Genomic DNA, 144,179 nt, shown 5'->3' with positions numbered 1-144,179 from the left:
TTGACAGATTAACCTTCTCTCTTGTCCTCAACCTCAGTCAAGGTCTTTTTTCTTTTCTTTTTTTTTTTTTTTTTTTGGTGTGTGACTGATTTTAGGATGTGAGGGAAGAGCTGAGTTTAAGTGCATTCCAGGCTCCCCTTCCAGCTCCCCCAGTGTCCTTGAACAGGATCTTGTTAGCACCTGAAAAGTTTGGCACACACTAAGGCAATTAGCTTCCTTTCACACCTAAATTTACCTCCACCCCATGCAAACTTGCAGCTGTTCTCTTGCATTTGTTACCCAAATGATCTCCCTAGTAAACAGTGAATCATGAGGCTGAGGCAACATAACCTTATTGGCCTCCTAGGGACCTGGTCCTATCCCCTTAAAATATTCTCTTCACTACTTTTACTTGGGAGTCACTTTCCACATTTAGCATTGAAAACTTCAAGCATTTTCAATAATGCTTTTCAGTGGAATAATAGTGGAAAACAAATGAACTCCTTTAAATTGATTACTTCTAAGTGTTAGATTTCCCATTGATTTTTAATTAGTGATTAGCAAGTATTTATTTCATCAAATACTTATTTATTTAATAGTCAATGTATTAAATACTGTGTACACAATAGTATATTTTTTATTATGGGGAATAAAAAGTAATTGAGACCTTATTTTTTGCCTGTTAGATACATAGGTACATACAAACTATGCCTATACACAATATAAATAGAACAATAGGTTTTATTGTGATGCTTGACAAGTTTTATGGAGTTCTCAAGTGGATCCTAAAAGTTCTAAATTAGATATTATTTTTAAGGAATGAATCATCAACTTTGGTCAAAGAAGAAACTGAAGTAGAAAGGTCTGGGCCAGACCTTGAATATGAGGGTATTTGCTCATTCTTTTGAGGTTCAAATTCAGCATCCTTTGGTCAGGTGTCTATGTACCATGACTAATGTAGAGAAGTAGGGCATTCTAAGCAGATGGTTGGTTTCAGTGGATTCATTGAGGTCGAAATCTAGACTGGTATAATTTTAAGAGAACTAGACATGATAGCAAGCATCAACTAATACTCAGTATGTGGAAGGCTTTCCTGCTGGTGAATGGTCAGGGGTGAGAAAATATAGGAGTCAGAGCATTTTTAAGGTATAATAATGTACAAGGAAAACCAAAATTAGAAACCTTGGCTATCCAAGAAAGGCATGAGGGCCCCTGAATGTCTGAGGAGGGAGTCACAGGGTATAGGCCATCCATGGGATCTGAAAAAGAAGAGGAAGTTACAGAACCAGTGACTGAATGCTACTCTTTCTAAGAAATCACTACCTACACTGTTAAAAGTTTTTTGTTTTTTCTAAAGATTTTATTTATTTATTTGACACAAAGAGCTAGAGAGAGAGAGCACAAACAGGGGGAGCGGCAGGCAGGCAAAGGGAGAGGGAGAAGCAGGCTCTCTGCTAAGCAAGGAGCCCGATGTGGGGCTCCATCCCAGGACCCTGGGATCATGACCTGAGCCGAAGGCAGCTGCCCAACCAACTGAGCCACCCAGGCGCCCCCCCTGTTAAAAGTTTTTGATTCTATCCCTGAAGGTCTTGAAGACTGTTGACCTAGTGTTGTGTGTCAGAGTCTAAATGGATCCCTCTTGTGTAATTTTCTGTATTAAGTGAGCAGAATTAATCATAGCCAATTAAAAAAGATTATAGGTACCGGTGTTGAGGGTATCTAGAGTTATTAAATTTATAAAATATAAGAGTTATAAGGATATGGCGGTGTGTAGATACTGAATCTAAAAGGCAGCATTCGAAGAGGGTGGCTGATAATACAAACTCTACAAACAGTTGAAGATAAGCTGACTTCAAACTTAAGAAGGATCCAGAAGTTGTGAACACTGTGTCCAAAACTGTGAGTGTCATTAATTTTTAGTATCTTAAAGAAATTTATAATTACATGTGTAATAATGTCCTTAACATAAAATAAGGCATTCCCATATCTTTTTAACATTTGTTTCATAGGAATCATTCTATATTCCCATAAATTTAAAGTAACTAATTTGCTATAGAGGTTTATAAACAATGCATTTTAAAATGCATTTTATATATTCTCAGAAAAGGGTTATTATTACCTTGTGTCAATCTTTTTCTCCTTTCTTTATCCCTGTTCCCTCTATTTCTTCCTCTCCCGTCCTTTTTTTCTTCTTTCCTTCTTCCTTTCCTCCTTCCTTTCTTCTTTCCTTTCTTTCTTTTTTATTCCTTTCTTATTTTTCTCATGTATGAAGTATAAATAACTCATGTTTTCATTTCCTTGTTTTAAGGAAACACCTATCTGAAAAATAGGTTAATACGCATGGTAGGAATTTAAAGTTTCTTTAAGACTCATAATAAAACCACAGCTCCTTTGCAATGCTGAAAATTATATCAGCATTTCTGTGTCATACTCAGAATCTCTTCCTACATTTATAGCTGTCCAGAGTATCTTCTGGAAGACTATAAAGACAAAGAGAATAAAACTCTAAGTCTGCAGAATCTAGCCTTAAGTCTGATCTTTGTGTCATATCCTTTTACGTTTGAGATACCATTAGGTTAAAGCTTAAACAAAAAAAAAACCCTTATCATCCTCACAGTTCTGAGTTTTGGTCCCTTTATCAAGCTTATTGGGGAATTTCTTCATCATAATCAACATCCTCACTTTTCTCATCTGCAAAGATGCTGTGTAAAAAATTACCACACATTTGGGAGCTTAAAATAACACACACTTATTATCTCAGTCTTTGCGTCTCAGAAGTCTGGCCATGGCTTAGCTGGGTCTTTTGCTTTCATTTCACAAAGTTGCAATCAAGGTATCTTTTGGCCAGATTGCATTATCATCTGGCAGCTCAACTGGGGAAAAATCCACTTCCAAGCTCACTCTGTTGTTGGCAGAATTCATTGCCTTGTGGTTATATAGGACTGAGAGCCCCAGCTTCTTGCTAGCTGTCACCTGGAAGCCATTCTCGATTCCCCAGCTCCTGCCATGTGGCCTTCTCCATAGACAGTTCACAACATAGCAGTGTGCTTCTTTAGGCTAGTAGGAGAGCATGAGCAAGTCCACTAGCAAGGCAGAGTATATATAACATAATTTAGTCATGGGAGTGATATCCCATCACCTTTGCATATTCAGCTAGTTAGAAGAAAGTCAACATGCTGCATCCACACTCAAGGAGAAAAGATTATACAAGAGCATGCACACCAGGAGGTGGGGGTCATGGGGCCCCTTAAAGTCTGTCCACAAAGTTTAACATTCAGAGAGTCTTCAATCTTGGAAAACAAGCAATCAGCATGGCTTCATCCATCACAGCCCAGCTGATCATCCCATCCATTTCACAAAGATCCCCAGAGGTAAGAAATATAGTGCTATAAAATAAAGATGATATTGGAGGGCAACCTGTTAGGTGACTGGTGAGTGATGAAGTTGCTGTTCATCTCGCCATTATTTGTGGTATGAGCTTCTGATTTCTAATCCTAGCCATGATTCAGGGTCTATTAATGATGACAGGCCTAATTCCTCTTTAACTTCTTCCCCAACTTTCAAAATGTAGATGATGATATACATCAATCTTAGAAGGGCAGTATGAGCTTTAGCATGTAAAGAATTCAGCCCAATTTTGTATAGAAATACTTTTGAGTAAGAATTCAGCAGAAAGCAGCATAAATCTTTAAGGAGCTGGCACAAAACAGTGTTGGGGAGGAAATAGAGTTCTAATTTAATATAGAGAAGTGAAGGCTAAGGGGTGATTTAATTGCAATCTACAAATATAGGAGAAATCTTTATAAGAAAACAACTATTTTACATATTCAAAGAAGTCCAAATTAGATTAAATTAAGGAAAAGGGGGATTTTGTTTAGCCAACACATTTTTTTTTTAAGGCTTTGAAGAGATTCTACAGTCTTCTTCTATAGGTGGGCTTTAAAGCTAAACTTGGCATGTGTTTCAGGATGAATTGGAAATGTCCTAGATGTTTTTTTGTCTTTTCTTGGATCCTATTTATTAATATGCATCACCAAAAGTGTAAACTTCCTTCTAAAATAATTAAGCAATTTTTAGTTCTTTATTCAGAAAAACATGAGGTGAATTGTTCTGAATTTTGATAATATGAGCCAGTTAGTTCGAAGAGTGGCGTCATACTACCCAGGGGAAATAGCTGAACATAGAAAGGTATAACGGTACCCTTTGGTGCCCAAATTTGGTCTGAATTTTTTTGTTTGCATCAGTGGAACACTTGAATCTATGACTATGCTTTTATATAAAATAGATAACTGTAATGAAAAGGCTTAAATTGAGCTAAAAACAGTTTAGAAACCACAAATAGAAAGGAAGAGAGGGAGAAAACAAGCAAACGGGTTATTACACCAGACTGGTTAGTAAGTGATAAGACTGCTAAATGTCAAATAATGCTTAACATCATGGACTCTAAGGAAGGTAACCATGTCCAATCTTACAGTATATGCATGATTCACTTCAATACTCTTGACAAAATTTCACCAATTTTTTTGGAATCATTTCATTGGCTAGAATCTCAACTTTTCTTCAGTTAATTTGTTTCAATGTTGCATGCTGAGAAAGTTCTTTCTTATGTTGATCCTTATTTTTCATAGCATTATTGTTTGTTCTCTGGAGCAGTACATAGGTACTTTATTTTTTTCTTTAACATATATACCCCTTGCATATGTGAAGATGGCCATCAGGATATTTCCTTAATATTCTCTTTTTTTTTTCTGATCACCTAGAGTTCTTCAACTGCTTAATTTATTAAGCAGCCTTAAGTTCTTTCAGGAGCTCCCCCCAGCCCCAACATCTCTATTCTAGAGAAGAGATGAGATCATAATGGCCAAATCCTTAGCTAGATATGGATGGAGTGTTGACTTGCCTATGAATTTAACTTCAAAACCAGTTGCTTAATCAGTTCATCACAAAGACACAGACTGGCTCATAAAACAACAGATGAGTGAGCACACAATAAAATCAAAGCTGCAAACGGCCATTAAACACTAAAGATATATTGTAGAGTAGAACTTGCTTAGGTAAGAACTTCCTGCCCAGTGCCATGCCATGATGATTAATGCGTGCATATGTGAACTTTTTGAAAAAGATAATGAATTGATTGTGTTCTTAAATGATGCCATTTTAGACCTGTTTGGCTTCCTCTCCTCCCTCGGGAATCAACTGACCACACTCTGTTAGTTTAAACAAATGAACATTTAATGTTGGCCATTCTGCCAACCAAGTTGGGGGAAAATGAAATCATTTATCAAGGGAAAAAGAAAGAAAAATAATGAAATGGCTTCTGGGAAAAAGGTAAAGACCAGTAGTTATCAAGGAGGGGAGTGTGCCACAGATACTGATTAAAGATATAATAGGGCTTTAGGCTGGCTTTCATACTGTGGTTTCTGCCTATTTTGGTATCAGGGAGCCAATTTTAATCATATCATGAGTATTGTTCCTTAAAGACAGCCTTCTTTGGCAACTCTAATTTTAATACTAGCTCCTGTGAACACATCATCTTTTTCTTGGTGGTTATCCAGTGGATTATGAATGATAGCAAAATAATTAGGGAATCTATAAGTGGAAAATGCAATTTGAGGGCCAATTTGGAATAATAGACCAAAGGCTACCTTGGTCATATATCTAACATTTAACATCAATCCATCAATTGACTAATATTTATTGTACTTAGTACTATTCTAATAACTGAGGGAAGTACAAGGAAAATAGAAGTCATGACCTCCATCCTCAGGAGCTTTTATAAAGCTTTAAGAAGAGAAAACATGTGCCTGATATATATATTAAATTATATATTATTTTATTAATATTTATGTATTTAATATTAACATGTTATATATGTATAATACATTTAATATACACATAAATATATACATATATACACAAAATGACCTGAGTGTTATGATAATGAGAGCTATAGATTAAGAGAAAGGAGGGAACCATCATTGTTGGATAAAGTATACTGAAAAGTGGTCTTAAGAGGCTGAGAAGGAAACCAGTCCTGTTTTTTCTGTATGATTTTATTATTTATGTTATTGTTTATTAAAGCCATCATGAATTACACATATATAGCATATTCATGTATTTATAAATATACAATACATACATAATTGATAAAGAGTAACAAATCTTTTCAGCATAAGGATATACTGTCAGATAGAGGTTTCCATTCTAGCACAGTCATTGTATTCACACTCTGAGGATGACAAAGAGGACCAGATGAATGGATAGGGAAGGGAATATTGAACGATGAGTGCAACTTGAAGGACTTTTTTGGTGGCAGATGATGATGTATCACCTTCAGCTAGAAAAAAATGGTAGGTATAGAAATTCCCTTGCAAAGTTTTCTGAGGTTTATTATGTACTGAACTCTCATGTGCCAGTCACACAATTCCTGGGAATAAGCAGCTTGAATGCCAACTCTAAAGCCAGATTTAGGTCCTCTAACTATTGGACTTATCCATAGTCTTGCCTTTATGAGCAGTTGGCTATGGGAGGGAGGGAATAAGGTCTGGACTAAGTTGGGAGAAGGTGTTTTGCTACTTACCATGTATAGAAAGAGCAGAGGAAGGTTTCAGTATGGTTCAGAGGGAGACTTTTGTACTGCGCTAGTGGGAAAGCATTAACATTAACTAAATTAGTAAAGCCAAGAGAAGCTAGAACTTGGAAAGGATAAGACAACAAGAGAAAACCAGCAAAACTGTGTCAAGTACAAGACCAAGACCGAGGATATCCAAACACATAAAATAAATCTGACTAGCTGATGCTGTACTCTCTGTCAAAGCTCCTCTGACTGTTCTCCTGTATTTCCTTTATGAGCAACCTACTAGTTCTTACAAGGGTGTGGAGCATGTTTAGAGGAACTAAAGAAAGCCAAAGGAATTTTAAAGGATCTATACCTGTTTCTCTGTAAGAAAAAAAAAATGTATTAACATCTGCTTGTTTATCTTTTAACATACTAATCACACTCATGTAAATTGAGTGTAAAGACAATACAAGAGAAAATAATATATTAAGATTATGTATTATACTATATTTATAATAAGAAAATATTGGAAACATCTTTATATTCAACAAAAAAGGAAAATATCTAAGAAAATGATGGTATAGGCCTATAATGCAAATCTCAAGATTAACATATTTAAAGTCCATGTTATAATATAAAAAATATTATTGAGCGGGCGCCTAGGTGGCTCAGTTGGTTAAGCAACTGCCTTCAGCTCAGGTCATGATCCTGGAGTCCCAGGATCGAGTCCCACATCGGGCTCCCTGCTCAGCGGGGGGTCTGCTTCTCCCTCTCCCGCTTCCCTCCTCTTGTGCTCTCTCTCACTCTCTCTCTCTCCCTCACTCTCTCTCTCTCTCTCAAATAAATAAAATATTAAAAAATATATATATTATTGAGCTAGTACCAGATTTTTTTTAAATATACACTTGTTTTCTTCCTTAGACTATTTCTTAAATGAATAGAGTAACACTTAATACATCATGGTTGTTACGGATGAATATTTTCCTCCCATATAAAATTTGAAATTTCTTATTGGCAAGGATAATGTCTTACTCATCTCTCTATCCTTCTTATAGGGCCAACTCTATGTCTAATACACTGCACTAAATTGAAGAGTTGAGAATTCAGGAAATGAAAAGTCTTATGTTACAATAGTAGGAATCTTATTTTTACTTCTAGATTTTATTATATTTTTTTATCATATTCTGTTAAAAGCTATCTGGTTATATTTCTTTGCTGGTATCTTTACTCGTGTTCACAGCAGAAGTCAGAGGGGGAAGTTTTCTCCAGAGATATAAATGATTCTTTACTGGTTTTTGGATATGGAAGTCACTCAAGGACTGATCAATTTTTGTTGCCTGGGAAGACCCATTTGGCTATTATTTATACAGCTGTGCTTCTGAGATGGAGTGTGAGAGAAGGAGAGGTGGGTGATAACCAAAAGTACTGGAAAGGTTTTCTAATGGGCAGGAGGAGAACTGAAGAAAGGCAAAGCTTTTATTTCTAATCTGAGGTGAACACGTGCGAGCAACACTTACAGATCTGGTGGTCCTTCTAGGCTTTCCCAGAACCAATTTGTCAAGCTTATCTCCAGGCCTATTGCCTGATCCAGCTCTGTCCTATCTCCCCGATCCCAGATGGCTGCTCCATAGCCACTGTCATCTCCCAGTGGTCACTTCCCTCCTTTTGAGGTCTGCCTTGGCTGTCAATGTAAGACTGTTTTTACTTCCTCAATTTCTACTTCTTTGTTTTTCAAATGACTTGAAAGAAATCCAGAGTTCTATCATTTATTTTTACATCCCAATATGCCTCGGATATATATTACCAATACTTATTCCTCTATTCTCCAAGGGAAGAAAATGGTTGTTCACATGCAGAAGGTATGGAGGAAACTCCCACCACAGTGTACTGTCATATCAGATAATCATTTAATCACTGACTAAATCTAAGACACTGAGATCAGAAGATTCAAGAACTCTGGGAGACTTTAAAAACCTTTCCAAATTAAGCATTTATTGTTACTTCAATGCTTTCTTGCTACTTAATTTTCCTAAGTCTCATTTTAGGAGAAATTTGCTCCTTTAGCCTTGCACACTTCATCTCAATCAATACACTATTCTCCCTAGAGGTCCCAAATTATTCTTTTCAAATGTCTTTTTTATCTACCCTTGGAAACAACACAAGCAAATGGAGTCTGACTTCCAGCTGTCAAATCAAGAGTTGAGGCAAACCCTGTGAGCACGAATCACTCCATCTTGCCTTGCTCAATCTGGGTAATGTGACACAGTCCCAAAACCTCCCCTACCACCAAGAGAGAGAAAGAAGTAAAAGACAGATTGAATAATTTTCAAAACTTGGAAAATTTGTTGCTTTCTTTTAATTATACATTATTTGGTTACACATAAACTAGTTCCTAAATAGTGAATCCTTGCTTATGTTCCTTGGACTTCTTTGGTAAGTCCGGGTTAAGATTTGGAAATAGGATATTTTAAGTGAGCTACCTTATTTTTGTTAAGAATTGAACTCGAACTTCCCTATAATTCCCTCGCTGGGGAATCCATACCCTGGAAAATGTGGTAACAAGATTTCTCTGATTCTTTAATGGACTAAAACTTCCTGGTTGAGACAGGCTAATAAATGTAAGCTATTGATCACATTGTTGAGTATGATAAAGAAAGGTCTGTTTTCAAGGCAGCATTATTTGAAAATCGTAGGGATCATTATAAATGTGTTACTTATATGTTGACTTATGTGTTGCCTCTGTTCAAAACAAGATTGTTTCCTTTGGGGCCTAATTTCAAGGCAGTTTAATGAATTTTTCACACACACCACACACACATGCACACACACAGGTGTTACTACTTTATAGTTGAACCTAATAGATCATGTCTCCCTGCTTTGTTTGAGGGTCCAATTTCTTCCCTTTCTGTGTAGCTTCCAGAGGATCCTAATACTGTGCAAAATGCAAAACAAACAAAACCCCTTCATTTTTGCCCTGATGATAATTGTAGAATGGCAGTAATGATGTTGTTGGAAGTTTTAAAAATGAAAATACCTAACCAGGTTCAGAGACATTATCCAGATACGTTTCATGTGCTTTCCATAGTACATTCACATTTTTTTTTTAACAAGATGATAAAACAAGGACAGCAACTCTTTATTTTCCATCCTCCACTGTCCCAAATCCTCAGATTCTATCAAAGTGCACCTTGAGCTCCACCTCCCACATTGTGTTCCCCACTGGGGCCAATCCTCCAGCTAACTCCATTTCCCCTTTGTAAACGCTCGATGTGCTGACCTATTTAAAAATATAACTCAGGTGCCTGGCGAACCATGATGCCTGCCAGCTCTTCAGATAAAGAGGATCCACTTATTAATCTGCTCTGTCTCCATCTGCCCGCTCAATTGGGATTGACTGCTTGCTGTCCAGACTGATACCAGGGAAATCTGATTGAGGACAAGAATCTCTTTGTACGTTTACCCCGCTGATACAGCATGACAGGTCTGTTGCGGCCAGGGAGTGAAGCTGATGTGACATGATGTCAGATGGCCTACCATTGTACGTCAGAAATTAAAAAGAAAATTCTTTCAAACTGGAATTCCTTATGTGATTTTTATTTCCTTGGGCTTTGAGCAGATTGAGTATTGAATTGCTTGACTGGAGCCCATGGATAATTTAATACCTGCAACATTAGTCCCTGGGTGAATTTCAGCCACATTTGACTTGTTCAGCATGGCGTCTCAGTTCCAACCATTTCATGGAACTCTTGTAAATATTGATTGATGAAATCCCAAAGAAATATGTTTTCTAGCTCTGATTCTGAATGCTCCAGAAGGAAAGATTTGATCTGTTTTGTCCTTCCTACTCCTTATCTAGTGGTGTGAGAAGTAAATAAAAATTTGGGACCTTCTTTTATCCTTCTCAAGTTAGAACAGTCAATTCTTACAACTTGGGAAAAAAAAAAAACTGATGTGATTTGATCCACCAAAGTAGGACCGAATAAAAATAACAAATAAGCAAGTAAGCAAGAATAGCACACAAATAAACTCAAACTGTATCAGTGGAACCAAATTTTATTGATTATTTTTTGGGAAGCTTTTGGAGTCCCCCAGTTTGAGGTATTGGCTACATAAAATTAACTATCCAGAAGAATGTAAGCATAGTGTATGTATATATGGTTCTTAAGCACTAAATGGTTAGCATGTCATGCACATAGTATTCAGATTTTAGTATGTGGTTCTCCCTTTGTTGAAAAGATCAGGTAGAACTAGCCTTAGGTCACATCTAGAATCAAAACTGAATGGCTTATAAAATTCCTAAAAATCATTTATTAATAAAAAATCAAAGGAGAAAAGAGACACACAGGTAAGAGTTAAAGACCTTATAGGAATTCACATTTGGTAACAAGGAACAAAATATTATCACTTCCTTAATATTCAGCTTTTACTCTTTAGTCAAGGCTAATCATTTGTTAATTTGTGTAAGCTCCAGTGCTTAAAAATTCACATGTGAATGAAATATGTGGCTGATCCTTATTCTTTATTATAAATTAAGCAGTATGAAATGTAAATACTATTGGAGAAAATAAAATCTCATTCGTTCAATGTAAATAACACTGAATAAATTAATAAATTGACTGGCTTCTCTTTGATATTCATGTGATGAGAGTGTATGTGTGTATTTATGTGTGTATGTGAACACGTAAGGTATTTGAAACACTGGAGAGAAAAAGAACTTGGTTAAACAGATAAAAGAGAGTAGCTTGCTACAACAAAAGGTTTTTTTTAAGATTTTTTTTTAAGGATTTTTATTTATTTATTTGACAGAGAGAGACAGCGAGAGAGGGAACACAAGCAGGGGGAGAAGGTGGGGAGAAGCAGGCTTCCCACTGAGCGGGGAGCCCGACAGGATGCTCAATCCCAGGACCCTGGGATCACGACCTGAGCCGAAGGCAGATGCCTAACGACTGAGCCACCCAGGCACCTCTTTTTTTTTAAGATTTTATTTATTTATTTGAGAGAGAGCACAAGCAGGTGGAGGGGCAGAGGGAGAGAGAGAGAAGCAGACTCCTTGCTGAGCAGGGAGCCTGATGTGGGGCTCGATCCCAGGACCCTGAGATCATGACCTGAGCCGAAGGCAGATGCTCAACGAACTAAGCCACCCAGATACCCCCAAAATTTTTTTTAAAAAAATCAAGAAATTCTCTTAACAGTAAGAAGTCTATTGTAGATTATTTCCTTAAGTTAACATAGTGAAATTTCTTTGCCATAATTATTTTAGACAAAAATATAAGAGGAAAAACAAGTCCACAATAAGATTAGTGAGAGAAAATAATTCTGTTTTTCTGTTTTGTTTTGTTTTGTTTTTTATTAAGGTATAATTGACATAACATTATATTAGTTTCAGGTGTACAATGTAATAATTTGATATTTGTATATATATTCGATCATTTGCAAAATGATCACCACTAAGTCCATTTAACATCTGTCACCATACATAGTTACAAAATTTTTTTCTTATGTTGAGAACTTTTAAGATCCACTCTTATAGCTACTTTCAAATATATAGTACAGTATTATTAACTATAGTCACCATATTCGGCATTATAGCCCCATGACTTATTCATATTATAACTGGATATTTGTAATTTTTGACCCTCTTCACCCACTTTCCCCCACCCCCACCCTGGGTAACCAGCAATCTGTATTCTACATCCATAAACTCGTTTTTTGTTTTGTTTTGTTTCATTTTCTTTCTTTTTTTTTTTAGATTCCACAAAGGAGATTATACAGTATTTGTCTTTTTCTGTCTGATTTACTTCATGCTTAGCCTAATACCCTTGAGGTCCATCCATGTTCTTGTAAACGGCAAGATATTTTTATGGCCGAATAATATTCCATTCTGTATATGTACCACAATTTCTTTATCCATTCATTTGTCAGTGAAAACTTAAGGTGTTTCTATATCTTGGTTATTGTAAATAATGCTGCAATGAACATGGAGGTACAGATATCTTTTTGAATTAGTGTTTTCATTGTCTTCAAATAAATATCCCAGAAGCAGGATTGCTGGATCGTATGGTTGTTCTATTTTTAATTTTTTTAAGGAAACTCCATACTGTTTTCATAGTGGCCGCTCCAATTTACATTCCCACCAACAGTACACAAAGGTTTCTTTTATTCTGTATCCTTGCCAACGCTTGTATTTTTGTCTTTTTGATAATAACCATTATAACAGGTATGAGGTGATACCTCATGTGGTTTTGACTTGCATTTCCCTGTTTTAATCCCACCTTATTGATTGAAAATTTACTTGGATATTGAGTTTTCCTTATCTCCATGGATCCATTTCCATTTTTCTCTAATCTAGAGTAGAAAAGAGAGTCCATTCAAATGCATATTCTTTTTACTAAGCAAGAGTTGGGTCATGCATTCTTGGACCTTTTCTGGATGAATTAAGCCGAACAGAGAAAACGTGGAATAAAATTATCCTTTAGAGTGATACCTAAAGTCATGTACCCAAAGTCCATTCCAAGTATGCAGCTTTTCATTTATTTTCCTCTGGGACTTGAGTCAACAGAGAATCCCCAGTGAAAACAATTGATATCCCCAGCTGAGAAAAAACAAATCACACAAAAACAAGGACAGAAAGAAGTCACATCACTGGAATCATGGAATTCTACAAATACTTCAGGAAAGTAAAGAGATATATGACCAAGAAAGAGCATTCAGAATGTTCTAGAACAAAAGTATTCATATTACAAACCATGAAAATGCACAAAAATGTGTAGGACACAAAAAAATCTACTTGTATTTTGTAGGATGGAGTTGAAATATTATATGATGTTGGAGCGCCTGGGTGGCTCAGTTGGTTGAAGTGTCCAACTCTTGATTTCAGCTCAGGTGATGATCCTAGGGTCTTGAGATCTGAGATGGAACCCCAAGTCAGGCTCTGTGCTCAGCGGGGAGTCTGCTTGAGATTCTCTCTCTCCCTCTCCCTCTGTCCCTCCCCACCACTCTCTCTCTCTCTAAAAACTAAATAAATAAATCTTAAAAAGATATATGATGATATTAATTATAGCATCCAAAAGTAAAAAACTTCATCTGTTTCATCCTGTATGCCACACAAAATTATGCACCTTGATACTCAAAGAATCAAAGACTGGCACAGAGGACTTGACATGGCAACTTTCTTTTTGAAGGCAGGAATGTGCCAACTTAAGCCAGGTAAATGAAACATAACTTTAGAAATAGATCTGGAGAAAAGTTTATTCCCCAGACTCCCAAGAAATGGAGCCACTGAAAACAAGCAAATGTTACTTCCTAGAGAGGGAGTGGGAGAGAGAAAAATGAGAAAATAAAGGTTGTTCATTATTAATTTGCCATTTGCTTCAAGGAAAATGTTTGCAGGCAAAGTTGCTTGTATCTTAAACTGAATATTTTTCTCATCCACACTGTAATAGTCTTTTTTTTTCAAATTATGTTTTCTTCTTATCAAAAAGCTTTCTTGAAGCCAGTCAAGGTGGGAGGCCAGAAAGTTGATAAGGAGGTCATTATAACAACTCATGGAAGATATAAAACAATCCATTTCAAAGAGTGGGGACTATTTCCTATCAACATTTGCAATATGAGTGATTATTTAGCAATTCCTCTTCTCCTTTTCTTCTATTCTTATCCCCCACATGCTCTGTAGTAGAAAACTTTGACCTTGCTAAGAGAAATAATAACGTAACATATCTGCACCACCCGTGTGATTAATACCGCCCTCTGAAAGGAGCACCTCAACTGGCAAAATACAACTAAAATGCATGAACACACTGAGGAACTCTTTGCCTTGTTCACCTTCTTTCTAAATAATTCATCAGTTTAATGATAATGACATTCAAATATCATAATTACAGCTGACTCTTTAAAAAACATCAATTCCAGGGCCAAAAATGGAGTAACCAGCCCCCACTTCTTTTCTCACCATTAGCTGTTAATGCCAAAATATGATCTTTATTCATTTCACTGACATAATATAAAACCAATGTAGATTTCCCATTTTTCATAAAATTTTCATCTGCACTATTAGTTTCACTGATAGCAGACTGCAAAATGTTGTTAAGCTACAAGATGGAAGACACTGAGAAAACCTCAGCATGTTAAGAAGCCATAAAATTTTATTCAGTTCATTTACTGCTACAGTCCAGTAACCCTATAGTAAGAGTGTGCTATTTTTATTGTGTATTTATTTAAAGGTTGAATATTTTGTTCCCCGGACCAGACATCTAACTGAGTTCATCTGGACTCCTAATACACTGTGTTGTATTCTATTTGGGGGTTTATCATCTCCTTGAAAGTGTTTTTGTATTTTTGTTGTTGGGGAAGAGATGATGACAGAATATTGCAAACAAAAGCTTAGCTATGGATAAAGGGTCATTTGTGCTTGGAATTCAACCATCGATGTAAGGGTCTCATGTGATACTGAGGAGGATTTGCTTTGCCCTCCTCTTCTTCCATCTTATATCTCTTCCAAAGCAAATCTCAGGGCAGAGTACAATGAAGCACAATGTAATAGACTTTGTGTTGGTTGGTCTGGCAGTTGGCCAGAGGTACTTAACTGCTCACACAATCCTGCAGAAGTCAGCCACATTTTGCATTTATTGTTTTGCTAGTATGTCTCAGCAGTTTGACGTAAATAGATAAGATCTTTTTCAGGCAGCATGATGCAAAACCTGTTTTAGGTCTACTCATGAAACCATAGCTATCTAAAGCTAGCTTGTCTGTTTTCATACCAAGTTATATCATATCATATCATATTATATAAAAGTTGCAGCACAAAGACACAAGAGGCTATGCATATCAGTTTTGCCAATATATGGAATGTATCCCAATACCCTGGACTTCTCTAACCACAGAGCGATGGCAGTTACACCAGTGGTAACTCCACTGTGGAAAAAAAAAAATCATCAAGTAAGGCACAAAGGAGAGCAAAAGGGGCCGTTGTTCCTACTGGTCTCTCACTTAGGACCAAAGTGTTCGTTGCACCAGGCTTTGCAAACTCCCAGGAAACCCACTGCTGTACATCTTGACTTAGGCCCCATGAGTAACTGTTTCCTACTCAGTCCCAATGAAAGGCCACATTGAAACTCCAGGTGCAGTAAACTAGCAACAAAAACTACAATAACAGACCAGGCAAATGATCTACAGCATCCATAATATATTCTCGCTGTGTCTGTGACTTGTTAGGAACTTAGAAGACAAGCCTGTCCTTACTTGGTCCCCTCATCTGTAATATGGGTTGATAAGAGAACCTACGCCAGTTGCAGTGTTTTCTCTTGAAAGTGCAAAATATGGGGTTGATAAAAGCAAAGTGTGCTTTTTTTTTTTTTTTAAAGATTTTACTTATTTATTTGACAGAGAGACATAGCAAGAGAGGGAACACAAGCAGGGGGAGGGGGAGAGGGAGAAGCAGGCTTCCCCACGGAGCAGGGAGCCCGATGTGGGGCTCGATCCCAGGACCCTGGAATCACGACCTGAGCTGAAGGCAGATGCTTAACAACTGAGCCACCCAGGCGCCCAGCAAAGTGTGCATTTTTTTTTTTTAAAGATTTTACTTATTTATTTGACAGAGACAGCAAGAGAGGGAACACAAGCAGGGGGAGGGGGAGAGGGAGAAGCAGGCTTCCCGTGGAGCACGGAGCCCGATGCGGGACTCGATCCCAGGACCCTGGGATCACGACCTGAGCCAAACGCAGACGCCCAACGACTGAGCCACCCAGGCGCCCCGCAAAGTGTGCATTTTTAAAGGCACATGAGAGAGAGATTTAAATCACCTGAGATAGTCTGTATTTATTCATTCCAAAGAGGTACAAAGGCTCTGTCTGGGTAGCATTAAAGAGTAAAGGTTCAAAAGGAATATGTGAGAGTTCCCAGGAGACTGGAAACATAAGAATACATTAAAATGAGATGGAGAAGGTGTCCTAAAATAGCCAAATAATGACTGTTCCTAGTTACTATCTTGTTAGCACTGATTGTGGAATATTTGAGGGCCTGGGAGAATCAATGTATATGGTAAACAATCACCTCCTAAACTGAAATGTCAGAGATACGATACAGAATAATGAATATAAAATCTAGACAAAACTAATGGCCAAACAAGATAAACAAATTAAAGCAGATAAGCCACGAAGGGTGAGTGACTAACGATTCAGTTAGGCATAATCCCTGTGAAAATCTGTCCATTTGAACAGCCTTTGCTACATGGTATCAACACAGGCTGACAGCTGAGCCCCGCATGCCTCCCTTTAGCTTCTGAGATATGAAATCTGGGCTATGGATGTGAGATGCTGGAGCCAGGTATGCAGGCAGTGGTGGGAAAAGCCATTTCCAGATTTTACGATTTCATGATCATCCATCTATCATTCTCGGAGACAAAAGGTTATGTTTTTCGAAAACTTACTGTGCACCTGGTGCAGAGGTCTTAGGCTCAAACTCCTTTCCAAACAGGTTTTTTTTTTCTTTTTCTTTACTCTTTTTTTGTTTGTTGTTTTGTTTTTGGTTTGCTTTACTTTTTTTTTTTTTTAAAAAGGATGCCAAAAGTCTTATACATATCTCTCCATTCTCTGTAACTTGGTGCACCTTGCCATTTTTCTATTTTGAATTGATCTATGAACCTCTCTCTGCAGCTAAATGAGTCAGCAGAGATGGGCTGTTGATGGATCTCATTGGACATAGGGTCAACATTATTCTGAAGTAAAAGGAGCCAGCATGGTTTTTTGGGTATAGCCCATCACAGAAAAAGCTGGGCTTCCAGACTTCAGTCATCTAGCAACTGCTTATGTCTCAAAAGAGCATTATTAGAAAAAACTGAGATGTAGACACAGTCTGGTCTCTACAGTGTCTTCCCACTTCCCCATCCCTTCCCCTGCAGTGTCTTGGTGCCTTGTGTCCTTAACTTGTAACTTCCACTCTCCTCCTCCTCCCCACCCCATGCCTTCCGCCACTGTCATCACCACTCCACTTGACCTTTCTGTCTTTGTTCTGCTCTCTTCAAAATTGACTGGTTGAGGGTCTCATTTCATAAGAAATTTCTTTTAAATAGATGTTGTCATAGTCATAGAAAAGATCTCATATTAATTGAAAACGTGTGGATAATAATGTGAGAGCATTGCTCTTCTTAAGGATATCTCCTTTAAGCAAGATTCTCTCCCTTATACAGAAATACATATAAGCAAATTACAATATATATTTATATACATATATATCTTAGAATTAGATATAAACAAATTCATATCTAATGGTGGAAATTTCAGACACAATGGTATGCAAGTGGCAGAAATGTACGGAGATCAGAGATGCTTATCTGCACACCATGTGGGGAAGTATCTATTCTGCATACAAATAGGGCTTGCCCAACTTGATGTTCTATGAACTTTTATTCTCACTTTTTTTTTTAAATAAAGGGGCCTAGGGGTTACAAAGGAGTAAGACTTTTACTTAGTAGCCTTGGCAGCAGGAAGCTTTAAATTATAACATTTAGACAGCAAATTAAAAATATCACTTACCATATTCTAGGTTGGCATTGTTCTAGCAATTTCATAATCAGATGCAATTTTGAAATCTTTCATATTTGGTTATGAAATTGTCCCTAATAGCTAGAGAGAGAACTATTTTCTATCTTGTTATTTATGTGCATCTGCTGGGTGTTATATATATAGGATGGGGATCATCTAGTTAGAAAAGGGGGTGCAAAATTTGTCCCTCACTCTACCTGATGTGATCAATGACACCACCTTGGCCCTAGGAGGCATTCAGGTCAGCCTCAACTCATCAGCCATTGCTGTGTATAATAGAATTGGCATACAATTCCTCCTTACAGGTCAAAGTGGAATCTGTGCAATCGCTGATAAAGTCTGTTGTACCTACATTAACACCTTGAGCCAAGTACTAAGGTCAATACAGAAACCTAAGGAGAAAGCCACCCTGCTTCCTAAGGTAGACTCTAATGGTTTGATCTTTGTTTGACTGGTTGGGAACAAGAACTTGGAGATACAGTTGAGGGTCAAATATTGCAGATTGACACCATCCTCCTGCTTGAGAACCTGTTGGATTCCTTAAGGAAATGCTTTATGACATGAACAGGTTCGGCCCCAGCCTCTGTCAGATCATTCGAAGTGGTTGATGGAGTGGTCTTCTGATGGAAACATTTTTCAGAAACCAAATTGGCATAAGAATAAGGGGAAATTTATTCTCTCCCTGGGTCTCACATATTTCTGCATGTATAGTGAGCAAGCACACTGATTACCTCTGTTCTGGATTATCGTTTTGAGGATGTCTATATAGTGAACTGTTTTGGAAGACAGAGCTGGTATCTCCCTCCAGAGCAAAGAATGAGTTTTCTTACTGCCTTGGACGACAGAGATAGTGCCTCCCTCTGAAGCAAAGGGCAGTCATCTTCCCGCCCAGTATAACAAAAATAATGTCTCCCTCTGGGGCTAAGGGCAGGCTTGCTTAATGTCCGTTATAAAAGACTTGGCTTCCCTAAGCCAAGGCTTTTCCTCCCATAATGTGACCCATTGCATGTGTAGAGACACTTGGCCCTCTTTGCATCACCCTATGGGAATTGAGACTTAAGGAACCATCACAAGAATTGTTGATATTTTCACTGCTGCTATTTCTGTGAGCAATAAAATCTTTTGTCTCTGACGCAGGAGTGACATGTCTTCTGCCCATATCCTTAAAGGTATGGCAGGCTACCTTGTTAGCTTTGCAAATCTGGTAAAATCACATCTCCTTTACAGTGCTTGACAGCCCCTGATGGGCTAGAACAGGACCATCTTCTTCCCGCAAAGCTCAGTCATTTTGAGGATGGATGATTAGTATTTCTTATAAGCTGTGGCTTCTATACATGCAATCAAGGGATATTCAATCTGGATGTGATTGTACAGACCATCCCTCATTCTACAAATAAGAACAGTTGAGGCTCTGGTGTGTTTACCTAAAATATTTATTTAGTGGCAGAATTTGAGCAGGTGCTCACTTTTTCTTATCTCCCATTTGATACTCTTCCCAGTGTATTTCATTAAGTGTAATAAAACTGAAACTCTAAAGTCTACTTCAGTCTCAAACAGATATCTGATAATTTTTTAATGAAAAGTTTACACTTGAGTGTAAAAACGGTGAAAGAATATTGCCTATCCCATATCATGAGAAAGTAATGGGTTCACTTACATTTTAGGCTGGCATGGGCCTTGGGCTGGATCTAGCAGCGATTTTCAGATCTTGGATGAAAACACTTTTGACAAGGCACATTTTCCTCTTGGCTAGCTGCAGCAACATTTGCAAATGTTCTAAAGTATTTGTTGGGCCTTAAATATGCCATGCACATGGACAACAGGAATTAGCACTTTCTGTATTCATCCAAAATATAGGATTAGTTTCAGCCATCCTTTATACTCTTGGGGAAATCTTCCTTGAAGTGACAATAATTTAACCTCATTTTTCATTTTCTTTTGAGCCTCTACACTCTTATCTCTGAAAGCCAATAGCTTATTTTGTTTTCTTCTCTTGGTTACTGTACTCTTCAAAATAGGCTATCTTATGTATGTATGTGTAATAAGCAACCTCCAAATCTCAGAGTCTTAAAACAAATTTTATTTCTTGCCCATTTTACATTTCCACCACAAAGTATTCTGGAGGTTTTGTCCTGTTTTATCCTCATTCGGGACCCATGCTGACTGAGCCTCCACCACCCTGAACATTGTAAATTGTCCTGGCATCAGCTCTTGAAAGTCCTGTGGCCACAGCTCACATTTTACCTGCCAAAGCGTGTTTCAAGTTCACACCCAACTCAAGGGGAAAGGGAAGCACATACTGTCCAGTTCCAGGGAGAAGCAGAACCCTGTGGCCAGGAGCCCGAATGACCACCACACTTATATGGACTTGGACCCCCCCATGATGTTTGCTTAGGGTTTTGACTGAATGCTCTCTCTCCTTCCAGCCCTTCAACTCCTAGCTGGGCTATTCACATTACTTATGTTAATGACCTTTTTCCTTACTCCAAAATGTTCAGGTGTAATTGCAATGAGAAATTATTGCATGATGCTGTTATGTAAGAGAAGTTTGGGTAAAGATTTTTAAAACAGTGAAGTCAGAGGTGAATGGAAAGTTAGAAGAGGACTGCAGAAAAGTACAGGAAAAGGGTGCTAGTAAAGGAGATATAGAGAAAAAAGGAATTAAAAAGAGAAAAGGGAATGAAAAGAAGGAAAAGGAGAGAAAGAGAAAAGGCTTTGAGAAGAGGAAATGTTGAAAGGAAAGAAAGCCAGTGGGAAATGAATACTGAGAGCAAAACTTGCACATTTCAACATGCTTAGAACTCCCTGGGAAAAAAAAAGGTATGAAAACCTATAAGACATTATTTAAATCTTATGATGTTGTGCCCCAGGGCTGAAACCAAGTCCTGGGCTCATCATCTCCAGTTCCCTGCTGACTTAAAGAGAAAAAAATATTTTTTAAAGTGGCAATAGAACAAAAGTTCTGAATCTCAAAGCAACTAATGAAAACACACACATAAACTCTTCAGATTTCTCCTCTTCCCTAGGGCTCATTTTTTCTTAGAAGGAAAAAAATGTAAGAACCCAGCTGAGATCTGAATTTTCTCCCCAACTCCACAGAAAAAGAGGTAGAACATTGCTGGCCCCAAACTTCAAATACCAGGAGACCAAAATGACACTTCAATAAGTGGAAGAATTCTTGAATATATTTTTTGGTTACAGGGTTTTCTTCTCTATTCATCCTCTGTATCCCTCTGATAGATAGCTTTTTAGGTGTGTGTGTGTGTGTGTGTGTGTGTGTGTGTGTGAGAGAGAGAGAGAGAGAGAGAGACAGACAGACAGACAGACAGATAGACAGAGACAGACACACAGACAGAAACAGAAATTGAGGGCATTAGTGGCATCTGGAGTCTGCTCAGACAAACCCACGCCAAATTAGCCAGAGTGGGAGTATTTACACTGTGGAAATCAGCAATGTCACAAACACAAATCAGAATGGTGGTTTGTTTTCCAGAGAGTTGGTTGCTGTATTACCAGCACACCCCTGAAAGAGATAAACTATTAGATAAAAAGAAAGGAAAGGGGAAAAAAAGAGGGTATCTGAAGAAAGAGAAAAGAGAGAGGGGAAATCTAAGGAGAAAGAAAAAGGAGTGGATTTAGATTTGGAAGGAGAATTTTAAAAGTTGAGCTGTCCCAAATTCTGGCCCATTAAAGCCTTCCTTTCTATAAGTAAAGGGTTTTTGTTTGTTTGTTTGTTCTGAAAGTTTTAGATTCTTCACTTTTGTTGTTGTTGTTAACCAGTAATAGGCAAGTGACCATGGAAAAAATAAAAACATGCCTTCGTGAGAAGCAAATCCAGCCCTCTGCAGGTACAGTGAATCTGGAAGGGTGAAAATCAGGCAGATCCTCTCTGCTCTGGATACACATTCCTGGTCTGACTGAATTTTAGAAGCATTACTTTTTCCACCTGAAAGACAAGCTGTTGCCCACTCTATCTGCTTTCAGAAACACTGGAGTATAAGTTCAGTGATGCTCTTAAAGCCCCATGGAAGCTTCTATTCTTTAAGGATTTGATCTCTGTATTTAAAATGCAAAATCTGACTCATTAACACTTTAAACATTTACATCTAACTTTGAATTGAACCAGCTGATTTTTTTTTAGATAGGGAAAAAAGAGGATGGAAACATCTAAATGCCAAACTTGCTCATTTTATTTTCTTTTCCCTAAGTCATTCAGATCCTGCCATTTATAGATATCAAGGGATAACAAAAGGAATGGAAATACATGTAAACCCATAGGAAGCTGTTGATTTCAGTATTCAAATTACATGAGTAAAAAAGAAAGAAATTATAGGTTCTTGCTTTGTTTTGTTCTATTTTGTTTTTTCTTCAAATGCGCTGAGGAATTTTATCAAGGCAGGGATTAGGGATGGGGAGTGTGATAGCCCTCTCAAGGATGTGTGTGTTTTCCAAAATCTCTCCCGACTTGGGCTCACTGAGGTTCCAGTCTGCAGGTAGAGAACCCCCCAATGAGGAATTAGCAGAGGGAAGAAGCCTGAAAATTCCTACAGCTGGAGCCGGAAGACTTTCAGAGTTTCCAACCGCCAAGGTTCTCTCTCCACTTTGGAAAACAAGGAGTCATATGCTCCAGGACCCAGCTCCTGAACTGGGCTGTGTTCCCAGACTGAGAGGAAAGCACAAAGGAGGCTAGAACACTGTAGCTGACCATTTGGATTGGAACAAAAGGATCAGCACCCATGGCCATGGATTAAAAGGAGAGGATATCAAATTTCCAAACCAAAGAAAGCTCCTCCCTTCTGAAAGGAGGCTACACCAAATCCCATTTTAACCCTGGTATTTTGGGCTCTTGCAGGGTGAGAAGTCAGAGAAATTTGTGTATTACTACCAAAAAGTCTGGGGTAAGAGCCACAGCTTTTGGGCTGCAGTGATTTAGAATCATACGAAGGGACCTTGAAGGTCTTATTTCTTTGCTTCTAGGCTGGGCAGGTAAGCTTCAAACCAAAACAAGAAACAAAAAAAAAGGATAGATTTTATATCTTCCTCTGCTAACCCATATCAATGTTTAATGACTTCCATATACTTTTTTACATTTCCTTTCTTGTTTTCTTTTTACTGCAATAGCATAGTACTCATGTTTTCTTTGTTATTGTTTGGAGAGGTACAGGGAATTCGCCATGCACATTATTTTGTTTTGTTTTGTTTTTTCAGTGAGTGTGTTTGGAGGAGGTGGTAACTCACACAAAGCCAGTATAATAGTGGACTGTAATAATACTAAGCAATGGAACCTGAACCTTTGCTCCTGGCAAGCTTTTTGGATTGTTTTGATCGTCTCTTTCTTATTCTGAGGTTAGCTGCTGCCCTGTACGTCTACACACACACACTCGCTCTCACCCCGTCCTGCCAGTCCTGTCTCCCTGTGTATCACCTCCTTCCATTTAGGCGCATGCACACAAACATGTTTTCCTCTCAGTCATCTACACAGGCCTCCTTGGACCCCCATTCCATAATCCAAGCCCTTGTTCCTAGCTATTCTGTCTTCCTCTGAACCCTCCTGGAGTACATCCTCTCCTTAAACTAATTGGCCACCTATATTCTGCCTTGAGCTGCAATTTAATTCTGTCTCTATGTAGGTCTTATCGCCCTTTTTATTTCTATTATGAGAACCTCAGTAACTGTACACCACAGCTTATTCATCTTTGGTGCCTAGCATAGTTCTATGTATATAGTGGGTCTGTAACAAACATTTGATGAAAGAATGAAGAAAAGAATCAATTCATCACTCAGATAATCAAGTCTTGAACTAAGTGGCAGAGGGTGACTATTTCAAAGATACAATTATTTTCTTTCACACAGTCTTTTGTGGAGAGAGTTTACAATCTCCGTGTGATTAGGGAAGTATTTGTCCCACTTGATTACTTATTTTGAGTGAATTTTACATCATTTCTTCAGGTCTTCTCAGATTAGAGCAAATTCAATTGGCACCTTGATTTCCACACCTATTAGGCTCTTCCTTAGTGCTGGATATTATGTATACAAAGAAAAGTGGGAAAGTCTTTGCCCTCAACAAACGCACGTTGTACTGTGGAGGATAGGAAATAAATTATCGCAGTCGTACAAAAAAGGCATGTAAAACACACTGTTGGGAACAGAAAACGGGACACTCTTCAGGGTATGCCTTACAAAAGGCCAAGGGGGAAACTCTGAGAGAAAGGGTTAATCATTTATTTTACATTCTTTCCTTACATATAAATGACATAAATATATAATAAATATATTTTTTAATGAAAGAAGTCTTGACTGGTGGTTATACAATTTTAATTTTTCAAATATGTAGCCCAATGTGTAAAAAGTGAGAGCACCTTGATTGGATTAGGAGAAAGGGACTTAATCCCCTTTCCTTCCTCTTTTTAGCCTTGACCCTGCAAAGGGATCTAGAAGCACACTTTATTTTTTTATTTTTATTTTTAGATTTTATTTATTTATTTGAGAGAGAAAGAATGAGAGAGAGCACATGAGAGGGGGGAGGGTCAGAGGGAGAAGCAGACTCCCCGCTGAGCAGGGAGCCCGATGCGGGACTCGATCCCGGGACTCCAGGATCATGACCTGAGCCGAAGGCAGTTGCTTAACCAACTGAGCCACCCAGGCGCCCTAGAAGCACACTTTAAAAACCATTAATCAAAGACTTAAGAGTGGACATCTGAAAATTCTATTACATCATGAAGACTAAGTGTTTGAAATTAGAGCATGTCCATGAAATATATCACTTGGAAAATAAAATCCTCCCCTCAGTTATTAGGAAACTAAAATAACGTTTAAAAATTAATAAAATATATGGAGAAAATCCCTTTGATCATTAGGAAATAGAGGGATGAATCTCATAATCCCAAGAGGTGACATAAAGTCAATAGTGAGTATATAATTACTTTGAATAAGATATTTGCAGATAAGAACACTAAAATGGGTCATCAAGGAACAGCTCCATAAGAACAGCCCTCCAAACATTGAATTTGATGCCAAGAATAACAATTATTTCCTGAAACAGGGGTATGACAGAGTCATAGTCCATGACTCAATGAACCATGTAGCCAACTTAGACACATTTTCTATGTTTCTGATTGCTCAGAAATTGAGAAATTAATATTACCTTGGGCAGAAACATGGCCACAGTTTTTTACCCCGAGCTGATATTTTCCTTTTCTGCATGACATGAATTTTAAATGAAGTTGCCTTTTCCTATTAAATGGAGTTAATCAGAAGACAGGCATGTATAAGTCACACATTAGTTTCAGTTCTTGTCCTTCCAAATCCCCCTTTGGGTCCCTTTCAGAGTTTTAGATGAATAGTCCAAGTTGGATTGGGTGTATACACAGTTCATGAGGTTCTAAAGGAATTAGAGTTGGCTGTGTCCTTTCTTCAAACTGAAATTAGTTTTATTCATCAGAAGGTGGTGTGTGTTTGAGATTTTGTCCAATTATCCTGTAATTAATAACTCAGGGAAAAAGGCATCAAGTTGTCAATCTGAAACTGAAAATTACTAGGAACAACTGCCTGTTTTATATTCTCCTGTTGTGTGGGGTTAGAAACAGTAATAACCTATATGGACTCTTGAACAAAAGAAACAGAGTAACTGAGAAGAGCCTTGTTCTCTGTAGTACAAAGTGCCCAAAGGCTCAGGGAAGTGAAAGAAATTGGACTTTTTTTCTGTTTTGTTTGTTTTTGTGTTTTTCCCTTTGGGCCATCTGCAAGTGAACCAGTCTAAATTGGTTTAATCCATCAGTAGGAATTTGCAATTCTATACTAAGTGCAATGAGAGATAGTAAAAGACTATAAAATACGAAGAGGTATTCTGTGAAATTGAGGCATACATGAGGCAGGATCCAACCGAACCTTTGATCCAGCTCTTAGGCATGTCCTCAAGGGCTGGATACCAGACCTGCCACCACTTCCAATACTTCTCCAACACTAACTATGGGAGATGAAAGCTATACCCCTGGTTAGTAATTATAATATGGATCTTTAGAATTATAGGGCTAAGTGATAAAGGTCCACAGGTCATCTATAATATGGAAAAAAAAAAAAAAAGCCTTTTTCAGGTAACTAAGAAAAATCTGCTCAAATGTCATGTTCCTTTGCCTTGTGTAAAAAAAAATCAACTCATTGGTGTAGGAGAGGAAAAATATTTTCTCTACCTTTCTAGATTCTTTTGACTGTTTAATTAATTAAATTGACATAAGACACATTAACAGGAGAAAAACAAATTTGATTACAAATATACAGGAGCCCAATACAAAATACAAGACCTGAAGATAAGCTAGTTCAGTTGAGGCTGAGCTAAGGAATGGAATAGTGGCTTAGGGCTTCAAAGAGGAAGACTGCAATCCAATACAGGGCAAGTCACAGAGCAACAAGAAGAAGAGCAGATGTTTGATAGTTAGATGTTTGCCCTGTCAGACAGATGGGTCACTCAGAGATAAAGTTTATCTCTGATGATGGCCTTTCTTCTGGGAAAGACCCCCAGTGTAGATTCTTCTAGGTAGTTAAGGGAGGGCAAAAGTCTCTCCTGAGCCCGCAGAGTCTCGATTGCCTTCAGCTAAAGGTAGCCCACATGCCAAGTGGCACATTTTGAGGAGACCTATTCTGAATCCCTTCAGGGGGGATACAGCCTTGAAGTGGTTATTAACTTTTCATTTAAAAGGGCCACCTTATCCCAGTGAGTATGTGAACTCCACTAGAGGCAAGACAATATCTTCACTTTGGATTTCCCACTGTCCTAGGCACAGTGTGTTTTTTTTTTGTTTTTTGGTTTTTGTTTTTTATAAAAAGAAAGTTAATGTCTTGGAATGCCTGTGAGAGTTCTACAGAGAAAAACCGAAAGTGTGAAATAGGGTCTGGAAATCACAATAACACATCCAACCAAGCCCACACCTATTGTGTGCTTTTATTATCAACGATTGCTTTAGACTCTGTGGGCCACTTTTATCTGAAAAAGAAGTGGTAAAAGCAGTGTTTTTATATCCCATCCAATACATGTTTACTTGAAAAATTCTTTTAAAAATTGGACTGAAATAAAAATGCATCTTTTGAAAGCTTAAGACTTTCGGTAATCAGTCCATTTCTATTTGGACTTTCAGACCAAAAACCTCTGAATAGCTACCTCAGTACAGTGTATATTTGAGACATTGATTTTGTTAATTTCCTCCTTTAGAGAAGATTTAGTTAGTTTATTGTTGTTGTCTTTTTATTTTATTATTCTATGATTGGCTAAACCATCAGAGAAAATCTGTGAGTGCATGAGAAAACTGGAGATGTATTCATTTTAATCAAAGTCTAAATAACGTATAAGTCTAGGAAAATAATACATACACACACACACTTAATATTTTACGTAGACTTATACATACATGCAGGATGCCATGTGTAGTATCTTTGAATAGTGAAAAGAGCAACCAACCTTTGGAAGTTCTATTGTCTCATTCCAGTGCTTGTACTCACTAGTCTTATGACCTTGGACATCTATCTCTGGGATCCTCACCTGTATGATAGGACAACTAGGAGACCAGTTGGCTAGTTAACCATACCCACACCAGTATTCACTGTAAGTGTATGTATATCTGTATGAATGATCCTGGTTTCTGAAATCACACTTACGGAGAACAGATTTTGACTGAATATACTATTGCTACCTGACTTTACTGCAAAATCCTAGGCCTGCTACTTATTTTCATATCACTTCCTTCAAAACTACAAAAATAACCTTTTTTCCCCTTTGACTCATGGCATGACTGCTGGCGACAACCCATTGCTGAAGTGCTTGAGTAAATAGAGAATAAGAGATTTCTTAAACAAGTGAATTATTTAAATCTGCATATGCAATGAGACTTGTTAGGCAAAATTTCTGCTCAGTAAGACCCCCAGGCTCTTAAGAAGATATTTGATATGTAATTTCCTAAACTGCTTACTATAGTTTTTGCATCTTATTGTTTATTTTGCATGAAATTGTATTGTCAGTACGAGGGTTCCCAGAGAGAGTTTTGATTGAAATATGCTTGGATGAGCATTAGGCTTTATTTTTGTGTGTGTGCATGTAATAATATTAAATCTTCAAGTTATTGCAAGTTGGATATTTGCCAAGATTTGAATCAAAATGGTTCCTTTTCTTTTTTTGTGTTTTCATTATGTTTGGTTCCTATAAATAATGCACATTTTCTCCTTAGTTAAGCAAAAAAGATGTGAAAGTAAATGAAATGTATTTAATTAGTAAGCACAAGCATTTCTAATATATACCTGCTGTATATCTGAGGTAAGAAAGGGTTCCCTAATTTCCTTTGTCCTTATAGCTTCAGCCTCATTTGTCTTTGGGTTTACCTTTCGAATCAATGGCTCCTGGCCTCAAAGTCAACTCATTTTGGGCCAAAGGAGAACTTATATGGACCCTGCATATTCAAGTCAATAGGTAAGCAGGTACCAAGCACAGGCAAGGGGTCCAGAATTGTCTTTGTCACTATAGTGAAGCCAAAAGACATATTACCCTGCTCTTCCTGTTACAGTGAGTAGAAAAGGTTTTCACACCTGAGACCAGTTTTCAAATACAACTGGCTGATAACAGTTGTAAAACCAATCGTACATAAGGTGAGAGATCAACTAGAGAACTTCCAACACACACACACACTCACACTCACAAACACACAGAATGTGCTTCTAAAACATAAAAATTCATCCACAGAAAAATGAAATATTCTAAATATACTAACTTTTTCTGCTCCTCAACTTTTTTTTTCTCCTTGCCTATCCTTTGATTTCCCTCCTTTCTCTCTCTATATCTCCATCTCTGTTTCTCTGTGCTTTTCTCTCGGTCTCTTCTTTTTCTTCACTTAGGAACTTTTTCAAAAGCCACAGTTTCTTAAGATTCCAACCAGTCTGGTGCCTTTTTCTACCCAGTTTCTTCATAAGAACTGAATTTTAGATGATGTCCTGTGTTTTCATTATGTTTGGTTCCTATAAATAATGCACATTTTCTCCTTAGTTAAGCAAAAAAGATGTGAAAGTAAATGAAATGTATTTAATTGGTAAACCTATAAAAAGCTAATATGATAAAATACAGTCTCTGGTGAGATTATGCTACACATAGTCTTAAACTGTCCTAAAAACGTGGAGCCCATTTTTGGAAGTGTGCAGGGAAAGTACAAGGAAGAAGGTGGACAAAAGGATCTGCTGTCTTGCAAAGAGTTTAATTTTCAAGTCAAGCTCAATTCCAGTATTTTCAGCTTCTCTGTTCTGTGGTAATCTCTCTATATGCCTCCCTTTGGTTTGGTAATCCATAGCTCATAATAAAAATTGTAGGCACTTAACTAGTCTATGATGTGTCCTGTATCTTAGTCTTGACCCAGCCCACCCCTACAAGAGACTATACATTCTCTGGGAAAAAGAAAGATAGAGTGACCTGTTGGGGTCATGACTAGACCACATTTAGGAGCCTACTAAAAACTCATAAATATTTTCTGAGTGATTGAGTTGTTAGTTCACTAATGTCCTAATTATGAAGGTTTTTTATAAGATGAGTAATGTAGAAGCAAATATCCTAAGCCAAAGACCCTTCATCTTCTGCTACAGAATCCTGATAATTAATTTCTAAGGAAACGGGAAGCTCCCATCTCTCTGCTATTTTTCTACAGTTTACAATACAATGGCTTCTTTGCTCCTCCACCAGCAGGAGATAAAAAGCAATAACCATCTTCATTTCAGCATGGACCTGCAGCCCCTCACAGTGGTATTTCCACTCTGGGAGTAGGTCAGTTTTCTAGATGACTTTCAGCAAGAAAAGATACTTAAACAAAAACCTGCTTCTGCTCTGTAGGGACTGGAGAGTTTTAAAAATCATTTGAAGCAAAGTACACACTCAGTTTGTTGCTGGAATGAAAATACGAAGAAATGGAATGAATTGTTATGTAATTTGAACATTGTGCTGATTTGCTTTAGGTTTGGGTTATTCTTGATAAGGCTCTTCTCCATTACCCTGGTAACTGAACACCAGCTCTAGTAATAAAGGTGCAAAGTTGCTGTCACCCAACAACAAGCCAGCAGGAAATTAAGCATTTGGCAATAATGATGGACCTTGCAAAGTCCGAGCCTTCCATCTTGGGGGTCAGCCTGATTTTTCCTGGGCTTAGAAATCCATGGTACTTTTTTATTATGGTTTTTTTTTTTTTCACTGTGAGTTTTAAGACTGCCCGAGTGAGCCGTTCCAATGTTCTCATCTCTCTCGATCCCTCATTACTTTGAGTCAAAGATTTATTGTTCCTTGCTTTGGAGGGTGTTTCTTGTATGCAATTATGCTGGCTTAATTGTAGTTCATTCTTCCCCATATATTGTTGTGTGACCTGGTGCTCACTTTATTGGGGGCTATCGCTGTCAGGCCTAATCCCTGGAAAGATGTAAGTACATCAGAATTCATTACAAAAAGAAAGAAAAACACAAGTGGGGGTGTAAGAAAGCTCACAAACGGGGAGGCAGCTTAGCCTGCTCCTGGTGCCTTTAGAGACGGAAAAACAAAAACCGGGGATAAAATGGTCCCCAGCGCAGCCCTAATCCAGGTCTGCAACCCAGTCGTCACCAGTGTCAAGTTCCATCATGGAAGAGCCTGAAGTTAAGCTAGGACTAAGCTAGAAAAAAAAGGTAATGCATGTGTCTTCCTGTGGTCTCTCATCCTTTTCTGTGCTTTTGTTTCTGGACTTTCCCTCACACCATCCACGTTTGCCCTCTGTCTCATTATACCCCACCCTCTGCCACCGCCAGCTCCAGCATTGGGGTCTTTTATTCTAGCTCTTTCTCCGTGACCTCAAAATCAGATTTCAGGAAAGCATCAGAAACTCATTCACTCTTAGGTGATTACCTGAATCCACAATGTAGGGTGGACCCCCAGTGGAACTGCCAGGGAGGTCAGAGTTTCTTAAACTTGAACATGAATTCGAGTCACCTAGAGGGCTTGTTGAAACCATACTGTTGGGCTCACACCCCAGGGTTTCTCATTCAGCATTCATGAGATGGGGACTGAGGATTTGCATTTCTACCAAATTCTGTAGTCATGCTGACACCGCTGGTGTTGGGGCCACACTTTGAGAACTGCTGGACTAGTGATTAGCCTAATCCACACATGAAGCCCGTGCGAGCACAGTGACCTCACAGCAGAGCCTCAGTCAAGCCTGGTCTTTCCTGGCTCCCTAGCTTATGATAAAGTTGTAAGCTTGCCATGCGGGAAGATAGCTCTCTGATAACCTCATTCCACAACCTTGAAGTGACTTCTAATAGCTTGCTGCTCCTCCTAGAAATATGTGTGTTTCCAAAGGAAGTGACAGTGGTGGGTCCTGATATAGGAAAAGAATGAATGTCTTGGGGTACACTTTAGTGACAGAAGAAGATAAAAGATATTTCTGGGCAGAGAAGAACTGACAAGTGACCTTCCTGTCCTGAGCCTGAGTTGTCACAGAGCAATGCCTGGGACTCTTCCACCTTACGGTCCCATCACAGAGGAGAATAGACACATACCTCTCTGCTTCAGGAAAAGGATTGGGGTCTATCTTGATACTGTGTTGTTTAAAATGTTATATGATTGTCTCTCATTTAGATAAATAGGTAACACTTTTTAAAAATATAAACTGATGCTTTGAATTTTTTACCCTTGCATAAAACTGGATTTCGTGGTCTATTTATTCTATTGGGCCTGTCTTGTAGTCTTGAAGCTTAGATTTACTCCTTCTAATCTGCATGGACATGTTCTTCTTGCATTTGCGTGAGCAAATTGCAGCACTGACTCGTCAAGTCATTTGTGTGTCTCTGCTCTTACCTTCTCCCTTCCGAGTTTATGTTTGTGCTGTTTTTCCCATCATTTCAGGTATAGTTAACCTACATTGGTCCATTGGACTTGTCCATTATGTTGTTAAATTACTAGTGTTCTTGGACATGTAATCAAGATAAGGGGAAATTAAGGACATAGGGCATTGTGATCTGATTTTTAGAGGAGACTGAAGGCTTTGGTTTCTCCATCCTTCAAATTTATGTTTCTAAACTAATATCTGGAATTCCAGTGTGCCATTTATAGCTTCTATTGACAGGTAACAAGAAAGCCTAACTGAGTGTTTGGCATGTAGAAGGTATTCAATACATGACTGAATAATGCATAAGTGAATGGGTTTATTTATCCCAAGGCTTCCATTCAAAAGAAATTGCTTGGCCTTCTTAGACTGCTGGCACCTAAAGGGGGTTTCACTCACATGTCAATGTGACGAAGGCTCTAAGAGCCAATTTTGATATGCAATGGTTCCTTGAGGGGTATCCAAGGTAGGAGGAGTGGGAAAAGACAGGGACTCAAAAGGCACACTTTCAGATCTCAGAATTCGCCCACAGGCCTACATCTCCTGTGGTCGCCAGCTGTCATGATCTTGCTCCAGTTTCTGCCTCCTCTGACTTGAACCTGAAACTATGCCAGTTAGCCCTCCAGCACCTGTATATGGTTGCTGAGTATATGATTGCCAAAACACTGATTAAGTGCTAAATAGAAATTATATATGTGAAATTTCATAGTATAGTGTCTGATCCATAAGGAGGCACTCAATACCCACTTGATTCATTTGAATCAAGTCACTGTTTTCCTGGGATTGTTGCAAATCCAGTTTTCCCTGGCTTTGTGTTTGTTAATACTCCTAGTTCCAATTTAATTTGTGATCTACTCTGGGGAAATTCCCAGGATTGAGCCTGAAGACGGGATTGGGGTAAAGCAGGAGGGAGTTAGAAGGTAGAGGCATAATGCGATGAAGACCAGCTAATTTAACCACCCAGAAGGCTACCAGACCTCACTGATGGACAAATGAAATGCAGATACAGATGCCATACTAGGCTCATAAACAGGATGTGGGCTGTGGGAACTCCTGCCTCAACTTCCAGAAGCTTCAGTGCAGAGATGACGCTTACCCTGTGTCATTCTCAGACACTAAAGAAAAGATCTTCTATGTACCTTCTCAGCTCATTCCTCTGTCTCCTTCCCACCCAATACATCATCATATGAGCTCAAGTCCCACTCAGACTCATTAACATTAAACATCAAGCAATTCTACTCTCCCGTTTTCTCCTGCTCTAAGTTGTCTGACTCCAATGTTTCTATACCACAACCAACTTTATTCTTCTCTCAGATGGATCATGCTCCCTTTCTCCTCTTCCGTTTACCAATAACAGCTCAGGTATTCCCTCTCAGACAAAGTTTCATGATAGAACACTTCCACTTCCATTTTATTGTTTTCTCCTTCATCTGTTAAAACTCTTTCCCACTTAGCATGGTATATTTTCTCACTCTCCTTATTTTCATCCTCATTAACTTTTTTATTCTCATCTTCATTCTTGCAATCATGATTCAAACATAGGATAATCATTGTTTGAGATTTTAAAGTGTGGTTAGTGACATACCTGTTTTAAGGCAAGGACATCACATGATTTGAAGTGGCAATTAGAAATAATCAAGAACCACTGCCAATAACATATAAACCCTTGAAAAGACTCTTAAGTCCCCTTCAAAATATCTGTAAAATCATTACCTATTTTTTCATTCTACTCTACTAAAAAGGTTTGCCTCTGTATTAGCTTAAAATATAGATAACAAACATTTATTATTATAAATTGTTTGCATTTTAGCATTGCAAAGGTATTGTCTTTTATATTATATAATTTCATTTTACATTGTTTCATTTTGAACATACAGCCTAATGGGTTAACTAGGCATTGGAATACTCTCCCAGAAATCTCAATCACTATAATATTGTCCTGATGGAGAAATATAAAAGATTTTCAAACAACTGATTTATAAAGAAAATTTCAGAAAATAATCTATTAGTAGTTGCATTCTGCTGAGCAGATAGAGCTAATTTTCTTGATATCCCTTTTGCCCTGATTTGATTGCTAGAAGATTTTTTTTTTTCTTTAAAATAAGATTATATTTTATGGTATAGGTATAGGGACCGTAAGGTGGAAGAGTCCCAGGCATTGCTCTGTGACAACTCAGGCTCAGGACAGGAAGGTCACTTGTCAGTTCTTCTCTGCCCAGAAATATCTTTTATCTTCTTCTGTCACTATAGGTATGGTATAGGTAAAAATGCTCATTTAAGCTCATTACAACTCATATATTAATGAATTTGGACAAGTTGAGTATTAAAAAATATAATAAAAAGCAAATAAATTATTGAGCAAAAAATGTCTTTGACTTCTTAGTTGCCAAAGATAAACTTATAGTTAGAATTCCTACTGCACCTAGAAACAGGGAAGACAAATTCAGCATGAGCAATGGGTATTCAAATGTACTGAAGAAAACTAAAAACAGATTTTGAAATTTAATGGACAAGGTAGCTCAGAATAAATAATATGGTACCTGTGTCTCAAAACAAAGTCCTCAGAATAGCTGCATAAATAACATTCACCAAACAGTTCCCTATCATCTTGAGGTTAAATGTTCCCACAAAACTTGTGGGAAAAGTAAAAACACTTTCAGGTGGAAGTTTTAAGGGCTAGTAAGCATAGTTCAACACATTCTCTTTTCCTCAGTTGAGGTGAATGGTAACATTTCTGCCTTGGTCCTGGAGAAGAGTCTCCAACTGACCTATGTTGAATCAATTTGATTCCAGGTTTCCTTGTTATTGCAGTGGAAACTAGCATATCTTGACTAAAAAAAAATGCTCATTTAAAATATAGATTTTGGGGTGCCTGGGTGGCTCAGATGGTTAAACATCTGCCTTCGGCTCAGGTCATGATCTAAGGGTCCTGAGATCGAGTCCCACATCGGGCTCCCTGCTCGGGGGGAGCCTGCTTCTCCCTCTGCCTTTCTCTCTCGCTCTGTCTCTCATGAATAAATAAATAAAATCTTAAAAAATAAAATAAAAATAAATAAATAAAATAAAATATAGATTCGGGGGTGAATAAATTAAGATACAGATTTGGGGACCCTATACCAAACCTCTTGAATCAGAATCTGGAGCTGGTAAAGCCTAGAATTCTCAATTTTTTAGCAAAATCCTCAAATGTTAACCTTCCTAAATTTTTAGAACTATTAGTGTATGGAGCGGTTAGTTTAAAAAAAAAAAATCCATATGAAATGTATGTCAAGTTCCAATGGTGAACTTATGTGCTAGACTCAGGATTTTGGCTTTCATCTTGAGGACAGTAGAAAGACTGCATATAATTGAGTGTTCATAAGGTACTGCAGGAGAGAGTTTAAGTGCAAAAATAAAACAAAACAAAAACCATAATTTGAAGCTATTGCCAGAATTCAGGGTAGAATGTCACTAGGGCAGATGTTCTAACTTGTTCCTTGATTATGAGGCTTTGAACACAGAAGAGTAGCCTGTCATGTACACATACATGTTAGAGATCTGTCATGTGGGGAGGATAGCTTACCTGGAATTAGACTGAAAAGTTAAGGTATAAATTGAAAAACAAAATCTCATATAGGGAAATCTATTGGAATTGCTTAAATAACCGATCAGTAGAATCTGAGATCTTGGATACTCAGAAGTATTGGATGACCTTTTATTTTTGGCTTTGTTTTTAGTCTGAGGACTGTATTTCCTTAGGATAGTAGAGGCTAAGTTGCTGGGATAAATAAAGGGATAGATAGATGAGAGAGAGACTGAGAGAGGGAGGGATAAAGGTATCTTGGTTTATTTATTTCTATACCTTGGGTTTTCCAAATATGTAGAAGGAAATTAAACCAATTGCAAAATTAGTCATTCCACTGTATCCACAATGCACACTAAGCATAATTATATGTCGCTTATAATAAATCTCTTTGTTCTTTCTAAACTCTCTTCTCTGAAATTCTGTTCAGTTTGGATGAAGCTAACCCACTCTATCTCATCCTTAACTACTTCTATCACATTAACATTTGACTCAGGCTTGGCCAATTAGGGTGTTCCATTTCCTTTCCACAATGATGGGTTCAGAATGGGCATAGAACCCACATGGGATCACCATGAGTCATGCTCCTGACTTTACTAAAGCCATCAAGAGAGAGGAATCTTCTTCACTACAGTGTTGATGATGTATTTTCCTTTTTTCCTAATGTGGTTTCATTCTTTGCTTCATTTACATATTCCATTCCCCTGGAAAGGAGAGGGCATGACATAGAGGAAATTCATCTCAGGAAGCAAGGGGAACGAGAAAAGCCTTAGATTCCAGGAAGAAGACAGGAAATAAGAAGTGCATTGTCCTTGCCTTCTACTCCTCAAATGAGATTTGAAGGAGGGAGGAAACCCTTTTAAAAATATCATGAAATTTGAGGGAAAAATCCAAAACAGGGAAGGCTTCCATCCTGCCTCCCATTTACAACTGGTGGAAGAGACGGATTCACCCAGTGCTTGAAGTAGCACTGCATGGAACAAGCACAAGTGCAATGGAAGAACAAGTCGCACAAGGGAGCTGGCCCGGGACTGCACATGTTTATACCCCCAGCCTGTGCATAATGTAGAGTAAACCTTGGTGGGGGCGACAGAAGGGAGCTAGGAATTCAGAGCCAACAGCCTTGGTCAAGCAGACAAGGGACATCTCTGCCAAGGCCAATGAAGATAGCATGCAAACCAGCCACCCCTACCCATCTCCATAAGGACTCGTGAGCTTTCCCTACATCCAGTCACCATTAGAGTCAGAGAAAATAGATGGTCCAGTTTCTGAGTCGAGAGAAATGTTGGAATCTCAAATTTGATTGAGTGTTTTCTGAAACATCTTGAAATAATCTAAAATAGACTGGTGTAAAGTGGCAGAGACTGTGTTTGTTTGTTTTAATCTTAATTTTTTTATTTGAGTACAGCTGACACACAATGTTACATTAGTTTCAGGTGTACAACATAGTGATTCAGCATCTCTGTACATTATGCTATGCTTACCAGGACTGTAGCTATACCATCTGTCACCACACAACACTATTATAATATCGTTGGCTAGAGACTATTATTTTTAATAGGTGTGTGTAGGGTGGGAGGAAGTGCCATCTTCAGAACTCCAGAACAAAACTAGAGTAGTTATACATGCAGCATACTTTTATTTCTTTGCATCTCTGAGAGTTATGTCATGTCTACCCTCCACGGCTATAACCTAGGATGCTAGTGACTTACTTTCTTGGCTCTCATGTAGGAATATTGCCTGAGAATGAAAACCACAGAGAAGCAAAGTGATCAAGGGTTGGAGAGAACAGACTGAATCCCAGTGACATCTTTACCAAACTGAGGGTACATCTGCCATTGGACTGCTCACGTTCATGAAATAACACATTCACTGTTTTATTCCAAGGCATTTTGAAATGTACTGTAACTTATTATAAAGTCAGTATAACTCCTCAGTAGCTGGGTAACCTCAGCAAATTACTTATCTTTTTGAGACTCAGTTTTCTCATCTGTGAAAACACCTCACAGTATTTTTAACATGATAATTTAAACAAGATAATAGGTGCAAATAATTTAGCATATTACCTCACTTGATTTATAGTGGTTTTATTATTATTAATGATATTCTTTAGTCATTTACCAAGACATGTTTTCTAAAAGATATAACATTCCTTGCATTCTTCTGCCACACACACATAACTTTTAGAAATATCCATCGTTTACTTTCTACTCTAAGTAACTATTTGGTTGATAAAGATCTGGCTAAAATGCTTTTTTTTTTTCTTTTAGGTCAACAAAACTTTCTGGTTACCATTTCTGGATTTTTCATCTTGGCTAAAAAGACATTCCTGTTTTCTTGAGAGTCCAGTGTTTTTCCATATCACTGAAATCTGAAATGCAGAAAAAACAGTTTAAAATCTTTTTTTTTTTTTTTTTTGGCTTCTCACTGCAGTAAAACATAATTTGGCTGAAATAATGATATTCAATTGCTCATAAGTAAACTACAGCTTAAACAATGACAGTTGGGCAGTTATTTGTCATCAAGTCTCCTGTTTCAGAGGCAAGCTTTGTTACTGACTCATTTTTGATGTATTTTTACAGATAAGGAATTTGGGCAAGGGGGCCAAGAAAAAACTGCCGAAGTGCTAAACTGAATTCTTATCAAGTGCAAACTCTTGTACATTAAATTCTGATTTCCTTTTCAAGTACTTCTCAACCTTAATTTACTGACACTAACTATCAAGTATTTTTTGTATCATTTATTTTCCAGTTATCCAGGTCCTAGGCTCAAACATTTTGATCATCATAAATTCCAATTAAGTCTGATTATGTTTCTTTGAAAGAGTTAATTAAATTATTCCTTTTACTGTTCTGGAAGGCAAATGCCAAGCCATGTGGATTGCAAATGACCTTTAGAACACTTAGAGATTTGCTTGCATGTGACACACTGGTTTACTGACATTCCCCATCCCTGCTCTCTTTGAGACATAGAAAGAGCAAGTAGATTTCACTCAAGTGACACTTCTAAGTGAGGAGAGATCATTTTCATCACCTCCAGTCTCCTTTTGTGAACCCATTTCTATATTTTTAAATGTCCTGATAATCTTGTCACTTGACAGCCATTCTTCTGGAGTGGTTATAAAAGTCAGAATTGAGACTCCTTTCTGTAACATCTTTCTAGGAAAAAACAAAACAAAAACTGTAAATTTGGGTAGGTAAACAGGGATTAAGAACCAAAAAGCTATTTATGGTAGACAAACATGTCTCTGGGTCTTTGGAGTCCTTTCTTGCCTCCCCGAAAGTGCGGATCGACCTTGCTTCGGTTTCTTATTGATGTTTATGGGCATCCTCGGGGGTGGTGGTTAGTGGCGGGTGAGATTTTACTTTAGGAAAATGCTGGCCTTCAGAGGCAAAAGAATTGGATATGTTTGCAGGGAGGTGGAGAGAGTGAGGACATCCCTTTGGTACTCAACCCACTTCCACTCTCACCGTGACCCCTGATGTTGGCCCTTGCAGACCTCTACCAAGGCAAAGATTAACTGTCTTTTCCTCTACTCTCTCAGAATTCATTTTTCTGATGAAAGCTAACTCGTGTTGCCAACTAATTCCTTCTGATAAAGTAAAATATATATTTTTATTCAGATAATAATAGATGCTAATAATCTGTCTACTCTTCAAAGTAGAACACGTTTTATCTTTTCAACTTAACCTTCTTGACTATTTGGTATAAAGTGATCACCCTCCTTCTGTGAACCTCTGTAAGGCTTATTATGTTCCATCTTTCTTACACGCTGCTTCATATTGTCACTTAGTGTTTTTGTGAATGAAATAGGCTATGTCACTATTTTTTTTTATCAAATCAGAACTTACACCTTGAAATGATTATTGTCCCTTGGGCAATTATACAGTTATTTTAATGATGCTGCTATAGCTCAGAAGCTGTTTGAACTCTTCTTTTGGAATTTTCTTCAAAGCCTGTAGCACTTTTTTTAAAGACCTCAATAGTGGTAAATCTTCATCCCTTACAGATGGATTCAGTTTTTGGAAATAGCTAAAAGTCATTCGGAGCCAAATTTAGTGAATAAGATGCGTGATCAAGCTGGGTAATGCAGTTTTTGGTTAAAAACAAGATCTGATTATAACCTAATGAGACATATGTACTTGTGTGTTCATACACTGACAGTCAGAGGGATTCCTAACCAGAGATGTCTGAATGACCCATGGCAGTTTTCTTTAAATAATTGGCCAGCCTTTGATGGTGAATAGACTCACCGGACACTCAGAAACTGTAACCTAAACACCTCATTTATAGACAAAATACCTAAGCCTGAGGGAAGTGGACTCACTTGCCCAAATTCATAAAAGGAAGAAAAACAATGTCTGACAATTGCAATAATCCAATAATGGAATAAGGTATCTTTGGAAATGATGAATGATCACTCCTGAGTGTATTGATCAAATTAGAAGGATGGATTATTTATCTTGCAATACATCAGGCAGGTTTTTATTTTTTAGAACTAATGAGAATGTTAAGACTTTGATTGGGATGGAATGTGAGGAGCTCCCAAACTATTCTCTACATAAAAATCATGGAGCTAGCATCTAGCTCAAAGAGTTGTCTTGAGTAGAGAAAAATCTCATTCAAACTCATGAAACTTCAACTTTAGAAGGAACCATGGCGTTTATTTGGCTCATCTACTCACCTGGGGATTGATCTGCTGCAGTATTGATCACATTCATACTTGGTCTATTTTAAACATTCTAGGGATGAACAATACAATATATTGAGACATCCACCTGCAGCTCCATTTATTAAAATTTTCTTTCTTCCATTAAGCTCGACATTGTTCCTACATCTAGCTGTTCTCTGACCACCAGGTACATTCAGAATAAATCTAATCACTCTTCTATATATTTGAAGAAAATTATCAAAAACTCTGTAAGTCTTCTTAAAGTTGAATTCTCTATTATCCTCAAACATTCTTCATATTAAGTAATTTCAAAACCTTATTCCCAGGGTGCCTGGGTGGCTCAGTCGGTTAAGCGTCTGCCTTCGGCTCAGGTCATGATCCCAGGGTCATCGAGTCCCGCGTCGGGCTCCCTGCTCAGTGGGGAGCCTGTTTCTCCCTCTGCCTGCTCTGCCTGATGCTCCCCCTGCTTATGCTCTCTCTCTCTCTCCAGAAAATAAATAAATAAAATATTTAAAAAAAGAAGCCTTATTCCCATATGAGTGGCTTTTATAACTTGAAATTCTTTTAGGAATTTGATACATTAAAATTGTTATGGCCTTCCTTGGGGCAAAAAACAGTTTCTCCATTTGTCTCCGGAAATATGCAGACTGACTCTGAAATTAGATTGGAGTTTCCTTAAATGCAGATCGTATCTTCTGTCAATGCAGAGCATTCCAAAATGACCTAAAGAATTGGAATCTTTCTGAGAATTTTGCCTCGTATTTCAGGGCTTTGTGTTCAGTGATATTGAAGGCCAACCAAATCCTGACTCTGGCCTCTATTTCATATTTTCTTTGGATTCACACTGCCTCCTTTCCCATACACTATATTATTTTCAAAAGGCTTCATACTTCTAAAAACCTTTCACTTACAATTTCATTTGATTCCATTGCCTAAAAAAGTCAAGTGATACTACTTTTTTTTTCTTTATGGGTAAACTACCTAAGAGTTGAGAAAGGGGTTGAATAAATTATGTATTATTATACATGAGGTTTAGTAGACACTACCTAAAAAAAGGAAGGCAAAAGGTATAGCAGGTTTAAATAGAAGAGACTTTTAAGACATATTTAAAAATCCTTGTTCTCGGGCGCCTGGGTGGCTCAGTTGGGTAAGCGACTGCCTTCGGCTCAGGTCATGATCCTGGAGTCCCTGGATCGAGTCCCGCATCGGGCTCCCTGCTCGGCAGGGAGTCTGCTTCTCCCTCTGACCCTCCTCCCTCTCATGCTCTCTGTCTCTCATTCTCTCTCTCTCAAATAAATAAATAAAATCTTTTAAAAAAAAAATCCTTGTTCTCAGAACTTTGTTTTGATACTGCATTAGGAATCTGAGAATGGGATACCATTATGCAGAACCTGGTTTGAAAAAGCTATTCTAAAAACAATTTAGCTGTATGTCCTATATAGCAGGATAATTCTTTTTATTGCTGATTGCTCTGAAGTTTTAAAGTTATCTTACATCAAATCAACCTATAGGAATTACTTAGCCTTTCTGGACTTCTATCATTTCCCCTCTAGAAGAAGGGTTGAGAATTAGCCTTTATTTTCGTAGATTGATGCTATGTAATCTGCAGTTGACTGGATGGAGGTAATTTTTTCAAAGACACAACTTTTCGTTTTTTCACAAAGTTATTTCTAAATCTATTGACCAATTTAGAGAATAAATCTTTACACAAAGTGGCCTGTAAACATCTCACTAGACTTCAAACTTCAAATTTCTATGCTTTCCCTGAATGTTGTATGTTTACCATGTTCCAGATATTATTTCAGACCCTGAATGTATATCAGTGAAGGACACACACAAGAGATACCTACTGTCCTCGTAGAGCTAACATCTCTATGGGTGAGACTGTGGGATGCGTTGCATGAATCAGTAATATTTGCTGTGATATAAACAAAAGAGCATCATGTGCACCTTTTTATTGGGGAGCAAAAAGATTTCTCTGAGGAATGACATTTAATCTGAGACAGGAATGATACAAAAGAGTCAGCAATGTAAAGGTCTGGGAGAAGTACAGATAAATATGAAACATTTTATTTTTTTGGATTTAACATAAAAATTAACATATGATGTATTATTTGTTTCAGGGGTACAGGTCTGTGATTCATCAGTTTTATATAATACCCAGTGCTCATTATAACACATACCCTCCCCCATGTCCATCACCCAGTTACCCCACATTTTATTTTTTTAATTTATTTTATTTATTTTTTTAAAGATTTTTTTTTTTTTTTATTCATGAGAGACAGAGCGAGAGAGAAAGGCAAAGGGAGAAGCAGGCTCCCAAGGAGCAGGGAGCCCGATGCGGGACTCGATCCCAGGACCCTGAGATCATGACCTGAGCCGAAGGCAGATGCTTAACCATCTAAGCCACCCAGGCGCCCGTTACCCCACATTTTAAAAATACAAAGGAATAAAGGGAGAAGTTGTTTAACTTATTTTATTTATTGTTTTATTGCTATTCATCTGCCTATTAGCTCCCAATGTATTCATTTCTAAGAACGCATTGACTAGGAAGAGAAGGAAGGTAGTAGCCATGTCTGGTCATGCATGCTAAAATTTCATATTCAGCTATTGAAAAATGCTTTATTTCTAATGATACTGATATCATTTCTCTCAAGAGAAATAGGTCCACATAATTTTTGGGTAAAAATTTTTTTTTCATATTCTTTCTCTTCTTGTAGAGACCCTATTTCCTTGAATATCCCTGGCATTTAACAAAACCTCAAAGTATATATTGCCCATGCTATCTCTTTGACAATTCCATTATTGATGATTTCACCAAATTCTGCAATTGTGACCTATTATTTGGACCTGTGATGGTTAATCATATGTGTCAAGTTGGGTGACAGTGCCCAGATATCTGGTCAAATATTATTTTGGATGGTTCTCTGAGGGCATTTTTATATTGGATTTATATTTAAATCCGTGGACTTTGAGTAAAGCAAATTGCCCTCCATGATGTGGGTGGGTCTCATCTAATCAGTTGAAGGCCTGCTCAACCCTGAGCAAGGGGAAATTCTGTAGCAGACTACCTTTGGACTTTGTCTGCAACACTGACTTCCTGTTTCTACAGAAGACTGCCTTTGTACTCAAACTGCAACTTTTCTTGAGTGTTCAGCCAGACAGCCTCCTCCATTAGATTCTAGACTCACTGAGCTTCCACAATTAACATAAGCCAATTCCTTAAAATGAGCCAATCCCATTGATTCTGTTTCTCTAGAAAACCCTGACTAATATAGGGCCATCCAAATTGTAGTGCCCAACCCAGGTCTCCTCTCAAAAACAGAGCCTTTTATCCTCATTTGTTCTTTCTGCTGACTCAAGGTAATCCACACTTGGACAGATTATAATAAAAATTAACTCCTGATATTAATCTTAATGTGTTATCATTCTCAATAGTATTTTTATTATGAAGTCCTTGGTAGGGAGGGCTAAGCCCTGTAGAAAAGTCATACAGCAATGACAGGGCTGATGGGACCCATGCTCCAGGGTCTGTTTTTGTTTATTTGTTTGTTTGTTTTAAATATACTTTATATTTTTAGAGCAGATGTAGGTTCACAACAATATTGAGCAGAAAGATACAGAGATTTCCCATATACTCCCTGCCCCCACACATGCATAGCCTCTCCCATTATTAACATCCCTCACCACAGTGGGATATATGTTACAATTGATACATTCATACATCACCCAAAGACCATCATTTACATTAGGGTTTATCTTGCTGTTTGTACATTGTACAGGTTTGGATAAAAGTATAATGACATGTATCCACCATTATAGTATCATGCAGGGTAGTTTCACTGCCCTAAAATTCCTCTGTGCGCTATTTATTCATTTCTCCCTCCCTGACAATCTCTGTCAAACACTGAATTTTTTACCGTCTCAATGGTTTTACCTTTTCCAGAATGTCATATAGTTGGATTCACACAGTATGTAGGCTTTTCAGGTTGGCTTCTTTTACTTAGCAATATGCACTTGAGGTTTCTCTATGCTTTTTCATGGCTGATAGCTCATTTCCTTTCAGCACCAAATAATATTCCATTGTCTGAACATACCACAGCTTATTTTTATTTCTCCATTTGCCTTACTGAAGGACATCTTGGTGGCCTCCAAGTTTTGGCTATTAGGACTAAAGGTGCTATAAACATCTGTGTGCAGGTTTTATGTGAACATCAGTTTTCAACTTTTGGAGGTAAATACTAAGGATCATGATTGCTAGATCAAATGGTAAGAGTATGCTTAGTTCTGTAAGAAGCTATCATACTGGGGGTGTCTGGGTGGCTCAATTGGTGAAGAGGCTGCCTTCGGCTCAGGTCATGATCTCAGGGTCCTGGGATTGAGTCCCACATCGAGCTCCTTGCTGAGTGGGGAGTCTGCTTCTTCCCCTCCCTCTGCCCCTCCCACCCAATTGTGCTCTCTCTGTCTCTCTCAAATAAATAAATAAATAAAATCTTAATAAAAAAGAAGAAACTACCAAAGTGGCTGTCCCATTTTTCATTCCCAACAGCAAAAAGTGAGAGTCCCTGTTGCATCACATTCTTGCCAGTATTTGGTGGTGTTAGTGTTCTGGATTTTTGACGATTCTAGTAGATGCGTAGTGGTATCTCATTGTTGTTTTCATTTGCATTGCCTGGTGACAAATGATGTGGACCATCTTTTTATATGCTCATTTGCCAATTGTATATCTTCTTTGATAAAGTGTTTGTTAATGTCTTTGGTCTATTTTTTAATAGGATTGTTTGTTTTCTTATTACTAAGTTTTTAGTTTTTGGATAATATGCACTTATATTGGATAATATATATATTATCCTTTATCAGATACGTCTTTTTTTTTAAAGATTTTATTTATTTATTTGACAGAGAGAGACACAGCGAGAGAGGGAACACAAGCAGGGGGAGTGGGAGAGGGAGAAGCAGGCTTCCCACCAAGCAGGGAGCCCGATGTGGGGCTCAGTCCCAGGACCCTGAGATGATGACCTGAGCCGAAGGCAGACGCTCAACGGCTGAGCCACCCAGGCGCCCCTCAGATACGTCTTTTGCAAATATTTTAACCCAGTTGGGTGTTTTGACTTTTTGGTGTTGCACAGTGTCAGTCCTTCAATTTTGTTCTTGTCTTTCAATATCATGTTGGCCAAGGTCTGCTTTTAAATCATACCTTATAGCCAGTACTTACCAAACTGAAGCCAGCCTGACTATACATCTTTATGTGTAAAACAGAAAGGCTACTAATAAAAGTACAGTGCCCTTAAAATTTTAAGGCAATGACTTATGTTTCTAAGTGAGGTTTAATATTATATAAATCTAGGTGTATATTTAATGCCTGAGAATGCTGGTCAATGTTCCTTTTCTAGATGACTGCATGGCTTAAGAGTGTGGGTTAAGAGGGTTTCTCTGTGGAAAGGAGAGGAAGGGTGAGACCCACTGATACCTCAAGGAACAAAGATTCATAGAAGACAAAAGACTCGTTCGAGATAACTCAGCTAATGTGATGCCAGAGCCAAAGCTCATGTGTTCTGCTATCCTTCCTTATTCTTTATTCTGCCATGGGAATGGAAGCACTGGACATCAACAGAGTAGGCAATCAGTTTAAAGTATGTTTAGTCAGAAGTACAAACTTTCTATTTTAATTTTTTTTTAAGATTTTATTTATTTATTTGACAAAGAGAGAGCACAAACAAGGGGAGCGACAGGCAGAGAGAGAGGGAGAAGCTGCCCCGCCCCCCACCCCTGCTGAGCAGAGAGCCCAGTGGGGCTCGATCCCAGGAATCTGGGATCATGACGTAAGCTGAAGGCAGACGCTTAACTGACTGAGCCCCCCAGGCATTCCGGAAGGTACAAACTTTTTTAAAAGACTCATTCTCAAAGGGAAGAGCAGAATGCAACCCATGCAGTTCCCAGACTAGCAGATACATGCAAGTCTTTCCTGGCATGCATCAAGAACCTTGTGACTTTGGATGGTAACAGAGCCTAAGGGTTTTTGCTGTGCAGTTCCCCAGGACTGACCTCACCTACTTAGAGTCACTTCTCTAATCAATCTTCACTGATCCCCCGGCACTGTCCATTCCCTCCACACACAACTTTTCAAAATGGCTAAGTGGAGACAAGGCTTTAAATGGAGATGTTGCTTATGTGAATCCTATTTGTTTCCTTAAGGATAAGTGTTGGATGTGAGATTGCATAATGATTCAGAATCTAACAAATGGGCTTAACTGAGCAGAGAAGGTATTTTTATCCCAAGAGAGGTAAAAATAAAGATGAAAATGCAAGCTGAACTCTGGGGAAAACTCTCTCCAGCTACATACCAATCTGTGATACTGAGTCACAAAAATGTAGACGAAAAATGATTTTCCAGCCTGGCCCAATTAGTTCATGGTAATGGCTGGTACCAGATGTGAAATACATATAATGTGCTAGTCACTGTGGTAATTTTTACATAATTATCTAATGTAGTCCTCACAAAAACCCTAGGAAATTAGAATTATCATTTTATTTGTCTTACTACCACTTCCCAGTTTCCTGCTAACTATCACTTTCTTTTGGCGGCTGATATAAATTTCTTCCTTGAACACCCAGTGTCCCTATAATGCCTGGCACATGATAGGCACTCCAAAAATATTCAATAGATCAGTGGATTGCTAATCTTTGAACTTGGTGTTATTAACATATTTAGTGAATTATTAGAGGGGATGGTCAAATGTTTGGTTTGGTGGACAAAAATGTCAGAATCTCTTCCTGGTTCAAAATTAACCAACTGTCTCCAAATATAGGGCCACCCCATACATTCTGTCTTTCTAGAATATTAACCTCTCATGGTTTAGACATTTAAAGATATAATTTAGGCTCCAGGGAAGGTTCTAATGGACCCTGATATGGATGGAAGGTAGGTGCTTTATACTGTTTAAAAGTAATTGACTAAATGCCTCCTCTTTGCTCTGCCTGTGTTAAGTACCATAAGAAGTGTCAGAGAAGAGATGTCATGAGACTGGCATTTAAAGAGTTTACAAATAATTTGGAAGATCAGGTTTACACAATTAAAACTATGATATCAATTCTAATGTAAGAAAGTACAAGAGTGCCAAATGTGTTTTGTAATTAAGGGATATTTCTAAAACGTATCAAGACTATCAGTCCAAATTTTACCCATAATTCAAGACCTAGAGGCCCATCTAGTTCATCAAGATTTTAGAACTAATTTTATTTAATGAAAGATCTTTGCACTGTGGTGTTCATCTTCAATAGTTCACCTCTAGATGAATGAATAAAAAATATCATATGATTAAGTTTCAAAATTTAATAACATGACTTAGGGTGTTTAAAAATAAAACTGAAGAGATTACCACACATCAAAAAATAAGTCATTGGGCTAAGGGCAAAAGTTTAACTTTCCCCTGAAAACTCTTTGAAAATGAATGATGTTTCATGAAGAATCCATGTTTAACCCATGGCTTTATATGTTCCCTGGGGCACATAAATTCCTTTTTGGATACTTAATTTAATAGTGTAAATTTCTGAAATTGACCTATCTCTGGCACCTTTGGCCAACCTCTAAAATTGTGTGAAAAACTGAGTATTTCTGGTTCGGTTTGCTCCTGAAATCAAGTTCTTTGGTTAGTCTCTGAAGTCAAGTGCACCACAGAGATTTTGTGAATTCTCCTGAGCTTTTCTTTTCAAGCTGGAAATGGCAAATCACATCATATTTCATGAATGTTATGAACTAACATTTATTGAGATTATAATGTACCTTACACTTCATAACTAAGGGATTGCAAAAAATGATATGATCAGTAACCTTTGAGAAGCTCACATCCCTGGACTTTAGCCAAACAATTTACAGTACGGGGCAGTAAGTGCTATGATAGAGATATTTGACAGTGGGTCATGAGAACCCAGAAGAGAGAGCTTGGAGAGCTATTTTAAATATCAAAAAATTTGTAGAAGCATATTATGATGACTTTCAACCCTAGTGGTTCTCTCTAGGAGTGTTTCATTGTATCCAGTGGAATAAAAGTTCTGATTTTCAGATAGTCAACACAAATATATTACCTACATTACATACTCACTGTGTACCAGGCACTGGGCCAGACTTCAGGGATAGAGTTTCAAGGTAAATAACATCACTGCCCTCTTCAACCTAACAACCTATGTAAGACAGTTAAGCACACTTTATTTAACCAGAACTGCGGTGACTGTTTTAAAAAGAAGTAACAGAGCAAACCTGACTTAGTCTAGAGCATCAGTAAAGTCCTATGAACTGGAGGAGATGATAATTGAGCTAGGTACTGAAGCTGAATAGGAATTGCCTTGGTCAAAGTCAGGTTGCTAAGGAAGAAAGTAAGGGAGTGATAGTAGGAGAGCCTAGTGGAGAAAAGGAGAGAGTAAACTTGAGGGGAAAGATGATTCAATTCCTCACTAACTCTTAGCATGGGTTTGTCTCAGTTGTCATTTACCCACTCACATTGTCTCTACTCTTCAAAATACTCTATCTCAAAGATGGGTCCTGGTTTAGATGAGCAAGGAAGGTACAGTGAAGCTATTTACCCACCAACCCTGCAGATGTTAAAAAGAAACTGTAGGAAAGAAGTGGTACGTGTTCACAAAAATATAGAGTGAGAGACACGTGTTGGTGTCCCAAACTACCCACAGATATTTTCCCAATAACACCCACTGATCTCATAGAATCAATCCTGGATGCTGGGAATAGAAAGGCACCTTACAAAAGATCAATTCTATTAGTTGACTAAAGAAAAAAATAGGGTAGCTTGCATAAATTGATGTACACAAGACCTATTCATTCTCAAGGCAGAGTTCAAACTAGCAGCCATATTTCTTGTACTTTTCATTGCATGCACCTACTGTACAATGTAACTTTCTGAGATGATAGAAATGTTGCAGAGCTGCACCAACCACAACTGGTCATTAAGTATTTAAATGATGTGACTGAGGACCAATTTTTAAATTTTCTTAAAACTTAAATTTAAATGTAAATAGCCAGATGTGGCTAGTGGCTATTATATTGGATACCACTGCTCTAGAACATTCACCTTATTTAAAATAAATTTAAAATAAGAGTTACTTCTATTTTAGAGTAAACGAAAAAAATCAGATTCATTCACAGGACTATGTAAGACTGAAAGGAAACAGGAACCATGCAAAAACTACTACACATGTTCATATTATTTTTAGGTCATGTCAACAGAGACCATAAAAATAGCCATTTATGGCAACTAATTTTAGCCCCATCAACAGTGAATTTCAATCACAGTATTTAATTGGCATGTGACAGACAGTATATATATACATATATATTTAAACTGTTGATTTTTTTTAACATATGTGTGCATCTGTGAAATCATCACAACCATCAAGATAAGAAACAAATGCATTACTTTCAAGTTTTCTGGTGTCTCTTTGTATTCTCTCCCATCTGCCAGTCTTCATTTCCCCTCCCCATCTTCTCAGCACCTAGATGGCCACTTCTCTGTTTTCTGTCGCTATAGATTGGTTGGTTTTTCCAGAATCTTACATAAATGGAACCCCACAGCAGGTCCTCTTCCTTGTCTGGTTTCTTTCACTCAGAATAATTATTTTGAGATTCACCCATGTTCCTGCAGGTCATGATAGTTCCCACTGTATGGATATATCACAATTTGTTTATTCATCAGCTGATGAACATTTGGGCTCTTCCTAGTTCTTGGCTATGAAAAATAAAACTGCTATGAACATTTGTGTATAGGTCTTTACATGGATGTATATATATTTTTTTGCAATTGTATTAGTCCTTGCTTTCTGTATTTGGAGACTTTTTAATTGACTGCATAAATGTTTATACTTGCTATTTCCTCCTAATTAGTTGACCCCTTTATTATTATGAAATAAGTCTCTTTATATTTGATAATGACCACCTTTAACATGGTGTATACTTTATCCATCCTTTTACTTCTAACCTGTTTGTGTCATTAGAGTTAAAATGGGTTTTTTGTAGGTGGCATATAGCTTTGTGTAGCTTTTTATCCAACTAACAGTCTCTGACTTTTAATTGGGATGTTCAAACTATTTCTATTTATGTGATTATTGATATGGTTGGGTATAACTCTACTATTGTGCTATTTATTTTCATTTGGCCTATATGCTTTTTGTTCCCCTTTCCTCTTTTTCTGCCTTTGTTTGCAATAATTGAATATTTGTTTATGATTCTATTTCATCCCTTTTATGTCTTATTAGCTATGACTCTTTGTCCTATTACTTTGGTGGTGGTTTAGTTTATCTTTAGAATTGCTTACCTTAAAATAGTCTTCCTTCTAGTGATATTATACCTGCATAGCATAAAAATATTTCAGCTGTATAATTCCATTTCTTGCCTTGTGGAATTTAAATTAGTTTTGTCATATATGTGACTTTTACATATGTTTTTATTCTATAACATATTGTTGTTATTTTTGCCTTAACACAGTCCAGCATATTTAAGGAGATTCAAGTAATAAGAAGCATTTCTATTTATCCGACTAATTGTAATTTCCAATCTTCTTTATTTTTTTCTTCTGCATATAGGGCTTCCTTTAATGTTTATTACAGTATGGGTATGCTGTTTGATGAGTTCTTTCAGCTCTGTATAACTGCAGAAGTCTATTTCTCTTTCATTTATGAAGGATGTTTTCACTGGATAAAAATTTCTAGGTTGAGTTCTTTTTTTCTTTTAGTATTTTAAAGATGGTGTTCTTCTGTCTTCTCTCTTGCATTTGTTCTAATAAGTTTATTGTTCTCCTATTCAAAACATCCCCTCAGCTTCCCTGGTGGTCTAGTGGTTAGGATTCGGCGCTCTCAAAACATCCCCTCCACCCCATCCCCCTTGTCAGCTGCTTCAGATTTTCTCTTAATTAATGGTTTTGAGCAATTTAGTATGACGTGACTTGCTAGCTTTCTTCAATTTGGGGGGTCTGGGGTTCACTGAAACTCTTGGATTGTGAGTTTTGGGTTTTTATCAAATTTGAAAAATATATGACCAGTACTTCTCCAAATATTTGTTTCTTTCTGACTCCTTAAGGAGTTCTAATTATAGCTCACTTATTCCTCAGTTTGTTTTTTCTCCTGGTTCTTGTTCTCTCTTTCTCTCTTTCTGTTTCATTGTTTCATTTTGGAAAGTTTCTATTGCAATGACTTTCAACTCAATTTCTTCTGCAATGTTTAATCTGCCACTAATATCATTTAGTATATTTTTCCTTGTGGATTTTGTAATTTTCATCTCCACAAGTTCCACCTAGGTCGTGTTTGTATCTTTCACGTCTGTTTAACATGCTGCTTAATTCCTCCTGCCCCTCAAACAGGTGACTGTTTTAGTGTCCTGTTTTACTGCTTACATCATTTGTGTAATTTCTGGGTCACTTTCCCTTGCTTGATTTTGATCTCTGTTAAGAATTTTATTTTCTTGCCTCTTTGCATGCTTAGTAGTTTTGATCATATACCAGACAGTATAGACTTTAACTTGTTGGGTGCTGAATATTTTTGTACTCCTATATTCCTATAAAGATGATTGAGTTTTGTTCTGGGATATGGTTAACTCACTTGGAAACATTTTGATACTTTCAAGTCTTGCTATAAAGCTTTGTCAGGGAGAACAAAAACAACATTTGGTCTAGAGTTCATTTTTATTTACTACTAGAGGTGTAGCCCTTCTCTACCTGCTGCCTGGTGAATTATTATGAGGAATTTCACTGGTGGGTGTACACAGACTATGTCCAACCCCATATGAACTGTATGTGTTGTTCCTTCTAATCCTTTGGAGTAGTTTTTTCCAGCTTTAGGAAGTTTCCTCACATTCATGAGCTGATCAGCACCCAGCTGAATACTCCAGTGGCTTCCTCTGCAGAGCCCCGGAGTTGTCTCTCCATATAGTTCTCTCCACTCAAATATTTTGCCCTGCAAACTTCAGCCACCGAATTCCCTGGACTTCAGCTCATTTCCTGCACTCAAGAAGTCCACTGAGCTCCCAGGATCCCACTGCGTGTACTGCAGCCTGGAAATTCCCTCCTGGCAGGAGGCAGGGACTGTCAGAGGGCTCAGGCCACTTGATTCTTACATACACTCAGCATACTCTCCTTCTTAAGTTAATGTGCAGTATCTTGAGAACCACTGCTTCATATATTCTCTCTATATTTTAGGTTGCTTCAGGTGGAAAGGTAAACCTAGTTGCTATCACTCCATCCTACCTAGAGGGGAAAGCACGCAGATCACACCATTTTTTGACATGACTTCTTGATAACCCTCACACCACTTGGCTCACAAATAAAATCAACAGAATATTTATTTGGTTTGCTAGTAAATTGCTGTGTTTGCCATCAATTTGTTAAAGTATTTTTTTTTTTTTGAGTCTGCTAGACAATGAGACTGGTGTCTGTTGATAAAGAGCTTTCTTTTTTTTCTCCCTCCCTCCCTCCTTTCCTTCCTTCCTTCCTTCCTTTATTAGACAAAACTATAACATAAGGTCAATGGAAAAAAAAAAAGTAATTAATGGCTAATGCATTATCCAACTTAAAGAATACCTTTCATGTTCTAGGAAAATAAAAAAATTGGTCAGACAAGTGAACACTTTAGAGGTGAAGGAAGAATATGATATGGGGAGTTTAGACTGTAAGAGGCCTAAGGAAGTGGGAAAGATGGACACCTAAGTCATAATGTGAATGACAGACTTCAATATTGCTAGGTACACAGAACTTGGAACTTGACTCACATTATTAAAAAATCCATAGTACAGTGAAGTACTTTATAAAAGGATTTACCCCCATGTATTTCACATTTCCTGAGTCACAAGTTCCTATAGTGCATAGATGGAATCCAAAAAAAAGGTTTATTAAATTGGTTTGGATCTGTGTTGGGAACTCTTTTCAAACTTAAAATCTCTCCAAATAATGACTCCCCTGTTCTTTATTATAACAGTGCCTCGAAAGGTAAGAATGGGATAAGTCACTCACCCTTGGCTCTTTGTTCTTGGGAAGTCTAAAGAAGTTGCTAGTCCTTGTTCCCTCTGCCTCTTGAGAAATATTACCTCAAGGTGCTCCCGTTCTTTTTTTTTTTTTTTAAAGATTTTATTTATTTATTTGAGAGAGAATGAGAGACAGAGAGCACGAGAGGGAAGAGGGCAGAGGGAGAAGCAGACCCCCTGCTGAGCAGGGAGCCCGATGCGGGACTCGATCCTGGGACTCCAGGATCATGACCTGAGCCGAAGGCAGTCGCTTAACCAACTGAGCCACCCAGGCGCCCAAGGCGCTCCCGTTCTAGCATTGCTCCCATCCTCTATCAATATTGCACATTTTGTGGTTGTCAGCATGTGCATGCAAATACAATGGGAGGAGACATGTGGAAATGATGCTCAGTGCCACTCATCTTGGCTTGGCTGAACAGTTTCTCTGGGCAAGCTGAGGATCACTGCCCTCAAGGTGGTTTACTGGGCTCCCTGGACTATTGTTATTGTGTCCTCAATAGGTGTGAGTTCTCTGATCAGCTGGGGGGAGAAATGGAAATCATGGCAGTTTATTGTATTCCATTCATCATGTCATGCTTGTTAGCATGCTGTTTTATAGCCACATTGCTCCACAGTAGAACCATTTTAGTGTGCAAACTCTACGTTTTTACTTTAATTTGCAACAGATATTATATAAAGATAAACGAGTTTATGTTCCTCATTCACCAACAGGAATTGTCCCCAGTAGTTTCAGGTGATCAATCAAGATGGGACAGGAATCCTCCTGATGAATATTAAAATCATATTTACAAAGAGGGAAATGAACTAATGAGCAAACACTACTAACAAATGTTCAATTTCATTCAACTTTTTTTTTTAGGGGGAGAGAGAGTGTGACGGTAGGGGGAAGGGGCAGAGGGAGAGAGAGTCTTAAGCAGGCTCCACCCCCAGCACGGAGCCTGACACAGGGATCCATCTCACCACCCCAAGATCATGACCTGAGCTGAAACGAAGTCAGTTGCCCAACCAACTAAGCCACCCAGGCACCCCAATTTCATTCAACTTTCTAACTTTCAGAGTGAACATGGCTGAATAACCATAGATAGATTCTGATGCTTCAAAGACCACTCATTGCTTGCTTTCTTGACCAGCCAATGAGGATGGGGCTCATCACATTTCAAAAGGTGCCTCCTGTGTCATATGCTTTCTGGCCATGGCCCAGTTGAAACCCTTCCATTCTTTTCTTAAAGGGCTGCATATTTTTGTGAATTTCAAGCAAACTGATACTGACAGATCAATCCGTTTCCCCCATTTAAAAAAAAAAAAAGAACAAAAAAGACAGGTTAGACATCTGCTATTCACCTTTGCAATTGCTTTCAAAACCATTACATCAGTCAAAAAAGTATTTATTATCTGAAATGTGCACACCAGGGAGTATAAACTAAAAGTGAAGTAATACCCATTGAGCCTCTCATCTTAAGCAATGTAAAAGGCAAGAATAGTTACACACTTTTGGCAATGAGTAACAATGATGACAACTTACTGAATGTATTATTGCCAGACACGGAATCAGATATTTTAAATTTATCCTTATTCCTCATAGGGAGTTTTAGAGTATGTATAACAATCCTCACCCTATAAATGAAGAAACTAATTAGTAGCAGTGGTGAGGTAACTTGCCCAGTCACACAACTGAGTGCCCAGGTCACTGAATTAAAGAACTGGAATACAAATTCCCATCTGTCTATTGCTCAAGTATAAATTCCACCCCACCACAATAACTCTTTGTATTAGTTTCCTAGAGTTGCTGTAGCAAGGTACCACAGCTTGGCAGCTTAAAAAACAGAAATTTATTTTCTCACATTTCTGGAAGCTAGAAGTCTGAAAACAAGATGTCAGCAGGGTTGGTTCCCACCGGAGGGAAGGGAGAATCTTTTTCCTGCTTCTCTCCTTGCTTCTGGTGGTCACAGGTAATCCTTGGTGTCTCTTGTTTTCTGGATGTCTAACTCCAATCTCTGCTTCTGTCTTCATACAGCATTCTCTTTTATATTCGTCTGTGTCTGTTCTCCTCTTACAAAGAAACCAGTCATCTTGGAGTAGGGCCTATCCTAATGCAGTCTGACCTCATCTTAACCTGATTACATCTGTAAAGACCCTATTTCCAAACAGAGTCACGTTCACAGGTACTGGGGGTTAGGATTACAATATCCATCTTTGGGGGCGGGGACAAAATTCAACCCATAACATTCTTCAAATATGCTTTATGTTGCATTCTTCAAATTTATGGTTAAACTGAAAAAAAGTCAGAACTCTTTGAAACCCCAAATCTCACATGTAATCAGTGCTCAGTAAATTCGTGATGAATATCACTGCTTCCATTAACACAACAGATTCATGCAACAGAATCTGAAATTAGTCCTAACATATCTCCTGAATCTGTGAGTGTGAAGGGAGATCAAAGGGTTTTCCATTGAAGAAAAAATTTAGCTAATATGCCCATGATTCGTGTCCCATCACAGTGCGTTAATTATTCAAAAATAGACAAACAATTTCAGACTAGACTCTGCCCACATGAAACATCATAAAGACACACTAAAGAGATAGGTAAACATATAAGGGTATTATCACAAGACTGACAAATACTATGAAGAAGAAATGCGTTGCACTGGTTACAGTGAAAGAGGTGCTAGGGCACAAACTTTTATCTAATTGAAGAATAAACTTTAGAGGAAAAAAGAATGAACTTTGGCATGAGACAATACAGTAACTTAAATATGTACAAGAATTGGAAAATACGCTCTGTAGAATAGCTCAGAAAAGTTCATTATTGCCATTAAATACACTTCATGAAATGTATCTCCTGACGTATTTTTGATGATTTGTAACAAACTGAACCGTTACAACTTCACAAAAGCCCCATTTCGTTGATGTCTTGTGCGATTAAACACCTACCCAAAGGGTCGTTTCTGGTTTTGTCCTCCCGCTACAGATTGATTGTGACTTCAAATACAATGTGATGGCAACGCAGATGTAAGCCCACGTTGCATTTGTGACATCCTGAAATACAGCAAAATGAAGCAAAAGAACAGAAAGTAGGGGGCAAACAGTAGAAGGGTCTCTGGATTAAAATATGCAATGATGTCAAAAGCATTTTGATCTTATTCCGTGAGTCTAAAAATGAGTGTGGTTGAAACAGACAATCACTAAAGATTCTTTCAGCTTAAATATTGCATGCCTAAATTTAATGATTGCAATTAAAGGACATACTATTTGTCTCATTGTTTTATTTATTTATTTATTTATTTATTTATTTATTTATTTATTTATTTATTTATTTATTTATTTTTGAGAACAAGACCAAGGGAGAGTGGAGGGAGGGATCAGTTCGAACATGGGAGGTCTTCAAATTTAAAGACAAAGGTTGGGGGCGCCTGGGTGGCTCAGATGGTTAAGCGTCTGCCTTCGGCTCAGGTCACGATCCCAGGATCCTGGGATCGAGTCCCGCATCGGGCTCCCTGCTCGGCAGGGAGTCTGCTTCTCCCTCCGACCCTCCCCCCTTTCATGCTCTCTCTGTCTCTCTCTCTCAAATAAATAAATAAAATCTTTAAAAAAAAAAAAAAGACAAAGGTTGGAGCCCATCAACTACGGCCAGGAGAATGCAGAGCGATTAGGGCTGTCAATCTGGTCAGGGTCCAAAAAAGCAGGCTCTACCTCAGGTACTACAGAAAAAACTTGTTTGTTGTGGTTGTGATTTTGTTTTAAGCATACTACACAACAGATGTTCCGTTACACTGCTCTGTCAGAATGTCTAAATAAAGAGAATGGATTCTGCTTTTTCCCTTGCTATCTCAGTTTCAGAAGTCTTAATTAGGACATTGGAGTAGAAGTTTATTTTCTGTGTTTGAGATGGAATTATCATGAAACCATTCCCAGAGGTCCTCATACTCGCCTCAGCTGCTAAGGAACACTCATGCCCGACATACACTTCATTGCAACATAAAAGGCATCACCTAATCCCCTGGCAAAGGAGTTGTCAAGCCATGAGGTTTCATCTCAGTGGTTGGTCGTTTTCCTGAAAGTCTGAAATCTCTGCCCATGTGGATGATCGCTGATTTCGTATCCACAAAAATGAGAAACATGATATGGAGAATTGTTCCTTCAAGGTTTTAATTTGCCAACAATTGGTTTACATTACATTCACTTCTTAGAAATAAAATGAAATATGATGAACGATTCCAATCCTAGAAATGTTTAATTCAAAGACTATGTACACATCTCATTAGGTGATGACTTTTTGTGAGTGGCTCAGAGTATCAAATAAGGTAGGAAATGGGGGAATTTGTGTCAAAGTAACTTAGCCACTCCAAGTCTGCTTTCCCATTCATAATATAGGGAGACTCAAACGATCATACGGTGAATTCTGCCTCAGGGATAGGGCTATTCAATTAGGTTTGCTCTGTTAGATCTATTCCAATTGTTCCCTGTTCTACCAAATAATACCATAAATGTGGAATGTTTCAACCATTGTTCTTTTTTTAAATTTTTTTATTTTTAAAGATTTTATTTATTTATTTGACAGAGAGAGGGAGCGAGCACAAGCAGGGGGAGCGGCAGGCATAGGGAGAGGGAGAAGCAGGCTCCCCGCTGAGCAGGGAGCCCGATGCCGCACTCAATCCCAGGACCCCGGGATCATGACCTGAGCTGAAGGGAGACACTTAGCTGACTGAATCACCAAGGCGCCCCTCAACCATAGTTCTTATACTATGGAGGTGATGGAGTTCATGTGATTATAATCATTACTGTACTATAGTTTTCCAGCAATTCATCTTTGTTGTTTATAGTGCGCAAATTTATTTTTTGACAGGGCCGACTGGATGATACAAGTCTGACAGACTGTATTTTTTTAGAGGCCAGAGCCTTGAATGTATAAACTCAAGAAAGGAGTTCCTAGTTTTGTAATCTCTAAGAGGTGTCACACCCCTGCACACTCCTACCTAGTCTTGCCAAATTCTAAATACATATTTATGTTTAGGAATCAGGAAGAGTAGGGGCACCTGGGTGGTTCAGTCAGTTAAGCGTCTGATTCTTGATTTCTGCTCAGGTCTCAGTCTCAGGGCGGTGAGATGGAAACCCCTGGGGCAGGCTCTGCTCTGGGAGGCGTGAAGCCTGCCTAAGATTCTCTCTCCTTCTCCCTCTGCCCCTCCACCCCACCCCATGCAGGTGCGGGCACAAGTGCTCACTCTCTCTCTAAAAAAAAAAAAAAGGAAACAGGAAAAGTAAATCAAAATTCCCAAAACTCTTCAGGAATTCTTGAAATCATAAGATACTCTATATTTTCATAACTATTTACATATTTAATAATTATGGTGAGCTGCAAAAATAATAAACAAGGAATCATTTTTCTACAACAGTTATATAAAGCTTTAGAGAATTTTCTGCTAAAAAAGGGAAAAGATAAAATAACCAATGCCTACTTTTATATTGTTATGAACCAATATATAGTGAAAAGGTATATATTTTAGTAACACATAAAATGTTATCTACCTGGTATTATCATTTGATAATAGGAATAAATAAATGAAGCAACTATTTACACCAAGTAAAGGTCAAAACATTGAAAGACATACTGCAAATATTTAAAAGCTATTCTTAAGTTGTGAAAATGTGGAAAATTCCTTGCTCCATATTCTTGGCCTTTGCATGTGATAAATGTTGCAGATGTGGAAAATTTCCCTTCTTTTATCGTTGACACTATGGTTGAACTATTAAGAGTGAGTTCAGAGGCATCTTCATATTGTTTCATATAAACTCTATATTAATTTCCTATTGCTACTTAACAAATTACCACAAAATTATTGGCTTAAGACAGCACAAGTTTGTTATCTTACAATCTGTGGGTCAAAATTGTCATTGGGCTAAAATTAAGGTGTCAGTAGGGCTGCATTCTTTCTGGAAGCTCCAGGGGAACATCTTTCCTTAGCCTTTCCCAGCGTCTAGAGGCCACCTGCATTCTTTGGCTAGTGGTCCCTTTCACATCTTCAAAGCCAGCAGCGCAGCATTTCAAATCTTTTTCTCTGTGACCTTCTGCCTCCCTTTTCCACTGTTTGAAGACTCCTGTTATTAAATTAGGCCCACTTGTATAATTCAGGTTAATCTCCCCTTCTGAAGATCTTCAACTTAATCACAGTTGCTAAATCCAGTTTGCCATATAAGGTAACGTATTCCCAGGTTGTGCAGTTAAGAAGCAAGTATTTTGGGGGGCCGTTATGCTGCTTACCACAAAGCTCATTTCCTTTTTAAATGATAAAAGCATTGGGTTTGCTTTACAAAGAACTGTAGCTTATTGCAAATATTCAAATTCTAGCTAACATCTTTGGGCTGTATTTAATAACAACATATGGATCTCCTAGCATCATTAAGAACACTATACAAACTCACCTGTCAACATTGCCAGTTTAAGGATTTATTTTGCTTCCCAAATTTATTTCTTGGAACATCAGTTATAGGATTTGTATAATACATAGAATGCATGTAAACTTATTAATATATGTTTTATTTGCAAGAATGACTCGTTTATAGCAGACAGGGCCACAAACACATACTTTTATAAGATAGTGTCAGCTACAAGAAAGAAGATGGATTATATTGTGACCACTTCTCTCCTATGTGCTCCTATCCTGAATCCCGGAGATCGCATTATCCTCCTACTGCGAGTTTCTGTTTCTTGCTCTTGTTTTGAATTGACATTAGCAGATTCCTTTGAATTAGTGAGGTCTCAATGCTGATTGTTAGATTTTAAATCTCACAGAATTAGAATACTTTTTCCTATTTTCCCAACTTCTTTTTTTTTAAGATTTTATTTATTTATTTGAGGGAATGAGAGAGAGCATGAGCAAGGGGAGGGGCAGAGGGAGAGAGAGAAGCAGACTCTCCATTGAGGGGGAGCCCCGTGCAGGGCTCTATCCCAGGACCCTGAGATCAGTACCTGAGCCGAAGGCAGATGCTCAACCAACTGAGCCACCCAGGAGCCCCTATTTTCCCAACTCCTTAACTGATTTTTCTCCAAATACAAGTCGGATAAATGTTCTGAGAAGGGCCAGGCTAGAGTTCCTACACAGAAACACTGATTACCAGAGCAGCCAAATCCCGGGGTTGACTTGGTTGTATGGAAAATCCTTAGACTTTACGGCACACAGTAAATTGTTATTTCCTTTGTAAGAGTATCTTCCTTCGTTTGAGCTAAATATTTGGATATCCCTCCTCTCTTAAATTTCTGGGGCCATGGGAATACTATTAGTCGAGGTGTTTTGAATCAGCTAGAAATGGGTTCATGTCACCTCCCAGCTGAGTAACGGAAATAGTTGGGTTTTTCAGTATCTACTGAAACATTTAACAATTCAGCACAATGTAGTGTAATAATTAAGGGCATAGGCACTGGAGCTAGATAGCTTTAGTTCAGCTGTCTGCTTTACCCCAAATTACTTGTGCAGTCTTGGGGCAGTTACATCACTTCTCTGTACCTTAGTTTCCTCATCTGTAAAAAGAGGGTAATATTATTATTTGCTTTCCAGAGATTTTTTCAAACCTATTTCGTAAGTAATAAAACAGAATAGCTCTATTTGGCTTCCTTCTCTGGGGTAATCACCATCTTAAAACTGTTATGTAACCTTCCTAAGCATTCGCTTTATATATTTACTCTGTGTCTGTAGCCACAAAAGACATGTTTGGCGTCTTTTAAAATATGACACAAATATTATATTGTTTCAGTTGCCATTCTCTAGCTTGATTTTATTTTCTTTTTATATTTGATAAAAGTAGATCCCATTTACTCTTTTTAATTACTGTATAGTATTTCTTTATTGGATACAAGACAACTCTCACATTATCCTTAGTGTACATGTGCAAATGTTTCTCTGTGATAGATTAAAAATGAGTTTTCTCATTGTCAAGTATATGAAACTCTACATTTACCTTGTATTAGAGAATTGCTTGTGGCTTTTCATTTACATGTATTCTCACCAATGTTTGATATTCACTGTTAATTTTTTTTTTCCAACCTGTTGGGTGTGATATGGCAGCTCACTGCTGTCTAAATCTTGAGGACCCAATCACTGGCAGGGGTAAGCAACTTTTCTTAGGTTTATCAATGATTCAAGTTCCCACTTTAAGGATTATTTATAGACTTGGGCCATTTTTCTGCTGGTTTTCTTCTTCTTAATTTTATGGAGGAATTCTTTTTTAAGTAGGGATGCCCTGAAGTTTAACTTTGGCTTCAGTATTCAGAAAAAAATATGATACTTAGTTTCAGCCTCAGCCTTTGAAAGACAAAGTAGCCAAATACCTCCTTTTGGCACCTTGGTCCATGGCAATGTGGTCACACACATTTCCGTCATCTCTAATTAGCACAGTGATATCAAGGACATGAACAAGGTGTGGCCCTTGAATTGATTGTTGACATCTGAATGTTCATTAATACCCATTTTCAAATTTAGGCAAGCATTCTGGATACAACTTAGAATAAAAACCTCCATGGGCTAAGCTTCTTTAGGCAGTTGAAATATAAGCATATTTATTTATTACAATAATAAAATTCTTGAAATAATTAATGTTGATTTTGAAAGCTGTTAATTTGATGTACAAAAATTATTAAGAACTTTCAAATAGTTAAACAATATTAGCAGTTATTATGAATAAGAGAGAGTGCATTAGATAGATAACATTAACAAGAACATAATATCCGTTTTGAGCCAGCAAATGTTTATAAAAATTTAAATGCTAATAAAAAGGCAGGATAATAGAAATTAGATTATATCACAATGCTAATCTTTAGAAGCATTAAGAGCTATATTTAATTTTTAGTTATTTAATTCAGCTTAGGCCAAGAGTCTTTCAAGAAAAAAGTCCTATTTGAGAAGACTTTATATCTTGTAAAGATGAATTAAAAGCAGATTTTCAACTCTGCCACCTCTAAATGTCATGAGGAGGAAAAACTGCAAAATCATGTACAACAATATCCATGATAAATCATTTTTGATCTCGACATAGTGAAGAATATAAAGAGTAGAGGAAAGAGTGGGAGGGTAATAAAAAAGCTCCAACAAATTTTCTCCTCACTCATCCAACTTCAAAGTAGCATTCTTTAAAAGTACACATTAACAAGACAATTCCTTATCCACCTTTGAGTCTATGGAGGCCAAAATTTTAAGCATCACTGAAAAAATTTTTAGAGACAATTTTCAAAATCTGAAATTGAGAGAGTTTTGAGATGTGCCCAAGCTTGAAAGAAAAAGTCCTCCTAGAAATGTTACTGATTTTCGGCCCCTGACTTACGTTCTGGTGTGTGTGTAAATACATCAGTGATGCTCTCACATGTCCAAGGCAAGTACACTTCCCTTTCAGTGCATCACTGAGCCTGGAGAAGCTGTTAGTAGCCAATAGTACAGAGAAATGATTGTTTCCGCACCATGATGTCAAACTTTTAAAGCTGACCATTCAAATTCTTAGTGAGTAAATTGCCACACTCATTATTTTTGCCAAGAGCTCAGATTTAATCATCTACCTAAGAAATTGATTCTAGGATATTTGCATTCAAAGTGGACCAAATATTTGTTTTTCAGCCACAGTGTGTATTTAGTAAACTTCTATCCAATAGATAGTACTCTATTGTTTATTTGTTTTTCAGATACCTTTTTCCAATCTGTTAGCTTACTTTAGGATTTGTCTACGGCATCTTTGGGGTGAACTTTAGCACTTTAATGATGCAATTCCATTATCTTCTGTCACTGTTATAGATAGCTACAGAGACTTTGGCTATGACTATAATTTTAATTCCATTGTAGATAATCCAGAATCAGTTCGAAATCAGGTCTTACATTGGTAGCTTCAAGTTCCTGCACCCTGGGGGTGTTGTGGTAGTAATGAAGGTTGCTCATCTTGTTTCTTATCTGTTTCTTAATATTCATAGAGGGGACTAACATTCTCTTACTATTTCTGGGATTCCCTGTGCTTCTTTTCTGTTACTATTCCCCTGACCCTCGTGCACTAGGAACGGGGCCCCGGTCTGCAATGCTCTCGGTACCAAAGCAGTCCATTGCAAGAATGAATAAGAAAGGGGCACGGCCTTTCATACCATGTAGCGTGTATAGGGAGGAATGTAAGAAATTGTCACAAATCAATGTGTTTTCATTCAAGTTAATGTAGATATATGTAATTATGATACCTTTTCTATGTATGTAAATACAGAATCTGATTCCTAAAAGATTGGGAAAACTAGCCATATTTGGTACTTGGTCTGATTCATAAATACCTGCATTTGAAAGGTTTTAAAAAGGCCTTTTGAGAATTTGAGATTTTGCAGGAGCTGGAATCTAGTCTCAGACTGTCCCTTCTGTAAGTACCTCCCAGGCCACTCTCCCTGTGAAATCGCCAAGCCTGAAGCCAAGGTTGGCTTAAGGCAGCAGACTCTAGGGCAATCACCTTTTGATACACTCTCTCAAGTAGCAAACTCTAGGGTTGTTTTGCAGCACTCCGTTGCCCTTGTGGGGCAGATTTACCCTCACAGAGTTTCTACAGCAACCAGGGAGTAGGGGTTAGCGCTTAAAAACTGTTCTAGTGGTAGCATCAGCAGCTCAGTGTCCTGATGGGAAACATTAGGGCTCCTGGAAAGTCTGTCCCTCCTCTGGGAGGATGTGCCTCCTTTGAGTTGCCTTCCCCATATCCTTTAATTGGGCCTATTGCAATCTTTCCATCAGTTATGCCAGTGTCCCATTTCAACAATCACATAATACCCTAGCTAAATATAAGTTACCTAATATGGTGCCCAGAAGATAGTAGATTCTCAGTGAGTACTATGGAAATAAATATTTAATTATAATAAACATAATCAAAATCTTCATCATTATTAGATATGGAAAGAAGCTTAAACATGATGCAATCAAATTTCAGCTGGACAGTGGGTCATTTGCTTGAGGACTTTCCTTCCCAAGGCAACATGTTCTCATTTTGGACAGCTTTTACTGTTAGAACATTCTCCTTACTATTTAGCCAAAATCTGCCTCCTTACCATTCTGCCACCACATCCCATTTTGCCCTATATATGTTTTCAGAGTAAGTCCAACCCTTCTCCTACATGGAACAGGTCCAACCCTTTTCCTTACTTCCCTAGATATTCCCTAGGGATATCCAGGAAGTATCCCTAGATACTTCCTTCAAGTGTCTAAGTATAATTATCTTTATCTCTTCTTTCTTTCTTTTGTTCTTTTGTCATTTGTCATTACAGGACTCATTCCCCTTATCTTTAAATTTTATGTGGCCCCTTTCAGAGTACACCATAATTCCCTAATCCTTTTCATAAAGGATTTTGCATCTGTGCATCCTGGAATCAGTCTCAGTTTGCATGGACCCCTTATCCATTATAATTTGCCTGTTGATCACTAAGATTGAGCTTTTGCTTTCACTGGCATTCTGAACATGCCTGTTTCTTCTGCTCCCCATACTATACACCAGTCCTCAGTTTGCATAGCAATGTGTGAGATCCTTGAGGAGAGAGGCAGCTCATTTTTTTTTCCAGCTTAATGTGAGGCACCTCTGAGGTCATCATAAATGCTTAATGAATGCATAAAAATAAATGAATAAATGAAAGATCTAGTTCCTTGTTATACAGAGACAGTTTTTAGTATGTTACTACTATTCTATACATGCAACTCCATTTTCACTCCTATGTACAGAATTTTATCATTTTATTATTTTTTTAATGGACCTAAAGTGCACAGAATTGAGTTAATCATGCTTGGCAGTTCGTGGCATACTATTGTCCTTCGCCAAGGTCAGACTTTTCATTCGTTCCTATCAAATTTTAGCATGGTGTCCTGCACCCATTACTCCTGCCTATTGTAATTTGTATTTTCTGTGATTAGCTATCTCAAACAGCTTTGTATCATTTGCAATTTTGTTAAGCAGAGTAAGAGGATTAAGATACAAGAAACAACAACAAAGAATAGATGATATATTAAGTACTGAATTGTAAGCTACAGACTTTAAATGCTCTAAGAATTTGGCAGAGAGGTAGAGCTCAAGCATGTGAACTAGATAAGAAAAGAGTAGAATGGCTGAGATGGGAGCTGAGTCAAGAAGGCTGGGTGGGATTTGGATAAGTGGAAAAGACAGGAACCTGTGAGCAAAGGGAAAATAACAGGTCCGTATGTTTGCCAGATGAAGTGGGGTAGGATATATAAAGGGAAGCGGTAGGATATTCATTTAGAGATCTTGAATCAGGATTCCTCTTCCTTCTTACCCTGCCTCTATGAAGGCAGATAAGTAAGGGATACTGCCCAGATAGATTTTGCATTTTCTCAAGGTGTTCCTATAGACAGTGCATTAGAATTTTTGGATTTGTATTAGAAAGAATACAAAGAGAAAGAAGAGAAGGCAGGTAGCATGTGGAGGAGGAGTAATCATCTGTGTCTCTTGTTGCTGTTTGCCTTCCTTTTTCCATTCCAGGCAGATCCAGCCTTTAGGAAGGGCCCCATTTCCAGTTTTTAGCCTAATTCATATCCACCCTCCCAAAGGCCTGAGGATTTTTCTACTTGTTGCCACTGGAAAAGTCACCCAGATGGCTACCATTATCTGGAACCTTAGAAATCCCATATTTGGCTGATGGTGTGGAAGACCTCATCATTTCATACTAGATCTTTCCTGATCAACCACTGTGGTGCTGATGAGCCTCTTTGATGCTGGATTCCATCAGCTCTACTGTATCTGACATTATGAATCATCTAAGTAACATTGTTTGGTTTTTCACTTCACACTGATTGATAAAACATGGAGAACCAGATTTGTTCCTGTTTACTACCAGTATTGTTATCAGCATATCATTCATGTTTTAGTTTCACTGCCTACATTTCCTTGACCTCACCCTTGTTTTACTTTTATCCCATTATTATTATTATGTCACGTCACAATCCCCCAAACTGCCTCCACATCCTGGACCTCCTATCTGAGAGCCACTGATATACATAATTTTGCATAAAATATGGGCATCCATCTAAACATAGTATTTGACATGTGGGTACAATAAATAAGAATTGACTAATCAAGCTACAGATGTTAATTTTTTATTAACATCAAGTTTCAAAGCTGTTTTTTTTATTGCATTGTATTTGTGTTGTGTTACGTTGTGTGGATAATTTGTAAATGATAGGTTAACAAAATTACTAAAGAGCTTCGCTGTGGCTTTGTGTATACATATGGAAATATTTTCAAGTACTAAAATAATATAAATAAGAAAAGACTTGGCATATATATGTTCTTTTCAACTTACCATACTACCTTGTTTATAATCAAAACCAAGATTCTGGAGTTGAGTTTGTGAATTATGTAATGGTGACATAATCAGAACCCACATGGTTTCAGAAGTGGATGAGTCTCATCCAGATTCCTGGTTCTTTCAGGGCACTGTTGGAGACAGTCAGGAACAAAAGAACACTGTGATAACTGGTTTTCTTTCATCGAAAATTTCCATGCAGATTTTAGATACGCACAGTCTATCTAGTCCAATGCATGATAAAGACAGAAATGGACTTTTAAAGGATGTTCTGTTGAGCATAAAATAAAACATAATGATAAAACATGCCTAATGTCTATATATTCCCTTGACATCTGAAGTAGCTGTTCAACATTCGAGACTGTTCAAAATACCACTCAACAGTTTGATTGTTTCCAAGTTGTGTAAATTCTGAATTTCCAGTATAGAATTATAGTTAAAAAAAAAAAATACCTAAGGCTGTATTTTCTGGCTTCCATGAAGCTGGAATGAAAATATTTTTAGGTTCTACACCAATCAGATGCTTCTTTACAAAACTGATTTGTAATTAAATTATGTAAGGAAAGTAAGTGTACAGAGAACCCATTTTGCTAGGGTGCATCAAAGCAGAGTTGATGGGGAAGAAGTGGTATTGACTCTGGCTTCCTGATTCAGTAACTACCTGCCCTTGACAGAGGTAAAATGCCGCCAGTGTGATTCTGGGAGGTCAATATAGAGTCTATTTCTTTCTATCTAAACTAGAAGAAGACAACAGCAAAAACCCCACCCATTACAAGCGTCTACAATGGCTCTATCACACATTATCTGAAACAATCTTAAATATGTGCCTGTTTTACCTACTTTGGGATTTAATTTATTATGTTCCCCACTAGAAAGGTAAATATATGACTGTTTTTTCTCCATAATGCCATCAGAATTTAATGAGACATACAGAATAATTTACACATTTAGACCCATAAAATATGGACTAAATTAAAGAATTTAAAGAAAAGTATTGGAGAGTATTTTCATTATAAATATACTTTGCTTCTATTACCCTACAACTACAACCCAATCTTCACATTTAAAAATTTTAAATATCACCATTCTCTTCAAGCAATAATTATTACATGCACAAGTGGACACAGTTATATGAGGTAATTAGACTTTACTAAAGTAATCTATACATTAATCAATAATCATTGATGGAGCATTATTGTGCAGCAATCTTGGCTAGGTACAAGTAGTTCAATACATCATCCACTTTACATTCCAACTGGAATATTCAATACACATAAAACCATAGTTGTGGCAACACCACCACTAAAAGGAGAAGCAGTTGACTGTCCTGAAAGAGAAGAGGAAGGTTCTATGCAAGGCTCCATCACTTATAAATTTCATGCTTTGGGGATAGTATTCTGAATCTCAACCTTGACATTTTTGAACTGAGAAAAATATGAAACGTTTGAAATACCATTGTACGTCCTAAAATGGCTTTTTCCCCAAGTCACTCACTTGCAGATACTTTAAACTGCAGTTCTAACCCAATCCATTTTTGAGCCAATCTTGTCCCCCCACCCCCAATCGAGATCATTATATTATCACCATGAACACACAACGGGGAGTGTGATTGTCCTCAATTGCCAATGGCCCAGTACTTGGTGTATGGGGAGTGAACCTTGAGACATCTGTTTGTTTACCAAGCCACAGCCTTCACCGAAATACCATTGTATTCACTTTGGATTCCTATTCAAAATTTCATTACCATCCCCTGGGGTTTGGACCCCATCACCTCTATTTCTAGCCATGGATGTGACCCTCTGCCAAAGGACCATCTGGAACCACAGTGCTGCCATCCTCCTGATTGTGATTATGGCCTCTGCCTGGAATCTCCTGCTATGTACCCCAGCAGGCAGGGCTGGACACCCTCAGATATGGATATTGGCCTAAATCAAGCCTGAGATAATGACACATCTTGGAGCATCGCAATGGATGCTGCTAGCTCCTCAGGAGCTAATCCAATGAAAATGCTAATATTTATTAAGTACACTCTGTGCCAAGCGCTGCTCTAAATACTTTGTGTACATTATTCCACTTAATTTTATAATAACCCATGAGTTAGATACTATAATCATTACCATTTTTTATACATAAGCAAATCTGACCAAGCATGCTTAGATAATTTACCCAAAAAAGTAGTGAACCAGGTTTTGGGCCTAAATACAAGCTCTCAATGTCTGGGCCATGCCAATTAGTGCATCTCCTGACCTGTGTGGTTTTAGCTTCAGTCTCACTCTTCCCCATGAGCTGGTGGCTGAGATTTTAGCATTCCACATATGCTATGAAAGATATTTATTACTATTATAATAGAATTAAACAAAGCAACAACATGTATACAATACAAACAATATTTTAGGTGTTTAAGCCACTATTAAAAAAACACTTTAGTCATGTATGTTGTTCAGGCAACTAAGATTTACTCTTTTAAGTATTAAAATATTTTTAACTGTTTTGGTTTGAAGTTTTCTAAAATAATTTACAACCTTCCCAAAGTAAAAAAAAAAAAAAATGGAATGATGGACACAAGGCAGTATTTTCTGACTTATGAGGAAATGATTTAAATAGGTCTTGAATGAAGGGACCTTGTGAGGGTAGGAGATTTTAGGTATTTACAATGTGTTGGTTATTAGAGGTTGTCCTGACTGTTGTCCTGATTCTTGGTTTTATTCTAGAAACTGAGGTGTCACATTAAGCATGAGAAACATCAGTAGCTATGCCAGTACGAAGTGAGTAGCTTGAAGGGACTGTTCTATGTGTTTGCGCAGTGTGTCTTTACTCTCTCTTCCTTTCCCCTCCATCTACCAATCCCTCCCTCCTAACCTACTTAACACACGCAGCCTCCTTGTGCAGGAGAAAGAATCTGATATGCATTAACAAATTAATCCTTAAGGGCCCCCAAATAACCATATTCAAGTAAACATTTTAATGGGAAGATATGAACAGAATCAGACAGGAGCACGTTCTCCTTTCATTTCATTCTTTGTGCATTGTGGGTTTTTTTCTTCCCCTTTTCTTTTATCTCATGATATCAGTGAGCTACAGTGAATCCTGTGGTATCTCTTATGTTAGGCTACCCTCAACCTATTGGTATCAAATGGAACAAAGGATCGGGGGTTTCTTTGGACTGGGGCATTCAGTAACCCCCTAGGCGTACATTTAGTTTAGTTAAGAAGCAAATGATGTCCTCAAGGGCCTATTTGGTGCAAGAGGATAAAAGTTTAACTTGGGTTTGGAGGCTAATATCCCAGCGAGTAATAATATATGATTGCCTTAAGTGTTCTTTTTTATACCTCTTTTCTAATATATAAAGATGGATCGCAAAAGGAGATAGGCAGCATAGGATTCAAATTCTGGTCATCTTTCTGCTTTGTAAAATAATAGATATCAAAAAATATTGTATTTAATACACGCAGTGCCAAAGGCGTACTACAGGCTCATGCAGCAATAGGATGATCCCTGGAATCCTGATGAATTTTAAAAAATTAAAAGACCCAGCAGGCATGTGCCATGAAATTGACAGGTGCATTGGAACATGAGTGTGAACCACAAGATCATTCTGCTCGGGAAGATTTAAATTGAGTACAAGAAACATTAGCTAATAGAAAACCAAGTTTATGATCCAAACTGATAAAACAAGAAGAAACAAAAAAGAGGAACAAGAGACAGAGAGTTGGTATGGCTCTTGACTGTCAGACAGGGAGTTTCAACGGTATCTGACAACATGAAGACCCAACTATGTTAGGCTCAGAAGCAAAAAAAATTAATATTTTCCAAGCAGACTCAATTTCTGAATCTCATACTGCCATGGAGATTGCAGACTACCCCCTTGCTACCCCAGCACCTCCCACATTATCTTAAATTATGCCTTTACTTCTCTGTCTGCCTATTTAGACTTTTCCGGATAAGAAATATGTCTATGTATTTTCATTTTCTGTATGTCCAGCTCTATCCTTCTGCCTAGAACAGGGTAGATACTCAATGAGTCATTGACTGGAAAAGATACTGAGAGCCAAACAGTGTTGATTCCTTGTAAGCCAGTGGAAATTTGCCCCTTTTTAATTTCTCCCAGAGCCCAAGTGGCCCTGGGATCTGGGGCAGGATTAAAACGATAGGCCTGGATAATGATCCTCACCATAAAGGTTCAGAGTTGCAGGTAAACACACCCTCTCTCCAGGGAGAATGTATACCATGGAGACACACAAGAAACAATGAGAGAACACCTATACACTAGAATGGAAGGCAGTCTGGATTTCTAAAAGACAGAATTTAAGACTAAGCCCTCAACAATATTTGCTACATGAATAAATGACCCTAAAAGGATTTAGTCACTGAAATGCTCAGAGGAGACATCAGCAGGCCACTGAAGGACAGGCAAGATTTGAGGAGATGGAGAGGAAGTGTGAGGGAATGCTAGCAGGATCAGAGCCAAACTTAGTGATTCAGCATGGCACAGCATTTACTGTCAACGTCCTCCATGCCAAGACCCATGTTACCATATGGGCAAACTCAGTTCTGATAACTTTTTCCAAAACTCCTCTATTCCCTTGTATTGATGTTTTATGCTAACTCTGTCCTCTAGGTATGTGGAATGCCTTAAAAACAAGACCGTCTTATTAAAAGCCTGCTTCAGACTTTGGGGTTTTTATACCCTTGGATGGGGATCTAACTAAGACATAAACTAATCATAAAGAAATACGACTTCTTTTCTCCCATTTTTTTAACCAAGAAAATGTTATTGTTGCTCTTTGACAAACAGGGAGATTAAACTTGCTCCTGATAAGGAATCTGGAAGTAAGTCTTCTGTGGCAGACAATAAAGGAGAGTGTTTCCAGACACACCTCACTCAAACCTTTTCTCTCAGCATTCCACTCAAAACAGAACATTCAGCAGAGCTGAGTAAGACCACTCTCTGCTCCTGGTACTGTGATACTTTGTAACACAGACGCTACATTCATTCTTAGAACAGGATAGAAGCAGAACCTGACCAGCTCCAAACAACATAGATCCTAAGAAAACACCTAGAGATAACTTGCATAAGGTTTTGAACACCAAAAATCTTTTAATTCGTTATGTTGCTTTTCACGGTGCCTTGGTATGACATGTAGAATGAAGAATCTGTTTTTAAAAAGAGAGACTGTTCTAATCTCCTAATCTAGGCACCCTTTCCTACAAATTTTAACACATTTGCCTCCGAGAAGTTTGCAAACAAAGGCAAAGACAGACAAAGAACATATGCTAAATTAATCATTTTTGTGTCTGAATATTCACTACTTGAGAGACAGGAGGAAACTGTTCAATCTGATCTGGGGTATGATTATACTGTGGTCCAAATTGAAGTGTCTGTGGAAATGGATTGGGCGAGCTTCTCAGTTGTCAGTCATATCACTTATGCGGCGCGCAGTGAAATGAGGGTACTCATGGGAAACAGTCGGAGTGGTTCTGCGCTACACCTAGACAGATGGCTGTTCCTCTCTGTGAGCCACTGCAGACAGACAGGAGGAAGGGCAGGCAAAGCCCCCTCCAGAGCTGCCAGAGCCCCCCCACGCCTCGCTTGGGGAGAGCTCCAGGCGCCGTCTGTCCAGGACCTCAACTGTTCTTCTCCAATCCCATCCACAGACACACGTCTTCCAGAACTGGGTTGGGGAGGGGGAAGCTTTGTACCTGACACCGCGATTCGGTGAGAGGGATAGGATGTAAGCACGCAAACACTGAAATAGTGAAAGGCTCCCAGAGCACTTTAAGACAATGAAAGAAAAGCAAAGTAAGTATTTGCCGCAGCAGAGTGCTGTGCAGAAGAGGGGGGATTCTGGTGAGAAATGATGTTTCTGGAATTGATCCTCGTCACTTACCAAGAACAATTTAAATCCTATCTGTCACTTTTCTCAAAGGATGTGAGGGCATAATTGGGTTTGCCCTCAGGGCAGTGGATGCAAGATTCCCACTTTGTGTCTCCCTTCCCGCCTCTTTCAGTCAAGGTTCTCCAGAAAAAAACAGAAACAGAAACAGAACCGATGAGGGTGAAGGAGGAGAGAGAGAGAAAGAGAGGGAGAGATATTAAGTAATGAACTCATGCTATTGTGGGGACCGGCAAAGTTGAAGTTTGTAGGGCAGGCCAACAGGCTGGGAACTCAGCAGCATTTCTATTTTATAATCTTGAGGCAGAATTCCTCCCTCTCTGGGAGACCTCAGTGCTTTACTATGAAGGCATCCAACTAACTGGATGAGGCCCACACACTTTATCGAGGGTCATTACCTATACTTAAAGTCAACTGATGTAAATGCTCATCACATCTACAAAATACCTTCACAGCAATAGCGAGACCCCTGTTTGATGAACTGGCGGGACATCATAGCCTAGCCATGTTGACATGCAAAAGTAACCGTCATAGCACCTTAAGGGATTACCTACACACACACACACACACACGTGAGGCAGTGTGTGATGCCCTGTAAGTCCCTTAAAATATATTTCTGGGGCTCCTGGGTGGCTCAGATGGTTAAGCGTCTGCCTTCGGCTCAGGTCATGATCTCAGGGTCCTGGGATCGAGTCCCGCATCGGGCTTCCTGCTCCTTGGGAGCCTGCTTCTCCCTCTGCCTCTCTCTCTCTGTCTCTGTCTCTCATGAATAAATAAATAAAATCTTTAAAATATATATATATATATATATTTCTGCTCTAAATGACCCCAATTTTCCCTTCTTCATTCCATTCTTAACATTTTTATTATTTTCTTTTGTTAAATATTTACATCAGTGGTTCCACATCTCTCATCATGGTATTTCCTTTATAAAACTGGTGGGGGTCCCCAGTCCACTTCCTGATAACATTCTCAGGTTCCCCACACTCTGAGTCCACCCAGCCTCTCAGTTTGACTGCCTGGCATCCCTCTAAAGCAAGTTTTGGTCCATTTCTTGGTGCCCTCTGATGGAGATTCTTTCTTGTTCTGCTTTTGGGGGTCTCCCCATCAAGAGAACCTTCACCTTGTTTTCAAATATTGGCATTCACCATGGATTCTTTCCTGATTGTCTAAGTGCAGATTTGTTACTCTCAGAAGCCCCAGTGAGTGGTATGCTTGTACTTTGTGCTCTGTTTTGGGATAAGCACTGGGATTATTCATGTGCATATCCAGTTTCTTTTTTTTTTTTTTTTTTTGAGCAGTAAGCATCATAAAGCTTGAGCATCTTTCAATCTTTCAGTGTATCTCACTCAGAGGCCAATATGTGGTAGGATTCAGGATGTGTTTTTAGAATAAAAAGAAGTAGGGAAGGAAGGAAGGAAAAGAAAAGCTAAATTGATAACTAAATGGTAAGAAAATACAAAACCACGGAATTTCAGAATTTTAAAGATGACAAGATCTTTAGTGATTATCTAGGTTTGTTCCATCTTTTAATAGGACAGGAAAACGAGACCCAGATTCTAAATGATTTGTCTAGAAAAAAGATAAGTGACTTGGGTAAAGTTAGCAGAAATAGAATATACCTGACCCACAGTGCTTGCTAGGACACCACGCTGCCAACAAATAGAAGACTAATGTCCATGGGCCACTCAATTACCTTCTCTAGTAACCCTCCAAAAGTGCAGACATTTTATCCTTACCCTCTCCATCACAGGGTATGGCAGTGTAGTCCTAGAGCTGTTCTCAAATGCTCTACTCCTCCTTCCCAAAAAGGGAAGGACTGCCCTCCCTGCTCCCTATGAATCTGGACCAAGTCAGGTGCCTTGCTTTGGCCAGGGTAATGCAGGAGAGAGTGGCATGCCAGAAACCACTTTGGTACTTCTCTTCCCTCCACAGGAACACCTCTCAGTGTTTCAGACAATGGAGGCTCTGTAAGTCTGGTTTTGAGTAAGTAAAGTTTCAATTTGATTCATGTTTTCATTTGATTTATAGGATTTGTTTTAGTGTTTCATCCTGTGCAGCTCTGTGTTGGCAGGGCTAGAGCTCAAGAGTGAGGCATGGGTAGTTACTTCTTACCAAATATTTGTGAATTCTCTGACACTTCCTTGCCTCCTTATGACTAGATGCAGCCAGGGTACTGGTTCTAGTTAAGGGACTGTGAGTGAAAAGTGATAAATCTCCCTTCCAGGCAAAAGAATTTAATTGTGGGTAGGCAACCCTGCAGCCTCTCTTCCCCTTTGGTGTGGCTGCAGAGCCTGTGTGTTGGGATGGCAGAGAAAAAAAGATGGAAGCGGCCTGGGTTGCTAAGTTACCACTTGGAAGAGAGCTGCCTTGTGGTGCTGTTGGGCTTATGTCAGATTTGCATGAGCAAGAAATAAATTGTCATGTGTTAAGTCACAGAGATCTGGAGTCATTTGTTACTGCAGCATATGCCTATCCCGTCCTTCCCCCAGAATGAAGCATGGGGTGCATGTGTAATAGTTGGGTTGCATATAGAGTGCCATAGGAACAATGCGCAACAGAAGTAAAATGAGGCCCCCGATCCCTCAGCAAAGTAATGAGTTTTCTTTCTTTTTTGTTCTTTTCTTTTTAATTTAGGATGGAAAGATACCAAGAAAAATCTTCATCTGCTTTGCTATTTTTCCTAGGGCTGGTCTCGAATACCAACCTAACAGAACCATCTTTTCTCCCTGGACAATTTGCACTTCAGAAAAGCATTTGGAACTAAGTTTTCATAAGGTAGAAAGTAATTTAATGTTGAAAAGGTAGAGCCAACCATACATGAATAAATGCATATCCATTGCATATTAATAATGCAATATAATAATCTACCCTTCTCACTTTTAGAACACTCCTCTGAGCCTTTCCCAATGTTAAGGCAGCTCTGAGCTCCAGGCCAATTCTGACTTTTTTCTCCTTGTTTCTACGAAATGTTCAGGAGAGTTACAAGCAGACCCCAGGAAATCCATTTGAAACGGAACACTGACAAAGTGCACCTAGACCAGAGAGTGAGGAGCCAAAACGTGTATAGCCATGTCATATCTGAAATAATTGAGTCAAAAATGGCCGTTTATTCTAGACGAGGAAGAGCTTAGGAAGAGCATGATTACTGTTTTTAGTTATTTTAGAGGGTGTCGTGGATACGATTGTAGTGGAGAAACTACAGAACACTGCGGGCTTATTGTTTGCTTTGGAGAACTAGCAGCTCGTATATCGGCAGGGATTAAAGTAAAGGAGAAATCACTGCCTCTCAGGGCCAATGTAAAAGAAATTTCTATATTTGAAACTATGTGTTGGTTTAATGAAAGAGTTGCCCTCTACTATTGACAGGATCTATTCATTATTCATTCAACATACATATGACCAGCACTGGGTTCAGTGATGTGTTTATAAAGATCAAGGAGGTTTTAGTCCTTGACTTCAAATAGCTCGAATAACTCGTATTCTAGGAGAGGAAACAAATAGATGACCAAAAATTCTGTGTTGGAGGGAGAGACGATGTAGAGTGGCACGTAAAGAGAGAAACGTTAATTCTCCTGGGGCTCGCTGGAAGTTGTCTTTGAGAAGGTCACACTCAGGCTGGGACTTCTAAGAAAGACAAGGTCAAGAACGGACCATTATAGGCAAAGGAAATAGAGTATGCAATGGCACTGAATATGAAAAATATGTGCTCTATGTGTCCTGATTAGGGAAGTAAGAAATGCTGGACAGCTAGAGCTTCTCACAGTGTGAGAGGAATTGGGGACAGTAGAGAAGCCAGGAGGTGGAAGCCTCCAGTTTCGGGGATTTTATAATATAGACAGTGGGGAGTCATAGGAAGATCTGAAACCCTTGAGGAACTTAATCAATGTTGTACAATCTCATCTATTCCCAAAGATCCATGACTCCAAGAAACAATGGACTGCTACTTCCTTTTAACTTCCACAGTCCGTGCTATACACATCTCAGTAGGATTTATCTTTTTCCTGCTATAATTGCCCTTATTTTTAATTTTGAAGATCTTTCTTTTTGCTCCATTTTTAGTTTTCCCCTAACACATAGTGTCTTTGGTACAAGAATTGTGTCTTCTTTGTCTTGAGATTTCTTACAGTGTCTAGCATATACGTTTGCCTGTAATAGGTGCTCAACAAAAGGATATTGCTGGAGTTCCATGATTTAAGCATTAAGGAGATCTCTTTATGCCATGGAGAGGATGCCAGGAAAGATGTATATTCAGTGAGCATGCAGTTTAGGTTAGAATATCTGAGATCCATTCCAAGCCATGCCACTCACCAGCTGAAGATATTAACAAATCTGAGACTGGAGTTCTTCATGTATAAAATGGGTACCATAACTGCAGTATTTATCACACAGGGCTTTGTGAACATGTTATAAGTGAAAGTTTTGCTGGAATTATGAAATAGCATAAAATTGCCAGCAAAGTTGATGATGACAGTGATGTCAATGGTGAAAATAATGACAATTTTTATGGTAGCCAGTTGTACAGAAATATTCTATCCTCATATAATTCAGGTATGAGCACTTGAGGAAAAAAAAGCACATCTTTCTTTATCATGTTAAGCCAAGAGATATTTACTATCTAAATAATTTAGCCAGTGGTGTTCCCTCCCAATACAGCTCCCATTTGGAAAGTCGTATTGCATAGTGAAGAAAATAGAATGGGAAGCCAGAATGGTGAGATGCTTGTTTTGGCTCCATCATTAACCACCTTTTTGGCTTTCACAGCCATGAAGTGGCTAGTCATACAATTTTGGCCTCCTCCACTGGAGGATTAAATTGCTGGTCAAATTAAAGGATGTCAAAATGCACCACCATAATTATGCAAAGAATATGCTATTCCTAGAAATGGAATACTGCGTGGTACAGTATGAAACTCCTTCGGTGATTTCTATGGGCATCCATAGCCAAGAGTGGTGAGGCTGGGGGACTCACCCTGAGGGCCATCAACTACATCACCTACAGCCACCTACTCTATCTCACACTTGTTCACGCAGGAACTTTATGCATAGAAATGGTTTTCCCAATCACTGGGATTGTAAGAGCAAGGTTATTGCAGCTGCATGAGCACATAAAAAAAGACAGGAAATGAAATGTCAACAGCAAGTGTAATACCTTTCTAATATATGTCCTTCACTTATTGAGACAGTTACCGGGATGTTCTTGAAAGAAGAATGATTTGTTTATAAACCAGGTACATTATTTCAGCTCTTTAGAGGAGGGAAAAAATGTCTTCATACTTTCCTCTTCCCACATCATTCAACACGATATTTTTCTTTTTTGAATACTCATTCATTTGTTAATTCACTCACAACTAATTCCTGGGCACCTACTATGTGCTGGTTACACTGAGAATATTGAGGCTAAACGAGTTGTCCTTGTTCTCAAGCACCTTTCCGTTTAGTAGGGAAAGTCAGTCACGCAAACGAATCAGAGCAATAAAACATTACAGTTGTTATGATAGAAGTATATGCAGCATACACAGGGAGACACAAAAGGAATGTTTAATTCTGCCTGGGGAGAAAGAAAAGACTTTATGAAGGAGGTGGTGTTTGATGTGGTTCTTAAAATATGAGTGATTTTATAGGCAGACAACAGGGAGAATAGCTCCCTTAGCCAAAGACAATGGGGAACTAAAAGTAGCTCAGTGCAGAACAGGTCAGAGGAGGGGACGTTCAGCTTCCTGCGTGAACTGTGAAGACAGAGTGTGCAAGGGTGGATCATGGAGGATGTATGGAGTCAGATGGAGGAGGTTAGACTTTATAGTGTGAGAAATGAGAACACTGGTGGAGACGTTAAGCCAGGGAGTGACACAAGCAGCTTCTCATTTTAGAAAGGAACTGTGCTGGTTGGTGAAATGAGAAGTGGGAGTAGGCAGTAGGACACCAGTGAGGAGACTCTTGCCGTGGTCCACGTAAGTGAGGATGGCCTCCTGGGCTGAGACAGGGTGAGCCGGGTGAGGGACCGCACTCTGCTGAGTTATTCCCACTCTTTCCTGCATCCCCAGCCTCGGCCCTGCTCCTAACCTATCAGCATTGAAAGATGCTTCAGGACTGCTCATCTTAAAAACAAAACAAACTTTCAGCTACCCCCACCATTCTATCTTCTTCACTGCTGGACTTCTTCAAGGTGGCATCTTTTCCCAGTGTTCTCACCTCCAGCTAACCTCCCCATTCCATTGTGAGCCTTCAGAAGTCATGTGGCTTCTGGAGGTAATATAACAATAGTTAAGGGCTCAGGGTCTGTATTAAAAATCTCAGGTATGGTTCCTGGCTCTGCCATGTCTAACTTTACACCTTGAGATAACTTATTTTATTTCTCTGTGCCTCAATTAACCCATCTGTAAAATGGGTATAATAATAATAATACCTCTTTAGAGGATTGTTGTGATTATCAGATGTGCAGATACATTGAAAGTATTTAGAGCAGTGCTGGGCATCTAGTAAGTGCTTAATAAATGTTTGCCAGTTTGCGGACCCATCCCCAAGAAGGGCAATCAACAGTATAAATGTGTGTGTTTCCAAAAAAGGGGGCTAGGATGAGCTACTGTTATCTTTAAAAGTTTCATAGAAGAAGTAGCACTACAATAAGACTTTTAATAATAAGGAAGCTATTCAGAGAGATGGAAAACAAAGGCCTATGTACCAAATCAGTCTCTAGTGTTGCTTGTATAAGTATTTATAGAATATTACCCATATTTATATCACTGTGCTAGGCCCTCTGGGAAATGGAACAATACCTAGGATACAGAGTTTGCTGTTTACAGAACATAGCTCATCCAGGAGGATAAATCATATTAAAAATAATTTTAAAATAGGGGTGCCTGGGTGGCTCAGTCAGTTAGGAGGCCGACTCTTGGTTTCGGCTCAGGTCATGATCTCAGGGAGTCCGCTTGAGGATTCTCTCTCTGCCTCTGCCTCTGCCACTCCCCCCATGTAAATAATAAATAAATAAGTAAATCTTTAAAAAAACGATTTTAAAATAAATTCAAAAGGCTTAGGTGGAAGCACAGTCATAGTTAAATATCCAGATATGGGACACAGCAATCGGCAGTACACACCACAGTGATCCACCTCTGACCCTGTTGTTGAGTGTTGAGGACAAACCTCGGTCTCCCAGACTACAGACACATTTCCTGTTGTGTAATTGGAGAAGAGTATCTCAGTTAATTCAGTCATTAGATACGGTTCTTGTCCCACTTGATTCCATCATCAGATTTTGCAGACGTAGAGACTCGTTCTGTATTGAATAAGGGCCTACCCTCCAATAGCGCATGTGTGTCTATCTAGCTGGTGTTACAAAATTTGCATAGTCATCATTATCAGAACAGAAGTAAGGTCACACACGACAGTCTTTTCTAACGGGTGGGAGGCAACATTGCCTAGTGCTTAAGGGCACAGAGAGTGAGACAACAGGAAGCTCATATTCAAGCCCTAAGTGTGGGATCAAAGGAAAGACCCTTTACCTTCCTGTGCCCTAATTTCTTTATCTATAAAGTAGAGAGAACAAAAGAAACTGCCTCACAGAATTGCTGTGAGACATCAAGTATGTGGCAAAAATTAACTTGTGTCATCACTATGATTCGTATCAGGTAAAGATTGTGAGATCCTTATCCCAAGTGCATGGATAACTGGGTCAAAGCTGTTTATGAAAACCTCATGCATACCCCTCTGCCCAACCACTTCAAGCCCAGTATCACCAAGACTGCATATGAGAATTTGACTTGGACTTTCCTAAATGGTTAGGTTAGGTTTTTATCTAAACATTTTGATTTTCATGCACTTGGATGTAAAAGGAAGTGGCCTATATTAAATGCTGGTCAAAGCATTTTTTATGATTCTTAAAAAAAAAAAAAAACAAACACTCTCCATGACATTAAATTACTTAAAATCCACATACAAAAGTAGTGACCTTTCTCCCATAAATAAATAAGAAAATCCCAGCATGGAAATGCATTAGCTAAAATAAGTGTTTGATCCTTTCAACCAAAGCCCATTTCCTTCTTCCATCCAGAAAGCCTTGAAGTGTGAGTATTACACTACTTGCAGATTTCTGTGTAAGCAGGGGATAAATAGTCTGCTTCTGTAATTAATAACTATTAAAGCTGTTTGACTGATCATATCTTTGGGCTCCTGAAATCTCTTCTGTGCAGGTGTGCATTAATGGAATCCATTAAATTCATATATTTCAACAGATAGTAATTTACGATCTTTTATAAGATCTGTCAGGAGCCGCAGCAAGAGATACAGGACTGTCTCAGGGCATTACAGAACAAACCGGACTCCCTCTCTCAGAAACGACTGGCCGTTGCCTACTAAATATGAATGTCAATGCACCGGGCAGTCACATTAGGAGCGTTCTATGCCATTCGCTGTCTGGGAATATGCAGAAAAAGCTTTTTATCACTGGTGAAGCCCTAAACAGGGCTGAACAATTTTCAGAGGGGCTGAAGGAAGAGTGTGTGGGAGTTCTAACCACTTTATGTTTGCCATAAAAAGGGAGAAATCGAGAATATAGCAGAGCTCCGGGAAAGTCTTGGATTTTCCTAGGGGTGAGTCACCCTCGAAAAACCAAATGGCTTGCTAGCTCTCTTAATGGGGCAGCCTCCCCCTTCTGACTAACGTTTCCAAGGGAAATCAAAGTCAGCCTTGACTTCTGCTGGATCCCACCCTCTGGCTCCACCCAAAGAGAAGCTCTGTCCTCTCAGAGGCAGGATATTCTTTCAGCAGGGCTGGGTTTCTGAATAAGCATAGTCATCACCTACATTCCTAAAGGGGGATTTGAGAGTGGCAGAGCTATGTTTACAATGCAAAATTCTACTCGAGGAGTTTTCATAATTAACTGAAAGCTGAAAACAAGCCTGTGAAAACCAGTGAAGATATTATTAATTATCAAGTAGCATCTGAGGGTATGGTTAGTGGACAGCCAGCTTAGAGCCAAGGGTGGATGAATGAGGAAGCTGCTCTGAACCACAAAGGGCAGAATGATGGGATCAAGTTGGGAAAGTGAGAAGGGCAACAGCCTTAAAAGGTCCCTTTCATACTTTTTATGAATGAAGCGAAACTGTGTTCTGGTGATTTGGAAAGGGGGGAGAGGCTTGAGTTGAGGTCAAAACCCGTAAGATTGCAATGAACCTTTCCTATTTATAGAATGCTTTTATCACTCAAAGAATTCTGTGAAACAATTAAATGAGACTGGCGGTCCCTATTTTAAAGCAGGTAATTGAGCCCTATCCCTATTCAAAAGTTAGCTTGTGTCTTCCAGGATGCAATGGTGGTAACTAGAATTTGCCCTTTTCTGGAGATTCCTGAGAAGACACACACAGAGGCATATACTTTCGGGGCTCACCTAACAAATCAGCGACCTCACAGCCACCGCCATGGAACTAAATCCAGTGTGAGAGCGTGAATGCAGACTGTTAACCATGGCGGGGAGGAAGGGTGTAAAATTGTGTTTGCTTCTTTGTTCAAGATTTTTTTTTAAGTTGGCTTCACACCTAGCATGGAGCCCAACATGGGGCTTGAACTCACGACCCTGAGATCAAGACCTGAGTGGAGATCAAGAGTCAGACGCTTAACTGAATGAGCCACCCAGGCACCCCTGAATTTCTTTGTTTTCATATAGCAACCTACCATAGAATTCTGTAGATAATCCTCACTGAACATTTTTCCACCCCCATCTTTTTTTTTATATATTTTATTTATTTATTTGACAGAATGCAAGAGAGCACAAGCAGGGGCAGCGGCAGAGGGATAGGGAGAAGCAGGCTCCCCACTGAGCAGGGAGCCCAATCAGGGCTTGATCCCAAGAGCCTGGGATCATGACCTAAGCCGAAGGCAGATGCTTAACCAACTGAGTCACCCAGGTGTCCCTCCATCCCCATATTTAAATGTGGCATAAATATGGAGCAGAACTTTGATGTAAATCTAAATATACTTATATTCTGGCTATGTTATAAGTGGAATTTCTTTAACCTCCCTATTGTATTCAAATACTTTGATAGATATTACAGACAAGATTAATCAGTGTTAACTACTTATATTAATGATTCAGGTTAAATCTTTCAAACAATAATTTGTCAAATAAATATTCCAAGACACATGTTAAATACTAAGTTTACAAGGAAAAGTAAAACATCATCCCTGGTCTTAAAAAACTTACCATTTAGCGAGAAAGCCCAAGAACCAATAATTACAAGACAACATGCTAACACGAATGAAGGTGCATAAACCAATGCTATGGGGATTTAAGGCAGTCACCGATCTTAACAAGGATGAGGTTGGGGCTTCTGAGTCCTGAGGACTTTTGATCTGAGTCTGGAAGAGATCTTTCATTCACTCAACATATATTCATTAAGTGTCAATTATGTTCAGATGCTAAGTGAATGGAATTGAATTTTGTAAAAAGAGAGAGGGAAGGTCAAAGCAGGAAGATTGTATCCAATCTGGAGCTGACAAATTGACAGTGAAAGAGAGGGAATTAATATTTGCTGCACATGTATTGTTTTCCAGGTATTTGATCCTCCCAGCAGGTCAATGTTAAGAACTTGTATTCCCACGTTACAGATGAGAAACCTGAGTTTCAGAGAAGCTAATCTGCCTGTGCAGGTTCATAGAGCTAGTGTGAAGTGGAGCTGCAGTGTCAATGTAGCTAGGCTCCTCCCAGAGCCATGGTCTTCCCATCCCCGTGGGAGCTGCCTTCTTGTACAGGCTTAGAAACAGTAAAATGAGATGAAGAGAAAGTGAGAAATGGCACCAGAATCAATGTGATTTGGGTAACTAGATATTTTGTGTTTTAGCTGGAGATGGAAGCCTTGAAAGCAGTAGAACATAATGAAAAAAACATTGGCTTTAGAATCAGAATCAACTGGGTTCACATCCTGACCCTACACTGACTAGCTGTGTTGTCATTGATTCCAAGCCTAATCAGACACGAAATGGGGATAATAACATTCATTGCATCAATGTGTAGTGAAGTCCAGGGTTTATTTTAAGTAAATAAAATACATAGTAGTCGCATGGCTAATATTTCAACTTCCCACTCTGCTCACCCTAGGAAAAGCAATTTCTTAATGTTTTTGAAGCAGAGAATTTCACTAGAAGAAAGAATTGATATGAAGCAAACAAAAAGGAGTTCTTCATATTTATTTAGGCAATGAATGATTATTGCCTATGTATATCATTGACCAAATTCCACATGCAAAGGATTAACAGCACTGACTTTGGTTCCCATGTGGACTTTCTTGCTTCTTCTCCTGTGTCTTTATGTTACTTTGTTCAGGACATTGTGACTGCATTCTAAGTCCAAGAGGTCCATCCATATCCATCCATCACCTACTTTTAGGATGCTTACTGGTCTTAGCTTTGAGATGTCTTCAGTCTATACTCATACTACTTTCATGATATTAATGTTAATTACCTCCCATCGAATTGAGACCATTCTTTCTCATTATTTTGGTGAATGTTTAGCTGACTTGAGCCTGCTTTAGAGACTTTCATTTACTCCCAATTCACTGGTCTCACAGTGCTTGAGATGGGTCGATCGAGTGACCTTGGTCACAGTCGAGAGCATCTGCCAGTTCCACAGGAGCAATAATCAGAAGTGGTTTCTGACACCAAGCATGCCATAGGATGACGATATTGGAGCATTGGGACAATTACCATAGGACCAGGCCGGGGAACTAAAGGAAGAAAAAGAGGGTTTTTAAATTGTCGGGTAGTTGTGTATCATCAGATTAGGTATCCACCTTTTCATGACCCATGGATAGACTAAATGGCGAGGACAGTAGGCACATAAATGCTCCTGAGACATAATCAAAAATACAACTTTATGGAGAACTTCTTTAAGGTAAGGCTAGAAAGTAGAGTAAAAATGAACTGAGCAGTATTTCTATGAGATTGGCTCAAGTTGAAAAGCTGGTAGAATCGAAGCCAAAAGAGTAGAACCATCCAATTGGAGAATTTTTTGAGTGAGATATAATCTCTTAGGTGATGGTTAAGCCCAGACTGGACATGGCAGGAGCAAATGCATTCTAAGGAACAATTTTGGTGGTAGGAACAAGTTGGCCTTATTGCCTTAATGGATCATCCCTTTCTCTATCTGCTGTGATATGAGAGCTGATGAGATCCTGCCCGAGGCAACAGGACTATCTCAACACAGATTGTCTCTCCATCCACAGGGGTAAACACTTTACTGGGAGATTTAAAGTGAAATTTAGAATTACAGGGAAGTACCTAGGAAACGAGTATTTTTTTCTTCAGTGAACTCTTAAGAGGGCTTGTCAGTAAAGTTCAAGCAAGCAGGTGTGCTGAAAATTGCTTTAAAACCAAAGAGACAGTAGGAGGCATGCATATGCCAGAAATCATAGCCCCCGTGAGAGAGACAAGCCCATTTTTCAGCAGGAGCAGCTGTTGGTGCATCTGCAGACAGGTTGTTGTCAGGAGTGTTGAGCAGAGAAATTTCAGGAGAAAGGCGCTCATGAGGGGGGAAGAGGCGCGAGGTCTCTAGTGAGACTTTAGATTGGAGTTTGTTAAATCCTGAGCAATAAAAATTGCAGTTCACTCTAATGAAACTTCCTGGGAAGACTATTAGTATTAAACAGGGTGACTCTCCCCCCAGAAATAATGCTAAATCACAGTCACAAATAATTCCAAGTCCAGTTCTGCACAAGGCAGAACATGATTGCACTTTTTAAATTAAATTCACTCTTATTGCTTTGGTGGTGGCCGTTTTCTGAAATTAATAGGAATCGCACACATGAGCCAAAGGGCCAAGGGTGACCCTCCTGCACAGAGGGCATGAAGGTACAAACGACAGAGATGGGTGGGCAGGCAGGGTAGTGGCCATGATATTTTATTAGGCATTTGCTTCAAGGGAGTAGATAGATTAAAATGTCTTTAAAGTTCTAGAATCACAATTTCACAAAACCGTTGTTGATTTTAAGGCTCAAAATAATACTCTGTGTTATACTATATGAAAACAAACTGTTTCTTTTAATATCTCTGTGAGCATCACGTGGACCAAAATTACCTTCGTTATATGGCCCATAGTTGATAACAAATTGCTGTCCATCAGGTAGGTACTTACTCCTTACTTTTTAATAGTTCTCTTTTTTCTTTCTTTCCTTCTTTCTTTCTTTCTTTTTTTTTTTTGAGAGAGAGAGAAAGCTCACACATGTGAGCGGGGGATGGGTGGGGGGAGGGACAGAGGGAGAGGGAGAGAGAGAATTTTTTTTTAAAGATTTTTATTCATTTATTTGAGAGAGAGAGAGCACAAGCGAGGGGCAGAGGTAGAGGGGGAAGCAGACTCTCCACTGAGCAGGGAGCCTGACGACATAGGGCTCGATCCCAGGACCCTGGGATCATGACCTGAGCCAAAGGTAGACGCTTAACCAACTGAGCCACCCAGGTGCCCCTGGAGAGAGAGAATCTTAAGCAAGCTCCACGGTCAGCACAGAGCCCAAGGCAGGGCTTGAACTCACGAAACTGAGATCATGACCTGAGCTGAAATCAAGAGTTTAACACCTAATCAACTAAGCCACCCAAGTGCCCCTCACTCCTTACCTTTTAAATTACATGGTAATATTAAAAATAAGTCTTTGACATGAACATTTTTCCAAAGAAGACATACAAATGACCAACAGACACATGAAAAAATGCTCAACATCCCTCAGCATCAGCGAAATACAAATCAAAACCACAATGAGATACCCCCTCACACCAGTCAGAATGGCTAAGATTAACAAGCCAGGAAAGAACAGATGTTGGCGAGGATGTGGAGAAAGGGGAACCCTCCTACACTGTTGGTGGGAATGCAAGCTGGAGCAGCCACTCTGGAAAATAGTACGGAGGTTCCTCAAAAAGTTGAAAATAGAGCTACCCTATGACCCAGCAATTGCACTACTAGGTATTTACTCTAAAGATACAAATGTAGTGATCCAAAGGGGCACCTGCACTCCAGTATTTATAGCAGCAACATCCACAATAGCCAAACTGTGGAAAGAGTTGAGAAGTCCATTGACAGATGAATGGATAAAGAAGATATGGTATGTGTGTGTGTGTATATATATATATATATATAATGGAATACTACTCAGACATTAAAAAAAAAAGAAATCTTGCCATTTGCAATGATGTGAATGAAACTGGAGGGTATTATGCTAAGCAAAAGAAGTCAATCAGAGAAAGACAATTATCATATGATCTCACTCATATGTGGAATTGAAGAAATAAAACAGAGGATCATAGGGGAAGAGAGGAAAAAATAAAACAAGACAAAATCAGAGAGGGAGACAAACCATAAAAGACTCTTAATCATAGGAAACAAACTGAGGGTTGCTGGAAGGGAGGGAGGAGAGGGGTAACTGGGTGATGGACATTAAGGAGGGCACGTGATACAATGAGCACTGGGTATTATATAAGACTGATGAATCACTGAATTCTACCTCTGAAACTAATAATATACTATGTGTTAATTAATTGAATTTAAATTAAAAGATTAATAAAAAAAGAAAAAATAAGTCTTTAAGACTCTAATTCATTAATAGTAATCATCTTTATTTCACAAACTTCAGTGTAAATCATTTATTGAAATTCAATAAGCAAATCATTTATTCTTGAGTTTAGGAAATATTTGTTGGGACTTCTCACTCAAAAATAACCAGGTGGTTATTTTTCTGATACAGAGATGAACAGCACATGGCTCCTACCCTCAAGGAGCTCACTTTAGAATAAGTGAAAGAGATAACAAAATAAGCCATCACAATATGGAGGCGTAAGTGCTGAAGTATGTGTATTTACCGACAGACAAAAAGCCTAGACCTCAGCCTGTGGACTAGGATTAAGAAACATTCTAGGAGGAGGATATGCTGTTTTGGGGAGATGAGTGAAGACCAGCCAAGTGGTCAGAGTTGGGCAGGGTTGTAAATGGCAGCAACGTGGGCACAATATCAGAGAGGGAGAAAGAGCATGACAATTAGGGAACAAATACAGATCAGGAGAACCAAAAGGAGAGGTGAGTGGAAAATCATGGACTGAGAGAAGCCTGAAGAAACAAGTTGGGGCCAGAGGCTGAAGAAGGTCATGTTAAGGTGCATGAAAATAATTAAAAGCCACTAGAATTTGAGTAACAGTGATGTGAATAGATTCACACCTTAGAAAGGCATTTTGGTGGCACTGTGGAGGATGGATTAGAGTCAAATGAAGCTGCAGGCACACAGGTTATTTAGGAAATTATTACAATAGTCCAGATGAGCTAAGGCAGCAGCAGGGTAGATAGCAAGGGGGTGATCTGAGATATTTGGGAAATAATGTTAATAAGACTTAGAAAGTGATAGGATGGAGATGAGTGGGGAGGGGGAGGATAGTTCCAGTAAACGTTCCTTTAAACACATTGAAAATACCAACCTATTTAATATCACCAAGACTCCTATTTGTTAGGTACTAATGTTAAATCCACATTATAGATGAGGAAATAGAGACAAACCATGAAATGGAGGCAGGTTAATTCATTGTACTATACTCATCAGAGCCCTTGTTGCAGGATCTTGTTGCAGATCACAGTATTCCAATGCATCAGATAAAAGAATCAGAATCAAACCCAGCGTGTGTATTCTTTCAAGTACACACTTGGATATAGCAATTGGAAACATGAAATAAAGGATGAGGGTCACATTTCATATAAACCTTATTGTACTAACTAGGGTTTGAGGGAAACAATACAATAGAGAAAAACAGACTCCAGTCCAGATGGCAAGTGAGTCCATGCCTACCTCATTTCTATCCCTTTAATACCAAGTGTTTATTGCAGGGGATGGCCTTGGAACGCAGTTACTTATAACAAGGGTTCTCAAAGATAAGACTAAAGAGATTGAGAGCAAGCAATATTCAAAGTACAGTGGCTAGGGCGCCTGGGTGGCTCAGTCGGTTAAGCGACTGCCTTTGGCTCGGGTCATGATCCTGGAGTCCCGGGATCGAGTCCCGCATCGGGCTCCCTGCTCGGCAGGGAGTCTGCTTCTCCCTCTCCCGCTCCCCCCTCTTGTGCTCTCTCTCTCTCTCACTCTCTCTCTCAAATAAATAAAAAAAAAATCTTTAAAAAAAAAAAAAAAAAGTACAGTGGCTAAATTTTTTTTTAATTGAAAACTCTCAAGTTCAAGTTTAAAAAATTGGAAGTTTAAATAAACTTCTTGGGGGGACAGTCTTGTCTCCACTTTCTCATCTGTGATGTCATAACATTACTACCTAACTTATAGGATTAATTATAATTATGCAGGTTGATATTTTCAATGTACTCCAAAGAATGTTTTCTGGACTCCTCCTTCCCTTTTCCACAAAACTATCTTATCACTCTCCAGGTTTTATATATGGGATATACAAAAAAGAATCCACCCCTGGACAGATAATAGTAAAAATGACAAATTTATTAAAGTTTAGAACAACTGGGGGGCAAAAGATATATTACAAAGAGATAGCAATGGGACTGAAAGAAGAACTTGTCATCACCCCTGGGAGATGTCACTAAAGAATGCAGGTCATAATGTCAAATTAATTGGTAAATAACTCATCAGTCTAGAATTTTATGCCCAGCATAATGGAAGAGTGAACAAAATCGCTATATTTTCTCTCACATAAATGCTGAGTTAACTACTCACAGGTCCTCATGGAAACTCAAGTAGAGAATGAACTTTAGCAAGGGTTGAAGTAGGATCTGAGAAAAATGACAAATATTGAAACGGATAAGATATATTAGTAAGTCATTTAATTATGATGTAAAAGATAAGTAATGACTACTTTGTGTCTTTTAAAAGCAACACTAAAATTCTAAATAATAAATAATAAGAATGTTTGGGAGGTGATTTTCAGTCTGTAATTTAAATAAAAATTTTCCTTGTCATATTCTGAAAGAGAAACCAATGAATAATTTATATTTTATTAAGGGATTATGATATATATGCAGAGATATATGATTAAACAGTTGAAAGAGCAAAAATAAAATGTGGCACTTCCAAACCAGAAGAGGAAAGAAAAACAACATAAAGAAAATTCTGATAATCAAACAAAAACTGGGAGGAGAATAAAAAGGTGACAAAGGAACATAAACAGAAAACACTATGTACGGTAGAATTAAGATCAAATATATCAACAAATGTAATAATTAAAACAGATTAAGCTTTCTTATTAATATCAGAAAATGTAATATAGATTTTTAAAATCTGTTACGCTACTTGTAAAAGACACATTCAAAGTGACACAGAATGATTAAGAAAATGAGAGAAAGAGGGGTGCCTGGGTGGCTCAGTTGTTAAGCGTCTGCCTTCGGCTCAGGTCATGATCCCAGGCTCATGGGATTGAGCCCCACATTGGGCTCCCTGCTTGGCGGGAAGCCTGCTTCTCCCTCTTCACCTCCCTCTGCTTGTGTTCCCTCTCTCGCTATATCTCTATCTGTCAAATAAATAAATAAAATCTTAAAAAAAATGAAAGAGAAAGAAAGATAATATGGAAGACAAAAATAAACAAAGGAATGCTTTATGATATAGTAATACTAAACTCGTACAACATTATGTCATACAGCAAACAGTATCTAATGAAAAGAAGTAATATAGTAATATGGTATATAGTAATATAGAAGTGTATAGTTAGGAACAACCCTAATAATCATAAGCATGTATATTCCTAAAATAATTATGTTAAAAGATATAAAGCAAAATCTAACATAATTAGGAAAATCAAAAGATAAGTCATACTGAAGATTTTAATACATATCAGACCACGCAGACAGAAAATGTCAACATCTAAATGATTGGGAAAAATATATTAAGAAGTTTGGAGATATCTACTTAGGTCTATGTCTATTTTTACTTCTTTTATAACTATGTATAAAATACTACACTTAAAAATAGGCTGTTTTCAAATATACATGGGACAGCTATTTTTAAAAACCTATGTTCTAGTGAAAAAAAGTAGTCTCCACATATTTTAAAGAATCAATGTCATATCAGCCATATTTTCTAACAGCATTTCAATAAATGCATCAACAAAGTAAAATTAAATAATAAGGGGAGTTTGGATTTTTTTTGAAGTGTATATACTTACATTAGTCCTTGAGTAAAAGGTAAAATAGAAATAAAATAATATTTAGAAGTGACTAGCAAATGAACCAACACAAAAATGTAATAATTAATAAAATTAAAAGTTTCTAAAACAGATTAACAGAAAAAGTTTGAAAAACTCTGGTGAGACTGTTTAAGAAATAACAGTAGCTCAGCTAAACAATACTCTGAAAAAAAAGAGATATAACTGCAGAAATAATGTTTAAAATACCTGAGGTTAACACTGTGAACAATTTGATAAAAAGTAAATGAACAATCTGACAGAAATATGTAAACGGCAAAAATAAATCAAAGAGAAAAAGTAAACAGGAACTATGTATTGCAGAAACTGAAATAATAGTCAACAATTCTCTTCTCCTCTTCTCTCTGCCCAATTTTAACTACATCATTCCTAGATAGATTAGAGGAATGTGTAAACCCTGTCTTCGAGAAGGTAGGAAAAATACCAAATTTATTTTATAATGTTAGGATAACTTTTATTAAACTGAGTGAAAACAATGTAAGAAAATGGAATGATTGGCCAATATCACTTATGAACAGAAATGTAAGATTTAAAACAAAATCTTTGAAACCATATTTAGCACCACAAAAAAATGGACTGGGGTTTATACTGTAATGCAAGGATGGTTTAATGTCAGAAAATCTACTGTTCTCTTCAACAGATTGAAGGACAATGATATGATGAACAGTTAAGTAGATGTAGAAAAAGAATTGAATACAATAAAGTACTTATGGATAATGAACAAAAAATTATACCAAAATAAAAATGGAAGAGCATGTCCTTAACCTGATGAAAGATATCTGATGATATGGCACAGCAGATGACTTAAAATTTAATGGTAAAGCTTTATTATCTGTGAAGTGCAAGAGAGTCTACAAACAGTCTGCTAGAATTAATGAGAGTTCAGCAACATTGCTATGTACCAGTTCTACCTTCCAAAATCTAGCACTTCTTTACAACCTTCCACACTAGCAGTAATAAATCTAAAATTAATAACAAAGATACCATTAAAAATGGCAACAAAACTGAAAAGGCATTTAGGTATAAATCTGACAAAAGAGGTGACAAAAGACCTAAGAATTTAAAGGAAAAGTTACAAACAACTGTGAAGAACATACAATAAGACATATAAGTAGAGATGTATGAAAATTGCATAAACATGACGATTTTTAACTAGAATTTCATATATATTCAATACAGTTACAAACAATGGTAACAGTGTTTCAAAGAACTTGACCCATGAACCATCTGGAGGGCTAAAGGGCAAAGAACACTCTAAAAGAAAGGTAGAGAGGGAGGCAGAATTACAGACATGTGTTATTATTCACCAGGATTTATTAAAATCCCATGCTGGTGGAGCAGCGCAGACATATTACTCCACTGGAACAAAATGGAAAACCCAAATTAGACCTACTCATATGTGAAAACTTGATGAGTGACAAAAGAGGTATTAAAAACCAGTGGGGGACACTATAACAAACATTGCTTGAAAAATAGCTGTTCACAAGGAAAATAAGATAGATAATATAGATCTCTAAGTTATAAAGAAGACAGAGATTAGTTTCATTTGAAAAAGAGCCTAGATGCAAAAAGCTGAACTTGGGAACTTTTAGAAGAAAATATAGGAAAATACCTTTATTATACTAAAAATGTCAAGAATTTCTTAAGATACACAATACAACTGTAACTATATAAAATTAAAGCTTCATATGGTAAAAGGTATTTCAAAGAAATAAAAAGAAAAGCCACATTATTAGGAAAAATATTGACAATGAATATATACATGACAATAGGTTACTATGCACAATGTATAATTTATACCTGCAAGTCAATCAGAAAAAAAGAAAGAAAAATTGTGCAGTGAAAAAATGGGAAAGTATCTAAACAGTTCCGCAAAGAGCAAAAACAAATGTCTAATATGGAAACCTGCTGAACCTCACTACTTATCAAGAAAATGTCTATTAAAACAATGCAGTATTTGGGCGCCTGGGTGGCTCAGTTGGCTAAGCGACTGCCTTCGGCTCAGGTCATGATCCTGGAGTCCCAGGATCGAGTCCCGCATCGGGCTCCCTGCTCAGTGGGGGGTCTGCTTCTCCCTCTGACCCTCCCCCCTCTCGTGCTCTCTTGCTCTCTCTCATTCTCTCTCTCAAATAAATAAATAAAATCTTTAAAAAAAAATGCAGTATTTGACAGCCATCATATTGATAACATTTAAAAACCTGGTAATTGCAAGTGTTTGAATGGATGTCAGTAAATGGGAACTCTTACATTGGCAATATTGGAGTATATATTGGTAAAGCTATCTTGGAGAGCCATTTAGCAGTATGTACAAAATTGTAATCCACCCAATTCCCAATCATTTATGGAAAATGGACAAGCTATTGTTAATCTTACAATGGAGTACTTTCCAACAGTTAAAAAGAATCAACTAAATACAATCTTGAGTGAAAATGCAATTGCAAAGAACATGTAAAGGATTTCTGTGATTTATTATGAAATGAATTTAAAAATTAATATGGATTAATGGGTGGATAGAGAGATGAATACATGGAGAAACATATGATAAAGCAAGTGTAGTAAAATGTTAATGATGAAATCTAGGTATTTGACTGAAAAATTCTTCCACTCTGCTGTATGTTTGAAATTTTTCATAATAAACTGTTGAAAAAAGGAACATGGTCAACTTGACAACATTTTGTAAATATGCAAAAATTATATTATTGTCTGTGGAGAAACACATAAATAATAAAATTATAAAAACATCCATGGAAATGACACATACCAACCTCAGGATAGTCATTATATTGAGGGAGGGAGGAAGGGAAAGGATTAGAAGGTCATGAATCCTTGCATTAAATAAAGAGAGAGAAATCTAAAACAAATATAGCAAAATATCTACACCATCAAAATTATCTTAAAAGGGGTGCCTGGGTGGCTCAGTTGGTTAACCGTCTGCCTTCGGCCCGGGTCATGATCCCGGGGTCCTGGGATCAAGCCCTGCATCGGGCTCCCTGCTCAGCTGGAAGCCTGCTTCTCCGTCTCCTCCCCGCTCGTGCTCTCTTTTGCTATCTCTGTCTCTCTCTCTCAAATAAATTAATAAAATTTAAAAAAATTATCTTAAAAGGATTATAGGTGACTAAAATGCCAGCTAAAAAAAATCATTTCTATGGTGTAATGCCTATTGCATAAATTTTTAAATACAACACAATCCTATATTTTGCATGTGGATATAAGCATATGTAATAAAGTATAATAATACAAATATGAAGATGCTCATCAGATTAAAAAATATTGTTTACCCCAGGGAAAGGAAAGAGCAAAATGGGTTAGGGAGTGGTAAAGGTCAATTCAATTGAATTTGCAGCATTATAGTCCTCAAAACAATTTCACTTTTGACAAATCTGAGTAATAGAACACAGTTTTCCATGTTTTAAAATTTTCATGATACATAATAAAAAAAGAATCATAAATCTGTAGAGTATAAAAGAATGACCCTACTTCTCAAGTCAGAAACAGCAACACAAAAGAAAAGACTCTCCCATGATGCATGGGAATTTGCTAGCACATTTCAAGAATTCTTTTTCTGATTAGTCTATGATATTAGCTTAGATCATTGTTTATTAATGATTTTTTTATTATATTCATTGGTTACTGTACATATATTATACATCTGCTTTGTGGCCATTATTTTATATATCTTCCATTGCATCCCCAAATCATAAAATTTAAAGAGTTGTTATTAGATACAACCATCTAGTCACACTGAAGATTCACCTGAATCATTTTGAACAGTTCTCATTCCCTTTTATTAAGGAACTGAGATCATAAGAACTAAGAAACTCCCTGGGGAAGTTGCATGTCCAAAAGGACTCTTTAATTCGCATCTAGCAATGCACAATTGTTTAAGACAAGGGCATCTTTATTAGATTGAAAATGGAAGGTCTACAATGGTTACAGTTGAACTCTTCCAGGTCCTTATTTGACTTTACCAGCTAAGAAAGTCAGCCCTGGAGCATGGGCATCCAGAGTAACTGGAGCAATGCAGAAGATTCTGGAACTGCGATAGGGCTCTTGCGAACAGAAACTAGAGAAATACAAAGGGGCACTGGATTTGTTATGGGACAAGAGTGCCTAATGTCAGATTTCTATTTCTTTAAGATGGAACAGTGGACTGAAACTCCCCTCAATGGGGCTAAGTGTTCCGTGGCTAAACTCAGAGGAAGTGGGAGCAGAGATATGAGAAAAAAGAGCCTTCAAAGGATCATTAAGGCAGATGCCTAGTCATTTCCTTTCCCCTTCTTTCCTTTCATAGTACTATATAATTTTTTCCTGCTGAAAGAGCACATTCACAGCCATGACAAAGCCCTCCTCTAAATCCATCCATCAATTTGAAGTGGTTTCTACTTTACAATCTCAATCCACCCCACTTCTATCTCCTTAGAGGGAAAGTACAATGGAAGTGCAAAGTGCTAATAACATGTATATCCTCAACTCTTTCACAGGGGTATTGTAAAGACTAATGAGTTATTGTTTGAAAAGACCTTTGTGGCTCTCTGATGAAAGGTGGAATATACAGACAGTTTTGAATGTTTTATTTTGTTGTCATTGTTGGTGTTGTAATTACAAATAGTTGTATAGTCTGTGAGGCATACCGCCAACCAAGCATCTCCTTCTGTCTCTCCTTGTTTATGCTTGAAAAGTAAGCCTGTTGCGCTCAATAGGTCTTGGTTATGTTAATCACTTTTTACTCTGCTGACAGACACCATGGACAAAACTTTGGATTATTTAGTTTGCTGAAAGGCCAAATTCAACATTTTGAAAAATCCTCTGACCTTTATAACATTCTTCTTTCCCTTTACCCATCCCTAAAGAGTGTCACCTCAAGTGTGCTACACTTTCTATCTGGAGAGTTTGTCTCATCTGCTACATTTGGTTGGGGAGATCTGGAAAGCCCTGGTAAGCGGCACAGGAAGGTCCATTCTGCCCCCTTTCAAAATGGAAGCCGGTGTTCTTTACAGAATTGTAACAAGGGATACATGAGCTCAGAGGCATCACTCAAGGATAATTGTGCATAGGTCTTTGTTTATGTGCAAGCCAATTCCTCTAGGTCCTCTTTGACCCTGGATTCTGGGGGGCTGTTTTGCATTTACTGAAAGGTAAACCTTTTCCCTGATGCCCGCCTCTCTCTTGTTATGTACGGGCTGTCTCTGTCTAAAATCTCTTATGCTGATTTTCCAGACACGTTTATTTATGTTCACTCACTAATTGAAAAATCTCATATTTGAAGTTATTATTCTGATTGATGTCTGTCATTGTGATCAAGCAGTAGCTCACAGATGCTTTGTTAGAACAATTTTACAAGTGAGTTTATCATCATGCCTTTCTCTCCTGACCTTCTCTATGGCTGGTAGCAAAAACAAAACAAAACAAAACAAAAAACCTCAGTGGAGGCTCAGGAAGAGGAGATGTTTGGCAAGCCTCCCGAATTCAAGTTTCATTGTGCCTTTACTACTGAAAACAATTCTTCTATTTCAGACATTGTTGACAGCGATGGAGGAGAAGCATAGTGGACTCAGTGCAAGGGAACGAAAGCAAGTGGAATGGTGATCTCTCCCATCAGTCGGAACTACCTCTCTCTGTTCCTGAGCTGAGCCCACCTTCTCACTGTCTTACACCCATAATCTTCTGGGGTTGAGGCAGGGGGACAAGTTTAGTTTAGTTGTACCTGCTATTAAAAGATGCATGTGGGCGCCTGGGTGGCTCAGTTGGTTAAGCGACTGCCTTCGGCTCAGGTCATGATCCTGGAGTCCCAGGATCGAGTCCCGCATTGGGCTCCCTGCTCAGCGGGGAGTCTGCTTCTCCCTCTGACCCTCCCCCCTCTCGTGCTCTCTCTCCCATTCTCTCTCTCAAATGAATAAATACAATCTTTAAAAAAAAATGCATTGTGATGCACTCTTATTTAAAGCGCCCTGAGACAGTGTGAGCATCCTCAATGAGCAGATGCCACCCCGTACTCGGGTACCACAATGTTGGATGGTGTGGCATTAGGAGGTCATGGTGTTGCACAGGATGGTAAAGATACTTATGTCTAGGTCCCGGTTCCATCTTTTGTAGTTCTGGGACAAGAACAAGCCATTTTATCTCTCCCAGTCTTAATTTTCTCCTTGGCAAAGTCAAGATTATCATGTGTGCTGTTTATATCTATGTTAAAGATTACATCACTCAGAACTTTATTTTTTAAAAGCTACAGGAAAATGAGTTGTTTTTGTTGCCATTTAAACCATTTATATGGAATAATCTCCAAAATGTATTTTAGATTATTTTTAAAAATGAAAACACTGAAAAATGTTTGATTGTTTTCCGTGACAGGTGAAGTTCAGAGAAGTTTGAAATTCTGAGTTACTTTAGATGGGAGGGCCTGTGGGGTGGAAAGGGACTCAGCAGAAAGAGGTGTGCAAAACTTTCAAGCACTTTGCACATTTGCTAAGTCCTATCAACTTACTGGTTTTGTCAGAAAAAATGTTTCCCGAAGTAGGAAGTTGCTCTACAACCAAATATATTCACATTCAAATAAATCTGGTTAACACTGCAAACAATATTCTTGCTTTGAAGATTAACAATACCTATTCTCATAGTTAAGTTCATTCCTTCAAGAAGCTTCTTTCGATTTATTTCATTCAAATTTCTCAAATGTATTTGAATCACAACTTTTTATTTATCACAAAGGTTCAGATCCCAAGAAACTATTACTTTCTGAAACAGTTTTAAAAACCCTGCATTAGACCATAGGCCTCCTGTGATTAGGTACTTTTGTCTACAGAATCATGAACCATTAGTGTTGGAAGGACTTTGAGCTCATTTAATCCGACCCTGCGTCTAACTGCGTGGATTTTTTTCTGTAGGAGGAATAACTCTTAACACATGAGCACCCAGACTTTGCTTAAATATCTTCAAAAATCCTACCTCACGAGGCTAATGGAGGAAAGCTTTAATTTTTGGTAAGTGATTCAGATTGAGTGAAAATTTTGGTTTCTCATTACTTTAAATCAACAACTAAAATTTCTCTTAGGACTCTCCTTTCCATTCTTTTACTTATTTATTTAAAAAAATTATCAAAAGTATTTTTTTTTTGACAGACATTTTTCTAGATACTGGGGATATTTCATTGAATAAGACTGACAAACACTCTGCCCTCACTGAGCTTACATTCTTTGTGTGAAAACAAACAAAGCAAGGACATTAATACATAATATAACATCAGGAGGTGATACATGATATGGAGAAGAGCAATTTTATAGATAGAAAAGGGGAGATAGAGGGAGTATGGTCAGGGAAGTCCCCTCTGAGCAGGAGATACTTGAACAGACTCCTAAAGAAAGGAAGAGGAGAGTGAGTGTTGCAGTAGGAATGGGGAGCAAGGTCTCAAGGGCATGGAGAAGCTGGGTGAGTTAGAGGAGTAGCAGGAAGACCCTTAGTGAAAAAAGGACAAGAGGGAGATAAGGTTGGACAGTTGTCAGAGACCAGTGGCAGGGGTATGAATACCAGGGTACGGCCTGTGGGTTGTGTTCAAAGTAGGATAGAAGCCGCTACAGAATCCAGAGCAGATGGATGGTATTATTAGCATTACGTTTTCAAAGGGATCAGTTTGGCTGCCATGTGGAGAATAGACTGTGAGGTCAAGAGCAGAAGCAGGGAGATGAGAGACCATTGGGCTGGGTGAATATGGCCCAGACTCCACATCCTTAGTGATCTATTCCCCATCCTCTGGGCCCATGTTCCTCTCTGCATCCTTCTACTGTAGCCCAGTAATTTCCAGTGAACTCAGTTGCTTACAAACCCATCTCCACCACTCCTGATAGACTATCAGCTCTGTAGAGGCAAAGACCATGATTTACTTTTCTTCCTATCCCTAGAACCAACTGCAGTGTTGGACACATGCATACTTAAAGTCAGGCAGAATTTCTCTACTCTTTATTGCTAGAGTCAGCCTTAATTAAAGGTCTGCATTTGAAGGCAGTTACGTTAATTTCTTCATCCAAAAGTCACTTCAGGTTTGTCTCCCCTTTCCACATCTGTCTCCCCATTTTCACATACCAGGTGAAGTGTACCTTCTCTTACGAGGCCATTCCTAACTTTGCCTGTGTTACCTGTGTTACCAAAGCATTTCCCTACTTTGTTTATAGTTTGTCTTATCAGTAATTACAGTTTTAACTGTTTTTCTCCAGAGTCTGTGGTCATAAAAGAGACGTGCACGCATCCCTTATCCTCAGACCATAGTGACTAACCCAAATAAGTAATTAAGCAATGTTTACAAGAAAAGGAATTTGAGAAATTTGAGCAGTGTGCACAATTTCAGATTAGGGTTCTTTAATAAATAATCCTTTTCTAATTTCTGAAGATCAAATAATACTGCAGTGTTTCACAATAGCTGAAAGAACTTGTATTCTGAAAAAAAAAATGGGGGCACATGGTCAATCTATCTAGATAAGGAGTCAAAAGTATAACATAGACTTTTTAGTATAACTAAGGTTTTGGGGGTATGAAGAGAGGAAACACACTGTATGGTATTTCAAAAATTTGATATAGCTTGGAAAAAAGTCCTTCCAAAGATAGACATACTGGACTTAACACAGTACCCCTTATTTGCGGTTTTACTTTCCACGCTTAGTTATCAGCGGTCAACCGCAGTCTGGAAGCAGACGATCCTCCTCCGGACATATCATCAGAAAGGCAGTAGCAACCTAAGGCCAGGTCACAATGCCTATGTTATTCACCTCATTTCATCCCATCACTAGGCATTGTATCATCTCACATCATCACAAGAAGGATGAGTACAGTACAGTAAGAGATTTTGAGAGAGAGAGATCACATCCACATAATTTTAATTATAGTATATTGTTATAGTTGTTCTATTTTATGATTGTTGTTAATCTCTTACTGTGAATCATTTATAAGTTAAACTTTATCATAAGTATGTATATATAGGAAAATACATAGTATATATAGGATTCAGTACTATATATGGTTTCAGGCATCTACTGGGGATCTTGGAACATATCCCTCATGGCTGAAGAAGAAATTTCATACTTACTGGAGAATAGATAGTTTTAGTTCCAGAATCAGAATTATTTGATTCAGGTAAGTGGAAGTGTGACAAGAGAGGTCCAAGGTAAGATCAGAGGTTACAAATTGTGCTTCACATTCTGAGAACTCTAAATCAGAATTACTGAAAGTTAGTAAAAAGAAAGAAGGAAGGAAGAAAAAAAGAAAGGAAGGAAGGAAGGAAGGAAGGAAGGAAGGAAGGAAGGAAGGAAGGAAGGAAGGAAGGAAGGAAGGAAGAAATAAAGAAAAAAGAAAGAAAGAAAGAAAAAGAAAGAAGAGAAAAAAACCTCTTAAAACATGGGTTCAAACATCATGAAGAATTTTCATTCAGTAACTTAGCTTTATGATATTTTGGAGATTGTTCAAAAACTAGAAGTTTTGGACAGGAAAGGTATTGTCTAAGAAAAAAATTAATACGAAACAAAACATCTATCAATAATATTCGTAGTTGCATTTAACGAGGTTGTAAGTCGACTGGCCGATTAATGCCAACCGTTTCTTGGGGTTTATTTAAAAAAATTTTTTTTTTTTTAAATTTCTCAGGGTAAAACCAAGCTGAGCTTTTAAGCCAGTCAAGGGAAAGTGTATTATTTCCATCCTCTTTTTAAACACTCTATAAAGAACTGTCTCGCTCATAATAGCTTTGTTTACTGCGTAGTACAGCATGTTCTAATTATCACCCCTGCCTCAATAACCACACGGCTTATGTTACCACACTCATCAGTTATTTTTATGCCTCCTGCAGAAATGAAGAGAACATTAATAAGAATAATACTTGGGGAATAACATTTTTGATAAAACCAGGAAAAAAATGTTCGAATAGTATAGGAAATCAGAGCATTTCAGTTAAATTGAAATGACCCGTTACCAACAGCTACTTTCTTTTCTGTTTTCATTTGTGATTTGCCATCAGTCCCTAATCTGATTCTTTCCCTCTTTTCTCTAATAATTTATTTATGATTCGATTTTGCTGTTTATTTTTCCCTGTCACTGACTTTGCTTCGTTCTTTTTCCATCTTTAACTTAGGACTTCCTTCCGTCTCTCTTATTCTTTCCATATTTTGAAATTCTCTCTTACTTCCATTTTCTTTTGCTTTATATTCTTCTCATTTTCTTCTTTGCTCTTTTTATCTCCCTCCTTTCTCTCTCTCCATCTTCTACCTATAATAACTTCTCTAATTATGCACGGAAAGTATCTTTTTATACCCTTGACTGGCAAGAATGTATATACATATATATTGATATGGGAATTAATACATTTCAGCACAAGAAATGGGACCAGTGGGAATGTCAGATAGAACATTAAAATGTTTTAAAATCACCACATAAGCTGAGTAAGGCTTAAATAATATTTGCATGGCAAAGAGTCTAAATAAAGGAGAAAGAACATTTAAGTACTAGAAAGAGATAATAGCTATAAAAGTGATTCTTGCAGAAAAAAAAAATCTGTTGGCACAGAATTGCAAGAATCTTTCCAGTCTGTAAAAGGTGGAGTCAATATGCCTTTTTCACACCATCTTTCTTAGCATTTAAAAATATGTATGTGAGCGAATATTTCTCATGAGACTGAGGCAACAGGTCTCACCTCATTAAGGACCATGTTTGCTGTGCTGTTGATTTCACCATTCAAATAGTGGTTACTGTTTGTAGGAATCTTTTCTAGGCTAGAAACCTTAAATGGGTAGGAAAGAAAAAAACCACACACACACACAAGAGGGGAAGATTGCTAATTAAAAGGGAAAGAAGCGGCAAGGCGAGATACAGCAGACCGTGGATACAAACATTTTCAGCGATGACTCAGGAGCACGTTTGGATAGATTACGTCAACCCTTCCCTCAATAGTTGAATATAATCATCCCTGTGAACTGATTGAAGTTTGAAAAAATAGCAACTAAGACTTCTTTCACATGTTTATAATCAGCTCTTGGAAATATTCCACTTCAGATAAAATGGTTACCAAGAGAACGTTGGTATGATGCAGAAATATTTCAGATGAGTCCATATGGATTAATTGCATTTAGGGCTGAACTCCCTCAGAAGCCGCTTATCTCAGCCCCTAAAGGGGCAGCTGCTTTGCTGGAGCGGACATCTAGTCCAGTGGTGCCTTTGTCTTCTTCACCCACAGCTGAGTACGGCACCAGCTCCAACCATGGTTCTCAAGGCTCATGGTGTCTTTAGCTTCTTGGTTCCTCCCTCCCAAGCCAGCCAAAGTTATTGTGATACAAATGAGAAGAAAAAAGTGAGCAGCCTCTTCCTACCTCCTGGGCGATCCATGGCCTACAGAGCCACCATTTTTCTTTGCTTCCCCTGGCACCTGTCTCAGAAGAGACCTACTGTGGAGCCCAAGGAGGAGCAGCGTAGACACACCACAGACTATGGCCTCCCACTTTGGTGCCAACAGTGGGGGGTTCATAGTTTAGGCACAAAATTAAACAAAAGCAATTTTGAGCTTTGATTTACTTTCGGCCTTCTCTGAGGAAAAAGGCATTATGGCGCCTCAGCTCCAATGGTCTGAGGAGACAAGAGGAAACTGAGATCGTCAGAAAGCCCATTAAGCCAGCCTGACCTGGCTTCCAGGCAAGGACAGCTTTATTCCCAGCTGTACCTGCAGCAGGTAAAACTCTCAGAACTTGTTTCCAGAATACACACTCAGCACAGCAAAACCACACAACAGCCAATATTCAGGAGATAGGAAGAGAGTCATCATCTAGCTACACTCATGCCTTGCCAGGTATTTCTCTGTGGGTGCTGGAGAGGGATATGCTCAATTCTTAGTTGGAAAGGGTAGTTTAAGAAGAGGGCAGGGCTAAGCAGGTGTGGAATAGAACTAAAACCAGTCCTATAGCTGAGGACAAAATAGAGTGAGCTGTTAATGACATGGGATTTACAAGTGCTCAGGTTTCCCAGGGAATCAGAACCTAAGTCTGGTTGTCACAAAGGAGAATTGGGACATGTTTACTTGAGGAAGAGGGACATTGCAGAGATGGAAAGTGCAAAGGAGTGAGACATTGGCCTAACAGCTTCGTCTGGGACTTTGGCTTTTGTGCCTGGGCCTGGACGTGTAATTACAAGTTCCAACGGATTTAAGCCAGTGTAGAAGCACAGGAGGCCATTGAAACATGACTTAGAATTATTTTCAAGCACCACTTAGAACTGAATCTGTGGTTCTGAGTGCAGTGGATGACAAAGACTGGAGAAAAATGCAGAAACTGCCCAGGGTCCACCCTTGTAATGTGTAGTATGAAAAGGACAAATTCCATACCATACCCATAGCTTCTTCTTCCCTTCCTAGCTTGAAACAAGAGTCCCTATCAAGTCCCATGCCAGATTTCCTGCTCTTTCCCAAATTAAGACACTAGAGAAGAAGCTTGTTGTTGCCATGGTTACACAAAAGCTAGTGCATCAACACAGTTGTGTTCCTTTGAAAACATCAACTGTGACCCTTTGGACTGGTTTGCAGACAAATCTGTAGCACCTTAAAGACATTTATGGAGAAGAAAATGTGTGTTCAGGCTGGTGATGAAGTGTTCCTTTGCTCTCCTTTGTGTTGGCAAAGAAAACCATTTCCTGGTTGTATACACAGAAATGGAAGGTTTCTCTTGTCATGGAATCTAAGTGTTGGTCTGGCAGAGCTCAGCACATGCCCCTTTGGCCAGTGGCTGGTATGTTGAGGGAAGTGCATGCTGCTTAGCCCAAATCTGCTTGTTCCTGCCCACTCTCAATTGTTAAGACCATTAATGACATCACTTTCCTCTTTCCTCTATCTTCTACCCGATCAAAATCATTTTTTTGACCTATGAGAGTCTCTCACTCCTTGCGAATGCTAGGACAAGCAATTCTCATGCTAAAAAGTCAAAGGATAATCCATTCTGGTATCTTAAATTAAAGGGCTTATCAGGAAACATTTTCAGGCTTCATTTTCAAAAGGAAATAAATGCATCCTCTGTAATTTCATATGCTTTATATAAATATACAGAATAACCTTCAGTTCACTCCATCCATATGCAAAAAGAGTCATTTGTGAAAAAAAATTTTTTTTTTCTCTTCTGTTAAATAGAATTCAGTTGCTTTAGGTTTTTCCCCTTTCTCTTCTCAGGTCTTGCTGTCAGCTGTTACTATCAGCAATGATTAAACATAAGCAAGCATTGTGATTCATCAAGAACTGATAGACTCATCACCGATGTAAACATTCTTTAGTCCCAAGGTCAGATCGGGTAGGGAGCCAAGACAATTTCATACACAGATGTATGAACCAGAGTTTATGTAAATCCATCTATTGTCATATCATTACTGAACCACACACACGGACACGCACAGACACACGCATATGCATCTAAACCTCCATTTTATGAAATATAGAGGCTTGGAAAGAAATTATTATTCAGTTAGGTATAAAAATGTTTGCATTTCTAACTTCTTAGAACTTCAGAGAAAGAGACTCCGAAACTAGTAGTTTACACAAGTAATTCAGCCTGCTAGCTCACCAACTTCCAGGAGCTCATATGGAAGTCTCCCTGCAAGAGCACCACGTATTATATGCTGCCTCCAATGTGTATACAAAAAGCTTAAAGCCCAATGAGACACACAGAAAAATATTTCCTCTTCAACATTAGAAAACAGAGGAGAGCTAGCCTTGGGACCATATATTGCAAAGCTCAAGCCTGTGCGAATCTGCATAAGGAAACCAAGACAGTTTAAAATCCTTCTCTGTGATTTCCTTCACCCTTCCGCATCTCAAACTTCTAATCTGAGAGATACAGAATTTCTGTGTACCTTTCAATACTGGGCATTCTTTTGAAACTATGTCCTTCCCTAATTTCTGTGACTCGTTGGGCACTCTGGATTTGCCTCTTAACTCTTTCTTCTCCTCCTACAGTATATTTTATATATGCTCTCAGTACTAGGTTCCTATTGCTGCTGTAGATATTTACAACACACTTGGTTTAAAACAATAGGAATTTACTCTCTTATAGTTCTGGAGGCCAAAAGCCTGAAATCAGTTTTTATTGGGCTAAATTCGAGGTATGGGCAGGGCTGGTTCTTTCTGGAGGCTCTGGGAGCAAATCTATTCTTTGATTCTTCCGTGTTCTAGAGGCCGTCAGCATTCCCTGGCCTGTGGCTGTAATCACTCCAATCTTTGCTTTCTTTGTCATGTAGCTTCCCTTCTTCTGCAGGCAAATCACCTTCTGCCTCCCTCTTACAAGGACGCTTGTGATTACATTTACAGCCCACCAAGATAATCTCCCCTTCTCAAGAGCCTAAACGTAATCCAATCTACAGATCTCTTTGCCAGAGAAAGTAACCTTCATGGATTCCAAGGACCAGGGCATGGTTATTTTTGGGCGCATTGTTCACCCTACCACACCCTGCTTGCTCAGCTCTTTTGTTTTTCTCCTTTTGTGGCAATCTTGTAACAGCACTCCAACTGGTCTTAAGGGTTAACTTGCTTCAAGCTTGCTGACCTAACTCCTTGCTTGCTGACCTAACTCCCTTGGTCTATAGCAGAACTAACCCACTTCCCTTAAGATTCGCAGACCACTGGCCTTGAGGAGTGAAGGACCAAACTTTCCCAGAAGATAAGGCCTGACCACATTCAAAAACAGCTGTTGCCTGATGCCAGCAAGTCTGGTCGGGCTCCTATTGACCTACAACTAACAGCCTGAGCACCAGCTTCTCCTGCATATAGTCCCCGTCTTTTCCCTCTGTTTCCCCTCTCAAACCCTCCAGCTTCACCTCGACAGGGAAGATGGTCTTCGAAATGTTAGTCCACCATCTTCCCAGGTTGCTGGCTTCCTGAATAAAGCAACTTTCCTTTCCCACCCTCACTAGTCTCTCGAGTATTGATTTTTGAGGGGCAAGCAGATGAAGCTGAGTTCGGAACTGGCTCTCTGTCTAATAACAATATCTTCTCGACCCCATTGCCTTCTTTATTAGAGACCCGTATTCTAAATCTCCAGTGGAAATCTTTAACATCCAAACTTTACTTTCCAAGTAGCTGTTCCACTCAGATGGTACGCTTAAAGCAAACTGAAAATGCCTGAAATTTAACTCAAAGACTCCTGCTTCTCTTCAGAGACATAAATAAGTATCCATCATTCTCATGATTACCCATATTTGAACCTGCAATAACACTGACTGAGACATTTCCCTTCTGCCTATAACTTCCCTCACTTGTCTAGGGAGTCTTCCTTTAATGTTTTTTTTTATGCTCTCCTTTTTGTCTTTCTGAAACCTGCCACCACAGACATTACATTATTTTATTGAACTTCCTTACTCCCTTTCTCTCCCCATTCCAATTTATCATATATTTTGCTTCCCGTACAATCGTTCTTCCGAACTATTTTGGTTGGTGTCAGTACCTTCCTCAAAACATTCACTGGGCTTCCCAATGCCCTGAGTCCGTGTTGTTACATCTTCATCAAGCTAAAGTTGCCCAGCTTTTTTCAGAAGTGCACCGTTTTCTCCTAGATGATAATCTCTGCGTATTAGAACCAAGCCTCCTCATCTCCCCTTTTGTGGATTTACTGATGTGATTCTTTCACTTTGAAATGCCTCCTCATCCATGATGCCATCCCTGATCACTCAAGTCAGCTACCTCTTTTCTTAAAGTCAAAAGTATTTTATGACAGACTCCCCTATGTCCGTGTGTATATGAATGTCAGGTATTAAGAACATACTTGTTAAATAGATTAACCAACTTTTGCAGAGAGGAAGGAAACAAGTAAGGTGTGATTCACAAAAACTTTACTCTTTCAAAATTGTGCAGTGTGCATCTTCTTGAAGAAGCCAGATGTAATTTTCTCACGCGAATATTGAAAAATTCTCTCACGTGACTTTTTTTTTTTTTAAGATTTTATTTATTTTCGAGAGAGACAATGAGAGACAGAGAGCATGAGAGGGAGGAGGGTCAGAGGGAGAAGCAGACTCCCCGCTGAGCAGGGAGCCCGATGTGGGACTCGATCCCGGGACTCGAGGATCATGACCTGAGCCGAAGGCAGTCGCTTAACCAACTGAGCCACCCAGGTGCCCCTCTCACGTGACTTTTTAAAATTATATTTTAATTTTCTCGGGCATCAGTTTCTCAACTTACCTTGGTCCTGCATTTCACAAGCAAGACAGAAACTTAAAAAAATGAAAGTTCTGCCTTTCTTTTCTTTTGCACATCATTTGAGTTTGATGGATACCAAAAGACATATATCAGATCCTGAACAGGATCCCATTGAGAGTTCCCATGGCACTTCAGTCACTTAGTCATGATCTATGCTCTCAACAGTTGAAGATAATGACTTCAGGAACAATCTTTCACGGGTTTCATATTAAATGAGACGAAAGTGCAGGCACGGCATTAAAGCACCTTGTTATTTGCAGAGTACTTAGAGTAACCTTAAATATGGAGATGATCAAATTTCATGACCTTTAGTTTTAATTCTACCATCAAATCTTCTTGTGCAATTCCTCTTTTTAATAAAGATGTGTGTGTGTGGTGTGTGCGTGCGTGTGTGTTTCTGCCTAAATCAACCTAGACACTTAATACAACATTAACGCTTTAGAGTTAAATATGGAAGCCAGGAAATGACAATATAAATATGCTTATTTTTATTGTAAGCTTATCTACATTGCCTTCATGACTGTATACTTTTAAGAGACTGTTATTTTTAAAGTGTCCTAGGGGCACATTATAATGTTAAGAGCCTCCACCTTTGATTTTCTTTCTACTGATTTGCATATTTCAATTCATAATAAAACGCAGAGCTCATTAAGTTCTATTTTTGACAAGATGTTTTGCTTTTAACATGAGTCACAAATAGAAAACTCTCCTGTGACAATAATGGAAAAACTTTCTCCAGAGTCTAAAAGAGGCCCCAAAAGATGGTAGAAGTATTTGAAAAGAATTGCACCGAAGGGAGTGAATATGTGCCTATTTGCCCAGAAAGAACCACATATCCCTGTTAAAATGCACAAACACAAAGCAAATGAGCATATATCACATCAGATCAACTAATATCTGTAGGTCCGCTTACAATCAACAAGAGAAAGTATCATGCCATGTGCCTGAGGAAAGTAGTATTCCTCAATCCCCATTCCCAGTGAAAACCTGGAAATGTGACCTTCCCTAGGAAAATACTGGAATGAGTAACATCTTATGTTTGACGACATTTCTGATTAAATCTACCTATTTTATAGAACTCACATACTGCATGCTACGCATGGACTCTACGACAGCACTCCAGTTTGTACAAAGTGTGAATTCAAAGAGAGAGAGAGAGACAAAATGACATAGAGGGAGAGAGCGAACAGTAAACCTGAGTTGACCTAAATAATAAATATTTTTTTAATCCTTCCGAAGTGGAAACGAGTTTGGCTGCCTTCTTGACTTTTAAATAAGGTCCAAGCAAAGCTCTCAAAGGTCAAATGTCTCTTGGTTTTTTTGTGTGTAATGTGGCTCATTGTTTCCCCTCTCCATTTTGTGCTGCTATCAGAGATAACCTGATATATGTGTTTTATTACCAGACTTTCTCTAAGTAAATTAATGGTGGGAGAACATAGGCTGTGTGTACTAGCTCATGAAGCCCCTGGTCGTTGTGAGGGAGCCATTCCAATATGCATTCCGTTATATATGGACCTTAACAAATGCCATTATTAATTCCCCTCAGAAGTATGCTTGTGATTTTTTTCATACTTATTTGCATATTTTTCTCAGTGTTTTTATGTCCTTTTCAGATTTGTTTTCTTGTTTTGCTATTAAAAATGTAAGTTCCTTGAGGGAAATCATTGTATCCTGCGTGCCTTTTGCTATTTGGGGCTTTATCAGTAAAGGGTAGAACAAATATATCATTTGCATGCAATGAATGTTATTGAGTGACTGGCAAGCATTTCTTTCCTGAATAAAAATGTCACATTCAGAAACAGATTTGGAAAGACTCTGAAGATTACTCCTGAAACTTGGCAACTCCTCCAAGCGAGTAGAGTCATGTCTATAGGACTATAGGTACACAACTAATAAACTGCCCAATTCCTGTGCGATTTTAAAGATCTTCCGAAGACTGGTTCTCTTTGGGTCACCACACTTGCCAGTTGGACTTTTGAAACCTACTAATATGGGCTGACATAACAAATTAGCAACAAGAAAAGTTCACGGAAGGACAAGTGTGAGAAAGTGTGCCAAATATATTAGCATTCGGTTTGCAACCTTGTCTCTAGTTTATGTGAAGTTGATGGTTTGAGGTTACGCTTTCATTAAAAATTGACAACATTTTAAATGCTAATCAAAACTGCTTGTCCTTTCTACTTCTATTTATCTTGGAAGGAGAAAAAAAAGAGAGAGAGAGAAAGAAAAAAAAAAAAAAACCACACGACTTGCTTTGAACTGCAACAAATATTCTCTCTTCATTGCCCCCAGACTCCTTTGCCTCCTCCTGTGTAGGACAGATAAGAGCTATGCAGACTGAGTGTCAGGACCTCTGCCTGAAGTGTGAAGGCACCACAACATTGAGTTAGAGATGTGTGTTTCGGAGAAGAGAGACTGTGTGTGTGTGTGTGTGTGTGTGTAAGCACATACACATGCATAGGGGTGGCCTTCTCATGTGAGTCTTTTTAATGAATGTTAGGAAAGAATGGTGGAGTTTAGAGTTGGTTTTGTAGTGGGTAGAAGAGAAAAGAAAAATATTTTCAGAAGAGAAGAGCTGTGTGCTAGATGAGGAAAAAAATAAGAACTTATAAAATTGAAAAGAAAAAAAAATCTGTGGATAGCAAAACATGATCAGCGAGGAGCCTTCAGAGATAGTATATACTTCATTTCAGACCATTCCTAGGAAGGGCTGAAGGGAGTGAAGGAAAGTATTTGGCTCAAATTCCCTTTTTCCTCCCTAGCTTTACTGAGATAGAATTGACATATAACATTGTGTTAGTTTAAAGTGTACAATGTGTTGATTTCATGCATTTATATATTTGCAAAATGATTACCACTATAGTCTTAACTAACACCTTCATCCCATCACATAACTAGCATTTCCTTTTTTTTTTTTTTTTGTGGTGAGAACATTTAAGATCTATTATCTTAGCAACTTTCAAATATATGAATCAGTGTTATTAGTAATCACCATGCTATACTTATTAATCTTATAACTAGCAGTGTATAACCAATATCTCTCCATTTCCCCCACACCCCAGCCCCTGGAAACCATCATTCTACTCTCTGTTTCTCTAGGTTCAGCCTTTTTTAGATTCCACATATAACTGATATCATACAGTATTTGTCTTTCGCTGTCTCACTTATTTCACTTAGCATAATGCCCTTAATGCTCATCCAAGTTGTTGCAAGTGGCAAGATTTTCTTTTTCCCGTGGCTGAATAATATTGCACATACCACATTTTCTTTATTCTCCTATTGAATGATACTTAGGTCACTTTATCTTTGCTATTGAGAGCAATGCTATAGTAAACATGGGGGTGCAGATATAAGTTGGGTGTGCACAGAGATGTATTTTCCAGTGTTTGATATGGAATTACTTTCTTCCCACTCATTGTTTTCTGGATTTTCAGGAGGAGGGTAAAAACACAATTCAAAGAGGAAAACATTTCTGGGCTTAGTATACACTGAAAGATAGCCTATATTTATAAACAAAAATTACTCAATCAGTTTTTTGGTCAAAACAACTTAGAAAACTATATATTTCTTACTAAATTATAGACTCATTGGATCAGAGTTGAATTGTGTTTGTGTGTCCACATGTGTCTGCATATACATGTATGCATTTGTTTGTGCATATATGTCAATAGAGCTTAGTAATTTATAATTAAGAGGATTAAGTCTGGAATAGTTCTCCTCGATGCAGATCTATGGTCTAAATCTGTGTTTCATTTAAGAAATGGGGCCCTATTTGCATTCTGAATAATGTAACTCAGTGTTGGGTGGGACTGTCCTGCAAATGTCAGAAATATCCTGACTAGGGTATTTAGCTGAGATTGGCAATACATCATCCTGGAAAGATTTTATCACCGTTCTTCTTTTTCTTCACCTCTTTCTCCCTCTCCCCTCCTCCTTCCTCCTCCTTCTCTTCCTACTTCTTCCTCCTCTGTTTTGTCTTCTTCAACTTCGTCTTCTTCATTTCCTCTATCTTCATTATCATCACATACTACCTTGAGGTTAGCATGTTTCACCTCATTTCATCACTCCAACAACCCTAAAACGTAAATACAATTATTATCTCTATGGCACAATGCAAACTGGGGCTTTGAAGGTTAAATCATCTCTCCAGTAAGGGCTGTGCTAGAACTTAAAACCAGGTATGGATGACAATAATGCAAAAGTTCCCAACCATTGAACTAAACCTGAACATTCCTTAGTAACCCATTACTGATCTTTATTCAGAAACGAATCTTTGTCTCTGTATCTATTTATATTTTTAATGAATAGCAGTAGTTGGGATAATGAATTCCGTAAGTTTATCCCCCACTGTGTTAAAAAATAGTTCTTTCCATTTATCCTAAATCCTCCTTTTTCAAGCTTCAAAGGGGGCCCTTTGTTCTGGAATTTGATGAATAAGTCTATCTCAATCCTCTCTCTATTCTTTTCAATTTTATAGACTTGTAGACTTTGAGTCTATTCAGCTTTGATTTTTACAGACTGAAAAACCTGATTATACGATACCCCCAAAGAAAATATTTTCCTTCATTTGGTTGCTTTCATTGCTGTATTCTCCAAACTTTCTCTATCTTTGAAACAAAAGAAAGTTTAAATATAACACAACCAAGCAAAACATGACTAATTCCTGATGTGGAGCCTGGCCAAGTGGACTGGGCTAAGCTTCCATCTCATTTTCCCAGTGATGCAATATTGTAGCTGACCTCAGTTCATGACTGCATAGGTAGAATGATTTTAAGTGACAGGGAATTATCCAGTGCGCCACTCTTCCCCACCCACCCCACCCCCCCGATTCTGAAATCTGGTTTAAAAGTTGATCTATTTCAAAAAGATCTATTGCAAATGAACCATGAGAAGGGTCATGTATCACTGTTTTGTTTTGTTTTTAATCAATAAAACCTCAACATGGTTTCGGATTCCTGGAGCTGGAGCCCTGAGTTGTATTGTAGTATGGAGAGGGGACAATACATTAGGAGATCTTGGGCCTGCCTGGGAAATTGGATGGGAGAAAAAACTCCCCTGGCTCTTCTGGAAATAAGACAGTGGCATAACGCTATTAAATTTGACAGGCAGTGGAAGGTTTGCCAGGAGCAGGGTAAAAGTCAGTAAAGGTAAAGGTAGAGGTAAGGGTAAAGTCAGAGTCTACACAAGACTTACATTGTCTTTCTCTCCAGGGCAGCTGAAGGTGCAAATACTCCTTCTAGATTGGCTTCCATGTTTGTATGCTGCTATCCACGGTGCCAGGCTTAAAATCGTCCATGCTTGAGTTTTCTTAGCTCAAAGACCATCTGATACCTGGATTTGTATGAGGAAAACAGCTTGGAAAAATTACTGGGAGGTGCTTTGCATCAATAAATGCAATTTATATGCTAAATAATCATATCAAATAGATAAAGTCTCCTTCCACTTTCTCAATTCTATTATAATGTTTAAATTTCAGAACCCCAAATATAGTGAAATATACTTTTTTAGTGTTTGTAAGAAGGAGGGCTTAGAAACATTACATGGATTCTTTCCCTGACATTATAATTGCAACAACAAGCTTGTGCTGTTATAATCACCTTTTACCCTTCTCAATGACATGGTGCATGCTATCATTTCATTAATATAATTTTATAGATAGAGAAACTCGGGATACTTAGAGGTGAAGCCATTTTCCCAAGGTCACATTGTGAGTGCTGGGAGTAGAGCTGAGCAAAGACAACTAATTCTTAATTCAAAGAATACTATTTAAGCTGATGAGATATTCCTGTGATTGATAAAATGGGGGCCCAGGCTAAATGTGGACAACCAGAGTGTCACACCAAGATAGAAGTAAGAGACACAGCGGCGGAAATATCCTGCTGTTTATGAAAATAATGGAGGACAACATCAGCATATTCTGTAACTGGAAACTGTTCAATTAAGTATTCATTTCATTTCACAGTCATTTTTGAAAAATAAATCTGTGTTTCTTTATACCTTTAAGCTCAGTAGTTTTATGCATTAGGTTGACGTGCATAACAAAATGTGGACTATTTTTTAAATTGCCAGATAAGAGCTAGTATGTCGTTACTATTTATATATTGAAGTTGTAACAATCATGTGCTTTTAATTCATTTCACCTTCAAAGATCCGAATGTTTCCAGTTTGTAATATATTGCAGGATATATTAGGTACACTGAGTCTGTCTGATTCACAGCTTTCTAATCGGCTATTTAGAGTTTAGACCAAGCAGAAAATCAATGTATTCAAAATGTAGTAGCTCTCTTGTTAACTCTAGTCATTTGCTTAAAGAGTAATGTCAAGCTGATAATTGAAATATGGCTTAAACTGTGCATTTTAATTCAAAAGAAAAAATGTTTGAAATATTACTCATTTGATCTTTTCCTACTCCAACCCCAAAGGGCATATTTTGCTTACCTAGCTGCACCAATTGCACTCAGGGATAGCTAGTCCTTACACAAATGCCTGCTGATGTTCAGGGTTGGACTTTAGCCCATCTCAGGGAGGATTTGGCTGAACATCTGTGGGGCTTCTAAAAGGACCAGTGATTTGACTCTCTGGAAGTTCTGGTTTATATTCTGTTGGTGGGTGGCCAAGTTGTCACACTGACTTTATGGAGGTGGGTTCCACCCTCTGCAAGGATGCTTTAGTTTTCTTGCTATGTTAAGGAGCATGGGGTCATTTGCTGTTGGGTGGTAACTGGGGTCTTGTGTTCGAATTTGAACACTCCACATTTAGAGACTTGACCTGATCTTTGAAGTACAATCTATGTGTAGAAATAGAGCTAATGTAACACCTGTTAGCTAAACAGCCAATCCTGTATCAGATAGTCAGTTTAACTCTGCCAGCACCAATCATAATTCTTCCAAAACGACTTACACAAACAACCTCAGATAAGCCTGCACTCCTTGCTTGCAGTTTGCAGTATGCTTTTGATTTTGGTTGACTCTGTGTCTCCTGGATTGCAGTCTGTAAGACCCCAAATAAATGGTTGCTTTGCAGCCTCATCTTCATCAACAATGCTCAGGGATTGTTTAAAAGACTTGATCCAAAAATGATGAAGTGCAGGTGACCGCTGATCTTTGAGCTCTCTTCCAATCTTTAGACTAGGGTAGGGCGTGCCTGTGCTCTGTATTCTCCTACTGTCTTGTGCTTGTTCTTAATCTATCCTTTACCATCTCTTATTAACATTTTTGGTGCCCAGTGTAGTGCCTTGTACACAATAGGTACACAATAAGTGTTTATTGCCCTGATGATTGGGATAGAGGGGATGGAAAAACAGATGCTACTGATAGCTAGACAATGAATAAAATCCTGGAGAGACTGTGAGCTACATCCCAATTTATGTTTAGATAAGCCACTGCTCCTGGTCTAGTAGACATACAAGCAAAATTGCTTATTGCTAGACTCTGTTCAGATTTGTGTTAATTCTTTCAAATGTTGAATGTCAGCTATCTCTATAATCAAACAGGAAAGCACTTAATGTGTTGATCTTTCAACAATATACGTTGGGGCTAAGAAGTAAAGGGGAAAAAATGCATCTTGTTGAATTTGCAGGAAGCCAGAGATGACAGAACATAAATAACACATATGGGATATGATTAAATTGTTGAAGTGAAAATTTCCATTCCTGTTCAGTGGGTCATTGAATCTGTACTCTGTAAAAAGTATAAAATGAAAACTAAACCACCTTCCTGGTCTTCTCTCAGCTTTAAGTATATCCCTTCCAAAACCTACTTTTCTTTTAGGAGAGAGAAAGGACATACCAAAGAAGGAATGTGAACCAATCAAGAAAAGAGTTTTCTTCACAGGCCTAATTTACAATGGTTCTCAACAAGAAATGATTTTGCCTTCTGGAGATATTTGGCAATATCTGAACATATCATTGATTGTTAAGCCTGGAGATGGACATAATGCTGGCGTCTAGTGCACAGAAGACAGGAATGCTCTTTAACATCCTAGAATGCACAGGACAGCCCCGTTCAACACAAAATCATCCAGCATAAAATGTCAATTGTGCTGAATTAGGAAATCCTGGGTTGTGACTATGAATGTATTTTGTATAATGAGGAAGCAGGTAAGAACCTATCTAGATAATTCAAGTCACTAAATTACTTTTTCTGGAAAAAGTACACACAAGTCAGTTAATTAGGGGACTGTTGGCTTATAGAACCTGGGTGCATGTCCTATTTTGATGTTCACTTCTTTTTGACTCTGAAAATAAAGACACTAAAGTTAAATAGAAGAGAAAGAGGGGTAAAAGATCATGGGAAAGAAGCGGATAAAGAGAAAAAGAGTAGGGGAGGAGTATACAAAGGAGGAATGGATAAGCAAAAGGAGAAGAAAGACTGCAAGAAAGAAATGGAGGAAGTGAACTGACAATATAAATCAGAGTTCTATTTTTATTATACTGAACATTACAGATAATCTTTAATTATTAGGAGAGTATCTAATTCTCTTTTTCTCTCACTTCTATGGATCCTTCAAAGGAGCCACTTACTATATCTGTCAACAGGAATGAGAAGAGATCTTCCTGCATTGTAAGAGTACAGTGATACCATATGTTAAAAATAGGGCTTCATCCATTGTAAGCTGACAAGAGCAAGTCATCCCTGTGTCCCATATCTACAATGGCAGCCCATCTCCATCACCAACTCTTTTAAAAACTCAACCCCATCTGATATGTTCTTTATTAATGTGTTGCTTTTAAAATCAGAAGAATTTCATTGAGATATATTTTATATACTATTCAATTTATCCATTTAAAGTGTATAATTCAATAGTTTTTAGTATATTCATGAATATGTACAACCATCACCACAGTTAATTTTAGAACATTTTTATCGTGTCCAAAAGAAACCCTGTACCTTTAGCTATCTCCCTCCCATTCCCCCATTCTCCCCTCTCCAGCCCAAGCAACCACTAATCTACTTTTTCTAGATAGAATTGCCTATTTTGGTATGTTATCTTCTGAGAATTTTATAGTTTGGCTCTTGCATTTAGGTCTTCAATACTTTTTCCTTGATAATCTGGATGATTTTTACTTACATTTCTCATGCAATTGCCATAGTGAGAACCTCTAACATGATGTTGAATAGAAGTGGCAAGAGCAAATATCCTTGTTATGTTTCCAATCTTAAGAAGAAAGCATTCAGGGGTGCCTGGGTGGCTCAGTCGGTTAAGCATCTGACTCTTGATTTGGGCTCAGGTCATGATCTCAAGGTTGTGAGATTGAGCCCCATGTTGGGGTCCATGCAGGGCATGGAGCCTGCTTAAAATTCTCTCTCTCCGGGCGCCTGGGTGGCTCAGTTGGTTAAGCAACTGCCTTTGGCTCAGGTCATGATCCTGGAGTCCCGGGATCGAGTCCCGCATCGGGCTCCCTGCTCGGCAGGGAGTCTGCTTCTCCCTTTGACCCTCCTCCCTCTCATGCTCTCTCTCTCTATCTCATTCTCTCTGTCAAATAAATAAATAAAATCTTTAAAAAAAAAAAATTCTCTCTCTCCTTCTCCCTTTACCCCTCCCTGCCTCTCTCCATCTCTTTCTCTCTCTCTCATTGAGTATGATGTTAGCTGGATTTTTTTTTTAAGGTCCCTTTATCAGTTCGAGGATGTTCCCTTTTTTTCTTAGTTTGTGGCATATTTTTATCATAAAAGGTCATTGAATTTTGTCAATGATACTCCCACTTCCGGAAGAAAATCATGGTTTTTAAAATTATTTTATTGATATGATGTATTACATTAATGGGTTTTCTGATGTTAAACTGACCTTGCATTCCTGGGATAAATCCCAGTTGGACATGGTGTATAATTGTTTTGATGTGTTGCTGGTATCAGTTTGCTAGTATTTTGTTAAAGATTTTGCAGTCCACATTCTAAGATATTGTACTGTTATTTTTTGTTTGTTTGTTATGTCTTTGTTTTGTATCAGGTTTAAGCTGTCTTCATAGAAGGTGATTGGGAAATGCTTCTCCTATTTTTTGGAAAATTTTTGTGGAACTATTATTAATTAATTCTTCTTAAATGTTAGGAAGAATTCATCTGTGAAGTCACCTGGGGCCAGAGCTTTCCTTTGTGGGTAGTCTAATTCATCTCTTGTTATTGGTCTGTCCAAATTGTTTATTTCTCCTTGAGTCAGTTTCAGTAGTTTGTGTCTTTGCAGGAATTTGTCCATTTCAACTATGTTGCCTAATTTATTGGCATATAATTGTTTACGTTCCTTTATAACACTTTTTATTTCCGTAAGGCTAGTAGTAATGTGTCCCTTTTCATTTCTGATTCTAATAACTTGAGTATCATTTTTGTTTGATCAATCAGTTAAAGGTTTGCCAATTTTGTGAATCTTTTCAAAGAACCAGCTTTTGGTTTAGTTGACTTTCTTCTGTTGATTTGTATTCCCTATTTCATTAATACCCACTCTTATTACTATTTTCTTCCATTTGGTTACTCTAGGTTTATTTTGCTTTAATTTTTCCAGTGTCTTAAGGTAGAAAGATAGGTTATTTATTTGAGGTCTTTCTTCTTTTTTAACATAGGCAGCTACAAATTTTCTTGTGTGAGCTGCTTTAGCTGTATCCCATAAGTTTTGGTATTTTGTGTCTTCATTTTCATTCATTTAAAAATATTTTCAAGTGTATTTGGTTTTTCCTTTGGCTATCAGTCATTTAGGAATGTGTTGTTTAATTCCTACATATTTGCGAGCTTCCCAAATTTCTTTCTGTTATTAATTTCTAGCTTTATTCCACTGTGGTCAGAGGACCAACTTTGTATTAATTCTATCCTTTTAAATATATTGAGGTTTGCTCTCTGGGCTTGTCTTCTAGATGTTATGTGTGCACTTGAGAAGAATACATTCTGCTGTTGTTGGGCGAGGTATTCTGTGGGAATCTGTTAGGTCTAGTTGACTCTAGTGTTGTTCATGTTTTCTAAGTGTCTGTCTTTCTTTTGTCCTGTAATTGTCTGTCTTCTCTTCGAGGCAAACAATTTATTTCTTTTATCCACTGCTAAATTCTTAGCGCTCAGAACAATGTGTGCGATGGAGTGGGTCATCATTAAATGATTAATATACTCATATTTTATTAATTGTATTGCAGACCTTATGAATGAAGGAAGGATTAAAGGCAAATTTGAGTTCAGTTTTGAAACTTACACCAACTCTAATCACAAGCTTACACATCAAATTTCGACCATCCATCTCCTTAATGAATGTTATTGACCATAAAGAGGACAAGCACAAGAGAGAGGGAAGCACCACATCGCTATTCACTGGAGTGACAGAAGCATGAAGCCCTTGGGGGCGCATGTTGGGGATGTCTGTGGTAGTAAGGACAGCATGGATTTTAGTGTAAACCTTGAGTGTTTCAGGTCACCGGAAATGCTGAAAAGAACACGATCAAGGACCAGCAGTTTGTTCTTGAGGCTAGATGATAACGAATGATCTAAAATACAGCATAAAACCCCCAAATTTGCTTAATTGTACAATATGATACCAGGAGGGGAGATATCTTTCTGACCTCAGCTGGTGATCAGTTTATACCCTGATGTACACGATTTAATGGTCTGTACCATTTTTATCATGTCACTGCAGATGTTATTCTTACTCATATGAATGCCTAATCCTCTTGTTGGATACTTATCCCTGCTAATTATCTCTACTGTGTCTGAAGCAAGCCACTCACAGCCACAGCTTAGGAATGGAAATGCCTCCTCCCTGCAGCCAAACCAGAAAAAAAAAGCGGGGGTGGGGGGGGAATCAAAGTTTATGGGAAAATACACCTTCATTTATAGTATAGAAGCTCAAGATAGCATTCTGGCAAGGCTGAGGTAGCTTTATTAAAAGAAGACACTCTGTTTTTATGTTCCTTGCTTATATCATGCTCAGAGAGAGAGAAACCACATTTTAATTTCTCCACAAACTGAAACCAAGTGTGAAAAACTCGACCTAAAAAAAAAAAAGGAAGAAAGGTGTCACTTCCCAGGATAAGACCAGGCTTAAAAAATAGCAATGAAATATTAAATATGCTCCTCTAGGACCAATAGATAATCCAACCTCTTGCTTGCCCCCAAAAATAAGCACGCAGCAATGATTGATTCCATGTCCTGCCAGTAAGTTTGTAGGAACCTGGGAGAGTCATTCCACTTCTGCAGGTCTCTAAGGCCCCTCAGTTCTACAATGAGGAGATTTTGTTCAATTGTAGGGCTTGTGTATCCGGCATGAGGATAGGCCCAAGAACTGTGAACCGAAGGAGGCATCCTTCTGTGTAAATTAGTTGGTCAGACCAAATTTTCTCAAATGTTCCCTCTAAACTCTAGATGCCAAGGAAATGTTACCATAGAATCTCAATTATGAAGGGAAGTTAGAAATCATCTAAGTTCAAAGTTTTCGTTTATTTATGAGCCTCTATTCTAAATATTCTCTGATGTGGATTCAGGTCATGCTGAGAACCTCCTCAGAGGTGGGGGATTCTCCTCTCTCCAGGCAGCTCTTCCCAATATCGCAAAACACTGTCAGCAGGACTCACTCTTAAGAATATCACGCAGGAACAATTAATAAACCTAGAATGCAACCTCAGTGAGAACAAGAAGCAACAGCTGAGAGCCAGTGGAAAGCAGAAGGGATCACAAGGTGAAAAATGCAGTTTCTAGGGGCAAACGAGGGAATTAACACATTTTGAGGTTTCCTGGGTGCCAGACTCTGTGGTGAATCTTTTGCTGACACCATGCCAGCGAGGCAGATAGGACGTGTCTACTTAACGTAGAAGAAAACTGGATCCAGAGGTGGAATAGTTTGACCACTGGCACAGGATTATAAGTTGCAGAGGCAAAATTTAATTCCTTGGTTCTCCTATGTCCTGAGCACAGTACATACTGCTGCTTCTCTCTGCTTCTTTTGTCCTCATCTGCTTGCCTAATTTTGCTGTGTAATTGAGGGCCACTCATTTAACCTTGTGGGGGTTCATTTTCTTCTAGCTCAACACGGGTGACATTCCCCCAGCATGAAATTGTAATGTCTAAGTAAACCTCAAGTTTATCAGATGTACAATAGTTTCCACTTCAAGAGTCCATTTCTCAGAACATTGTAGAAGCACCCAGACACCCCAGTGTAATTCCCATTCTGGGCAGGGATGACTTACCACTCCTTAATAATGTGTGGCCAAGATAAAACCACAGATAACCACAGAGGATGTATTGGCACAAGAGATCCAAAATGGATGATGCCCATCATGTACTCAATACCAGTGGCCAGTTCATCATGCTCTAAGACTAATGTCAGATATAGTAAAATAAAAGTGGTAATTGTAAATTTGAGATCAGTTATCACCTAATAATATAGTAATCTCCACTCTGACATGTTTAAACAATCTTTGTGTGTTGTGAGGTCTGCTTCTGTGGTTTTTAAACCATATGACACACCTAATAAAATGGCTTTACAAAAATAAGCTTTACTACTGAACTTCTGTAATTAAATACGTTTATTATAATAGGGATACAATTTACTGGAGCTCTGAATGCTAGTCTGTATAATTAATAATGAAACATGTTTTAATGAACATTTATTAGCAGTATGAAATACAAATATCTTGTAGATCAGCTACCATCTAGGAAAACTTCATTTATTCTCTGAGATTAAAAAGCCCTGCCTTACTACTATACTGTCAGTGTTGCTGGCTTGACAGCTCAACAATCTACTCTGTAAAAACTCATTAACTTGGACCCCCACAAATATGGACACTGTGATAATTCAGAAGGTGGTGGGACTGAAGTTTGCCCTCGTGCTATCTATGAAAAAGAGTTTGCTAAATAAATTAATCGTGTAAACAAGATTATATAAAGGTCTGTTTAACCACTTAAAAGAATTTTCTTTCAAATATCCTAGCACCATGCATTTGCATACACACAATTAATATGCCAATTACAAATGAGTCTCACTTATTCCTCCAAAGGGACTGAGTCCCTTGCTTACCCAAAAGTGACTGAATACATGTTGAGAATCTACTAAGTATAAAGTGATGTGTTAAGAACTTGAACAGATACAAAGAAATTTAGGACGTGAACCATTCTCCCAAGAAGGCTGTATTCTAATTCAGTGGTTTCTAATGCTGGTTCTACAGCAGAAACATCTGTGGATATTTTTAAAAATATTAATGCGCAAGCTCTACCCCTAAGAGTTCTAATTTAATGAATCTGGGGTGGAGCCCAGGCAAACATGAGAAAGTGATTATTTGGAGTTGAAGCATTACAGTTCTTCCAATAGAGTCTTTTAAAATGCAAACGTTTCTGTGAGTATTAGTGTCCTAAGTTGTTGTATTTCTTATTTTCCTGAACAGTGCTGCCAAGGATGCTTTCTTCTAGTGTCTAGATTCTGCCGCCAGCAAGGATGGACAAGTGTGACCCTATCCTCAGGGTGAGCATACGTCCTTGGTGGCCCAGGCCAGTCCTGGTTGATGACTATCATACTGGCATAATCACAGGGGGCACACCCTCCATGCATTATCAAAAGTTTCTTGGTGTGGACATTGAATTAGGTCACCTAAACTCTCCTCTCAATCTTTAAGTCCCTGTTAATCCTGTCAAAACCACCTCTTCCTGTCCACCCCCACACACTCTTCTAACACAGGACCATACTATCTCTCGCATCCAGTCTCATCATTTCCCAGTACCTACCCATGAGATCCTCTCTTTGCAATTGGTCATGTTATCCCTGTTCCACTAAAATAAACCTTACACTCATCTCTAACTGCTCTACCCTTCCACAGTCCTGTGGATCCCTTTCTCCTTTGCTCCTCTGTGCCTCCAGGCATGCTCTGGGCTCTGCCCGATTCACTTTCCCTCACTCCCCAATTATCAGCCCCATGCCGTGGCGGAGCACTAAACACAAGAATTACATTCTTAATGAAGCATTCTGTGATTTTTCAGGGAGCAGCCACTGCAGGTTTTGATCACATTCCCCTGTATTCGTTCATTTGGTTGTTTTTTGTTTATTTTTATATGCCAGTATCAACAATCTTTATTGAGGAATAAAATACATATTTTTGTTTCCCCAGCTTCTGCCTCAGGGTTTCTACTTGGTGAATATATCTCTAATATGTTGGAGATAAATGCAAAATACTACCCTAGCATGATGGACTGTGCTGCATGAACCCCTGTTTACCCTGGCCTCCTCTGCATCTGATAGTGTGTGAAGTCCCTAACATTTTGCAGTGATCTTGAGTAAATAACCTGTCCTGTATCCAGGTTTAAATAACTATAAAACAGACACTTTAGTGCGCCTTATATTCCTCCACAGTGCAATAGGGGCATATTCATTATCAGCTGCTTTGAAAATGATTAGTTCTAGAGAGATGACAATTATGAATATTGTAAGGAATATAACCATTATTTCTAGTTCCCATAAGATCCTAAATAAAATAGGGATAGTAAGATAAAAGGTACGCCTGTTCACGCACATACATGAGTCATAGATCTCATTCTAAAATACATAGTGATTGCTGATAATGAGGGATATCATTCTGGCTGATGGCCTGTTGTAAGATTTTTTAAAAATATCTTTATTAAAATAGTTATAAGGAGACCAATTCTGTTAAAACCAGAAGGAACCTTGGCTTCATGTCAAGAAATTCCAAGCTCAAATGTTGAGGTCTGTTATAGAAGTTAAAATTTAATTGACTTCATTTGGTCTTGTCAGAAGGCTTCTTCATTTAAGTTTATTACGCTACTTAAAGCCAAGTTTTAATGAAGAGCGATTTCCAGAAAATAAAAAATAAGAGTAAGTTTATGGTAATTATTTAAATTTTCTTGTGTATCACTTTTATAAATGAGAGAGAGAGATTGATTCAGAAATATGGAAACTCTGGTTTCCAAATATGAAACAACCTATGTTATATTGCAGACTGCAAAATTTACAATGACAAATTAGTTTTGCGATGTCCATTGTAGTTATGCGAACGTTTGTTTATTTAACTATTATAAAGACATTAACTAAAACCTCTGATAATTACTAATGTTTGAAGCACAGATTTCGCTATGAGATTATAGGCTTATAATAAGAATCTGAAATTTGTTAAGAAGCGGAGGATTCAGTGAGTTGGTAATTATTGTACTTGGGGAAAACAAAAGCTGATGGTTGAGTTAGCCATGCATGCCTAAGAGGAGACAAGTAGGTGACTTCACTGTGAATATAGACTGTAGCCACATAGAGTCTCCAGGTTCTGTCTATAGTCTGGACCCCAAATATGCAGATCATCATAAAATTTCAAATTAAAACATTTGATAGAAGTCTTGAGGAGTTTGGCAGGAGGTTGCTAATTCTTGAAACAATTATCTTGAGGGCTCATATTTTCCCATCGTCATACTGTGAGGCAAATTTACTTTCTTGGCTGAACATTGTCAGAATGCATTGATAATGAGACAGGACATAAAAGCTATGAACCCAAAGCAGATAAACATGCCCTGAACTAAAAAAGCACATTTTATGCAAAGTTTATTTACCACTCTTGAATGTGGTTTCAGGAATATTGAAAATATCTCTCCTAAGTTACTCTCCTGTTTCCTAAACCTAAACATCCCCTCCCTTACAACGTGAACTCTCCAGGACAGAGGCGCTGCTTGATCTTCTATCAGCTTCAGAAAACTGAAAGTGAATAAGGAATTAGAAAAATGATGGCAAAGGGAGGGACATGGCTGGAGAGAGTAAAATATCACACAAATGTCTGAAATAGGGAGGGAAAAGAGCTGAGAGCTAAAAAAAAAAAAAAAAGGGCACCCCTTGGCCAGTGGACTGGAAAGACAGATTTGCCAGCTTCAGGATTTTGATGTGTTAATAAACTAGTAAGTGGATAATGCGCTTGACCAGAGGTTTCATCTAAAATACATAAACACTCTCCAAAATCTGTGAAATTGCCAAGCATAATAAATTTTGCACAATTTTGCTTTACACGTGTCTCACAGGTAGCAAACATTCCTTGGTTTATTCTTGGTTTATCCTTGGTTTATTCCTTGGTTTATTCTTGTCTGGCCAAATGACATTAGTGCGGCTGTGACTGGGGGAGGCAAGTGCTATTTCCTAAACCGCGTCTTCCCTCCCCTCAAACCCAAGGACCTTCAAACAAACTACACTTTTACTTTCACCTATGGACAGTTCCATTTCTAGAAATGGTGAAGGGGGAAAGTGGAAGCCCAAAATGTAGGACTTGGAGGAATTCCAGGATTCTCTTCCCCCATCAACAGGTTATCATAGTAGGACATCCAGCTCTTACCTATTTCCATTTAACAACAGTAGAGGGTTAACTGCAAACCTTCCTAGATAATTCATTACCTTGAAGTACAGCCCCAAATTAAAGTTTCTTGAGTTGAACAATGTCAGCTGTGGGCCACACAGCCATAGATAGTGTCTACTCAGTGCTCGTAATGGAATTGCCTGTCTCTCTATGCCTTTGCCCATAGAGACCCCATTTGTTTTGTGGGTTTGAGAAAAGCTTGTGAGGGATTTGGATATGTATTTTAAAGCTAGTAAACAGCCAGTTCATTTATGCAGAAATTATCTGTAGCATAGCCATACTTGCAGTTATCCAAAGCAACATCGCAGGAAGCAATTTAAGTTAACAGAAAGAAAATCAACCCACATTACATTTTCAGATTACAGATGGCAGCAAAAAGCATCAGGAAACCACGGTCTTAGGCCAGTCATCAACTCCCGGTGAGAGAGCCTTCTTCTCCCTTGGTCCATGATACTTCAGCCATGTTCTTAGCCACATGTCCTGCTCCCCAAGTGGCTCTATCAATTTTATCTCCTGAAAATTCCTTTATTAACGCCCTTTTGAAAGGTGAAGTAAAACCCTCTTGAAAATACAAATACTACTTGCATTTAATCCCCTCTTCTGAGCTTCTTTAGCAGCTTCCCCTCTAGCTCTCTGGAACGTGGTTCTCTGTTCCTTAGCCCAGAAAAATGGAGCTGGAAGCTGCCCAATCATACTTGCACACCAAGTAATGACAGGTAAATGTTCTTATTGCACAAATGCTATTTGTTTTTTTTTAAAGATTTTATTTATTCATTTGAGAGAGAATGAGATAGAGAGAGAGCATGAGAGGGGGGAGGGTCAGAGGGAGAAGCAGACTCCCTGCTGAGCAGGGAGCCCGATGCGGGACTCTATCCAGGGACTCCAGGATCATGACCTGAGCCGAAGGCAGTCGCTTAACCAACTGAGCCACCCAGGCGCCCCACAAATGTTATTTGTTAATTGTTATGCTATTATTGCACAAAAGCTTATAGAAGAGAGCGAGGGTGAAAATCCTCCTCGTGGAGCGACTCACTTCACAAATGTTTTATATTTTTTTCTATTGAAGTATTTACTAATTGAGAAGCTTTACACCTTTTATTTGTCAGGTGCTTAGAATTCTGCCACTGTGTTCAATAGGTAGTTTTGCACTGTTATCATTCGGAAGTCATGAACAGGACCCAATTTAAGATACAACTTAAGGCAATTGGTCCAAATTCAGGCCCCGTTTCCAAGTTATTTCTGACCTAGGAGTTGCCTTTATTCTCAGATATTTTTCACTGTGGTTCTGGAAACTGGTCTTGCTACAACAAGACTAGATCTATCAGGGGCTTATTATTAACATTCATAAAATCCTCTCCAGAATCCCAGCAACTGATGCCCACACGTAGCTCCTGTGCCTAGAATTTCATTTCCTGTCAGGCTCAAATCAACGAGGTCATCTTGACTAGGCCAGCCTCCCTTAGAGAAGGATGACCATTCCCCCTAAGGGAGAAGGGAGAAAACTGGCTGCCGGCTGAGCCAGTGCTGGTGCCCAACATGGGCAATTCGGACATACAGTGAGGTATCCTTTGGTTTGATTTTTACACTACAAGGATGCAATGTAGACCTTCATTTTGTCAGGTACGTCACCAAACTTATTGTCCTGGGAAGGCAGTAGATATCTACCCCAATTCTACATTCCTACGCATCCCTACCCCAATTTGAGAGGGGATTTTCTCAAAAGACTTTCAGTGAGTCTAAACCAAGAAAGAGGTATTCTGCAGAAAATGCAAGCTTAAAAGTCATTTCCTCTATCCACAACGGACATCATTGCTGTCAACTTAATTATATCTTAGATCCAAGGAATTTCAGTTGTGTAAGAAAATAGTTATAGATCCAGTCGGTAACTTACCTACAGACCGTGTACTGCACTCAGGTACTTAGCAGGTCTCTGGTCCCTGCTTTTCCTGAGAGCCTTTGCAAGAGACCCAGCTGTCTGTTTCTTTGCTGTAAACTAGTTAGTTTAAAAGCAGTCCTAGGAATGGGACCTGTTCAGGAAAGAATGGATTTTATGCCCTGCTTATTGCCTTCCAAATGCCAGGAGCTTTTCAGAATAATAGCAACTGGTGTAGAAAGAGAATTTGAAATAAAAGAAGCTTTTATTGCCCCAGAAAGAGGCTGCCCATAAACTTTCCACCTGCCTTAACCACTGGGGAATGTGTATGTGTGTATATATATCAACAATTTCTGGCCAATGAGAATTTACCTTTCCTATTAGCCTCATATCCCCTGGAATAATGCACATGATAAAAACAGAGGAGGAAAACAGGATCAAACCTCTTTAATTGCAGTTGTCAAATGTATTCCAGTTTAACACTTCATGCATTCTGTCATCAAGAGGACATTTTACTGCTGGTGCCGATGCTTTACCCTTATGCAAAACCTTTCATCTTGGAATATCAAAGATTTCTGCAAATACTAATTCATTAATTAAGCCTCTCCATGACTGTTCAGAGAAAGAGAGAAGAAAAATTATTTCAAAAAGAAAGAGATTTAAAATTCAGGTTGTTTGGGTAGCAGCTTTGGTGAACAAAGGATGCCATTTCACTGTGTCACTGTGACCCCCCACAATCAGTCACTGAATCCAGAATGGACCCTTTTCTATGAAGATGCAAACATTTTTCAGGTGAATGTTTCACAGGTTTGTCTTCAGTTTTTAATGAAACTTTCTCTTGACACTTGGTCACATCATTTGTCTCTAATTCTGTTGTTCCTTTGTCTTTCTCTAATAGAATGTGAAACCTTATGAACTTGCTGAGATTTATCGGTTTGCATCAGAGTTGCAGTAGAAAACTGTGGCGCTAAAACCCCACCCCAGGGAGAGGGAGACCTGCCTTGGATCCAAGCCAGGTTTTCAAGAAACTGTTCTCAAATGCAGAGCCAATAACAATGTTTGGCTATTTGGGTCTTAATTAGTTGGAGTGCTGGAGCTCAAAATAAATCAAAATAAAACATTATCACCCCAAACTAATATATAAATAAAAGAGACCAGAGAATGTTTTCTATTCTTTCTACCACCCAACAGGTGTAATCTAAGTAAAGTCACAGCCAATCCAGAACCAGTATATAGCTCCCTCTTAGGATTTTTGGAAGTGTAGCTTATTTTAATACAGGCCCTTACCTACTTTAAAAGAACAGATGATGATGTAGTTTAGAGAAAAGTTACTAGAAATGTGTGCCCAGAAACAGACCGCCACCCTCCTAATTGGAATTACACATGCAAGTCTGATCAATACAATATCTGAGTCCCTCCAAACAGTTCTAAGAGTTACCAGTATTATCTATGGTAATGTCAAGAAGAATTTAATGAATTGGCCATGAATAGCATAGGGAGTAGTTTGTAAACCCACACTTACAGCCATCAAGACTAAGCCACTCAACCAATACTTAATAAGGAGTACAAACACTATGTTGGTGTCACCTCTGATTCTCTCATGGTTTAGAAATTAAAACCTGGGTCTACAAAACACATACTAAGATTTAATTATTTCTTTGTGCTTCTTAGAACAGATCATTCCACATTTTGTGGAGATTCAGAACCTTCTTGAAAAAGAGGATAATACCTAGAATCCAGCCAGAAATATATTATGCAAACGTCTTCCTACATCAAAACCTGTTAAAATGGCATATAGATAACAAGGGAAAAGGTCTAAACAGTGCCTACCAAGTACTATTGTATTTTTGAAAATCAGCAGAGTAGATAATCCAGAAATAATGATTAGAACCACTCTCTTCCTGTGTAATGCTTCTGCAGTCCAGCACTCAAGGCAAAGATCAAATCAACCTGAAAGGAGAAGCTTCCCACATCTATGACAAAGCCCTTCAAGGTGAAGACCCAAGTCTAGTTTTTTTCCTAGGCCCAGTGATAGACAAATCTTTTTCATTTTACTTACTATTTATCAAGCATTCATCGAGTGGCTTTTGTTTACTTGATTCATCATTAAAGCATGCTAAGGAAAAATCAAATAGAAGATCCCTTCCTTCGAACATTGTATGTTCTAGTTGGCTTGCCAAGGTACGTATTTGTGAAAAGCTCCATTGTAGTGCAGAATTCCGTGTGATTAATTTCAAAGGGAATTGACTGTTTTTGCTATGATAATTCAGAGGAAAGAATAAGGAAGCTGTGGGATGGACTGATTAGGAAATATGACATTATAGAAACACATGAAATGAGCCTTGAAAGTTTGGTAAGACTGAGAGAGATAGAGGAAACATTTTAAGTACATAAAAGAGAGTAAATCACATAAATACAATCAGGGAACCAAATGACCAATGAATGTAAAGTCTGGAAAATGAGGGGAAGCTCTACCAGGCAGCATGGATAAACAAAACACATTTTGGTTCCTTTGGACTTTACATCAAGTAAAATCACCACATTCTGGTGATGCGATTTGCAAGATTTAGATGAGATAGTTAGAAAAATAAGAGACATTTTGACTGCAAGATAATATGAGCCAATGATGAGGTATGTGGCTATATAAAGACTAACAAAATTTGAGTTACATTAATAGAATTATGGCACCTTGAAATCAAAAGAGTAATAGACCATGGTTAAAGAACTGCACTTAATTCCAGATATCACATTTCCATCAAACCAAATCCATCAAAAATGAATCCAGGCAAGACATTGAACTAGAAACTGGTTTTATAATTAAGCAACTAGAAACTCTGTCTTCTGAGGAATGGGTGAGGTGTTAATAGAAAACAGGTGTCTCAAAATATTTTGAGGGTTGTATGTAGAAGAGGAAGATATATGGTGAATACTCTCAGAGAGAGTAAAGGAGTGTGCTGCAGGGCTCTATTGGACTTCTGTTCTCAATGCAAAGAGCTCTTATTACTCAGAGCTACATAAAGTGGGAGAAGATGGTGATGCCCTAACTAGAAATATGATAGCTGAACTAAATGACCATATTTATCTGTGCCGTACAAGGACTCCATGTTAGTTGGGAAATTGCACTATATGGATCCTAAGGTCTTTCTTACGACATACACTTCTATTCATATTTTAATTTCATCTATCAAACTATGCTCTGACAAAGGATACTTCTTTGCACAATTTTAATCAAGTGCTAAATTGTGTGGCTGACTTCCACAACATATGCTTGCTACAGGAATATTAGGGAATCTCTCCATTAGAAATCTTCTATTTGTACTGGAGGACATTGTCCATGTTTTCTCCACTTGGAAAAGAAGATAGCATCTGAATTTGAACCCAAATCAACAGAGTTAGGTTTTTGATCATGCTATCTAGTACTTATTTCCAAAGAAGTTAGAAGATTGAAATACGCAACTACCTTCCTATATTTGCATTTTTATGAACGGGAGATTACACAATGGAGTTCTCTGTCAACTATTTATAAATAAAATGTTTCCTTTTATCCCATTCATAAGACTTCCTAATAGTTTTTGAACTTGTTAGCTTGACTCCAACATCTTCAAATTCAAATGGTTTTATTATCATTATTAAAAACAGAACACTTATTTGTGAACTGGATAATCCAATAATGTCTATATGCAGTAATGAAGCTATTGCATTAATTTAAAGTCATTAATGCAAATACAAATGACCCAGGGCTGTGAGTCTGAGTTTAATAAAGCAGCAGAATAAACCTATCCAGTCTGAGGATGTTTGAATTTTCAGCCATACACAGATTGGGATTTCCATCCATCTATCACACATGGCTTCTGGTACCCAATTGTGCATTTTTTACATGCTACTCTACAGGTAAGATTCGCTTGCTTCTATCTCCCTCACTTTTATCTTCCTTATGAAGGTGTTGGCTTATGTTCCTCTGAATTAAGTTGTGCTGGTTTTCTTCCAGCTCATATGGTGACTTATAGAAAGAAAACAGTTGAGTTATTTGCATGAAATGAAATCATGTGCTTTTCTTGTAAAAGATACTAACGCCACCCAGCAGTGTATAGGGTTAATTGTTATTTTAATGAGAGTGACATGCAGCACTGGGTAGGAATGTGATTTTAAAAGCTACAAGCTATAAAGGTCACATATCAGTGGAGTGGCAAGTTTTTATGGCATATTGCTAGGAACCTGGTCCATTCTATGCTCACAATCATGTTATTCTTTGCCTAGTGCAGGCCATATGGTTTGACAGCATACTAGAATTTTTTACTAGAAAACATTGTATCTTAAAATCTTTCCAAGTAACTCAATGTTCAACCATGGGATTATGTGATTGGAGCAACTTTAGATGTAGACAGCATATCAAAGATTAATTGTTATACTAATAAAGTTATAATTCCATGATAGAAGTTCACACCAGATTTCACTAAGTATTCACAGAGACAATAACACTGGGTAACCATCATTGTCTGTGTGCTCATAATTCCAAGCAGCACTGAGTGCTATAAAGACAGTACATAGATTTATGTCACAGGTCATGACACCTAAATGGTGCATCAGAGATGGCTTCCCTGAAGAGAGAGCGTTTGAACGAATACCGAGGTACTGAGGAGCCAGAAAGGTTAAGTTCAGGCAGAGGGAATAGTTAAGTGCAAGGCCCAAAAATAGAACTAAAGTGTTCTGTTGGAAAAAAAAAAAAAATGCTAACAAAGCCAGGGAGAGTAGAATATAAGAGAAAAGGCAGGGAGTTGTTCATCATGAGGCCTAGGAGGCCACTAGTACATGGGACACAGAGCTGGAAATAAGAAATCACTGGTGAGGCCCAGGCATGAACATGACATAATTCAAAGTAACTGCTGCTGTGGAGAAAGGATTGAAGTTGGCAAGAGTAAGAGCAGGAAGTGTCTTGATGATGTCCAGCAAAAGGTGATGGCACCTAAAATGAGCATCAGAAGGGGCACCTGGGTGGCTCAGTCAGTTGAGCGGCTGCCTTCAGCTCAGGTCATGATCCCAGGGTCCTGGGATCGAGCCCCGCATCGGGCTCCCTGCTCGGCGGGAGGCCTGCTTCTCCCTCTCCCTCTGCCTGGCACTCTGCCTACTTGTGCTCTCTCTCTCTCTCTCGTCAAATAAATACAAACCTTAAAAAAATAAATAAAATGAGCATCAGTAGAGCTGAAGAGCAGTAGACAGATGAGGAGTAAATTCTGTAGCTAAAGCAGAAAAGGCACTGGCTGCGTTGCCCAAACCAGCACAGAGTTGCACCCCTTACAAAATGAAATTCCGTGTTTCAGTCTTTGAGCTCCTTTGACCTCTAGGATAAACTTCTAGGAAAGGAGAAGACTTGATTAAGAATCAACATTTTCCCCTCTGTCTTCAAATAGAATACAAGCAGAATCATTCCAGAAAGATAGACATTTTACTCCAAGAATAAGTTTGCTATGGGAATCTGTGTCCACAGGAACCACAGTTTTAAATATCTCACTTCCATCAATTTTAAATTAACAATTGGTGAGCTAAATTGTCAAGTATAATGATTTGTACTTCAAGATCTTTGAGGAGATGAATTTTGCAGAGACTAACCTAGGAACTGCCATACCTTCTGCAGTAACTAATAGAATATAAAAACAAGAGATACTGGGGCCCCTGGGTGGCTCAGTCAGCTGAGCGCCTGACTCTTGATTTCGGCTCAGGTCATGGTCTCGGGGTCATGAGATTGAGCCCCGAGTCTGGCTCCGTGCTCAGCAGGGAGTCTGCTGGAGATTCTCTCTCTCTCCCTGTCCCTCTGGCCCCTCCCTGCTCTCTCTCTCTCTCTCTAAAATAAATGGATAAATCTTAAGAAAAGAATAAGAAATACTTTAGCCACTGCCGATAGAATGAAAAGGGCCTTTAGTGAGGGCATATTTCCTCACTTGCTACAGGCAGGGGCTTTGAGGAGTCACCTGGCTTTGCTCAGTAACCAAAAGAGATTTAGATTTGAAATCAGATGAAAAGATAACCATAGCCATGAGGAAAGACTGACTGAGGCTCAGGCAATTGGTACAGGATTACTGGCTGCTAGTTACGTAAGGATAATTTCATCTGCTTTTAGGCAATAAAGGAGAAAATCAGTCTCTGCTTTCGTGATTTGCCAATCTTCCTTCTGCACAGCCTGCTTAGCCATTGTCTGGTTACAGGAGTCTGAAGCATGTGTGAAAATTCAGCCCTTTGCTGGTCCTTGCTGGATAGTGACATTATCTTCTCCACACAGGGGCTGTCACAGACTTCTAATAGAGCCCCATGGATGGGGGAGATAGGAGGCTATTGGGTCAAAAACCTTGTTTCTTTTGATTTTTCCCTTTTAGAAATGATTAAAGATAAGCTTCCTTTTTCTTTAACAGACGGAATCCAGAGAATTTCTAATATGTACATCTGACATTTTTTTCTTGGCTTTGTTGTCCTTTTTTTCCCTCACTGATGTTTTCCCTGAATCCTTAACGTCATGTGTTCTACTTCTCCTGTACTCCTCCTACCAATAGTACTACTAGTAATGTCATGTTAGAATCATGGATTACCAAACCTTTCTGAGAGAATACAGATATGAAATGAGATGATTAGACTGGATAAGTGTCCATTCTCCATTCTCAAAGACTACATACAAAGAGTAGGGGGAAGAGTAACTTTTGTGCATCTTCACTGGCCCATTGTCTCTTACCTAAAATTCAGAGGGGAGAAAACACCTTCCAGGCCAAAGTCAGAACTGAACATGTCAGGTAGTTCAACTGATGCTGCCCGCAAGGAGATGCTTTCATAAATTGTCTTGCTGGACCACCTGCTGAGGCTTTCCTCTTGTCACTATTGTCACTCAAACACATGCCTAAATTTTCTAACAATATTTTTCCAGCCCTCGAGGAAGGAGCTATCATGAGAAACATGTCAAGCATGTGGTCAAGCATGTGGTCTCCCCCTCATTAGTAGAGTATTTGACAATACTACCCTCATCTGCAGGGTTAGAGAGTCCATGGGCTAAGGGGTCATATCTAGGTTTAAGCCAAATGTAAAGAAATGGCACAGACCAGATAAAATTGATCAATTGCTAAAAGTATGGGACAGAATGGTTTTTTTCACAATAATGGGGACTGGTTGCCTGCTCAGACCTAGAATGCATGGCCTCTCTTTGGATGCGGGTGTCCTCAACTTCATATAGATACCTTCTCCTGATGTTTCTAGAGATCATCTTTCCCACAGAGAAGGCATGGCAGAGGCTACTTTATTTGACCTTTGCAAGTGCCAGTGTTTGAACCAGAGCAAATTCAGTGACTTCTGGAATTCAGTGACTTCTCAGACAACCAGCGGTGCATGCGGGAGCTAATTGATCATGAACAAAGAGCTGGAGGATATGCCCACACACATACATATGTGTATATATATACTCACCTACACATACATACAAACATACGTGTACATATGCAGAGGCCTATGCAGACACCTATCCATATAGATGTGCAAAAGGCTTTCAGCATCTGGAACCCTTAAAAGCTGGAGGTCTAAGGTAGGGCCACAAATAGGAAATAGAAATAGGGGAGCTTTTTTCATCCTAACATAGTCAAGCTGGCTTTTCAGAATTCAACCGGAAGATTGTGATAATGTCCAAACTGAGATTTGAAAAGTCTTCATAAGCAGTTTGCATTTCCTGTGGAAATTAGCAGCCACGTGTTTACAATGCGCTACCGGCGTTGTGACATCACAGTACGTATTTCCAGTTACTTGCCATCCGTGTGATTGTCTTTGTCTCTGTTCATAGGCCTTCGAGTGCCTGTTTCTAGAAATAACGGGTTCAGGGAGTGAGGAGGGGCCTGAGGCAGAAGAGTTTGGTGGGGTTCCCCTTGTTTTCCTTTGTTTTCTAGTACTTCCCTGTGCCTTCTCTCATCATAGCACTGACCTCAAATTACTGAAACTTGCGGCTCTCACTTTAGTCTGGGGGCTCCTGGAAAGCAAGGATTTTCTCATGTTTGCTACCTAATAAGGTCTTGTGCAGTGCCTGGCGTGTAGGAGGATCTCAGCAGTTGCTAAATGAATCATACATTATACATACTATTCAATGCTTTAATTCACTCTGAATTCTTATTCTTTTTTTTTTTTAAGGTTTTATTTATTTATTTGAGAGAGAGAGAATGAGAGACAGAGAGCACGAGAGGGAAGAGGGTCAGAGGGAGAAGCAGACTCCCTGCCGAGCAGGGAGCCCGATGCGGGACTCGATCCTGGGACTCCAGGATCATGACCTGAGCCGAAGGCAGTCGCTCAACCAACTGAGCCACCCAGGCGCCCTGAATTCTTATTCTTAAAGATAGATTCATTTATTCACCAAAAATTATTAGCACGTGCTATTTATGCTTGGTGGTTCAGAAGGGAAAAGAAAAAGGAAAAAAAAAACCTCACTTGCCTTGAAAGGTTTATATACAAAGACTGTGTGTGAGTGTGTGTGTGTGTGTGTGCATAAAACACTGGGAGAATAGATTGATGGGGCTTCAGTATGGTTAAAATGTCATGCATTTTCTGCTGTAATACAAATTTATAAAATAATTTAATCTATATTAATTTGGATAATATGGCATATTTTCTAGACTCTGATTTTGATCATCACCCTCCAAAAAGAAGTTCTTATATTTTTGTTTCTAATAACATAACTTCAGGATTTTATTTTGGGGTAAAAATCAGGTAGACTACAGTTAAAACTGACTTGGACCTTTTTAAAAGAAAGTTACACGGTTATAGATGTTGTTTGTTTGTGTTTTCCCATTTTATGAATCTTGCTCATCCTTGGTCCCTGTGGGTAGCTGGAAGGAAAGGTCAGGTTACCATCAGCTGTGAGAAAGGGCTGTTTCAGAAATGTTTCCAGCTGAGATCTCCCAGGAGATGTCACACCTTGACATGTGAAATAAGGTCTTAAGGAGATGCCTTTTTAACATTCACATATAAATATGCCATGTGATTATATGCATGTGGGTCCTATGTTTGTATGAATATGTGGAAGTATGCACGTTATGCATGTGAGAGCATACAAATCTGTGCATTGTGTGTGTGTGTTATGTGTATGGTCATACGTGTCACGGATAGTGTGCATCCTTGTGTGTGTTATATTGTGTTTGTTGTATGTGTGCATATGTACTGTGCATTTCTTGTATATATAGGTAAGTGTGAGTGTGCTGTGTGTGTGTGTGGCAGTTTTTTTTCATATATACTCATGAAGTGAAAGACAAAATGTGTCACTATCTGTGGAGAATACAGCCTCAAATTAAATAGATTAAAAACCACCTTTCTGAGGCTGTCAGAGAATACGTTGAAGGGTTTTCAAAAAGGGAAGGAAATCTCTCGGGCAACCATGTCTATATTTGCATTGCTTGTTTCAGAATAAAGACAAAAAAAAAAGAAAAAACCAAACACATCCACGCCACACGCTCCTGACACAGTCATATCTTGAAAAGTGCTGGCTGGTAGCACCTCCGTGATGTGCTTGCCTGTGACATTTTAAGATCACAAATTGCTGCTAGGAAACACTCCCTCTTTTCATATTTACACTTAAAAAACCTTTTCTTCTTAATGGTTAATTAGGTCACTAATCAAAAGAAGCCCTTAAGAGGAAAATGAAATGTTGACATTTTGCAATTATTTGCTACTGTGAATAATACATAAACATAGTACTCATGGAGAAAGTGGCTTTCAGCCTCTCTTTCTGCCACGAGAGCTCTGGCCTACAGCAGAATCCCTATGCGTTGGGTCACACACCGACACACTACATCTCCCCCTGCTTGCATTCACTTTGGGTCGTTTATGTGTCATTATACTGTGCTTTTCCAAAACACAGAACCACTGGTTAAGTGTGTGTGTGTGTGTGTGTGGTATATTGTTCTTGTCTTCTTCCGGTTATGTCATGAATGTTAACACACTGGCATAGCACTAATTTCTTGGAGTAGAAACTCCTTTGGAAGTCAGTTTAATTAGACATAGATAATAGGTAATCTAATAATTCCAGTAATTCAGTCCTGCAGCAAGCTCTTCCTGAGTTCTTCAGTACCAGGATTCTGACAAGTACTAGTAATATGAAGGTGGCTGGGACACAGCATCTATCCTTCCAGGATGAGTGGGAGATGACACACCCAGGCACATTCAAGGACTGTCTTAGAAACACCCGTAAAGTGTTGGGCTTCTCCTTTTGTTTTTCCTCTGTACTTCAAATGACCTTTTCTTCCACCTCACCTCAGTCACCTAATCCCATTGTCAAAACCCTCACCAGTAAGTTCACCCCTCCAAAATCTCGACTTTAAGCATGCCTCTCTTTAAATCCAGCCTTCTCTCATTGCAGCTTACTCACCCCCAGGACTTGCCACCAGAATGCTATAAAGCCACCGCCCTCCACCCCCCACGCCCACTTCTTACTGCCATCTCTACCACTACCCAGCCGTGTCTGTGTCTTTTTCCCTCTTCCCATAAGGCAGTAGTTAGTACATTTAAGAGCCCACCCTTACCCAGTATAACCTCTTCTTAACTAAACTAATTATACGTCTGTAAAGACTATTTCTGAATAAGGTCACGTCATGAACTTGCAAGTGGATATAAATTTTGCTGGGACACTATTCAACCCACTACTGTACTGAAGACATACACATTCACAAACATGAGCTCATTCAAACCCTCAAAGAATAAACATTCTCATTTTCAAAGGGGATATTGAACTTGCCCATTTTCCTCACTGAGTGATCAAGAATATTCACACGCAACATTTCGATGGAGAACAGTTGCTTACTACAAGGGTCTGTACACATATATCAAGCGCTTTTATTATATGGAAAGCATCTTGAGATAATATAATGTTTTGGAATATGTTCTTATTTGCATAAATAAGAAGAGAAACAAAATATTCCTGCATGTAAAATTTTGAGTGCAATTCATGATCCTAAATTGTACCTTCAATTTCTAGTATATTTTCAAGTATATATTAACTAATTATCAATGTTTTATATAATTGGAAAGGTTTTTAAGATGATCTCTTATACTCCCACATTTTAGAGATTGGAAAACTGAGAAATTACATGTCCAAGTTTGTCCGGCCCATTGGCTGCAGAATGAGAACCCAGTTCTTACTTCCAAGTGAAATTAGCAGCTAATATAAGTCAAATGATCTGACTGGCTCATAATCCTTGGTCTCTCCTCCTTGTAGACTTTCTGCTGCAAGTGGTGCCTTTAATTAGAAGGCAGCAGGTAAACACCGGAGTGAAAACAGGCTGGTTAGAATTCAGCTTAGGTATTGTCTAGTCACTTGACTGTACTCAATTTTCCTAATTTCACTCAGATTTGGTTTCCTCAGCTGTAAAATGAGAACAATATTCATTCAGAGAGTTAAAGTAAATATTATTCATTTAAAGTTAATGAATCACTTCTAAATTTATGTATTTATATGCTACATTTATTAACTTGACATACACCCACAGCCTACAGGAGATTAACTATATATAAATACACATATTTATATATATGTATATATACATATATATATATACATATATATAAACACAGACACATGCACATGTCATCGTATGGCAAAAACTCACACTCAGTAAAGGAAATATGACGATGAGGATGATGACATGATCAAAATAACAGACAAATGATCTCGTTTGGGGTAAGCAAGTATAGCATGCTTTTTTCTCAAGGGATTAATGGAAAGCAGTGTAATTTGACCTTGCTAGGTCCTTTGCTTATGTCATGTTAAAAAATCTGCTCAACAACTCTGGATAATAAAGATTACAGTTTTACGATGAAAAAATTAAGGATCAGACATCTAAATAAGTTGCCCAAAGCCACAGACTTAACGTGCTAAAGATGGATTTCAGATAGATGTCTGTCTAAGGGCCTAGGTTAGCATCTGTCTTGGAGCTGATATATACAGACTATAAAATATTTAGAGATGCAGAAACTAGAACTGAAGTATTAGAGAAGTTGTTTAGGAAGCCCGACTGACATCCAGCCACTGATGAACGAGTCAGTAAATGCATGCTTCTGTACTTGGCAGTTTCCGGACAACTTCCAAGTTCAGATCCTGCCTCCAGTCTGCCTCTCAGGATGACGGCTTGATTAATGAGCTTCTGTTCATAAAGCTTTCTGATGAGGAATATGCACCATGGCTGTAAGTGGTAAGTCATATCATTGTTTGGATTGGCATTGAGACATGCCAGCAAAATCTCTACCCCTGTGACTAAGGAAATGGAGGGATAATATAATCAAATCTATGGATTCATACACGGCAAGCCTGTAGGCTTATCATAGGGGGCCACTTTGAGTAGAAGTCAGTTGCATTCCTGGCTAGATGTATGTGTTCCAGTTCCCAATGTTTATTAAGTATTTTCAAGATTGTATCTTAACCTAATCCTTTCTGAGTCTTTGGAATTCGTTCTAGTTTAGCTCACAGATGAATGAAACACAGTAGAAGTTAAAGAAAATGCCGGTGCGTTGGTTTTCTCTGAATATTTTTGATTTGGGGCAGAATCTGGGCAGGAAGAATGAATTTAAAATACCTGCGAGATATGGAGAAAAGGATATAAAAATTTAGGCATAACTTCTTATGTGTGAGCCTCAGTAAAGAACTTACAAAGGAATGTTGTATATTTACTAGGCTTTCAGTGTCTCAGGGTATATAGCTGAGGGTGCACCTATTTTTATTTGCCTTCCTACCTGTCTGAAATCTCTAAGAATGCGTCTGCCCAACTCTAAGATAATGAGTTAATTTTTTAAAAAATTTTAGTCATTGTTGGGTTTTTTTGGTAGGGTACTAAACAACTTGTTTGATTTGATATGAAGCACAAGAGACAGTCCAAATGAAAGTTGGGTTATTGGTTTATATTTCTAGGAGTCAATATTTTTAATTATTCAGGAGTTTTTCAATAACCCTCCAATTTGTGTGCAGCATATATTTTCCAAACAAATAGTCAGAAGTACTTTTGCAAAACATAGTATGCTGGCTTATAAGGCCAGTCATGAAATTTGCCCATTTATTCATTCATTCCTTCATTGAGCAAATATTTCTGGAGCAACTATTATAGACAAGAGGTGGTGGTAGGACTAGGGGGTCTGCTACAGGTAACAATGCACAGAAGACTCACCCTTGACTCTAGGTGTTTCTTTAGAGCCCTCTTTGACAGGCAGGCATGTTCTCATTTCATTGTCGGCAGACTGCATCTCCCAGGTGCCACATGAATAGGACTCACAGAACATATGCTTAAAGAAGTTTAAAGGATTCACTAAATGAGGTCGTGGTTTGATATTTTAGTCCTTATGTTTCTGTGTGCCACCTGTCTCAGGGTCTAAAATGCCACCATGAGTGAATTATAACTTCCTTAATCTTAAAAGGGATCGAAAAAAAAATCTGGAAGAGGATCTAGCCTATAAGATCATTTTCAGTTAAAGTACAAATACCTTTTTGACAAAGTAGAAAAGGCAAGGACTAAGCCCCCTTCACTACATCAAACCCTGGATACACACACATAAACACATATATTTACTCCCGGGGAATATGTTTGTAGACTTGTTAAAAGTACACAATGTTTAGTAAATACAGAGAGAGAAAAATAATATCTCAGTGGAGCAGCCTATTGGACATCACCTTAACCAAGAGATCAAAGGGACAAATCCCCACCATGTGTACATGGAAGGATGCAATGAGAAGTACCCAGTAGGTTTGCTTAGCAGTGAGAGACCTGCCAAGAGGATGCATAAGCTGAATCTAATCACAAGGAAACATCAGAAAAATCCAAATTGGTGGCCATTCTACACAATAACTGGCCAATAATCTTCAAAAGTGCCAAGGTCATGAAAGTCAAGGGCAAGCTTTCACAGAGCCATCTCAGATTGAATGTGACTAAAGTGGTGTAGCAGCTAAATAAGACACAACATCCTGAACTGAATCCTTACGGGATATTTCTGGGGCAATTCTAGACACTTGGTTGGGTTCTGAGGATTACATGGTCGTCATATAGCCAGGTTAATTGCCTAGTTTTGATGGTTGTATTATGATTATGTGGGATAAGGGCTGATAACCTTTTCCCATAAAAATCAGGAGAGCACATGTCTTGGGCTTTATGGGCCACATGATGTCTATCATAACTACTCAACTCTATCATTGTATAAGGGAAGCAAGCCTACACAATATGTAAACAAATAAGTGTGCCCCATCCCAGTAAAACTTTACAAAAACAGGCACCAGATAGGATTTGGCTAGTGAGCCATATGTTTGTTGACTCCTGATTTCTTCATAGAAACTATACAAGAAAGTTTCCCGGTGGTATTGGCACATTAAATCAACACGATACTATCAAATGACTCAAGAAAAGAAAAAGTATTGCACTGTGCTTGCAACAGTTTGAAATTGTTTCAAAATCAAAATACTTATATACAGAAAAATGCTCTATCTCAAACATATTAGAGGTCTGTAAAGATGGTAAGTCTTGGAAAGTTTAAGTATCCAATGATTAAATGTGTAGCTGTAATGAAGGTGATAAAGTTAGTGTCAAAGTTGACCAGGAGCAATTTAAATAAAAATGTTTTGTATAATTTGATAATAAGAAGCTGCAATACTTCCAAAGAAACACATTTAAAAATGTGCAACATTAAATACACATGTAATACTAAGCTTTAATCAATTAGACAGTTTTAAGTAGACATATGAATATTTCAGCAACAGCCCTAAATGTTTACTTTTGATTATTCAAGTTGAGCAAAATGTTTTATTTGGCTTTTTTTTTTCATTGAGAAAACAAGGAATTATAACCACATTCAGGTTTGCCTGATGATACTGTACATGAACGGTATCGCCCACTCTGTTCTGTTGAGGCAGTCAAGAAGAGCAGAAAAGTCAAGCTTTGTGACTCTGAGCAACTTATCTAATAACTCTAACTTCCAGTTTCCTCAGCTATAGAATGAAATTATCATGTATATGTAAACAAATGGTCATTAGCACATACACATGCTCAGTTAATATTAGCTTCCTTCTACCTCTTTCTCTTACGTTATTCAAACTTAATTGAATGCTTTCTATCAGCATCAATACCCTAAAAATGCTACAGGTTGTCGAAGCTAGGAACTTCTTACATTCCTTCCTAGAAACATGGTACAAAGTATAAAGATTGGAGTGGGCAATTGGTAAATATTTGGTAACAGAATGATCCAGTGAATTTCTCTCAAATTTTCTCTCCTTAGCCCTTTCAATATATGCTCCTTTTTCATGTTGTCATTATCCCATCCTCCATATTTGACCATTTCAGGAAGGCACTAGGTAAGCAGAAGAGATTTATGTTATTTTAATAAATTAATTTTACTTTATTTCCAGTATGTCCTAGGTCTTAGGGTACAGCACAATAAAAAAATCACAACCTCTTCTTAGGAATGTACCAGCACCATACATATGATACTTCTTAATATATAGCTAATTCAAATTAAAATAAAACACAGTTCAATATTATTAGAGTCACAGGCATGTACACACAGACACACACACACAGTGAAAAAAGCCATGCCCATTGAAACATAATCCATTCTATAAATTGTGTAACCTACTATCTCATAGTTAAACTATAATTGGGCTCTTAATTCTGTTCCTTGCACCAGAACATTGTCTATTACTCCGAGTGAAATAATTGGGTCACTTCCATTGGGAAGATTTTCTTAAAGGACAACCTCTGATCATTCAAATTCATGGAGATAAAGTAGCAGTAGCCTCCAGTAGCCATAAAGATTAATTGATTGACATTTTCATTAAAACTATTAGCTTTTAAAGGAGCTATATGAAGTACTGATGGCATTTCCCAGCATGAGTGCCCAAAAACTAAAGCACCATTTAAAAAATTAATTTAGCAAATCCTTTAGTTAATTGTACATCTATTATGTGATCAAATATGGAGGTCCAATGAGTTCTGCCTAGAAATTATAGAGGAGCATGCGGGCCACCAGGAAAGGTGAGGCAATTGCAAATAACAAACAAAGAGAAGCTACAACACAAAGTAATCCATGATCAAGGTCTTAAGCATGGGACAGAGTATTCAAGGACTTCAGAGGATAGAGATAATCTTGTTCAATGGAGGTGATTGGAAAAGCCTGAGGGTAGAGGTGGCCTCTGAGTAGGAATGAGAAGCAGAAGTAGGATTTCAAAAAAGCAGTGTCAAAAACAATGAGCTCTGTAAGTCTAGGTCTGTACCTATGCTGGTTTCCTGCCGATGACTTATTTGATTTCCTTTGAATTCCTTACTTGGATTACACGAGGGACTTTGCCCATATTCTTGAAAGTATAGACTTGTATTTTGGGCAATGTTTCTTATCAAAGCAAGCATGCTAACTTTCTACCTTCCAAAACGATGTTAGAAATAATTCTACGTGAGTGATTCCAGGTATCTACATTCAAGTCCATACCATTCCAGGCAACAATAGTCTGGATAGAATCCTAAAAAAAAAAATTCTAGGTGGCAACACACACACACATACACATACACACACACACACACAATTTCCTTTTGCCTTTTCTTGGGAGATTTGGAAGTAATTTAAATAATACCAATCCTTGCATGCTCATGATCCTGTTCTCTCCTTCCATCTCTCTCATGGCTTCTGAAATGGTCAGCTTTTCCCTCCTACTGTGTTCCCACTCCCACGGTGGGACGGAGTCATTCCTCCTTTACCTGAGTCAGAATCGTAGACCTCACCCCAGTTTCCTGCTTTGACAACAACCCTGCCACCCAATCAGCCAGAAAGTCCTCACAGTTCTGCCTTCTCAACATCTCCAAAGTCCATTTACTTGTCTCCTTTCTCAGGCTATGACTATTTTGGCCAGATCATCCCCACATCCTTTTCAGGTTATGAATTGCTTCCTCCAACTGGCCTCTTCGCTTCCAGGCTTGCCTACTTCTAAATCGGTTTTTCTGTTTTGGTGAGGACACTATTGATATGCCGGTACAATATTTCTAAAGTTTGCCATGGACTGTAGACTTCAGCATAACTTTCAAACTTCTTTATATCATACAGGCAGCTCTCGTTCTGCTTAATTTCTGCCACGAGCCTCCTTGCATGTTGTACTCTGGCCTCAATGAACTACCTTTTGTTTTCTCAGGGTCTGTCTCTTTCCTTTGGTCTTTGTCCGAGATGGTTCCTCTGTTATTATGACCAGTAGTCCTCCAAACTTTGACCATGGCTCTTCCTTTCCACAAATCCTTCTCCAGCTTCTCTTTCTTGTTGGATGCTATGCTCCTTCTTTGGGTTCCTTTGGAATTCTCTCTATATTTCTATCAGATCACTAACCACAATGCACTGTAATTGCCTGTGTGTACCTCTTTTTCTTAAAAGGTCCTAAGTTTCTTAAAGGAAGCCATTAGGCCTTTTTATTATTATTATTTTTAACCTGAATAGATGGGCCTGTGCAGAAACTCCTGTGAGACTCCACAGGGCCGTTCATAGAGCTTGACACATATGAAACACTCAAGAAACATTTAGAGGAGATGCTAGTATTGTAGTCAATGTTCTCAAACCAGAGGGACTCCAGTGGCATACTTTCTGATAACTGGAATTCTGACTTTAAAAGAAAAGTTAGGAATATTCAATACCAAATTTCAGCTGATCACATTTTATTATAATTGTGTGTGCGTGACTATTTAATGATCCCCAAATATGTTACGAGTGTCTTCTCCCAGGGTAAGAGTTCTATCACATTAAAACAGTTGACGTTCATTAAATGTATTAAATGAGTAGCCACTCAGTGTGGAATGCTAAAACGGAATTCTATTAATTTTTAATCTCTTTTTTTCTGTTGGTTTGCATTATTTTTTGGCTCTGATTGGAAAAGAAAGTAGCTAGTTATGTGTACAAATTTAGCCACAGTGTTAAATTCACAGACCAATTTAGGATAAGGTAAATGTGGAGTTAAGGCAAGCTATAGTTTGGAATGAAGGCAAGGACTGTTGCCACCTTATCCATTTAAATAATTCTAGATGCACAGTCTAGCTACAAAGTCTAAAGAGAACGCAACTCGGTCTCCTTAGGGGAAAGAAGCTGGACACAGACCTTCCAAGGATATGAATAAAAGTAGACAAGTCTGTATCCACCAGAGGCAACTAGGACTCTGGGCATCTTTCCTAGAAAAAAGCCTAAAACACTAAAACCGAAAAGCGTTTTGAGTCTCAGATTCACCCCTTACTAACCTTTTCACCTTCATGAGCCTCAGTCTGAGAATAAT

This window comes from Mirounga angustirostris, unplaced genomic scaffold (assembly GCF_029215605.1).
Source record: "Mirounga angustirostris isolate CCGP_5_RB_7025 unplaced genomic scaffold, mMirAng1.0.hap1 SCAF_14, whole genome shotgun sequence".
In the NCBI taxonomy this organism is placed as follows: Eukaryota; Metazoa; Chordata; class Mammalia; order Carnivora; family Phocidae; genus Mirounga; species Mirounga angustirostris.
The sequence above is the reverse complement of the archived record's forward strand: the minus strand, read 5'-3'. Positions refer to the sequence as shown.